We start from the raw sequence: 143,138 nt of genomic DNA, 5'->3' as shown, positions 1-143,138 counted from the left end.
GACGTGCTGCAAATGTCTTTGCACTAGTGTGACTAGACAAAAGTCCAATAGCCACGTTTAGGATGCCACTAGCTACACTGAGTGTTTGCTAGTATAATGGCTTAGTTATAATGAGTTGGAGTGTGCAATGTAGACAGACGTGCTGCAAATGTCTTTGCACTAGTGTGACTAAACAAAAGTCCAAAAGCCACGTTTAGGATGCCACTAGGTACACTGAGTGTTTGCTAGTATAATGGCTTAGTTATAATGAGTTGGAGTGTGCAATGCAGGCAAACGTGCTGCAAATGTCTTTGCACTAGTGTGACTAGACAAAAGTCCAATAGCCACGTTTAGGATGCCACTAGGTACACTGAGTGTTTGCTAGTATAATGGCTTAGTTATAATGAGTTGGAGTGTGCAATGTAGACAGACGTGCTGCAAATGTCTTTGCACTAGTGTGACTAGACAAAAGTCCAATAGCCACGTTTAGGATGCCACTAGGTACACTGAGTGTTTGCTAGTATAATGGCTTAGTTATGAGTTGGAGTGTGCAATGCAGGCAGACGTGCTGCAAATATCTTTTCACTAGTGGGACTAGACAAAAGTCCAATAGCCACGTTTAGGATGCCACTAGGTACACTGAGTGTTTGCTAGTATAATGGCTTAGTTATAATGAGTTGGAGTGTGCAATGCAGGCAGACGTGCTGCAAATGTCTTTGCACTAGTATGACTAGACAAAAGTCCAATAGCCACGTTTAGGATGCCACATGGTACACTGAGTGTTTGCTAGTATAATGGCTTAGTTATAATGAGTTGGAGTGTGCAATGCAGGCAGACGTGCTGCAAATATCTTTGCACTAGTGGGACTAGACAAAAGTCCAATAGCCACGTTTAGGATGCCACTAGGTACACTGAGTGTTTGCTAGTATAATGGCTTAGTTATAATGAGTTGGAGTGTGCAATGCAGACAGACCTGCTGCAAATGTCTTTGCACTAGTGTGACTAGACAAACGTCCAATAGCCACGTTTAGGATGCCACTAGGTACACTGAGTGTTTGCTATTATAACGGCTTAGTTATAATGAGTTGAAGTGTGCAATGCTGACAGACGTGCTGCAAATGTCTTTGCACTAGTGTGACTAGACAAAAGTCCAATAGCCACGTTTAGGATGCCACTAGGTACACTGAGTGTTTGCTAGTATAATGGCTTAGTTATAATGAGTTGGAGTGTGCAATGCAGGCAGACGTGCTGCAAATATCTTTGCACTAGTGGGACTAGACAAAAGTCCAATAGCCACGTTTAGGATGCCTTTAGGTACACTGAGTGTTTGCTAGTATAATGGCTTAGTTATAATGAGTTGGAGTGTGCAATGCAGACAGACGTGCTGCAAATGTCTTTGCACTAGTGTGACTAGACAAAAGTCCAAAAGCCACGTTTAGGATGCCACTAGGTACACTGAGTGTTTGCTAGTATAATGGCTTAGTTATAATGAGTTGGAGTGTGCAATGCAGGCAGACGTGCTGCAAATGTCTTTGCACTAGTGTGACTAGACAAAAGTCCAATAGCCACGTTTAGGATGCCACTAGCTACACTGAGTGTTTGCTAGTATAATGGCTTAGTTATAATGAGTTGGAGTGTGCAATGTAGACAGACGTGCTGCAAATGTCTTTGCACTAGTGTGACTAAACAAAAGTCCAAAAGCCACGTTTAGGATGCCACTAGGTACACTGAGTGTTTGCTAGTATAATGGCTTAGTTATAATGAGTTGGAGTGTGCAATGCAGGCAAACGTGCTGCAAATGTCTTTGCACTAGTGTGACTAGACAAAAGTCCAATAGCCACGTTTAGGATGCCACTAGGTACACTGAGTGTTTGCTAGTATAATGGCTTAGTTATAATGAGTTGGAGTGTGCAATGTAGACAGACGTGCTGCAAATGTCTTTGCACTAGTGTGACTAGACAAAAGTCCAATAGCCACGTTTAGGATGCCACTAGGTACACTGAGTGTTTGCTAGTATAACGGCTTAGTTATGAGTTGGAGTGTGCAATGCAGGCAGACGTGCTGCAAATATCTTTTCACTAGTGGGACTAGACAAAAGTCCAATAGCCACGTTTAGGATGCCACTAGGTACACTGAGTGTTTGCTAGTATAATGGCTTAGTTATAATGAGTTGGAGTGTGCAATGCAGGCAGACGTGCTGCAAATGTCTTTGCACTAGTATGACTAGACAAAAGTCCAATAGCCACGTTTAGGATGCCACATGGTACACTGAGTGTTTGCTAGTATAATGGCTTAGTTATAATGAGTTGGAGTGTGCAATGCAGGCAGACGTGCTGCAAATATCTTTGCACTAGTGGGACTAGACAAAAGTCCAATAGCCACGTTTAGGATGCCACTAGGTACACTGAGTGTTTGCTAGTATAATGGCTTAGTTATAATGAGTTGGAGTGTGCAATGCAGACAGACCTGCTGCAAATGTCTTTGCACTAGTGTGACTAGACAAACGTCCAATAGCCACGTTTAGGATGCCACTAGGTACACTGAGTGTTTGCTATTATAACGGCTTAGTTATAATGAGTTGAAGTGTGCAATGCTGACAGACGTGCTGCAAATGTCTTTGCACTAGTGTGACTAGACAAAAGTCCAATAGCCACGTTTAGGATGCCACTAGGTACACTGAGTGTTTGCTAGTATAATGGCTTAGTTATAATGAGTTGGAGTGTGCAATGCAGGCAGACGTGCTGCAAATATCTTTGCACTAGTGGGACTAGACAAAAGTCCAATAGCCACGTTTAGGATGCCTTTAGGTACACTGAGTGTTTGCTAGTATAATGGCTTAGTTATAATGAGTTGGAGTGTGCAATGCAGACAGACGTGCTGCAAATGTCTTTGCACTAGTGTGACTAGACAAAAGTCCAAAAGCCACGTTTAGGATGCCACTAGGTACACTGAGTGTTTGCTAGTATAATGGCTTAGTTATAATGAGTTGGAGTGTGCAATGCAGGCAGACGTGCTGCAAATGTCTTTGCACTAGTGTGACTAGACAAAAGTCCAATAGCCACGTTTAGGATGCCACTAGATACACTGAGTGTTTGCTAGTATAATGGCTTAGTTATGAGTTGGAGTGTGCAACGCAGGCAGACGTGCTGCAAATATCTTTGCACTAGTGGCACTAGACAAAAGTCCAATAGCCACGTTTAGGATGCCACTAGGTACACTGAGTGTTTGCTAGTATAATGGCTTAGTTATAATGAGTTGGAGTGTGCAATGCAGACAGACGTGCTGCAAATGTCTTTGCACTAGTGTGACTAGACAAAAGTCCAATAGCCATGTTTAGGATGCCACTAGGTACACTGAGTGTTTGCTAGTATAATGGCTTAGTTATGAGTTGGAGTGTGCAATGCAGGCAGACGTGCTGCAAATATCTTTGCACTAGTGGGAATAGACAAAAGTCCAATAGCCACGTTTAGGATGCCACTAGGTACACTGAGTGTTTGCTAGTATAATGGCTTAGTTATAATGAGTTGGAGTGTGCAATGCAGGCAGACGTGCTGCAAATGTCTTTGCACTAGTGTGACTAGACAAAAGTCCAATAGCCACGTTTAGGATGCCACTAGGTACACTGAGTGTTTGCTAGTATAATGGCTTAGTTGTGAGTTGGAGTGTGCAATGCAGGCAGACGTGCTGCAAATATCTTTGCACTAGTGGGACTAGACAAAAGTCCAATAGCCACGTTTAGGATGCCACTAGGTACACTGAGTGTTTGCTAGTATAATGGCTTAGTTATAATGAGTTGGAGTGTGCAATGCAGGGAGACGTGCTGCAAATGTCTTTGCACTAGTGTGACTAGATAAAAGTCCAATAGCCACGTTTAGGATGCCATTTGGTACACTGAGTGTTTGCTAGTATAATGGCTTATTTATAATGAGTTGGAGTGTGCAATGCAGGCAGACGTGCTGCAAATATCTTTGCACTAGTGGGACTAGACAAAAGTCCAATAGCCACGTTTAGGATGCCACTAGGTACACTGAGTGTTTGCTAGTATAATGGCTTAGTTATAATGAGTTGGAGTGTGCAATGCAGACAGACCTGCTGCAAATGTCTTTGCACTAGTGTGACTAGACAAAAGTCCAATAGCCACGTTTAGGATGCCACTAGGTACACTGAGTGTTTGCTAGTATAATGGCTTAGTTATAATGAGTTGAAGTGTGCAATGCTGACAGACGTGCTGCAAATGTCTTTGCACTAGTGTGACTAGACAAAAGTCCAATAGCCACGTTTAGGATGCCACTAGGTACACTGAGTGTTTGCTAGTATAATGGCTTAGTTATAATGAGTTGGAGTGTGCAATGCAGGCAGACGTGCTGCAAATATCTTTGCACTAGTGGGACTAGACAAAAGTCCAATAGCCACGTTTAGGATGCCACTAGGTACACTGAGTGTTTGCTAGTATAATGGCTTAGTTATAATGAGTTGGAGTGTGCAATGCAGACAGACGTGCTGCAATTGTCTTTCAACTAGTGTGACTAGACAAAAGTCCAAAAGCCACGTTTAGGATGCCACTAGGTACACTGAGTGTTTGCTAGTATAATGGCTTAGTTATAATGAGTTGGAGTGTGCAATGCAGACAGACGTGCTGCAAATGTCTTTGCACTAGTGTGACTAGACAAAAGTCCAATAGCCACGTTTAGGATGCCACTAGGTACACTGAGTGTTTGCTAGTATAATGGCTTAGTTATGAGTTGGAGTGTGCAATGCAGGCAGACGTGCTGCAAATATCTTTGCACTAGTGGGACTAGACAAAAGTCCAATAGCCACGTTTAGGATGCCACTAGGTACACTGAGTGATTGCTAGTATAATGGCTTAGTTATAATGAGTTGGAGTGTGCAATGCAGGCAGACGTGCTGCAAATATCTTTGCACTAGTGGGACTAGACAAAAGTCCAATAGCCACGTTTAGGATGCCACTAGGTACACTGAGTGTTTGCTAGTATAATGGCTTAGTTATAATGAGTTGGAGTGTGCAATGCAGACAGACCTGCTGCAAATGTCTTTGCACTAGTGTGACTAGACAAAAGTCCAATAGCCACGTTTAGGATGCCACTAGGTACACTGAGTGTTTGCTAGTATAATGGCTTAGTTATAATGAGTTGAAGTGTGCAATGCTGACAGACGTGCTGCAAATGTCTTTGCACTAGTGTGACTAGACAAAAGTCCAATAGCCACGTTTAGGATGCCACTAGGTACACTGAGTGTTTGCTAGTATAATGGCTTAGTTATAATGAGTTGGAGTGTGCAATGCAGGCAGACGTGCTGCAAATATCTTTGCACTAGTGGGACTAGACAAAAGTCCAATAGCCACGTTTAGGATGCCACTAGGTACACTGAGTGTTTGCTAGTATAATGGCTTAGTTATAATGAGTTGGAGTGTGCAATGCAGACAGACGTGCTGCAATTGTCTTTCAACTAGTGTGACTAGACAAAAGTCCAAAAGCCACGTTTAGGATGCCACTAGGTACACTGAGTGTTTGCTAGTATAATGGCTTAGTTATAATGAGTTGGAGTGTGCAATGCAGACAGACGTGCTGCAAATGTCTTTGCACTAGTGTGACTAGACAAAAGTCCAATAGCCACGTTTAGGATGCCACTAGGTACACTGAGTGTTTGCTAGTATAATGGCTTAGTTATGAGTTGGAGTGTGCAACGCAGGCAGACGTGCTGCAAATATCTTTGCACTAGTGGGACTAGACAAAAGTCCAATAGCCACGTTTAGGATGCCACTAGGTACACTGAGTGATTGCTAGTATAATGGCTTAGTTATAATGAGTTGGAGTGTGCAATTCAGACAGACGTGCTGCAAATGTCTTTGCACTAGTGTGACTAGACAAAAGTCCAATAGCCACGTTTAGGATGCCACTAGGTACACTGAGTGTTTGCTAGTATAATGGCTTAGTTATGAGTTGGAGTGTACAATGCAGGCAGACGTGCTGCAAATATCTTTGCACTAGTGGGAATGGACAAAAGTCCAATAGCCACGTTTAGGATGCCACTAGGTACACTGAGTGTTTGCTAGTATAATGGCTTAGTTATAATGAGTTGGAGTGTGCAATGCAGACAGACGTGCTGCAAATGTCTTTGCACTAGTGTGACTAGACAAAAGTCCAATAGCCACGTTTAGGATGCCACTAGGTACACTGAGTGTTTGCTAGTATAATGGCTTAGTTATAATGAGTTGGAGTGTGCAATGCTGACAGACGTGCTGCAAATGTCTTTGCACTAGTGTGACTAGACAAAAGTCCAATAGCCACGTTTAGGATGCCACTAGGTACACTGAGTGTTTGCTAGTATAATGGCTTATTTATAATGAGTTGGAGTGTGCAATGCAGACAGACGTGCTGCAAATGTCTTTGCACTAGTGTGACTAGACAAAAGTCCAATAGCCACGTTTAGGATGCCACTAGGTACACTGAGTGTTTGCTAGTATAATGGCTTAGTTATGAGTTGGAGTGTGCAATGCAGGCAGACGTGCTGCAAATATCTTTTCACTAGTGGGACTAGACAAAAGTCCAATAGCCACGTTTAGGATGCCACTAGGTACACTGAGTGTTTGCTAGTATAATGGCTTAGTTATAATGAGTTGGAGTGTGCAATGCAGGCAGACGTGCTGCAAATGTCTTTGCACTAGTGTGACTAGACAAAAGTCCAATAGCCACGTTTAGGATGCCACTTGGTACACTGAGTGTTTGCTAGTATAATGGCTTAGTTATAATGAGTTGGAGTGTGCAATGCAGGCAGACGTGCTGCAAATATCTTTGCACTAGTGGGACTAGACAAAAGTCCAATAGCCACGTTTAGGATGCCACTAGGTACACTGAGTGTTTGCTAGTATAATGGCTTAGTTATAATGAGTTGGAGTGTGCAATGCAGACAGACCTGCTGCAAATATCTTTGCACTAGTGTGACTAGACAAAAGTCCAATAGCCACGTTTAGGATGCCACTAGGTACACTGAGTGTTTGCTAGTATAATGGCTTAGTTACAATGAGTTGAAGTGTGCAATGCTGACAGACGTGCTGCAAATGTCTTTGAACTAGTGTGACTAGACAAAAGTCCAATAGCCACGTTTAGGATGCCACTAGGTACACTGAGTGTTTGCTAGTATAATGGCTTAGTTATAATGAGTTGGAGTGTGCAATGCAGGCAGACGTGCTGCAAATATCGTTGCACTAGTCGGACTAGACAAAAGTCCAATAGCCACGTTTAGGATGCCACTAGGTACACTGAGTGTTTGCTAGTATAATGGCTTAGTTATAATGAGTTGGAGTGTGCAATGCATACAGACGTGCTGCAAATGTCTTTGCACTAGTGTGACTAGACAAAAGTCCAAAAGCCACGTTTAGGATGCCACTAGGTACACTGAGTGTTTGCTAGTATAATGGCTTAGTTATAATGAGTTGGAGTGTGCAATGCAGGCAGACGTGCTGCAAATGTCTTTGCACTAGTGTGACTAGACAAAAGTCCAATAGCCACGTTTAGGATGCCACTAGCTACACTGAGTGTTTGCTAGTATAATGGCTTAGTTATAATGAGTTGGAGTGTGCAATGTAGACAGACGTGCTGCAAATGTCTTTGCACTAGTGTGACTAGACAAAAGTCCAAAAGCCACGTTTAGGATGCCACTAGGTACACTGAGTGTTTGCTAGTATAATGGCTTAGTTATAATGAGTTGGAGTGTGCAATGCAGGCAGACGTGCTGCAAATGTCTTTGCACTAGTGTGACTAGACAATAGTCCAATAGCCACGTTTAGGATGCCACTAGGTACACTGAGTGTTTGCTAGTATAATGGCTTAGTTATAATGAGTTGGAGTGTGCAATGTAGACAGACGTGCTGCAAATGTCTTTGCACTAGTGTGACTAGACAAAAGTCCAATAGCCACGTTTAGGATGCCACTAGGTACACTGAGTGTTTGCTAGTATAATGGCTTAGTTATGAGTTGGAGTGTGCAATGCAGGCAGACGTGCTGCAAATATCTTTTCACTAGTGGGACTAGACAAAAGTCCAATAGCCAGGTTTAGGATGCCACTAGGTACACTGAGTGTTTGCTAGTATAATGGCTTAGTTATAATGAGTTGGAGTGTGCAATGCAGGCAGACGTGCTGCAAATGTCTTTGCACTAGTATGACTAGACAAAAGTCCAATAGCCACGTTTCGGATGCCACATGGTACACTGAGTGTTTGCTAGTATAATGGCTTAGTTATAATGAGTTGGAGTGTGCAATGCAGGCAGACGTGCTGCAAATATCTTTGCACTAGTGGGACTAGACAAAAGTCCAATAGCCACGTTTAGGATGCCACTAGGTACACTGAGTGTTTGCTAGTATAATGGCTTAGTTATAATGAGTTGGAGTGTGCAATGCAGACAGACCTGCTGCAAATGTCTTTGCACTAGTGTGACTAGACAAAAGTCCAATAGCCACGTTTAGGATGCCACTAGGTACACTGAGTGTTTGCTAGTATAATGGCTTAGTTATAATGAGTTGGAGTGTGCAATGCAGGCAGACATGCTGCAAATATCTTTGCACTAGTGGGACTAGACAAAAGTCCAATAGCCACGTTTAGGATGCCTTTAGGTACACTGAGTGTTTGCTAGTATAATGGCTTAGTTATAATGAGTTGGAGTGTGCAATGCAGACAGACGTGCTGCAAATGTCTTTGCACTAGTGTGACTAGACAAAAGTCCAAAAGCCACGTTTAGGATGCCACTAGGTACACTGAGTGTTTGCTAGTATAATGGCTTAGTTATAATGAGTTGGAGTGTGCAATGCAGGCAGACGTGCTGCAAATGTCTTTGCACTAGTGTGACTAGACAAAAGTCCAATAGCCACGTTTAGGATGCCACTAGATACACTGAGTGTTTGCTAGTATAATGGCTTAGTTATGAGTTGGAGTGTGCAACGCAGGCAGACGTGCTGCAAATATCTTTGCACTAGTGGGACTAGACAAAAGTCCAATAGCCACGTTTAGGATGCCACTAGGTACACTGAGTGTTTGCTAGTATAATGGCTTAGTTATAATGAGTTGGAGTGTGCAATGCAGACAGACGTGCTGCAAATGTCTTTGCACTAGTGTGACTAGACAAAAGTCCAATAGCCATGTTTAGGATGCCACTAGGTACACTGAGTGTTTGCTAGTATAATAGCTTAGTTATGAGTTGGAGTGTGCAATGCAGGCAGACGTGCTGCAAATATCTTTGCACTAGTGGGAATAGACAAAAGTCCAATAGCCACGTTTAGGATGCCACTAGGTACACTGAGTGTTTGCTAGTATAATGGCTTAGTTATAATGAGTTGGAGTGTGCAATGCAGGCAGACGTGCTGCAAATGTCTTTGCACTAGTGTGACTAGACAAAAGTCCAATAGCCACGTTTAGGATGCCACTAGGTACACTGAGTGTTTGCTAGTATAATGGCTTAGTTGTGAGTTGGAGTGTGCAATGCATGCAGACGTGCTGCAAATATCTTTTCACTAGTGGGACTAGACAAAAGTCCAATAGCCACGTTTAGGATGCCACTAGGTACACTGAGTGTTTGCTAGTATAATGGCTTAGTTATAATGAGTTGGAGTGTGCAATGCAGGCAGACGTGCTGCAAATGTCTTTGCACTAGTGTGACTAGATAAAAGTCCAATAGCCACGTTTAGGATGCCATTTGGTACACTGAGTGTTTGCTAGTATAATGGCTTATTTATAATGAGTTGGAGTGTGCAATGCAGGCAGACGTGCTGCAAATATCTTTGCACTAGTGGGACTAGACAAAAGTCCAATAGCCACGTTTAGGATGCCACTAGGTACACTGAGTGTTTGCTAGTATAATGGCTTAGTTATAATGAGTTGGAGTGTGCAATGCAGACAGACCTGCTGCAAATGTCTTTGCACTAGTGTGACTAGACAAAAGTCCAATAGCCACGTTTAGGATGCCACTAGGTACACTGAGTGTTTGCTAGTATAATGGCTTAGTTATAATGAGTTGAAGTGTGCAATGCTGACAGACGTGCTGCAAATGTCTTTGCACTAGTGTGACTAGACAAAAGTCCAATAGCCACGTTTAGGATGCCACTAGGTACACTGAGTGTTTGCTAGTATAATGGCTTAGTTATAATGAGTTGGAGTGTGCAATGCAGGCAGACGTGCTGCAAATATCTTTGCACTAGTGGGACTAGACAAAAGTCCAATAGCCACGTTTAGGATGCCACTAGGTACACTGAGTGTTTGCTAGTATAATGGCTTAGTTATAATGAGTTGGAGTGTGCAATGCAGACAGACGTGCTGCAAATGTCTTTGCACTAGTGTGACTAGACAAAAGTCCAATAGCCACGTTTAGGATGCCACTAGGTACACTGAGTGTTTGCTAGTATAATGGCTTAGTTATAATGAGTTGGAGTGTGCAATGCTGACAGACGTGCTGCAAATGTCTTTGCACTAGTGTGACTAGACAAAAGTCCAATAGCCACGTTTAGGATGCCACTAGGTACACTGAGTGTTTGCTAGTATAATGGCTTAGTTATAATGAGTTGGAGTGTGCAATGCAGGCAGACGTGCTGCAAATATCTTTGCACTAGTGGGACTAGACAAAAGTCCAATAGCCACGTTTAGGATGCCACTAGGTACACTGAGTGTTTGCTAGTATAATGGCTTAGTTATAATGAGTTGGAGTGTGCAATGCAGACAGACGTGCTGCAAATGTCTTTTCACTAGTGTGACTAGACAAAAGTCCAATAGCCACGTTTAGGATGCCACTAGGTACACTGAGTGTTTGCTAGTATAATTGCTTAGTTATAAAGAGTTGGAGTGTGCAATGCAGCCAGACGTGCTGCAAATGTCTTTGCACTAGTGTGACTAGACAAAAGTCCAATAGCCACGTTTAGGATGCCACTAGGTACACTGAGTGTTTGCTAGTATAATGGCTTAGTTATGAGTTGGAGTGTGCAACGTAGGCAGACGTGCTGCAAATATCTTTGCACTAGTGGGACTAGACAAAAGTCCAATAGCCACGTTTAGGATGCCACTAGGTACACTGAGTGTTTGCTAGTATAATGGCTTAGTTATAATGAGTTGGAGTGTGCAATGCAGGCAGACGTGCTGCAAATGTCTTTGCACTAGTGTGACTAGACAAAAGTCCAATTGCCACGTTTAGGATGCCACTAGGTACACTGAGTGTTTGCTAGTATAATGGCTTAGTTATAATGAGTTGGAGTGTGCAATGCAGGCAGACGTGCTACAAATGTCTTTGCACTAGTGTGACTAGACAAAAGTCCAATAGCCACGTTTAGGATGCCACTAGGTACACTGAGTGTTTGCTAGTATAATGGCTTAGTTATGAGTTGGAGTGTGCAATGCAGTCAGACGTGCTGCATATATCTTTGCACTAGTGGGACTAGACAAAAGTCCAATAGCCACGTTTAGAATGCCACTAGGTACACTGAGTGTTTGCTAGTATAATGGTTTAGTTATAATGAGTTGGAGTGTGCAATGCAGACAGACGTGCTGCAAATGTCTTTGCAATAGTGTGACTAGACAAAAGTCCAATAGCCTTGTTTAGGATGCCACTAGGTACACTGAGTGTTTGCTAGTATAATGGCTTATTTATAATGAGTTGGAGTGTGCAATGCAGACAGACGTGCTGCAAATGTCTTTGCACTAGTGTGACTAGACAAAAGTCCAATAGCCACGTTTAGGATGCCACTAGGTACACTGAGTGTTTGCTAGTATAATGGCTTAGTTATGAGTTGGAGTGTGCAATGCAGGCAGACGTGCTGCAAATATCTTTTCACTAGTGGGACTAGACAAAAGTCCAATAGCCACGTTTAGGATGCCACTAGGTACACTGAGTGTTTGCTAGTATAATGGCTTAGTTATAATGAGTTGGAGTGTGCAATGCAGGCAGATGTGCTGCAAATGTCTTTGCACTAGTGTGACTAGACAAAAGTCCAATAGCCATGTTTAGGATGCCACTTGGTACACTGAGTGTTTGCTAGTATAATGGCTTAGTTATAATGAGTTGGAGTGTGCAATGCAGGCAGACGTGCTGCAAATATCTTTGCACTAGTGGGATTAGACAAAAGTCCAATAGCCACGTTTAGGATGCCACTAGGTACACTGAGTGTTTGCTAGTATAATGGCTTAGGTATAATGAGTTGGAGTGTGCAATGCAGACAGACCTGCTGCAAATGTCTTTGCACTAGTGTGACTAGACAAAAGTCCAATATCCACGTTTAGGATGCCACTAGGTACACTGAGTGTTTGCTAGTATAATGGCTTAGTTATAATGAGTTGGAGTGTGCAATGCAGGCAGACGTGCTGCAAATGTATTTGCACTAGTGTGACTAGACAAAAGTCCAATAGCCACGTTTAGGATGCCACTAGGTACACTGAGTGTTTGCTAGTATAATGGCTTAGTTATAATGAGTTGGAGTGTGCAATGCAGGCAGACGTGCTACAAATGTCTTTGCACTAGTGTGACTAGACAAAAGTCCAATAGCCACGTTTAGGATGCCACTAGGTACACTGAGTGTTTGCTAGTATAATGGCTTAGTTATGAGTTGGAGTGTGCAATGCAGGCAGACGTGCTGCATATATCTTTGCACTAGTGGGACTAGACAAAAGTCCAATAGCCACGTTTAGAATGCCACTAGGTACACTGAGTGTTTGCTAGTATAATGGTTTAGTTATAATGAGTTGGAGTGTGCAATGCAGACAGACGTGCTGCAAATGTCTTTGCACTAGTGTGACTAGACAAAAGTCCAATAGCCACGTTTAGGATGCCACTAGGTACACTGAGTGTTTGCTAGTATAATGGCTTATTTATAATGAGTTGGAGTGTGCAATGCAGACAGACGTGCTGCAAATGTCTTTGCACTAGTGTGACTAGACAAAAGTCCAATAGCCACGTTTAGGATGCCACTAGGTACACTGAGTGTTTGCTAGTATAATGGCTTAGTTATGAGTTGGAGTGTGCAATGCAGGCAGACGTGCTGCAAATATCTTTTCACTAGTGGGACTAGACAAAAGTCCAATAGCCACGTTTAGGATGCCACTAGGTACACTGAGTGTTTGCTAGTATAATGGCTTAGTTATAATGAGTTGGAGTGTGCAATGCAGGCAGATGTGCTGCAAATGTCTTTGCACTAGTGTGACTAGACAAAAGTCCAATAGCCATGTTTAGGATGCCACTTGGTACACTGAGTGTTTGCTAGTATAATGGCTTAGTTATAATGAGTTGGAGTGTGCAATGCAGGCAGACGTGCTGCAAATATCTTTGCACTAGTGGGATTAGACAAAAGTCCAATAGCCACGTTTAGGATGCCACTAGGTACACTGAGTGTTTGCTAGTATAATGGCTTAGTTATAATGAGTTGGAGTGTGCAATGCAGACAGACCTGCTGCAAATGTCTTTGCACTAGTGTGACTAGACAAAAGTCCAATATCCACGTTTAGGATGCCACTAGGTACACTGAGTGTTTGCTAGTATAATGGCTTAGTTACAATGAGTTGAAGTGTGCAATGCTGACAGACGTGCTGCAAATGTCTTTGCACTAGTGTGACTAGACAAAAGTCCAATAGCCACGTTTAGGATGCCACTGGGTACACTGAGTGTTTGCTAGTATAATGGCTTAGTTATAATGAGTTGGAGTGTGCAATGCAGGCAGACGTGCTGCAAATATCTTTGCACTAGTGGGACTAGACAAAAGTCCAATAGCCACGTTTAGGATGCCACTAGGTACACTGAGTGTTTGCTAGTATAATGGCTTAGTTATAATGAGTTGGAGTGTGCAATACATACAGACGTGCTGCAAATGTCTTTGCACTAGTGTGACTAGACAAAAGTCCAAAAGCCACGTTTAGGATGCCACTAGGTACACTGAGTGTTTGCTAGTATAATGGCTTAGTTATAATGAGTTGGAGTGTGCAATGCAGGCAGACGTGCTGCAAATGTCTTTGCACTAGTGTGACTAGACAAAAGTCCAATAGCCACGTTTAGGATGCCACTAGGTACACTGAGTGTTTGCTAGTATAATGGCTTAGTTATAATGAGTTGGAGTGTGCAATGTAGACAGACGTGCTGCAAATGTCTTTGCACTAGTGTGACTAGACAAAAGTCCAATAGCCACGTTTAGGATGCCACTAGGTACACTGAGTGTTTGCTAGTATAATGGCTTAGTTATGAGTTGGAGTGTGCAATGCAGGCAGGCGTGCTGCAAATATCTTTTCACTAGTGGGACTAGACAAAATTCCAATAGCCACGTTTAGGATGCCACTAGGTACACTGAGTGTTTGCTAGTATAATGGCTTAGTTATAATGAGTTGGAGTGTGCAATGCAGGCAGACGTGCTGCAAATGTCTTTGCACTAGTATGACTAGACAAAAGTCCAATAGCCACGTTTAGGATGCCACTTGGTACACTGAGTGTTTGCTAGTATAATGGCTTAGTTATAATGAGTTGGAGTGTGCAATGCAGGCAGACGTGCTGCAAATATCTTTGCACTAGTGGGACTAGACAAAAGTCCAATAGCCACGTTTAGGATGCCACTAGGTACACTGAGTGTTTGCTAGTATAATGGCTTAGTTATAATGAGTTGGAGTGTGCAATGCAGACAGACCTGCTGCAAATGTCTTTGCACTTGTGTGACTAGACAAAAGTCCAATAGCCACGTTTAGGATGCCACTAGGTACACTGAGTGTTTGCTAGTATAACGGCTTAGTTATAATGAGTTGAAGTGTGCAATGCTGACAGACGTGCTGCAAATGTCTTTGCACTAGTGTGACTAGACAAAAGTCCAATAGCCACGTTTAGAATGCCACTAGGTACACTGAGTGTTTGCTAGTATAATGGCTTAGTTATAATGAGTTGGAGTGTGCAATGCAGGCAGACGTGCTGCAAATATCTTTGCACTAGTGGGACTAGACAAAAGTCCAATAGCCACGTTTAGGATGCCTTTAGGTACACTGAGTGTTTGCTAGTATAATGGCTTAGTTTGAATGAGTTGGAGTGTGCAATGCAGACAGACGTGCTGCAAATGTCTTTGCACTAGTGTGACTAGACAAAAGTCCAAAAGCCACGTTTAGGATGCCACTAGGTACACTGAGTGTTTGCTAGTATAATGGCTTAGTTATAATGAGTTGGAGTGTGCAATGCAGGCAGACGTGCTGCAAATGTCTTTGCACTAGTGTGACTAGACAAAAGTCCAATAGCCACGTTTAGGATGCCACTAGATACACTGAGGGTTTGCTAGTATAATGGCTTAGTTATGAGTTGGAGTGTGCAACGCAGGCAGACGTGCTGCAAATATCTTTGCACTAGTGGGACTAGACAAAAGTCCAATAGCCACGTTTAGGATGCCACTAGGTACACTGAGTGTTTGCTAGTATAATGGCTTAGTTATAATGAGTTGGAGTATGCAATGCAGACAGACGTGCTGCAAATGTCTTTGCACTAGTGTGACTAGACAAAAGTCCAATAGCCATGTTTAGGATGCCACTAGGTACACTGAGTGTTTGCTAGTATAATGGCTTAGTTATGAGTTGGAGTGTGCAATGCAGGCAGACGTGCTGCAAATATCTTTGCACTAGTGGGAATAGACAAAAGTCCAATAGCCACGTTTAGGATGCCACTAGGTACACTGAGTGTTTGCTAGTATAATGGCTTAGTTATAATGAGTTGGAGTGTGCAATGCAGGCAGACGTGCTGCAAATGTCTTTGCACTAGTGTGACTAGACAAAAGTCCAATAGCCACGTTTAGGATGCCACTAGGTACACTGAGTGTTTGCTAGTATAATGGCTTAGTTGTGAGTTGGAGTGTGCAATGCAGGCAGACGTGCTGCAAATATCTTTTCACTAGTGGGACTAGACAAAAGTCCAATAGCCACGTTTAGGATGCCACTAGGTACACTGAGTGTTTGCTAGTATAATGGCTTAGTTATAATGAGTTGGAGTGTGCAATGCAGGCAGACGTGCTGCAAATGTCTTTGCACTAGTGTGACTAGACAAAAGTCCAATAGCCACGTTTAGGATGCCATTTGGTACACTGAGTGTTTGCTAGTATAATGGCTTATTTATAATGAGTTGGAGTTTTCAATGCAGGCAGACGTGCTGCAAATATCTTTGCACTAGTGGGACTAGACAAAAGTCCAATAGCCACGTTTAGGATGCCACTAGGTACACTGAGTGTTTGCTAGTATAATGGCTTAGTTATAATGAGTTGGAGTGTGCAATGCAGACAGACCTGCTGCAAATGTCTTTGCACTAGTGTGACTAGACAAAAGTCCAATAGCCACGTTTAGGATGCCACTAGGTACACTGAGTGTTTGCTAGTATAATGGCTTAGTTATAATGAGTTGAAGTGTGCAATGCTGACAGACGTGCTGCAAATGTCTTTGCACTAGTGTGACTAGACAAAAGTCCAATAGCCACGTTTAGGATGCCACTAGGTACACTGAGTGTTTGCTAGTATAATGGCTTAGTTATAATGAGTTGGAGTGTGCAATGCAGGCAGACGTGCTGCAAATATCTTTGCACTAGTGGGACTAGACAAAAGTCCAATAGCCACGTTTAGGATGCCACTAGGTACACTGAGTGTTTGCTAGTATAATGGCTTAGTTATAATGAGTTGGAGTGTGCAATGCAGACAGACGTGCTGCAATTGTCTTTCAACTAGTGTGACTAGACAAAAGTCCAAAAGCCACGTTTAGGATGCCACTAGGTACACTGAGTGTTTGCTAGTATAATGGCTTAGTTATAATGAGTTGGAGTGTGCAATGCAGACAGACGTGCTGCAAATGTCTTTGCACTAGTGTGACTAGACAAAAGTCCAATAGCCACGTTTAGGATGCCACTAGGTACACTGAGTGTTTGCTAGTATAATGGCTTAGTTATGAGTTGGAGTGTGCAACGCAGGCAGACGTGCTGCAAATATCTTTGCACTAGTGGGACTAGACAAAAGTCCAATAGCCACGTTTAGGATGCCACTAGGTACACTGAGTGATTGCTAGTATAATGGCTTAGTTATAATGAGTTGGAGTGTGCAATTCAGACAGACGTGCTGCAAATGTCTTTGCACTAGTGTGACTAGACAAAAGTCCAATAGCCACGTTTAGGATGCCACTAGGTACACTGAGTGTTTGCTAGTATAATGGCTTAGTTATGAGTTGGAGTGTACAATGCAGGCAGACGTGCTGCAAATATCTTTGCACTAGTGGGAATGGACAAAAGTCCAATAGCCACGTTTAGGATGCCACTAGGTACACTGAGTGTTTGCTAGTATAATGGCTTAGTTATAATGAGTTGGAGTGTGCAATGCAGGCAGACGTGCTGCAAATGTCTTTGCACTAGTGTGACTAGACAAAAGTCCAATAGCCACGTTTAGGATGCCACTAGATACACTGAGGGTTTGCTAGTATAATGGCTTAGTTATGAGTTGGAGTGTGCAACGCAGGCAGACGTGCTGCAAATATCTTTGCACTAGTGGGACTAGACAAAAGTCCAATAGCCACGTTTAGGATGCCACTAGGTACACTGAGTGTTTGCTAGTATAATGGCTTAGTTATAATGAGTTGGAGTATGCAATGCAGACAGACGTGCTGCAAATGTCTTTGCACTAGTGTGACTAGACAAAAGTCCAATAGCCATGTTTAGGATGCCACTAGGTACACTGAGTGTTTGCTAGTATAATGGCTTAGTTATGAGTTGGAGTGTGCAATGCAGGCAGACGTGCTGCAAATATCTTTGCACTAGTGGGAATAGACAAAAGTCCAATAGCCACGTTTAGGATGCCACTAGGTACACTGAGTGTTTGCTAGTATAATGGCTTAGTTATAATGAGTTGGAGTGTGCAATGCAGGCAGACGTGCTGCAAATGTCTTTGCACTAGTGTGACTAGACAAAAGTCCAATAGCCACGTTTAGGATGCCATTTGGTACACTGAGTGTTTGCTAGTATAATGGCTTATTTATAATGAGTTGGAGTTTTCAATGCAGGCAGACGTGCTGCAAATATCTTTGCACTAGTGGGACTAGACAAAAGTCCAATAGCCACGTTTAGGATGCCACTAGGTACACTGAGTGTTTGCTAGTATAATGGCTTAGTTATAATGAGTTGGAGTGTGCAATGCAGACAGACCTGCTGCAAATGTCTTTGCACTAGTGTGACTAGACAAAAGTCCAATAGCCACGTTTAGGATGCCACTAGGTACACTGAGTGTTTGCTAGTATAATGGCTTAGTTATAATGAGTTGAAGTGTGCAATGCTGACAGACGTGCTGCAAATGTCTTTGCACTAGTGTGACTAGACAAAAGTCCAATAGCCACGTTTAGGATGCCACTAGGTACACTGAGTGTTTGCTAGTATAATGGCTTAGTTATAATGAGTTGGAGTGTGCAATGCAGGCAGACGTGCTGCAAATATCTTTGCACTAGTGGGACTAGACAAAAGTCCAATAGCCACGTTTAGGATGCCACTAGGTACACTGAGTGTTTGCTAGTATAATGGCTTAGTTATAATGAGTTGGAGTGTGCAATGCAGACAGACGTGCTGCAATTGTCTTTCAACTAGTGTGACTAGACAAAAGTCCAAAAGCCACGTTTAGGATGCCACTAGGTACACTGAGTGTTTGCTAGTATAATGGCTTAGTTATAATGAGTTGGAGTGTGCAATGCAGACAGACGTGCTGCAAATGTCTTTGCACTAGTGTGACTAGACAAAAGTCCAATAGCCACGTTTAGGATGCCACTAGGTACACTGAGTGTTTGCTAGTATAATGGCTTAGTTATGAGTTGGAGTGTGCAACGCAGGCAGACGTGCTGCAAATATCTTTGCACTAGTGGGACTAGACAAAAGTCCAATAGCCACGTTTAGGATGCCACTAGGTACACTGAGTGATTGCTAGTATAATGGCTTAGTTATAATGAGTTGGAGTGTGCAATTCAGACAGACGTGCTGCAAATGTCTTTGCACTAGTGTGACTAGACAAAAGTCCAATAGCCACGTTTAGGATGCCACTAGGTACACTGAGTGTTTGCTAGTATAATGGCTTAGTTATGAGTTGGAGTGTACAATGCAGGCAGACGTGCTGCAAATATCTTTGCACTAGTGGGAATGGACAAAAGTCCAATAGCCACGTTTAGGATGCCACTAGGTACACTGAGTGTTTGCTAGTATAATGGCTTAGTTATAATGAGTTGGAGTGTGCAATGCAGGCAGACGTGCTGCAAATGTCTTTGCACTAGTGTGACTAGACAAAAGTCCAATAGCCACGTTTAGGATGCCACTAGATACACTGAGGGTTTGCTAGTATAATGGCTTAGTTATGAGTTGGAGTGTGCAACGCAGGCAGACGTGCTGCAAATATCTTTGCACTAGTGGGACTAGACAAAAGTCCAATAGCCACGTTTAGGATGCCACTAGGTACACTGAGTGTTTGCTAGTATAATGGCTTAGTTATAATGAGTTGGAGTATGCAATGCAGACAGACGTGCTGCAAATGTCTTTGCACTAGTGTGACTAGACAAAAGTCCAATAGCCATGTTTAGGATGCCACTAGGTACACTGAGTGTTTGCTAGTATAATGGCTTAGTTATGAGTTGGAGTGTGCAATGCAGGCAGACGTGCTGCAAATATCTTTGCACTAGTGGGAATAGACAAAAGTCCAATAGCCACGTTTAGGATGCCACTAGGTACACTGAGTGTTTGCTAGTATAATGGCTTAGTTATAATGAGTTGGAGTGTGCAATGCAGGCAGACGTGCTGCAAATGTCTTTGCACTAGTGTGACTAGACAAAAGTCCAATAGCCACGTTTAGGATGCCACTAGGTACACTGAGTGTTTGCTAGTATAATGGCTTAGTTGTGAGTTGGAGTGTGCAATGCAGGCAGACGTGCTGCAAATATCTTTTCACTAGTGGGACTAGACAAAAGTCCAATAGCCACGTTTAGGATGCCACTAGGTACACTGAGTGTTTGCTAGTATAATGGCTTAGTTATAATGAGTTGGAGTGTGCAATGCAGGCAGACGTGCTGCAAATGTCTTTGCACTAGTGTGACTAGACAAAAGTCCAATAGCCACGTTTAGGATGCCATTTGGTACACTGAGTGTTTGCTAGTATAATGGCTTATTTATAATGAGTTGGAGTTTTCAATGCAGGCAGACGTGCTGCAAATATCTTTGCACTAGTGGGACTAGACAAAAGTCCAATAGCCACGTTTAGGATGCCACTATGTACACTGAGTGTTTGCTAGTATAATGGCTTAGTTATAATGAGTTGGAGTGTGCAATGCAGACAGACCTGCTGCAAATGTCTTTGCACTAGTGTGACTAGACAAAAGTCCAATAGCCACGTTTAGGATGCCACTAGGTACACTGAGTGTTTGCTAGTATAATGGCTTAGTTATAATGAGTTGAAGTGTGCAATGCTGACAGACGTGCTGCAAATGTCTTTGCACTAGTGTGACTAGACAAAAGTCCAATAGCCACGTTTAGGATGCCACTAGGTACACTGAGTGTTTGCTAGTATAATGGCTTAGTTATAATGAGTTGGAGTGTGCAATGCAGGCAGACGTGCTGCAAATATCTTTGCACTAGTGGGACTAGACAAAAGTCCAATAGCCACGTTTAGGATGCCACTAGGTACACTGAGTGTTTGCTAGTATAATGGCTTAGTTATAATGAGTTGGAGTGTGCAATGCAGACAGACGTGCTGCAATTGTCTTTCAACTAGTGTGACTAGACAAAAGTCCAAAAGCCACGTTTAGGATGCCACTAGGTACACTGAGTGTTTGCTAGTATAATGGCTTAGTTATAATGAGTTGGAGTGTGCAATGCAGACAGACGTGCTGCAAATGTCTTTGCACTAGTGTGACTAGACAAAAGTCCAATAGCCACGTTTAGGATGCCACTAGGTACACTGAGTGTTTGCTAGTATAATGGCTTAGTTATGAGTTGGAGTGTGCAACGCAGGCAGACGTGCTGCAAATATCTTTGCACTAGTGGGACTAGACAAAAGTCCAATAGCCACGTTTAGGATGCCACTAGGTACACTGAGTGATTGCTAGTATAATGGCTTAGTTATAATGAGTTGGAGTGTGCAATTCAGACAGACGTGCTGCAAATGTCTTTGCACTAGTGTGACTAGACAAAAGTCCAATAGCCACGTTTAGGATGCCACTAGGTACACTGAGTGTTTGCTAGTATAATGGCTTAGTTATGAGTTGGAGTGTACAATGCAGGCAGACGTGCTGCAAATATCTTTGCACTAGTGGGAATGGACAAAAGTCCAATAGCCACGTTTAGGATGCCACTAGGTACACTGAGTGTTTGCTAGTATAATGGCTTAGTTATAATGAGTTGGAGTGTGCAATGCAGACAGACGTGCTGCAAATGTCTTTGCACTAGTGTGACTAGACAAAAGTCCAAAAGCCACGTTTAGGATGCCACTAGGTACACTGAGTGTTTGGTAGTAAAATGGCTTAGTTATGAGTTGGAGTGTGCAACGCAAGCAGACGTGCTGCAAATATCTTTGCACTAGTGGGACTATACAAAAGTCCAATAGCCACGTTTAGGATGCCACTAGGTACACTGAGTGTTTGCTAGTATAATGGCTTAGTTATAATGAGTTGGAGTGTGCAATGCAGACAGACGTGCTGCAAATGTCTTTGCACTAGTGTGACTAGACAAAAGTCCAATAGCCACGTTTAGGATGCCACTAGGTACACTGAGTGTTTGCTAGTATAATGGCTTAGTTATGAGTTGGAGTGTGCAATGCAGGCAGACGTGCTGCAAATATCTTTGCACTAGTGGGAATAGACAAAAGTCCAATAGCCACGTTTAGGATGCCACTAGGTACACTGAGTGTTTGCTAGTATAATGGCTTATTTATAATGAGTTGGAGTGTGCAATGCAGGCAGACGTGCTGCAAATGTCTTTGCACTAGTGTGACTAGACAAAAGTCCAATAGCCACGTTTAGGATGCCACTAGGTACACTGAGTGTTTGCTAGTATAATGGCTTAGTTATAATGAGTTGGAGTGTGCAATGCAGACAGACGTGCTGCAAATGTCTTTGCACTAGTGTGACTAGACAAAAGTCCAAAAGCCACGTTTAGGATGCCACTAGGTACACTGAGTGTTTGCTAGTATAATGGCTTAGTTATAATGAGTTGGAGTGTGCAATGCAGGCAGACGTGCTGCAAATGTCTTTGCACTAGTGTGACTAGACAAAAGTCCAATAGCCACGTTTAGGATGCCACTAGGTACACTGAGTGTTTGCTAGTATAATGGCTTAGTTATGAGTTGGAGTGTGCAACGCAGGCAGACGTGCTGCAAATATCTTTGCACTAGTGGGACTAGACAAAAGTCCAATAGCCACGTTTAGGATGCCACTAGGTACACTGAGTGTTTGCTAGTATAATGGCTTAGTTATAATGAGTTGGAGTGTGCAATGCAGACAGACGTGCTGCAAATGTCTTTGCACTAGTGTGACTAGACAAAAGTCCAATAGCCATGTTTAGGATGCCACTAGGTACACTGAGTGTTTGCTAGTATAATGGCTTAATTATGAGTTGGAGTGTGCAATGCAGGCAGACGTGCTGCAAATATCTTTGCACTAGTGGGAATAGACAAAAGTCCAATAGCCACGTTTAGGATGCCACTAGGTACACTGAGTGTTTGCTAGTATAATGGCTTAGTTATAATGAGTTGGAGTGTGCAATGCAGGCAGACGTGCTGCAAATGTCTTTGCACTAGTGTGACTAGACAAAAGTCCAAAAGCCACGTTTAGGATGACACTAGGTACACTGAGTGTTTGCTAGTATAATGGCTTAGTTATAATGAGTTGGAGTGTGCAATGCAGGCAGACGTGCTGCAAATGTCTTTGCCCTAGTGTGACTAGACAAAAGTCCAATAGCCACGTTTAGGATGCCACTAGGTACACTGAGTGTTTGGTAGTAAAATGGCTTAGTTATGAGTTGGAGTGTGCAACGCAGGCAGACGTGCTGCAAATATCTTTGCACTAGTGGGACTAGACAAAAGTCCAATAGCCACATTTAGGATGCCACTAGGTACACTGAGTGTTTGCTAGTATAATGGCTTAGTTATAATGAGTTGGAGTGTGCAATGCAGACAGACGTGCTGCAAATGTCTTTGCACTAGTGTGACTAGACAAAAGTCCACTAGCCACGTTTAGGATGCCACTAGGTACACTGAGTGTTTGCTAGTATAATGGCTTAGTTATGAGTTGGAGTGTGCAATGCAGGCAGACGTGCTGCAAATATCTTTGCACTAGTGGGAATAGACAAAAGTCCAATAGCCACGTTTAGGATGCCACTAGGTACACTGAGTGTTTGCTAGTATAATGGCTTAGTTATAATGAGTTGGAGTGTGCAATGCAGGCAGACGTGCTGCAAATGTCTTTGCACTAGTGTGACTAGACAAAAGTCCAATAGCCACGTTTAGGATGCCACTAGGTACACTGAGTGTTTGCTAGTATAATGGCTTAGTTATAATGAGTTGGAGTGTGCAATGCAGACAGACGTGCTGCAAATGTCTTTGCACTAGTGTGACTAGACAAAAGTCCAAAAGCCACGTTTAGGATGCCACTAGGTACACTGAGTGTTTGCTAGTATAATGGCTTAGTTATAATGAGTTGGAGTGTGCACCGCAGGCAGACGTGCTGCAAATGTCTTTGCACTAGTGTGACTAGACAAAAGTCCAATAGCCACGTTTAGGATGCCACTAGGTACACTGAGTGTTTGCTAGTATAATGGCTTAGTTATGAGTTGGAGTGTGCAACGCAGGCAGACGTGCTGCAAATATCTTTGCACTAGTGGGACTAGACAAAAGTCCAATAGCCACGTTTAGGATGCCACTAGGTACACTGAGTGTTTGCTAGTATAATGGCTTAGTTTTAATGAGTTGGAGTGTGCAATGCAGACAGACGTGCTGCAAATGTCTTTGCACTAGTGTGACTAGACAAAAGTCCAATAGCCATGTTTAGGATGCCACTAGGTACACTGAGTGTTTGCTTGTATAATGGCTTAGTTATGAGTTGGAGTGTGCAATGCAGGCAGACGTGCTGCAAATATCTTTGCACTAGTGGGAATAGACAAAAGTCCAATAGCCACGTTTAGGATGCCACTAGGTACACTGAGTGTTTGCTAGTATAATGGCTTAGTTATAATGAGTTGGAGTGTGCAATGCAGGCAGACGTGCTGCAAATGTCTTTGCACTAGTGTGACTAGACAAAAGTCCAATAGCCACGTTTAGGATGCCACTAGGTACACTGAGTGTTTGCTAGTATAATGGCTTAGTTATGAGTTGGAGTGTGCAATGCAGGCAGACGTGCTGCAAATATCTTTGCACTAGTGGGAATAGACAAAAGTCCAATAGCCACGTTTAGGATGCCACTAGGTACACTGAGTGTTTGCTAGTATAATGGCTTAGTTATAATGAGTTGGAGTGTGCAATGCAGGCAGACGTGCTGCAAATGTCTTTGCACTAGTGTGACTAGACAAAAGTCCAATAGCCACGTTTAGGATGCCACTAGGTACACTGAGTGTTTGGTAGTAAAATGGCTTAGTTATGAGTTGGAGTGTGCAACGCAGGCAGACGTGCTGCAAATATCTTTGCACTAGTGGGACTAGACAAAAGTCCAATAGCCACGTTTAGGATGCCACTAGGTACACTGAGTGTTTGCTAGTATAATGGCTTAGTTATAATGAGTTGGAGTGTGCAATGCAGGCAGATGTGCTGCAAATGTCTTTGCACTAGTGTGACTAGACAAAAGTCCAATAGCCATGTTTAGGATGCCACTTGGTACACTGAGTGTTTGCTAGTATAATGGCTTAGTTATAATGAGTTGGAGTGTGCAATGCAGGCAGACGTGCTGCAAATATCTTTGCACTAGTGGGATTAGACAAAAGTCCAATAGCCACGTTTAGGATGCCACTAGGTACACTGAGTGTTTGCTAGTATAATGGCTTAGTTATAATGAGTTGGAGTGTGCAATGCAGACAGACCTGCTGCAAATGTCTTTGCACTAGTGTGACTAGACAAAAGTCCAATATCCACGTTTAGGATGCCACTAGGTACACTGAGTGTTTGCTAGTATAATGGCTTAGTTACAATGAGTTGAAGTGTGCAATGCTGACAGACGTGCTGCAAATGTCTTTGCACTAGTGTGACTAGACAAAAGTCCAATAGCCACGTTTAGGATGCCACTAGGTACACTGAGTGTTTGCTAGTATAATGGCTTAGTTATAATGAATTGGAGTGTGCAATGCAGGCAGACGTGCTGCAAATATCTTTGCACTAGTGGGACTAGACAAATGTCCAATAGCCACGTTTAGGATGCCACTAGGTACACTGAGTGTTTGCTAGTATAATGGCTTAGTTATAATGAGTTGGAGTGTGCAATGCATACAGACGTGCTGCAAATGTCTTTGCACTAGTGTGACTAGACAAAAGTCCAAAAGCCACGTTTAGGATGCCACTAGGTACACTGAGTGTTTGCTAGTATAATGGCTTAGTTATAATGAGTTGGAGTGTGCAATGCAGGCAGACGTGCTGCAAATGTCTTTGCACTAGTGTGACTAGACAAAAGTCCAATAGCCACGTTTAGGATGCCACTAGGTACACTGAGTGTTTGCTAGTATAATGGCTTAGTTATAATGAGTTGGAGTGTGCAATGTAGACAGACGTGCTGCAAATGTCTTTGCACTAGTGTGACTAGACAAAAGTCCAATAGCCACGTTTAGGATGCCACTAGGTACACTGAGTGTTTGCTAGTATAATGGCTTAGTTATGAGTTGGAGTGTGCAATGCAGGCAGACGTGCTGCAAATATCTTTTCACTAGTGGGACTAGACAAAATTCCAATAGCCACGTTTAGGATGCCACTAGGTACACTGAGTGTTTGCTAGTATAATGGCTTAGTTATAATGAGTTGGAGTGTGCAATGCAGGCAGACGTGCTGCAAATGTCTTTGCACTAGTATGACTAGACAAAAGTCCAATAGCCACGTTTAGGATGCCACTTGGTACACTGAGTGTTTGCTAGTATAATGGCTTAGTTATAATGAGTTGGAGTGTGCAATGCAGGCAGACGTGCTGCAAATATCTTTGCACTAGTGGGACTAGACAAAAGTCCAATAGCCACGTTTAGGATGCCACTAGGTACACTGAGTGTTTGCTAGTATAATGGCTTAGTTATAATGAGTTGGAGTGTGCAATGCAGACAGACCTGCTGCAAATGTCTTTGCACTAGTGTGACTAGACAAAAGTCCAATAGCCACGTTTAGGATGCCACTAGGTACACTGAGTGTTTGCTAGTATAACGGCTTAGTTATAATGAGTTGAAGTGTGCAATGCTGACAGACGTGCTGCAAATGTCTTTGCACTAGTGTGACTAGACAAAAGTCCAATAGCCACGTTTAGGATGCCACTAGGTACACTGAGTGTTTGCTAGTATAATGGCTTAGTTATAATGAGTTGGAGTGTGCAATGCAGGCAGACGTGCTGCAAATATCTTTGCACTAGTGGGACTAGACAAAAGTCCAATAGCCACGTTTAGGATGCCTTTAGGTACACTGAGTGTTTGCTAGTATAATGGCTTAGTTATAATGAGTTGGAGTGTGCAATGCAGACAGACGTGCTGCAAATGTCTTTGCACTAGTGTGACTAGACAAAAGTCCAATAGCCACGTTTAGGATGCCACTAGATACACTGAGGGTTTGCTAGTATAATGGCTTAGTTATGAGTTGGAGTGTGCAACGCAGGCAGACGTGCTGCAAATATCTTTGCACTAGTGGGACTAGACAAAAGTCCAATAGCCACGTTTAGGATGCCACTAGGTACACTGAGTGTTTGCTAGTATAATGGCTTAGTTATAATGAGTTGGAGTGTGCAATGCAGACAGACGTGCTGCAAATGTCTTTGCACTAGTGTGACTAGACAAAAGTCCAATAGCCATGTTTAGGATGCCACTAGGTACACTGAGTGTTTGCTAGTATAATGGCTTAGTTATGAGTTGGAGTGTGCAATGCAGGCAGACGTGCTGCAAATATCTTTGCACTAGTGGGAATAGACAAAAGTCCAATAGCCACGTTTAGGATGCCACTAGGTACACTGAGTGTTTGCTAGTATAATGGCTTAGTTATAATGAGTTGGAGTGTGCAATGCAGGCAGACGTGCTGCAAATGTCTTTGCACTAGTGTGACTAGACAAAAGTCCAATAGCCACGTTTAGGATGCCACTAGGTACACTGAGTGTTTGCTAGTATAATGGCTTAGTTGTGAGTTGGAGTGTGCAATGCAGGCAGACGTGCTGCAAATATCTTTTCACTAGTGGGACTAGACAAAAGTCCAATAGCCACGTTTAGGATGCCACTAGGTACACTGAGTGTTTGCTAGTATAATGGCTTAGTTATAATGAGTTGGAGTGTGCAATGCAGGCAGACGTGCTGCAAATGTCTTTGCACTAGTGTGACTAGACAAAAGTCCAATAGCTACGTTTAGGATGCCATTTGGTACACTGAGTGTTTGCTAGTATAATGGCTTATTTATAATGAGTTGGAGTTTTCAATGCAGGCAGACGTGCTGCAAATATCTTTACACTAGTGGGACTAGACAAAAGTCCAATAGCCACGTTTAGGATGCCACTAGGTACACTGAGTGTTTGCTAGTATAATGGCTTAGTTATAATGAGTTGGAGTGTGCAATGCAGACAGACCTGCTGCAAATGTCTTTGCACTAGTGTGACTAGACAAAAGTCCAATAGCCACGTTTAGGATGCCACTAGGTACACTGAGTGTTTGCTAGTATAATGGCTTAGTTATAATGAGTTGAAGTGTGCAATGCTGACAGACGTGCTGCAAATGTCTTTGCACTAGTGTGACTAGACAAAAGTCCAATAGCCACGTTTAGGATGCCACTAGGTACACTGAGTGTTTGCTAGTATAATGGCTTAGTTATAATGAGTTGGAGTGTGCAATGCAGGCAGACGTGCTGCAAATATCTTTGCACTAGTGGGACTAGACAAAAGTCCAATAGCCACGTTTAGGATGCCACTAGGTACACTGAGTGTTTGCTAGTATAATGGCTTAGTTATAATGAGTTGGAGTGTGCAATGCAGACAGACGTGCTGCAATTGTCTTTAAACTAGTGTGACTAGACAAAAGTCCAAAAGCCACGTTTAGGATGCCACTAGGTACACTGAGTGTTTGCTAGTATAATGGCTTAGTTATAATGAGTTGGAGTGTGCAATGCAGACAGACGTGCTGCAAATGTCTTTGCACTAGTGTGACTAGACAAAAGTCCAATAGCCACGTTTAGGATGCCACTAGGTACACTGAGTGTTTGCTAGTATAATGGCTTAGTTATGAGTTGGAGTGTGCAACGCAGGCAGACGTGCTGCAAATATCTTTGCACTAGTGGGACTAGACAAAAGTCCAATAGCCACGTTTAGGATGCCACTAGGTACACTGAGTGATTGCTAGTATAATGGCTTAGTTATAATGAGTTGGAGTGTGCAATTCAGACAGACGTGCTGCAAATGTCTTTGCACTAGTGTGACTAGACAAAAGTCCAATAGCCACGTTTAGGATGCCACTAGGTACACTGAGTGTTTGCTAGTATAATGGCTTAGTTATGAGTTGGAGTGTACAATGCAGGCAGACGTGCTGCAAATATCTTTGCACTAGTGGGAATGGACAAAAGTCCAATAGCCACGTTTAGGATGCCACTAGGTACACTGAGTGTTTGCTAGTATAATGGCTTAGTTATAATGAGTTGGAGTGTGCAATGCAGACAGACGTGCTGCAAATGTCTTTGCACTAGTGTGACTAGACAAAAGTCCAAAATCCACGTTTAGGATGCCACTAGGTACACTGAGTGTTTGCTAGTATAATGGCTTAGTTATAATGAGTTGGAGTGTGCAATGCAGGCAGACGTGCTGCAAATGTCTTTGCCCTAGTGTGACTAGACAAAAGTCCAATAGCCACGTTTAGGATGCCACTAGGTACACTGAGTGTTTGGTAGTAAAATGGCTTAGTTATGAGTTGGAGTGTGCAACGCAAGCAGACGTGCTGCAAATATCTTTGCACAAGTGGGACTATACAAAAGTCCAATAGCCACGTTTAGGATGCCACTAGGTACACTGAGTGTTTGCTAGTATAATGGCTTAGTTATAATGAGTTGGAGTGTGCAATGCAGACAGACGTGCTGCAAATGTCTTTGCACTAGTGTGACTAGACAAAAGTCCAATAGCCACGTTTAGGATGCCACTAGGTACACTGAGTGTTTGCTAGTATAATGGCTTAGTTATGAGTTGGAGTGTGCAATGCAGGCAGACGTGCTGCAAATATCTTTGCACTAGTGGGAATAGACAAAAGTCCAATAGCCACGTTTAGGATGCCACTAGGTACACTGAGTGTTTGCTAGTATAATGGCTTAGTTATAATGAGTTGGAGTGTGCAATGCAGGCAGACGTGCTGCAAATGTCTTTGCACTAGTGTGACTAGACAAAAGTCCAATAGCCACGTTTAGGATGCCACTAGGTACACTGAGTGTTTGCTAGTATAATGGCTTAGTTATAATGAGTTGGAGTGTGCAATGCAGACAGACGTGCTGCAAATGTCTTTGCACTAGTGTGACTAGACAAAAGTCCAAAAGCCACGTTTAGGATGCCACTAGGTACACTGAGTGTTTGCTAGTATAATGGCTTAGTTATAATGAGTTGGAGTGTGCAATGCAGGCAGACGTGCTGCAAATGTCTTTGCACTAGTGTGACTAGACAAAAGTCCAATAGCCACGTTTAGGATGCCACTAGGTACACTGAGTGTTTGCTAGTATAATGGCTTAGTTATGAGTTGGAGTGTGCAACGCAGGCAGACGTGCTGCAAATATCTTTGCACTAGTGGGACTAGACAAAAGTCCAATAGCCACGTTTAGGATGCCACTAGGTACACTGAGTGTTTGCTAGTATAATGGCTTAGTTATTATGAGTTGGAGTGTGCAATGCAGACAGACGTGCTGCAAATGTCTTTGCACTAGTGTGACTAGACAAAAGTCCAATAGCCATGTTTAGGATGCCACTAGGTACACTGAGTGTTTGCTAGTATAATGGCTTAGTTATGAGTTGGAGTGTGCAATGCAGGCAGACGTGCTGCAAATATCTTTGCACTAGTGTGACTAGACAAAAGTCCAATAGCCACGTTTAGGATGCCACTAGGTACACTGAGTGTTTGCTAGTATAATGGCTTAGTTATGAGTTGGAGTGTGCAATGCAGGCAGACGTGCTGCAAATATCTTTGCACTAGTGGGAATAGACAAAAGTCCAATAGCCACGTTTAGGATGCCACTAGGTACACTGAGTGTTTGCTAGTATAATGGCTTAGTTATAATGAGTTGGAGTGTGCAATGCAGGCAGACGTGCTGCAAATGTCTTTGCACTAGTGTGACTAGACAAAAGTCCAATAGCCACGTTTAGGATGCCACTAGGTACACTGAGTGTTTGGTAGTAAAATGGCTTAGTTATGAGTTGGAGTGTGCAACGCAGGCAGACGTGCTGCAAATATCTTTGCACTAGTGGGACTAGACAAAAGTCCAATAGCCACGTTTAGGATGCCACTAGGTACACTGAGTGTTTGCTAGTATAATGGCTTAGTTATAATGAGTTGGAGTGTGCAATGCAGACAGACGTGCTGCAAATGTCTTTGCACTACTGTGACTAGACAAAAGTCCAATAGCCACGTTTAGGATGCCACTAGGTACACTGAGTGTTTGCTAGTATAATGGCTTAGTTATGAGTTGGAGTGTGCAATGCAGGCAGACGTGCTGCAAATATCTTTGCACTAGTGGGAATAGACAAAAGTCCAATAGCCACGTTTAGGATGCCACTAGGTACACTGAGTGTTTGCTAGTATAATGGCTTAGTTATAATGAGTTGGAGTGTGCAATGCAGGCAGACGTGCTGCAAATGTCTTTGCACTAGTGTGACTAGACAAAAGTCCAATAGCCACGTTTAGGATGCCACTAGGTACACTGAGTGTTTGCTAGTATAATGGCTTAGTTATAATGAGTTGGAGTGTGCAATGCAGACAGACGTGCTGCAAATGTCTTTGCACTAGTGTGACTAGACAAAAGTCCAAAAGCCACGTTTAGGATGCCACTAGGTACACTGAGTGTTTGCTAGTATAATGGCTTATTTATAATGAGTTGGAGTGTGCAATGCAGGCAGACGTGCTGCAAATATCTTTGCACTAGTGGGACTAGACAAAAGTCCAATAGCCACGTTTAGGATGCCACTAGGTACACTGAGTGTTTGCTAGTATAATGGCTTAGTTATAATGAGTTGGAGTGTGCAATGCAGACAGACCTGCTGCAAATGTCTTTGCACTAGTGTGACTAGACAAAAGTCCAATAGCCACGTTTAGGATGCCACTAGGTACACTGAGTGTTTGCTAGTATAATGGCTTAGTTATAATGAGTTGGAGTGTGCAATGCAGACAGACGTGCTGCAAATGTCTTTGCACTAGTGTGACTAGACAAAAGTCCAATAGCCACGTTTAGGATGCCACTAGGTACACTGAGTGTTTGCTAGTATAATGGCTTAGTTATAATGAGTTGGAGTGTGCAATGCAGGCAGACGTGCTGCAAATATCTTTGCACTAGTGGGACTAGACAAAAGTCCAATAGCCACGTTTAGGATGCCACTAGGTACACTGAGTGTTTGCTAGTATAATGGCTTAGTTATAATGAGTTGGAGTGTGCAATGCAGACAGACGTGCTGCAATTGTCTTTGCACTAGTGTGACTAGACAAAAGTCCAAAAGCCACGATTAGGATGCCACTAGGTACACTGAGTGTTTGCTAGTATAATGGCTTAGTTATAATGAGTTGGAGTGTGCAATGCAGACAGACGTGCTGCAAATGTCTTTGCACTAGTGTGACTAGACAAAAGTCCAATAGCCACGTTTAGGATGCCACTAGGTACACTGAGTGTTTGCTAGTATAATGGCTTAGTTATGAGTTGGAGTGTGCAACGCAGGCAGACGTGCTGCAAATATCTTTGCACTAGTGGGACTAGACAAAAGTCCAATAGCCACGTTTAGGATGCCACTAGGTACACTGAGTGTTTGCTAGTATAATGGCTTAGTTATGAGTTGGAGTGTACAATGCAGGCAGACGTGCTGCAAATATCTTTGCACTAGTGGGAATGGACAAAAGTCCAATAGCCACGTTTAGGATGCCACTAGGTACACTGAGTGTTTGCTAGTATAATGGCTTAGTTATAATGAGTTGGAGTGTGCAATGCAGACAGACGTGCTGCAAATGTCTTTGCACTAGTGTGACTAGACAAAAGTCCAAAAGCCACGTTTAGGATGCCACTAGGTACACTGAGTGTTTGCTAGTACAATGGCTTAGTTATAATGAGTTGGAGTGTGCAATGCAGGCAGACGTGCTGCAAATGTCTTTGCCCTAGTGTGACTAGACAAAAGTCCAATAGCCACGTTTAGGATGCCACTAGGTACACTGAGTGTTTGCTAGTATAATGGCTTAGTTATGAATTGGAGTGTGCAATGCAGGCAGACGTGCTGCAAATATCTTTGCACTAGTGGGAATAGACAAAAGTCCAATAGCCACGTTTAGGATGCCACTAGGTACACTGAGTGTTTGCTAGTATAATGGCTTAGTTATAATGAGTTGGAGTGTGCAATGCAGGCAGACATGCTGCAAATGTCTTTGCACTAGTGTGACTAGACAAAAGTCCAATAGCCACGTTTAGGATGCCACTAGGTACACTGAGTGTTTGCTAGTATAATGGCTTAGTTATAATGAGTTGGATTGTGCAATGCAGGCAGACGTGCTGCAAATGTCTTTGCACTAGTGGGACTAGACAAAAGTCCAATAGCCACGTTTAGGATGCCACTAGGTACACTGAGTGTTTGCTAGTATAATGGCTTAGTTATAATGAGTTGGAGTGTGCAATGCAGGCAGACGTGCTGCAAATATCTTTTCACTAGTGGGACTAGACAAAAGTCCAATAGCCACGTTTAGGATGCCACTAGGTACACTGAGTGTTTGCTAGTATAATGGCTTAGTTATAATGAGTTGGAGTGTGCAATGCAGGCAGACGTGCTGCAAATGTCTTTGCACTAGTGTGACTAGACAAAAGTCCAATAGCCACGTTTAGGATGCCACTTGGTACACTGAGTGTTTGCTAGTATAATGGCTTAGTTATAATGAGTTGGAGTGTGCAATGCAGGCAGACGTGCTGCAAATATCTTTGCACTAGTGGGACTAGACAAAAGTCCAATAGCCACGTTTAGGATGCCACTAGGTACACTGAGTGTTTGCTAGTATAATGGCTTAGTTATAATGAGTTGGAGTGTGCAATGCAGACAGACCTACTGCAAATGTCTTTGCACTAGTGTGACTAGACAAAAGTCCAATAGCCACGTTTAGGATGCCACTAGGTACACTGAGTGTTTGCTAGTATAATGGCTTAGTTATAATGAGTTGAAGTGTGCAATGCTGACAGACGTGCTGCAAATGTCTTTGCACTAGTGTGACTAGACAAAAGTCCAATAGCCACGTTTAGGATGCCACTAGGTACACTGAGTGTTTGCTAGTATAATGGCTTAGTTATAATGAGTTGGAGTGTGCAATGCAGGCAGACGTGCTGCAAATATCTTTGCACTAGTGGGACTAGACAAAAGTCCAATAGCCACGTTTAGGATGCCACTAGGTGCACTGAGTGTTTGCTAGTATAATGGCTTAGTTATAATGAGTTGGAGTGTGCAATGCAGACAGACGTGCTGCAAATGTCTTTGCACTAGTGTGACTAGACAAAAGTCCAAAAGCCACGTTTAGGATGCCACTAGGTACACTGAGTGTTTGCTAGTATAATGGTTTAGTTATAATGAGTTGGAGTGTGCAATGCAGGCAAACGTGCTGCAAATGTCTTTGCACTAGTGTGACTAGACAAAAGTCCAATAGCCACGTTTAGGATGCCACTAGGTACACTGAGTGTTTGCTAGTATAATGGCTTAGTTATGAGTTGGAGTGTGCAACGCAGGCAGACGTGCTGCAAATATCTTTGCACTAGTGGGACTAGACAAAAGTCCAATAGCCACGTTTAGGATGCCACTAGGTACACTGAGTGTTTGCTAGTATAATGGCTTAGTTATAATGAGTTGGAGTGTGCAATGCAGACAGACGTGCTGCAAATGTCTTTGCACTAGTGTGACTAGACAAAAGTCCAATAGCCACGTTTAGGATGCCACTAGGTACACTGAGTGTTTGCTAGTATAATGGCTTAGTTATGAGTTGGAGTGTGCAATGCAGGCAGACGTGCTGCAAATATCTTTGCACTAGTGGGAATAGACAAAAGTCCAATAGCCACGTTTAGGATGCCACTAGGTACACTGAGTGTTTGCTAGTATAATGGCTTAGTTATAATGAGTTGGAGTGTGCAATGCAGACAGACGTGCTGCAAATGTCTTTGCACTAGTGTGACTAGACAAAAGTCCAATAGCCACGTTTAGGATGCCACTAGGTACACTGAGTGTTTGCTAGTATAATGGCTTAGTTATGAGTTGGAGTGTGCAACGCAGGCAGACGTGCTGCAAATATCTTTGCACTAGTGGGACTAGACAAAAGTCCAATAGCCACGTTTAGGATACCACTAGGTACACTGAGTGTTTGCTAGTATAATGGCTTAGTTATAATGAGTTGGAGTGTGCAATGCAGACAGACGTGCTGCAAATGTCTTTGCACTAGTGTGACTAGACAAAAGTCCAATAGCCACGTTTAGGATGCCACTATGTACACTGAGTGTTTGCTAGTATAATGGCTTAGTTATGAGTTGGAGTGTGCAATGCAGGCAGACGTGCTGCAAATATCTTTGCACTAGTGGGAATAGACAAAAGTCCAATAGCCACGTTTAGGATGCCACTAGGTACACTGAGTGTTTGCTAGTATAATGGCTTAGTTATAATGAGTTGGAGTGTGCAATGCAGGCAGACGTGCTGCAAATGTCTTTGCCCTAGTGTGACTAGACAAAAGTCCAATAGCCACGTTTAGGATGCCACTAGGTACACTGAGTGTTTGCTAGTATAATGGCTTAGTTATGAGTTGGAGTGTGCAATGCAGGCAGACGTGCTGCAAATATCTTTGCACTAGTGGGAATAGACAAAAGTCCAATAGCCACGTTTAGGATGCCACTAGGTACACTGAGTGTTTGCTAGTATAATGGCTTAGTTATAATGAGTTGGAGTGTGCAATGCAGGCAGACATGCTGCAAATGTCTTTGCACTAGTGTGACTAGACAAAAGTCCAAAAGCCACGTTTAGGATGCCACTAGGTACACTGAGTGTTTGCTAGTATAATGGCTTAGTTATAATGAGTTGGAGTGTGCAATGCAGGCAGACGTGCTGCAAATGTCTTTGCCCTAGTGTGACTAGACAAAAGTCCAATAGCCACGTTTAGGATGCCACTAGGTACACTGAGTGTTTGCTAGTATAATGGCTTAGTTATGAGTTGGAGTGTGCAATGCAGGCAGACGTGCTGCAAATATCTTTGCACTAGTGGGAATAGACAAAAGTCCAATAGCCACGTTTAGGATGCCACTAGGTACACTGAGTGTTTGCTAGTATAATGGCTTAGTTATAATGAGTTGGAGTGTGCAATGCAGGCAGACATGCTGCAAATGTCTTTGCACTAGTGTGACTAGACAAAAGTCCAATAGCCACGTTTAGGATGCCACTAGGTACACTGAGTGTTTGCTAGTATAATGGCTTAGTTATAATGAGTTGGATTGTGCAATGCAGGCAGACGTGCTGCAAATGTCTTTGCACTAGTGGGACTAGACAAAAGTCCAATAGCCACGTTTAGGATGCCACTAGGTACACTGAGTGTTTGCTAGTATAATGGCTTAGTTATAATGAGTTGGAGTGTGCAATGCAGGCAGACGTGCTGCAAATATCTTTTCACTAGTGGGACTAGACAAAAGTCCAATAGCCACGTTTAGGATGCCACTAGGTACACTGAGTGTTTGCTAGTATAATGGCTTAGTTATAATGAGTTGGAGTGTGCAATGCAGGCAGACGTGCTGCAAATGTCTTTGCACTAGTGTGACTAGACAAAAGTCCAATAGCCACGTTTAGGATGCCACTTGGTACACTGAGTGTTTGCTAGTATAATGGCTTAGTTATAATGAGTTGGAGTGTGCAATGCAGGCAGACGTGCTGCAAATATCTTTGCACTAGTGGGACTAGACAAAAGTCCAATAGCCACGTTTAGGATGCCACTAGGTACACTGAGTGTTTGCTAGTATAATGGCTTAGTTATAATGAGTTGGAGTGTGCAATGCAGACAGACCTACTGCAAATGTCTTTGCACTAGTGTGACTAGACAAAAGTCCAATAGCCACGTTTAGGATGCCACTAGGTACACTGAGTGTTTGCTAGTATAATGGCTTAGTTATAATGAGTTGAAGTGTGCAATGCTGACAGACGTGCTGCAAATGTCTTTGCACTAGTGTGACTAGACAAAAGTCCAATAGCCACGTTTAGGATGCCACTAGGTACACTGAGTGTTTGCTAGTATAATGGCTTAGTTATAATGAGTTGGAGTGTGCAATGCAGGCAGACGTGCTGCAAATATCTTTGCACTAGTGGGACTAGACAAAAGTCCAATAGCCACGTTTAGGATGCCACTAGGTGCACTGAGTGTTTGCTAGTATAATGGCTTAGTTATAATGAGTTGGAGTGTGCAATGCAGACAGACGTGCTGCAAATGTCTTTGCACTAGTGTGACTAGACAAAAGTCCAAAAGCCACGTTTAGGATGCCACTAGGTACACTGAGTGTTTGCTAGTATAATGGTTTAGTTATAATGAGTTGGAGTGTGCAATGCAGGCAAACGTGCTGCAAATGTCTTTGCACTAGTGTGACTAGACAAAAGTCCAATAGCCACGTTTAGGATGCCACTAGGTACACTGAGTGTTTGCTAGTATAATGGCTTAGTTATGAGTTGGAGTGTGCAACGCAGGCAGACGTGCTGCAAATATCTTTGCACTAGTGGGACTAGACAAAAGTCCAATAGCCACGTTTAGGATGCCACTAGGTACACTGAGTGTTTGCTAGTATAATGGCTTAGTTATAATGAGTTGGAGTGTGCAATGCAGACAGACGTGCTGCAAATGTCTTTGCACTAGTGTGACTAGACAAAAGTCCAATAGCCACGTTTAGGATGCCACTAGGTACACTGAGTGTTTGCTAGTATAATGGCTTAGTTATGAGTTGGAGTGTGCAATGCAGGCAGACGTGCTGCAAATATCTTTGCACTAGTGGGAATAGACAAAAGTCCAATAGCCACGTTTAGGATGCCACTAGGTACACTGAGTGTTTGCTAGTATAATGGCTTAGTTATAATGAGTTGGAGTGTGCAATGCAGACAGACGTGCTGCAAATGTCTTTGCACTAGTGTGACTAGACAAAAGTCCAATAGCCACGTTTAGGATGCCACTAGGTACACTGAGTGTTTGCTAGTATAATGGCTTAGTTATGAGTTGGAGTGTGCAACGCAGGCAGACGTGCTGCAAATATCTTTGCACTAGTGGGACTAGACAAAAGTCCAATAGCCACGTTTAGGATACCACTAGGTACACTGAGTGTTTGCTAGTATAATGGCTTAGTTATAATGAGTTGGAGTGTGCAATGCAGACAGACGTGCTGCAAATGTCTTTGCACTAGTGTGACTAGACAAAAGTCCAATAGCCACGTTTAGGATGCCACTATGTACACTGAGTGTTTGCTAGTATAATGGCTTAGTTATGAGTTGGAGTGTGCAATGCAGGCAGACGTGCTGCAAATATCTTTGCACTAGTGGGAATAGACAAAAGTCCAATAGCCACGTTTAGGATGCCACTAGGTACACTGAGTGTTTGCTAGTATAATGGCTTAGTTATAATGAGTTGGAGTGTGCAATGCAGACAGACGTGCTGCAAATGTCTTTGCACTAGTGTGACTAGACAAAAGTCCAAAAGCCACGTTTAGGATGCCACTAGGTACACTGAGTGTTTGCTAGTATAATGGCTTAGTTATAATGAGTTGGAGTGTGCAATGCAGGCAGACGTGCTGCAAATGTCTTTGCCCTAGTGTGACTAGACAAAAGTCCAATAGCCACGTTTAGGATGCCACTAGGTACACTGAGTGTTTGGTAGTATAATGGCTTAGTTATGAGTTGGAGTGTGCAACGCAGGCAGACGTGCTGCAAATATCTTTGCACTAGTGGGACTAGACAAAAGTCCAATAGCCACGTTTAGGATGCCACTAGGTACACTGAGTGTTTGCTAGTATAATGGCTTAGTTATAATGAGTTGGAGTGTGCAATGCAGACAGACGTGCTGCAAATGTCTTTGCACTAATGTGACTAGACAAAAGTCCAATAGCCACGTTTAGGATGCAACTTGGTACACTGAGTGTTTGCTAGTATAATGGCTTAGTTATAATGAGTTGGAGTGTGCAATGCAGGCAGACGTGCTGCAAATATCTTTGCACTAGTGGGACTAGACAAAAGTCCAATAGCCACGTTTAGGATGCCACTAGGTACACTGAGTGTTTGCTAGTATAATGGCTTAGTTATAATGAGTTGGAGTGTGCAATGCAGACAGACCTGCTGCAAATGTCTTTGCACTAGTGTGACTAGACAAAAGTCCAATAGCCACGTTTAGGATGCCACTAGGTACACTGAGTGTTTGCTAGTATAATGGCTTAGTTATAATGAGTTGAAGTGTGCAATGCTGACAGACGTGCTGCAAATGTCTTTGCACTAGTGTGACTAGACAAAAGTCCAAAAGCCACGTTTAGGATGCCACTAGGTACACTGAGTGTTTGCTAGTATAATGGCTTAGTTATAATGAGTTGGAGTGTGCAATGCAGGCAGACGTGTTGCAAATGTCTTTGCACTAGTGTGACTAGACAAAAGTCCAATAGCCACGTTTAGGATGCCACTAGGTACACTGAGTGTTTGCTAGTATAATGGCTTAGTTATGAGTTGGAGTGTGCAACGCAGGCAGACGTGCTGCAAATATCTTTGCACTAGTGGGACTAGACAAAAGTCCAATAGCCACGTTTAGGATGCCACTAGGTACACTGAGTGTTTGCTAGTATAATGGCTTAGTTATAATGAGTTGGAGTGTGCAATGCAGACAGACGTGCTGCAAATGTCTTTGCACTAGTGTGACTAGACAAAAGTCCAATAGCCACGTTTAGGATGCCACTAGGTACACTGAGTGTTTGGTAGTATAATGGCTTAGTTATGAGTTGGAGTGTGCAACGCAGGCAGACGTGCTGCAAATATCTTTGCACTAGTGGGACTAGACAAATGTCCAATAGCCACGTTTAGGATGCCACTAGGTACACTGAGTGTTTGCTAGTATAATGGCTTAGTTATAATGAGTTGGAGTGTGCAATGCAGGCAGACGTGCTGCAAATGTCTTTGCACTAATGTGACTAGACAAAAGTCCAATAGCCACGTTTAGGATGCAACTTGGTACACTGAGTGTTTGCTAGTATAATGGCTTAGTTATAATGAGTTGGAGTGTGCAATGCAGGCAGACGTGCTGCAAATATCTTTGCACTAGTGGGACTAGACAAAAGTCCAATAGCCACGTTTAGGATGCCACTAGGTACACTGAGTGTTTGCTAGTATAATGGCTTAGTTATAATGAGTTGGAGTGTGCAATGCAGACAGACGTGCTGCAAATGTCTTTGCACTAGTGTGACTAGACAAAAGTCCAATAGCCACGTTTAGGATGCCACTAGGTACACTGAGTGTTTGCTAGTATAATGGCTTAGTTATGAGTTGGAGTGTGCAATGCAGGCAGACGTGCTGCAAATATCTTTGCACTAGTGGGAATAGACAAAAGTCCAATAGCCACGTTTAGGATGCCACTAGGTACACTGAGTGTTTGCTAGTATAATGGCTTAGTTATAATGAGTTGGAGTGTGCAATGCAGACAGACGTGCTGCAAATGTCTTTGCACTAGTTTGACTAGACAAAAGTCCAATAGCCACGTTTAGGATGCCACTAGGTACACTGAGTGTTTGCTAGTATAATGGCTTAGTTATGAGTTGGAGTGTGCAACGCAGGCAGACGTGCTGCAAATATCTTTGCACTAGTGGGACTAGACAAAAGTCCAATAGCCACGTTTAGGATGCCACTAGGTACACTGAGTGTTTGCTAGTATAATGGCTTAGTTATAATGAGTTGGAGTGTGCAATGCAGACAGACGTGCTGCAAATGTCTTTGCACTAGTGTGACTAGACAAAAGTCCAATAGCCACGTTTAGGATGCCACTAGGTACACTGAGTGTTTGCTAGTATAATGGCTTAGTTATGAGTTGGAGTGTGCAATGCAGGCAGACGTGCTGCAAATATCTTTGCACTAGTGGGAATAAACAAAAGTCCAATAGCCACGTTTAGGATGCCACTAGGTACACTGAAAAGTTTGCTAGTATAATGGCTTAGTTATAATGAGTTGGAGTGTGCAATGCAGACAGACGTGCTGCAAATGTCTTTGCACTAGTGTGACTAGACAAAAATCCAAAAGCCACGTTTAGGATGCCACTAGGTACACTGAGTGTTTGCTAGTATAATGGCTTAGTTATAATGAGTTGGAGTGTGCAATGCAGGCAGACGTGCTGCAAATGTCTTTGCCCTAGTGTGACTAGACAAAAGTCCAATAGCCACGTTTAGGATGCCACTAGGTACACTGAGTGTTTGGTAGTATAATGGCTTAGTTATGAGTTGGAGTGTGCAACGCAGGCAGACGTGCTGCAAATATCTTTGCACTAGTGGGACTAGACAAAAGTCCAATAGCCACGTTTAGGATGCCACTAGGTACACTGAGTGTTTGCTAGTATAATGGCTTAGTTATAATGAGTTGGAGTGTGCAATGCAGACAGACGTGCTGCAAATGTCTTTGCACTAATGTGACTAGACAAAAGTCCAATAGCCACGTTTAGGATGCCACTTGGTACACTGAGTGTTTGCTAGTATAATGGCTTAGTTATAATGAGTTGGAGTGTGCAATGCAGGCAGACGTGCTGCAAATATCTTTGCACTAGTGGGACTAGACAAAAGTCCAATAGCCACGTTTAGGATGCCACTAGGTACACTGAGTGTTTGCTAGTATAATGGCTTAGTTATAATGAGTTGGAGTGTGCAATGCAGACAGACCTGCTGCAAATGTCTTTGCACTAGTGTGACTAGACAAAAGTCCAATAGCCACGTTTAGGATGCCACTAGGTACACTGAGTGTTTGCTAGTATAATGGCTTAGTTATAATGAGTTGAAGTGTGCAATGCTGACAGACGTGCTGCAAATGTCTTTGCACTAGTGTGACTAGACAAAAGTCCAATAGCCACGTTTAGGATACCACTAGGTACACTGAGTTTTTGCTAGTATAATGACTTAGTTATAATGAGTTGGAGTGTGCAATGCAGGCAGACGTGCTGCAAATATCTTTGCACTAGTGGGACTAGACAAAAGTCCAATAGCCACGTTTAGGATGCCACTAGGTACACTGAGTGTTTGCTAGTATAATGGCTTAGTTATAATGAGTTGGAGTGTGCAATGCAGACAGACGTGCTGCAAATGTCTTTGCACTAGTGTGACTAGACAAAAGTCCAAAAGCCACGTTTAGGATGCCACTAGGTACACTGAGTGTTTGCTAGTATAATGGCTTAGTTATAATGAGTTGGAGTGTGCAATGCAGACAGACGTGCTGCAAATGTCTTTGCACTAGTGTGACTAGACAAAAGTCCAATAGCCACGTTTAGGATGCCACTAGGTACACTGAGTGTTTGCTAGTATAATGGCTTAGTTATAATGAGTTGGAGTGTGCAATGCAGACAGACGTGCTGCAAATGTCTTTGCACTAGTGTGACTAGACAAAAGTCCAATAGCCACGTTTAGGATGCCACTAGGTACACTGAGTGTTTGCTAGTATAATGGCTTAGTTATAATGAGTTGGAGTGTGCAATGCAGACAGACGTGCTGCAAATGTCTTTGCACTAGTGTGACTAGACAAAAGTCCAATAGCCACGTTTAGGATGCCACTAGGTACACTGAGTGTTTGCTAGTATAATGGCTTAGTTATGAGTTGGAGTGTGCAACGCAGGCAGACGTGCTGCAAATATCTTTGCACTAGTGGGACTAGACAAAAGTCCAATAGCCACGTTTAGGATGCCACTAGGTACACTGAGTGTTTGCTAGTATAATGGCTTAGTTATAATGAGTTGGAGTGTGCAATGCAGACAGACGTGCTGCAAATGTCTTTGCACTAGTGTGACTAGACAAAAGTCCAATAGCCACGTTTAGGATGCCACTAGGTACACTGAGTGTTTGGTAGTATAATGGCTTAGTTATGAGTTGGAGTGTGCAACGCAGGCAGACGTGCTGCAAATATCTTTGCACTAGTGGGACTAGACAAAAGTCCAATAGCCACGTTTAGGATGCCACTAGGTACACTGAGTGTTTGCTAGTATAATGGCTTAGTTATAATGAGTTGGAGTGTGCAATGCAGACAGACGTGCTGCAAATGTCTTTGCACTAATGTGACTAGACAAAAGTCCAATAGCCACGTTTAGGATGCAACTTGGTACACTGAGTGTTTGCTAGTATAATGGCTTAGTTATAATGAGTTGGAGTGTGCAATGCAGGCAGACGTGCTGCAAATATCTTTGCACTAGTGGGACTAGACAAAAGTCCAATAGCCACATTTAGGATGCCACTAGGTACACTGAGTGTTTGCTAGTATAATGGCTTAGTTATAATGAGTTGGAGTGTGCAATGCAGACAGACCTGCTGCAAATGTCTTTGCACTAGTGTGACTAGACAAAAGTCCAATAGCCACGTTTAGGATGCCACTAGGTACACTGAGTGTTTGCTAGTATAATGGCTTAGTTATAATGAGTTGAAGTGTGCAATGCTGACAGACGTGCTGCAAATGTCTTTGCACTAGTGTGACTAGACAAAAGTCCAAAAGCCACGTTTAGGATGCCACTAGGTACACTGAGTGTTTGCTAGTATAATGGCTTAGTTATAATGAGTTGGAGTGTGCAATGCAGGCAGACGTGCTGCAAATGTCTTTGCACTAGTGTGACTAGACAAAAGTCCAATAGCCACGTTTAGGATGCCACTAGGTACACTGAGTGTTTGCTAGTATAATGGCTTAGTTATGAGTTGGAGTGTGCAACGCAGGCAGACGTGCTGCAAATATCTTTGCACTAGTGGGACTAGACAAACGTCCAATAGCCACGTTTAGGATGCCACTAGGTACACTGAGTGTTTGCTAGTATAATGGCTTAGTTATAATGAGTTGGAGTGTGCAATGCAGACAGACGTGCTGCAAATGTCTTTGCACTAGTGTGACTAGACAAAAGTCCAATAGCCACGTTTAGGATGCCACTAGGTACACTGAGTGTTTGCTAGTATAATGGCTTAGTTATGAGTTGGAGTGTGCAATGCAGGCAGACGTGCTGCAAATATCTTTGCACTAGTGGGAATAGACAAAAGTCCAATAGCCACGTTTAGGATGCCACTAGGTACACTGAGTGTTTGCTAGTATAATGGCTTAGTTATAATGAGTTGGAGTGTGCAATGCAGACAGACGTGCTGCAAATGTCTTTGCACTAGTGTGACTAGACAAAAGTCCAATAGCCACGTTTAGGATGCCACTAGGTACACTGAGTGTTTGCTAGTATAATGGCTTAGTTATGAGTTGGAGTGTGCAACGCAGGCAGACGTGCTGCAAATATCTTTGCACTAGTGGGACTAGACAAAAGTCCAATAGCCACGTTTAGGATGCCACTAGGTACACTGAGTGTTTGCTAGTATAATGGCTTAGTTATAATGAGTTGGAGTGTGCAATGCAGACAGACGTGCTGCAAATGTCTTTGCACTAGTGTGACTAGACAAAAGTCCAATAGCCACGTTTAGGATGCCACTAGGTACACTGAGTGTTTGCTAGTATAATGGCTTAGTTATGAGTTGGAGTGTGCAATGCAGGCAGACGTGCTGCAAATATCTTTGCACTAGTGGGAATAGACAAAAGTCCAATAGCCACGTTTAGGATGCCACTAGGTACACTGAGTGTTTGCTAGTATAATGGCTTAGTTATAATGAGTTGGAGTGTGCAATGCAGACAGACGTGCTGCAAATGTCTTTGCACTAGTGTGACTAGACAAAAGTCCAATAGCCACGTTTAGGATGCCACTAGGTACACTGAGTGTTTGCTAGTATAATGGCTTAGTTATAATGAGTTGGAGTGTGCAATGCAGACAGACGTGCTGCAAATGTCTTTGCACTAGTGTGACTAGACAAAAGTCCAATAGCCACGTTTAGGATGCCACTAGGTACACTGAGTGTTTGCTAGTATAATGGCTTAGTTATGAGTTGGAGTGTGCAATGCAGGCAGACGTGCTGCAAATATCTTTGCACTAGTGGGACTAGACAAAAGTCCAATAGCCACGTTTAGGATGCCACTAGGTACACTGAGTGTTTGCTAGTATGATGGCTTAGTTATAATGAGTTGGAGTGTGCAATGCAGACAGACGTGCTGCAAATGTCTTTGCACTAGTGTGACTAGACAAAAGTACAAAAGCCACGTTTAGGATGCCACTAGGTACACTGAGTGTTTGCTAGTATTATGGCTTAGTTATAATGAGTTGGAGTGTGCAATGCAGGCAGACGTGCTGCAAATGTCTTTGCCCTAGTGTGACTAGACAAAAGTCCAATAGCCACGTTTAGGATGCCACTAGGTACACTGAGTGTTTGGTAGTATAATGGCTTAGTTATGAGTTGGAGTGTGCAACGCAGGCAGACGTGCTGCAAATATCTTTGCACTAGTGGGACTAGACAAAAGTCCAATAGCCACGTTTAGGATGCCACTAGGTACACTGAGTGTTTGCTAGTATAATGGCTTAGTTATAATGAGTTGGAGTGTGCAATGCAGACAGACGTGCTGCAAATGTCTTTGCACTAGTGTGACTAGACAAAAGTCCAATAGCCACGTTTAGGATGCCACTAGGTACACTGAGTGTTTGCTAGTATAATGGCTTAGTTATGAGTTGAAGTGTGCAATGCAGGCAGACGTGCTGCAAATATCTTTGCACTAGTGGGACTAGACAAAAGTCCAATAGCCACGTTTAGGATGCCACTAGGTACACTGAGTGTTTGCTAGTATAATGGCTTAGTTATAATGAGTTGGAGTGTGCAATGCAGACAGACGTGCTGCAAATGTCTTTGCACTAGTGTGACTAGACAAAAGTCCAATAGCCACGTTTAGGATGCCACTAGGTACACTGAGTGTTTGCTAGTATAATGGCTTAGTTATAATGAGTTGGAGTGTGCAATGCAGACAGACGTGCTGCAAATGTCTTTGCACTAGTGTGACTAGACAAAAGTCCAATAGCCACGTTTAGGATGCCACTAGGTACACTGAGTGTTTGCTAGTATAATGGCTTAGTTATAATGAGTTGGAGTGTGCAATGCAGACAGACGTGCTGCAAATGTCTTTGCACTAGTGTGACTAGACAAAAGTCCAATAGCCACGTTTAGGATGCCACTAGGTACACTGAGTGTTTGCTAGTATAATGGCTTAGTTATGAGTTGGAGTGTGCAACGCAGGCAGACGTGCTGCAAATATCTTTGCACTAGTGGGACTAGACAAAAGTCCAATAGCCACGTTTAGGATGCCACTAGGTACACTGAGTGTTTGCTAGTATAATGGCTTAGTTATAATGAGTTGGAGTGTGCAATGCAGACAGACGTGCTGCAAATCAAATGTCTTTGCACTAGTGTGACTAGACAAAAGTCCAATAGCCACGTTTAGGATGCCACTAGGTACACTGAGTGTTTGGTAGTATAATGGCTTAGTTATGAGTTGGAGTGTGCAACGCAGGCAGACGTGCTGCAAATATCTTTGCACTAGTGGGACTAGACAAAAGTCCAATAGCCACGTTTAGGATGCCACTAGGTACACTGAGTGTTTGCTAGTATAATGGCTTAGTTATAATGAGTTGGAGTGTGCAATGCAGACAGACGTGCTGCAAATGTCTTTGCACTAATGTGACTAGACAAAAGTCCAATAGCCACGTTTAGGATGCAACTTGGTACACTGAGTGTTTGCTAGTATAATGGCTTAGTTATAATGAGTTGGAGTGTGCAATGCAGGCAGACGTGCTGCAAATATCTTTGCACTAGTGGGACTAGACAAAAGTCCAATAGCCACGTTTAGGATGCCACTAGGTACACTGAGTGTTTGCTAGTATAATGGCTTAGTTATAATGAGTTGGAGTGTGCAATGCAGACAGACCTGCTGCAAATGTCTTTGCACTAGTGTGACTAGACAAAAGTCCAATAGCCACGTTTAGGATGCCACTAGGTACACTGAGTGTTTGCTAGTATAATGGCTTAGTTATAATGAGTTGAAGTGTGCAATGCTGACAGACGTGCTGCAAATGTCTTTGCACTAGTGTGACTAGACAAAAGTCCAAAAGCCATGTTTAGGATGCCACTAGGTACACTGAGTGTTTGCTAGTATAATGGCTTAGTTATAATGAGTTGGAGTGTGCAATGCAGGCAGACGTGCTGCAAATGTCTTTGCACTAGTGTGACTACACAAAAGTCCAATAGCCACGTTTAGGATGCCACTAGGTACACTGAGTGTTTGCTAGTATAATGGCTTAGTTATGAGTTGGAGTGTGCAACGCAGGCAGACGTGCTGCAAATATCTTTGCACTAGTGGGACTAGACAAAAGTCCAATAGCCACGTTTAGGATGCCACTAGGTACACTGAGTGTTTGCTAGTATAATGGCTTAGTTATAATGAGTTGGAGTGTGCAATGCAGACAGACGTGCTGCAAATGTCTTTGCACTAGTGTGACTAGACAAAAGTCCAATAGCCACGTTTAGGATGCCACTAGGTACACTGAGTGTTTGCTAGTATAATGGCTTAGTTATGAGTTGGAGTGTGCAATGCAGGCAGACGTGCTGCAAATATCTTTGCACTAGTGGGAATAGACAAAAGTCCAATAGCCACGTTTAGGATGCCACTAGGTACACTGAGTGTTTGCTAGTATAATGGCTTAGTTATAATGAGTTGGAGTGTGCAATGCAGACAGACGTGCTGCAAATGTCTTTGCACTAGTGTGACTAGACAAAAGTCCAATAGCCACGTTTAGGATGCCACTAGGTACACTGAGTGTTTGCTAGTATAATGGCTTAGTTATGAGTTGGAGTGTGCAACGCAGGCAGACGTGCTGCAAATATCTTTGCACTAGTGGGACTAGACAAAAGTCCAATAGCCACGTTTAGGATGCCACTAGGTACACTGAGTGTTTGCTAGTATAATGGCTTAGTTATAATGAGTTGGAGTGTGCAATGCAGACAGACGTGCTGCAAATGTCTTTGCACTAGTGTGACTAGACAAAAGTCCAATAGCCACGTTTAGGATGCCACTAGGTACACTGAGTGTTTGCTAGTATAATGGCTTAGTTATGAGTTGGAGTGTGCAATGCAGGCAGACGTGCTGCAAATATCTTTGCACTAGTGGGAATAGACAAAAGTCCAATAGCCACGTTTAGGATGCCACTAGGTACACTGAGTGTTTGCTAGTATAATGGCTTAGTTATAATGAGTTGGAGTGTGCAATGCAGACAGACGTGCTGCAAATGTCTTTGCACTAGTGTGACTAGACAAAAGTCCAATAGCCACGTTTAGGATGCCACTAGGTACACTGAGTGTTTGCTAGTATAATGGCTTAGTTATAATGAGTTGGAGTGTGCAATGCAGACAGACGTGCTGCAAATGTCTTTGCACTAGTGTGACTAGACAAAAGTCCAATAGCCACGTTTAGGATGCCACTAGGTACACTGAGTGTTTGCTAGTATAATGGCTTAGTTATGAGTTGGAGTGTGCAATGCAGGCAGACGTGCTGCAAATATCTTTGCACTAGTGGGACTAGACAAAAGTCCAATAGCCACGTTTAGGATGCCACTAGGTACACTGAGTGTTTGCTAGTATGATGGCTTAGTTATAATGAGTTGGAGTGTGCAATGCAGACAGACGTGCTGCAAATGTCTTTGCACTAGTGTGACTAGACAAAAGTACAAAAGCCACGTTTAGGATGCCACTAGGTACACTGAGTGTTTGCTAGTATTATGGCTTAGTTATAATGAGTTGGAGTGTGCAATGCAGGCAGACGTGCTGCAAATGTCTTTGCCCTAGTGTGACTAGACAAAAGTCCAATAGCCACGTTTAGGATGCCACTAGGTACACTGAGTGTTTGGTAGTATAATGGCTTAGTTATGAGTTGGAGTGTGCAACGCAGGCAGACGTGCTGCAAATATCTTTGCACTAGTGGGACTAGACAAAAGTCCAATAGCCACGTTTAGGATGCCACTAGGTACACTGAGTGTTTGCTAGTATAATGGCTTAGTTATAATGAGTTGGAGTGTGCAATGCAGACAGACGTGCTGCAAATGTCTTTGCACTAGTGTGACTAGACAAAAGTCCAATAGCCACGTTTAGGATGCCACTAGGTACACTGAGTGTTTGCTAGTATAATGGCTTAGTTATGAGTTGAAGTGTGCAATGCAGGCAGACGTGCTGCAAATATCTTTGCACTAGTGGGACTAGACAAAAGTCCAATAGCCACGTTTAGGATGCCACTAGGTACACTGAGTGTTTGCTAGTATAATGGCTTAGTTATAATGAGTTGGAGTGTGCAATGCAGACAGACGTGCTGCAAATGTCTTTGCACTAGTGTGACTAGACAAAAGTCCAATAGCCACGTTTAGGATGCCACTAGGTACACTGAGTGTTTGCTAGTATAATGGCTTAGTTATAATGAGTTGGAGTGTGCAATGCAGACAGACGTGCTGCAAATATCTTTGCACTAGTGTGACTAGACAAAAGTCCAATAGCCACGTTTAGGATGCCACTAGGTACACTGAGTGTTTGCTAGTATAATGGCTTAGTTATGAGTTGGAGTGTGCAATGCAGGCAGACGTGTTGCAAATATCTTTGCACTAGTGGTACTAGACAAAAGTCCAATAGCCACGTTTAGGATGCCACTAGGTACACTGAGTGTTTGCTAGTATTATGGCTTAGTTATAATGAGTTGGAATGTGCATTGCAGGCAGACGTGCTGCAAATGTCTTTGCACTAGTGTGACTAGACAAAAGTCCAATAGCCATGTTTAGGATGCCACTTGGTACACTGAGTGTTTGCTAGTATAATGGCTTAGTTATAATGAGTTGGAGTGTGCAATGCAGGCAGACGTGCTGCAAATATCTTTGCACTAGTGGGACTAGACAAAAGTCCAAAAGCCACGTTTAGGATGCCACTAGGTACACTGAGTGTTTGCTAGTATAATGGCTTAGTTATAATGAGTTGGAGTGTGCAATGCAGGCAGACGTGCTGCAAATGTCTTTGCACTAGTGGGACTAGACAAAAGTCCAATAGCCATGTTTAGGATGCCACTAGGTACACTGAGTGTTTGCTAGTATAATGGCTTAGTTATAATGAGTTGGAGTGTGCAATGCAGGCAGACGTGCTGCAAATATCTTTGCACTAGTGGGACTAGACAAAAGTCCAATAGCCACGTTTAGGATGCCACTAGGTACACTGAGTGTTTGCTAGTATAATGGCTTAGTTATAATGAGTTGGAGTGTGCAGAGGACAGGAGGGTACAGTGGCAGGTTTGTGGGGCTCTGGGTAGAGGAAAGGAAGCCTGCCTTTCTATTCCTTCCTAATGGGGAAATGCAGCGACGAAATCCCTGACCTTAGCTACACAGACGCTGTCTCTGTTTTCAGGACCTGTCACCTATGGCTCTGACCCTGCCGGTACGAGCCCTTAAAAGGACTTATAGAAAGTGCTATCCCTAAGCTGTCTAGCGCTGTGTATGAAGCGCATACAGCAGTATCAGCGATAGGACAAAGGACGGAGCTGCGCCAGTGATGTCTGACACCTAGGACGCAGAAGGCAGATAATGGCGTGCTGGAGGAAAATGTCTGGTTTTATAATGCAGGGACATGTGACATGGACATCCTATCACACATGCCGTTGCTTCTCTGGCTAAAAGTCCACTTAGCTGTGTGTGTGTCTGGGATTGGCTGACATGCTGGCCCGCCCCACAAGACGCGCGCGCTTAGGGAAGGAAGACAAGGAAAAAAAAAAAAATGGCGATCGCCATTATACAAACAGCAGTGATCTGAAGGCGCTGTTCACGCACACTATACACTGAAATGTCATAATAGTGTGAGTCACAGAGTGACTTACACTATTACAGCGGAAAGCCAGCTAGGAATTAGCTGTTTTTTTGCTGCTAGAACCATTATCGAACGTTTCTAGAACTATCAAGCTTTTGCAAAAAGCTCGAGTTCTAGTTCGATCTAGAACAGGCCCCAAAATCACTCGAGCCTAGAACTGGAGATCCCCGAACCTAGAACCGCAATCAACTCTAGTTTTAAGGAATTCTGTAGAGTTAGTGACTTGTGCCAGTATGCTATTACTGGTTGTGTCATCATAGGCAAAGGTATCAAATGACATGAGTGGGCTGGTGCAATCACCAAGACAGATATATCAGTTTATAGTATATGGTGTGCACTCTGCCCGAATAGGGAGGAGAGATTGTGGTGCCAGTGAGGGGACCGAGGTCCAGACTATAGTATATATAAGACACTGTACTCTCATAGAAATGAAAAAATATCAACAAATTCGTTTTTGTGCCAAAAAATTATTTATATTTTATTATTAGTAGACAGACTGAGTGAAAGGGGGACATTTCGGCCCATACATAGGCCTTCTTCACGCCAATTTACACTAGAGAGAGGTGAAAATAAACAAAAATCAATATTTTACATTATGATACAATATCAACATATATACAGGAAACATATATATAAATATAAAACACTTGTTTTTTTTAGATGTCTTTTCTTTGGTTGAAACTTGAAACTTCCTCTAGTGATCATCATACGTCGTACTAGAGCTTCAGTTTATTATAAAACCTCCACTCAATTAATTGCAATATTCATGGTTATTACAGGTATACAACTGTGCTACCGAGCAACAATATCTTTCCTGCTCTTCAGACCTATGTAGATTTTGAGAGGTATTGAAGATTTTCAAGAGTAAAACTCATTCCAGGAGTGGGGTTCGAACCCACACAGATACATATTCATTGGATCTTAAGTCCAACGCCTTAACCACTCGGCTATCCTGGTGGTTGTGTGTCAGCCTTTAGATTGTAACTGGAGCTGATGATTGATAAAAATAGTGCAATCATTAAATTTGCACTAACAGATCGCTTTATTTTATAAGGTGACTTATCAAGACCTGTACACCCGCCACCAATGTAGACCATACTCTTCACTTGAAATTTCATACTCCAACTTTAACTTTCTTCTGTATATTGGCTTTCATTTTTGCTCTATGTTTAGAAAGATGACCAAAACTGATCATTGGAATAAAATGTTACCTGGATTTATGAACAACGCTAAGTTAATGTCAATGACAAGTTCGTCACTTCACTATACCCCATGATTTCCTAAGCAGATTTAACATTTCATCACTACCCATGCACCCTGTCCTTTTCCTTTTTTGATCTATCCTTTCTAGAAGACCATATTTTATACAAATTTCTTTTATCATACTTCTGATATATTTGCACTATCAGATAGCTTTATATTATAAGGTGACTTATCAAGAGCTATAGACCGGCCACCAATGTAGACCATACTCTTCACTGGAAATTTCATACTCCAACTTTATCTTTTCCTTGTTTATTGGCTTTCATTTTTGCTCTATGTTTAGAAAGATGACCAAAACTAATCATTGGAATAAAATGTTACCTGGATTTAACAACAACGCTAAGTTAAAAAAAATCGAGTTTCTTAATACAAATTAATCTTTCCACATAATGTCAATGACAAGTTCGTCACTTCACTATACCCCATGATTTCCTAAGCAGATTTAACATTTCATCACTACCCATGCACCCTGTCATTTTCCTTTTTTGATCTAACCTTTCTAGAAGACCATATTTTATACAAAGTTCTTTTATCATACTTCTGATTCGCTCATATCATTTTGACATTATGTGCTTTAAAACTTCTTTTGGAGCTGCAGTATGATTGTTTACCTCAATAAATGAACTACATCTTTTTCCCAAAACATTTCACATTTGTGTTTTTTTAGATGTTTTTTCTTTGGTTGAAATTTGCTCTAGTGATCATCCTACGTCGTACTAGAACTTCAGTTTATTATAAAACGTCCACTCAATTAATTATAATATTCATGGTTATTACAGGTATACAACTGTGCTACTGAGCAACAATATCTTTCTTGCTGTTCAGACCTATGTAGATTTTGAAATGCCTTGAAGATTTTCAAGAGTAAAATTCATACAAGGAGTGGGGTTCGAACCCACGCGGATACATATCCATTGGATCTTAAGTCTAACGCCTTAACCACTCGGACATCCTGGTGGTTGTGTGCCAGCCTTTAGATTGTAACTGGAGCTGATTATTGATAAAAATAGTGCAATCATTAAATTTGCACTAACAGATAGCTTTATTTTATAAGGCAACTTATCAAGAGCTGAAGACCAGCCACCAATGTAGACCATACTCTTCACTGGAAATTTCATACTCCATCTTTAACTTTCCTCTGTATATTGGCTTTCATTTTTGCTCTATGTTTAGAAAGATGACCAAAACTGATCATTGGAATAAAATGTTACCTGGATTTATCAACAACGCTAAGTTAAAAAAATCGAGTTTCTTAATACAAAATAATCTTTCCACATAATGTCAATGACAAGTTCGTCACTTCACTATACCCCATGATTTCCTAAGCAGATTTAACATTTCATCACTTCCTATGCACCCTGTCCTTTTCCTTTTTTGATCTAACCTTCCTAAAAGACCATATTTTATACAAATTTCTTTTATCATACTTCTGATAAATTTGCACTATCAGATAGCTTTACATTATAAGGTGACTTATCAAGAGCTGTAGACCGGCCACCAATGTAGACCATACTCTTCACTGGAAATTTCATACTCCAACTTTAACTTTCCTCTGTATATTGGCTTTCATTTTTCCTCTATGTTTAGAAAGATGACCAAAACTGATCATTGGAATAAAATGTTACCTGGATTTATCAACAACGCTAAGTTAAAAAAATCGAGTTTCTTAATACAAATTAATCTTTCCACATAATGTCAATGACATTTTTTGATCTAACCTTTCTGGAAGACAATATTTTATACAAATTTCTTTTATCATACTTCTGATACGCTCTTATTATTTTGACATCTTGTGCTTTAAAACTTCTTTTGAAGCTACAGTATGATTGTTTACCTCAATAAATCAACTACATCTTTTTCCCAAAACATTCCACATTTGTTTTTTTTAGATGTCTTTTCTTTGGTTGAAACTTGAAACTTCCTCAAGTGATCATCATACGTTGTACTAGAGCTTCAGTTTATTATAAAACCTCCACTCAATTAATTGCAATATTCATGGTTATTACAGGTATACAACTGTGCTACCGAGCAACAATAGCTTTCCTGCTGTTCAGACCTATGTAGATTTTGAGATGCCTTGAAGATTTTTAAGAATAAAACTCATACCAGGAGTGGGGTTCGAACCCACGTGGATACATATCCATTGGATCTTAAGTCCAACGCCTTAACCACTCGGCCATCCTGGTGGTTGTCTGTCAGCCTTTAGATTGTAACTGGAGCTGATGATTGATAAAAATAGTGCAGTCATTAAATTTGCACAAACAGATAGCTTTATTTTATAAGGTGACTTATCAAGAGCTGTAGACCGGCCACCAATGTAGACCATACTCTTCACTGGAAATTTCATACTCCAACTTTAACTTTCCTCTGTATAAAGGCTTTCATTTTTGCTCTATGTTTAGAAAGATGACCAAAACTGAACATTGGAATAAAATGTTACCTGGATTTATCAACAACGCTAAGTTAAAAAAATCAAGTTTCCTAATACAAATTAATCTTTCCACATAATGTCAATGACAAGTTCGTCACTTCACTATACCCCATGTTTTCCTAAGCAGATTTAACATTTCATCACTACCTATGCACCCTGTCCTTTTCCTTTTTTGATCTAACCTTTCTAGAAGACCATATTTTATACAAATTTCTTTTATCATACTTCTGATTCGCTCATATTATTTTGACATCATGTGCTTTAAAACTTCTTTTGGAGCTTCAGTACGATTGTTTACCTTAATAAATCAACTACATCTTTTTCCCAAAACATTCCACATTTGTTTTTTTAGATGTCTTTTCTTTGGGTGAAACTTGAAACTTCCTCTAGTGATCATCATATGTCGTACTAGAGCTTCAGTTTATTATAAAACCTCCACTCAATTAATTGCAATATTCATGGTTATTAAAGGTATACAACTGTGCTACCGAGCAACAATATCTTTCCTGCTGTTCAGACCTATGTAGATTTTGAGATGCCTTGAAGATTTTCAAGAGAAAAACTCATACCAGGAGTTGGTTTCGAACCCACACGGTTACATATCCATTGGATCTTAAGTCCAACGCCTTAACCACTCGGCCATCCTGGTGGTTGTGTGTCAGCCTTTAGATTGTAACTGGAGCTGATAAATGATAAAAATAGTGCAATCATTTAATTTGCACTAACAGATAGCTTTATTTTATAAGGTGACTTATCAAGAGCTGTAGACCGGCCACCAATGTAGACCATACTCTTCACTGGAAATTTCATACTCCAACTTTAACTTTCCTCTGTATATTGGCTTTCATTTTTCCTCTATGTTTAGAAAGATGACCAAAACTGATCATTGGAATAAAATGTTACCTGGATTTATCAACAACGCTAAGTTAAAAAAATCGAGTTTCTTAATACAAATTTATCTTTCCACATAATGTCAATGACAAGTTCGTCACTTCACTATACCCCATGTTTTCCTAAGCAGATTTAACATTTCATCACTACCTATGCACCCTGTCTTTTTCCTTTTTTGATCTAACCTTTCTAGAAGACCATATTTTATACAAATTTCTTTTATCATAGTTCTGATAAATTTGCACTATCAGATAGCTTTACATTATAAGGTGACTTATCAAGAGCTGTAGACTGGCCACCAATGTAGACCATACTCTTCACTGGAAATTTCATACTCCAACTTTAACTTTCCTCTGTATAAAGGCTTTCATTTTTGCTCTATGTTTAGAAAGATGACCAAAACTGAACATTGGAATAAAATGTTACCTGGATTTATCAACAACGCTAAGTTAAAAAAATCAAGTTTCCTAATACAAATTAATCTTTCCACATAATGTCAATGACAAGTTCGTCACTTCACTATACCCCATGTTTTCCTAAGCAGATTTAACATTTCATCACTACCTATGCACCCTGTCCTTTTCCTTTTTTGATCTAACCTTTCTAGAAGACCATATTTTATACAAATTTCTTTTATCATACTTCTGATTCGCTCATATTATTTTGACATCATGTGCTTTAAAACTTCTTTTGGAGGTTCAGTATGATTGTTTACCTTAATAAATCAACTACATCTTTTTCCCAAAACATTCCACATTTGTTTTTTTAGATGTCTTTTCTTTGGTTGAAACTTGAAACTTCCTCTAGTGATCATCATATGTCGTATTAGAGCTTCAGTTTATTATAAAACCTCCACTCAATTAATTGCAATATTCATGGTTATTACAGGTATACAACTGTGCTACCGAGCAACAATATCTTTCCTGCTGTTCAGACCTATGTAGATTTTGAGATGCATTAAAGATTTTCAAGAGAAAAACTCATACCAGGAGTGGGTTTCGAACCCACACGGATACATATCCATTGGATCTTAAGTCCAACGCCTTAACCACTCGGACATCCTGGTGGTTGTGTGCCAGCCTTTAGATTGTAACTGGAGCTGATTATTGATAAAAATAGTGCAATCATTAAATTTGCACTAACAGATAGCTTTATTTTATAAGGCAACTTATCAAGAGCTGAAGACCGGCCACCAATGTAGACCATACTCTTCACTGGAAATTTCATACTCCAACTTTATCTTTTCCTTGTATATTGGCTTTCATTTTTGCTCTATGTTTAGAAAGATGACCAAAACTGATCATTGGAATAAAATGTTACCTGGATTTATCAACAACGCTAAGTTAAAAAAATCGAGTTTCTTAATACAAAATAATCTTTCCACATAATGTCAATGACAAGTTCGTCACTTCACTATACCCCATGATTTCCTAAGCAGATTTAACATTTCATCACTTCCTATGCACCCTGTCCTTTTCCTTTTTTGATCTAACCTTCCTAAAAGACCATATTTTATACAAATTTCTTTTATCATACTTCTGATAAATTTGCACTATCAGATAGCTTTACATTATAAGGTGACTTATCAAGAGCTGTAGACCGGCCACCAATGTAGACCATACTCTTCACTGGAAATTTCATACTCCAACTTTAACTTTCCTCTGTATATTGGCTTTCATTTTTCCTCTATGTTTAGAAAGATGACCAAAACTGATCATTGGAATAAAATGTTACCTGGATTTATCAACAACGCTAAGTTAAAAAAATCGAGTTTCTTAATACAAATTAATCTTTCCACATAATGTCAATGACATTTTTTGATCTAACCTTTCTGGAAGACAATATTTTATACAAATTTCTTTTATCATACTTCTGATACGCTCTTATTATTTTGACATCTTGTGCTTTAAAACTTCTTTTGAAGCTACAGTATGATTGTTTACCTCAATAAATCAACTACATCTTTTTCCCAAAACATTCCACATTTGTTTTTTTTAGATGTCTTTTCTTTGGTTGAAACTTGAAACTTCCTCAAGTGATCATCATACGTTGTACTAGAGCTTCAGTTTATTATAAAACCTCCACTCAATTAATTGCAATATTCATGGTTATTACAGGTATACAACTGTGCTACCGAGCAACAATATCTTTCCTGCTGTTCAGACCTATGTAGATTTTGAGATGCCTTGAAGATTTTTAAGAATAAAACTCATACCAGGAGTGGGGTTCGAACCCACGTGGATACATATCCATTGGATCTTAAGTCCAACGCCTTAACCACTCGGCCATCCTGGTGGTTGTCTGTCAGCCTTTAGATTGTAACTGGAGCTGATGATTGATAAAAATAGTGCAGTCATTAAATTTGCACAAACAGATAGCTTTATTTTATAAGGTGACTTATCAAGAGCTGTAGACCGGCCACCAATGTAGACCATACTCTTCACTGGAAATTTCATACTCCAACTTTAACTTTCCTCTGTATAAAGGCTTTCATTTTTGCTCTATGTTTAGAAAGATGACCAAAACTGAACATTGGAATAAAATGTTACCTGGATTTATCAACAACGCTAAGTTAAAAAAATCAAGTTTCCTAATACAAATTAATCTTTCCACATAATGTCAATGACAAGTTCGTCACTTCACTATACCCCATGTTTTCCTAAGCAGATTTAACATTTCATCACTACCTATGCACCCTGTCCTTTTCCTTTTTTGATCTAACCTTTCTAGAAGACCATATTTTATACAAATTTCTTTTATCATACTTCTGATTCGCTCATATTATTTTGACATCATGTGCTTTAAAACTTCTTTTGGAGCTTCAGTACGATTGTTTACCTTAATAAATCAACTACATCTTTTTCCCAAAACATTCCACATTTGTTTTTTTAGATGTCTTTTCTTTGGTTGAAACTTGAAACTTCCTCTAGTGATCATCATATGTCGTACTAGAGCTTCAGTTTATTATAAAACCTCCACTCAATTAATTGCAATATTCATGGTTATTACAGGTATACAACTGTGCTACCGAGCAACAATATCTTTCCTGCTGTTCAGACCTATGTAGATTTTGAGATGACTTGAAGATTTTCAAGAGTAAAACTCATACCAGGAGTGGGGTTCGAACCCACGCAGATGAATATCCATTGGATCTTAAGTCCAACGCCTTAACGACTCGGCCATCCTGGTGGTTGTGTGTCAGCCTTTAGATTGTAACTGGAGCTGATAAATGATAAAAATAGTGCAATCATTAAATTTGCACTAACAGATAGCTTTATTTTATAAGGTGACTTATCAAGAGCTGTAGACCGGCCACCAATGTAGACCATACTCTTCACTGGAAATTTCATACTCCAACTTTAACTTTCCTCTGTATATTGGCTTTCATTTTTCCTCTATGTTTAGAAAGATGACCAAAACTGATCATTGGAATAAAATGTTACCTGGATTTATCAACAACGCTAAGTTAAAAAAATCGAGTTTCGTAATACAAATTTATCTTTCCACATAATATCAATGACAAGTTCGTCACTTCACTATACCGCATGTTTTCCTAAGCAGATTTAACATTTCATCACTACCTATGCACCCTGTCCTTTTCCTTTTTTGATCTAACCTTTCTAGAAGACCATATTTTATACAAATTTCTTTTATCATACTTCTGATAAATTTGCACTATCAGATAGCTTTACATTATAAGGTGACTTATCAAGAGCTGTAGACCGGCCACCAATGTAGACCATACTCTTGACTGGAAATTTCATACTCCAACTTTAACTTTCCTCTGTATATTGGCTTTCATTTTTGCTCTATGTTTAGAAAGATGACCAAAACTGATCATTGGAATAAAATGTTACCTGGATTTATCAACAACGCTAAGTTAAAAAAATCGAGTTTCTTAATACAAATTAATCTTTCCACATAATGTCAATGACATTTTTTGATCTAACCTTTCTGGAAGACCATATTTTATACAAATTTCTTTTATCATACTTCTGATTCGCTTTTATTATTTTGACATCTTGTGCTTTAAAACTTCTTTTGAAGCTACAGTATGATTGTTTACCTCAATAAATCAACTACATCTTTTTCCCAAAACATTCCACATTTGTTTTTTTTAGATGTCTTTTCTTTGGTTGAAACTTGAAACTTCCTCTAGTGATCATCATACGTTGTACTAGAGCTTCAGTTTATTATAAAACCTCCACTCAATTAATTGCAATATTCATGGTTATTACAGGTATACAACTGTGCTACCGAGCAACAATATTTTTCCTGATGTTCATACCTATGTAGATTTTGAGATGACTTGAAGATTTTCAAGAGTAAAACTCATACCAGGAGTGGGGTTCGAACCCACGCAGATGAATATCCATTGGATCTTAAGTCCAACGCCTTAACGACTCGGCCATCCTGGTGGTTGTGTGTCAGCCTTTAGATTGTAACTGGAGGTGATAAATGATAAAAATAGTGCAATCATTAAATTTGCACTAACAGATAGCTTTATTTTATAAGGTGACTTATCAAGAGCTGTAGACCGGCCACCAATGTAGACCATACTCTTCACTGGAAATTTCATACTCCAACGTTAACTTTCCTCTGTATAATGGCTTTCATTTTTTCTCTATGTTTAGAAAGATGACCAAAACTGATCATTGGAATAAAATGTTACCTGGATTTATCAACAACGCTAAGTTAAAAAAATCGAGTTTCTTAATACAAATTTATCTTTCCACATAATATCAATGACAAGTTCGTCACTTCACTATACCGCATGTTTTCCTAAGCAGATTTAACATTTCATCACTACCTATGCACCCTGTCCTTTTCCTTTTTTGATCTAACCTTTCTAAAAGACCATATTTTATACAAATTTCTTTTATCATACTTCTGATAAATTTGCACTAACAGATAGCTTTATTTTATAAGGTGACTTATCAAGAGCTGTAGACCGGCCACCAATGTAGACCATACTCTTCACTGGAAATTTCATACTCCAACTTTAACTTTCCTCTGTATAAAGGCTTTCATTTTTGCTCTATGTTTAGAAAGATGACCAAAACTGAACATTGGAATAAAATGTTACCTGGATTTATCAACAACGCTAAGTTAAAAAAATCAAGTTTCCTAATACAAATTAATCTTTCCACATAATGTCAATGACAAGTTCGTCACTTCACTATACCCCATGTTTTCCTAAGCAGATTTAACATTTCATCACTACCTATGCACCCTGTCCTTTTCCTTTTTTGATCTAACCTTTCTAGAAGACCATATTTTATACAAATTTCTTTTATCATACTTCTGATTCGCTCATATTATTTTGACATCATGTGCTTTAAAACTTCTTTTGGAGCTTCAGTACGATTGTTTACATTAATAAATCAACTACATCTTTTTCCCAAAACATTCCACATTTGTTTTTTTAGATGTCTTTTCTTTGGTTGAAACTTGAAACTTCCTCTAGTGATCATCATATGTCGTACTAGAGCTTCAGTTTATTATAAAACCTCCACTCAATTAATTGCAATATTCATGGTTATTACAGGTATACAACTGTGCTACCTAGCAACAATATCTTTCCTGCTGTTCAGACCAATGTAGATTTTGAGATGCCTTGAAGATTTTCAAGAGAAAAACTCATACCAGGAGTTGGTTTCGAACCCACACAGTTACATATCCATTGGATCTTAAGTCCAACACCTTAACCACTCGGCCATCCTGGTGGTTGTGTGTCAGCCTTTAGATTGTAACTGGAGCTGATAAATGATAAATATAGTGCAATCATTAAATTTGCACTAACAGATAGCTTTATTTTATAAGGTGACTTATCAAGAGCTGTAGACCGGCCACCAATGTAGACCATACTCTTCACTGGAAATTTCATACTCCAACTTTAACTTTCCTCTGTATATTGGCTTTCATTTTTCCTCTATGTTTAGAAAGATGACCAAAACTGATCATTGGAATAAAATGTTACCTGGATTTATCAACAACGCTAAGTTAAAAAAATCGAGTTTCTTAATACAAATTTATCTTTCCACATAATGTCAATGACAAGTTCATCACTTCACTATACCCCATGTTTTCCTAAGCAGATTTAACATTTCATCACTACCTATGCACTCTGTCTTTTTCCTTTTTTGATCTAACCTTTCTAGAAGACCATATTTTATACAAATTTCTTTTATCATACTTCTGATAAATTTGCACTATCAGATAGCTTTATATTATAAGGTGACTTATCAAGAGCTGTAGACCGGCCACCAATGTAGACCATACTCTTCACTGGAAATTTCATACTCCAACTTTATCTTTTCCTTGTATATTGGCTTTCATTTTTGCTCTATGTTTAGAAAGATGACCAAAACTGATCATTGGAATAAAATGTTACCTGGATTTAACAACAACGCTAAGTTAAAAAAATCGAGTTTCTTAATACAAATTAATCTTTCCACATAATGTCAATGACAAGTTCGTCACTTCACTATACCCCATGATTTCCTAAGCAGATTTAACATTTCATCACTTCCTATGCACCCTGTCCTTTTCCTTTTTTGATCTAACCTTCCTAAAAGACCATATTTTATACAAATTTCTTTTATCATACTTCTGATAAATTTGCACTATCAGATAGCTTTATATTATAAGGTGACTTATCAAGAGCTGTAGACCGGCCACCAATGTAGACCATACTCTTCACTGGAAATTTCATACTCCAACTTTATCTTTTCCTTGTATATTGGCTTTCATTTTTCCTCTATGTTTAGAAAGATGACCAAAACTGATCATTGGAATAAAATGTTACCTGGATTTAACAACAACGCTAAGTTAAAAAAATCGAGTTTCTTAATACAAATTAATCTTTCCACATAATGTCAATGACAAGTTCGTCACTTCACTATACCCCATGATTTCCTAAGCAGATTTAACATTTCATCACTTCCTATGCACCCTGTCCTTTTCCTTTTTTGATCTAACCTTCCTTAAAGACCATATTTTATACAAATTTCTTTTATCATACTTCTGATAAATTTGCACTATCAGATAGCTTTATATTATAAGGTGACTTATCAAGAGCTGTAGACCGGCCACCAATGTAGACCATACTCTTCATTGGAAATTTCATACTCCAACTTTAACTTTCCTCTGTATATTGGCTTTCATTTTTGCTCTATGTTTAGAAAGATGACCAAAACTGATCATTGGAATAAAATGTTACCTGGATTTATCAACAACGCTAAGTTAAAAAAATCGAGTTTCTTAATACAAATTAATCTTTCCACATAATGTCAATGACATTTTTTGATCTAACCTTTCTGGAAGACCATATTTTATACAAATTTCTTTTATCATACTTCTGATTCGCTCTTATTATTTTGACATCTTGTGCTTTAAAACTTCTTTTGAAGCTACAGTATGATTGTTTACCTCAATAAATCAACTACATCTTTTTCCCAAAACATTCCACATTTGTTTTTTTCAGATGTCTTTTCTTTGGTTGAAACTTGAAACTTCCTCTAGTGATCATCATACGTCGTACTAGAGCTTCAGTTTATTATAAAACCTCCACTCAATTAATTGCAATATTCATGGTTATTACAGGTATACAACTGTGCTACCGAGCAACAATATCTTTCCTGATGTTCATACCTATGTAGATTTTGAGATGACTTGAAGATTTTCAAGAGTAAAACTCATACCAGGAGTGGGGTTCGAACCCACGCAGATGAATATCCATTGGATCTTAAGTCCAACGCCTTAACGACTCAGCCATCCTGGTGGTTGTGTGTGAGCCTTTAGATTGTAACTGGAGCTGATAAATGATAAAAATAGTGCAATCATTAAATTTGCACTAACAGATAGCTTTATTTTATAAGGTGACTTATCAAGAGCTGTAGACCGGCCACCAATGTAGACCATACTCTTCACTGGAAATTTCATACTCCAACGTTAACTTTCCTCTGTATATTGGCTTTCATTTTTTCTCTATGTTTAGAAAGATGACCAAAACTGATCATTGGAATAAAATGTTACCTGGATTTATCAACAACGCTAAGTTAAAAAAATCGAGTTTCTTAATACAAATTTATCTTTCCACATAATGTCAATGACAAGTTCGTCACTTCACTATACCGCATGTTTTCCTAAGCAAATTTAACATTTCATCACTACCTATGCACCCTGTCCTTTTCCTTTTTTGATCTAACCTTTCTAGAAGACCATATTTTATACAAATTTCTTTTATCATACTTCTGATAAATTTGCACTATCAGATAGCTTTATATTATAACGTGACTTATCAAGAGCTGTAGACCGGCCACCAATGTAGACCATACTCTTCACTGGAAATTTCATACTCCAACTTTAACTTTCCTCTGTATATTGGCTTTCATTTTTGCTCTATGTTTAGAAAGATGACCAAAACTGATCATTGGAATAAAATGTTACCTGGATTTATCAACAACGCTAAGTTAAAAAAATCGAGTTTCTTAATACAAATTAATCTTTCCACATAATGCCAATGACATTTTTTGATCTAACCTTTCTGGAAGACCATATTTTATACAAATTTCTTTTATCATACTTCTGATTCGCTCTTATTATTTTGACATCTTGTGCTTTAAAACTTCTTTTGAAGCTACAGTATGATTGTTTACCTCAATAAATCAACTACATCTTTTTCCCAAAACATTCCACATTTGTTTTTTTCAGATGTCTTTTCTTTGGTTGAAACTTGAAACTTCCTCTAGTGATCATCATACGTCGTACTAGAGCTTCAGTTTATTATAAAACCTCCACTCAATTAATTGCAATATTCATGGTCATTACAGGTATACAACTGTGCTACCGAGCAACAATATCTTTCCTGATGTTCATACCTATGTAGATTTTGAGATGACTTGAAGATTTTCAAGAGTAAAACTCATACCAGGAGAGGGGTTTGAACCCACGCAGATGAATATCCATTGGATCTTAAGTCCAACGCCTTAACCACTCGGCCATCCTGGTGGTTGTGTGTCAGCCTTTAGATTGTAACTGGAGCTGATGATTGAAAAAAATAGTGCAATCATTAAATTTGCACTAACAGATAGCTTTATTTTATAAGGTGACTTATCAAGAGCTGTAGACCGGCCACCAATGTAGACCATACTCTTCACTGGAAATTTCATACTCCAACGTTAACTTTCCTCTGTATATTGGCTTTCATTTTTTCTCTATGTTTAGAAAAATGACCAAAACTGATCATTGGAATAAAATGTTACCTGGATTTATCAACAACGCTAAGTTAAAAAAATCGAGTTTCTTAATACAAATTTATCTTTCCACATAATATCAATGACAAGTTCGTCACTTCACTATACCGCATGTTTTCCTAAGCAGATTTAACATTTCATCACTACCTATGCACCCTGTCCTTTTCCTTTTTTGATCTAACCTTTCTAGAAGACCATATTTTATACAAATTTCTTTTATCATACTTCTGATAAATTTGCACTATCAGATAGCTTTACATTATAAGGTGACTTATCAAGAGCTGTAGACCGGCCACCAATGTAGACCATACTCTTCACTGGAAATTTCATACTCCAACTTTAACTTTCCTCTGTATATTGGCTTTCATTTTTGCTCTATGTTTAGAAAGATGACCAAAACTGATCATTGGAATAAAATGTTACCTGGATTTATCAACAACGCTAAGTTAAAAAAATCGAGTTTCTTAATACAAATTAATCTTTCCACATAATGTCAATGACATTTTTTGATCTAACCTTTCTGGAAGACCATATTTTATACAAATTTCTTTTATCATACTTCTGATTCGCTTTTATTATTTTGACATCTTGTGCTTTAAAACTTCTTTTGAAGCTACAGTATGATTGTTTACCTCAATAAATCAACTACATCTTTTTCCCAAAACATTCCACATTTGTTTTTTTTAGATGTCTTTTCTTTGGTTGAAACTTGAAACTTCCTCTAGTGATCATCATACGTTGTACTAGAGCTTCAGTTTATTATAAAACCTCCACTCAATTAATTGCAATATTCATGGTTATTACAGGTATACAACTGTGCTACCGAGCAACAATATCTTTCCGGCTGTTCAGACCTATGTAGATTTTGAGATGCCTTGAAGATTTTTAAGAGTAAAACTCATACCAGGAGTGGGGTTCGAACCCACGTGGATACATATCCATTGGATCTTAAGTCCAACGCCTTAACCACTCGGCCATCCTGGTGGTTGTGTATCAGCCTTTAGATTGTAACTGGAGCTGATGATTGATAAAAATAGTGCAATCATTAAATTTGCACTAACAGATAGCTTTATTTTATAAGGTGACTTATCAAGAGCTGTAGACCGGCCACCAATGTAGACCATACTCTTCACTGGAAATTTCATACTCCAACTTTAACTTTCCTCTGTATATTGGCTTTCATTTTTGCTCTATGTTTAGAAAGATGACCAAAATTGATCATTGGAATAAAATGTTACCTGGATTTATCAACAACGCTAAGTTAAAAAAATCGAGTTTCTTAATACAAATTAATCTTTCCACTTAATGTCAATGACAAGTTCGTCACTTCACTATACCCCATGATTTCCTAAGCAGATTTAACATTTCATCACTACCCATGCACCCTGTCCTTTTCCTTTTTTGATCTAACCTTTCTAAAAGACCATATTTTATACAAATTTCTTTTATCATACTTCTGATAAATTTGCACTAACAGATAGCTTTATTTTATAAGGTGACTTATCAAGAGCTGTAGACCGGCCACCAATGTAGACCATACTCTTCACTGGAAATTTCATACTCCAACTTTAACTTTCCTCTGTATAAAGGCTTTCATTTTTGCTCTATGTTTAGAAAGATGACCAAAACTGAACATTGGAATAAAATGTTACCTGGATTTATCAACAACGCTAAGTTAAAAAAATCAAGTTTCCTAATACAAATTAATCTTTCCACATAATGTCAATGACAAGTTCGTCACTTCACTTTACCCCATGTTTTCCTAAGCAGATTTAACATTTCATCACTACCTATGCACCCTGTCCTTTTCCTTTTTTGATCTAACCTTTCTAGAAGACCATATTTTATACAAATTTCTTTTATCATACTTCTGATTCGCTCATATTATTTTGACATCATGTGCTTTAAAACTTCTTTTGGAGCTTCAGTACGATTGTTTACATTAATAAATCAACTACATCTTTTTCCCAAAACATTCCACATTTGTTTTTTTAGATGTCTTTTCTTTGGTTGAAACTTGAAACTTCCTCTAGTGATCATCATATGTCGTACTAGAGCTTCAGTTTATTATAAAACCTCCACTCAATTAATTGCAATATTCATGGTTATTACAGGTATACAACTGTGCTACCGAGCAACAATATCTTTCCTGCTGTTCAGACCTATGTAGATTTTGAGATGCCTTGAAGATTTTCAAGAGAAAAACTCATACCAGGAGTTGGTTTCGAACCCACACAGTTACATATCCATTGGATCTTAAGTCCAACACCTTAACCACTCGGCCATCCTGGTGGTTGTGTGTCATTCTTTAGATTGTAACTGGAGCTGATGATTGATAAAAATAGTGCAATCATTAAATTTGCACTAACAGATAGCTTTATTTTTTAAGGTGACTTATCAAGAGCTGTAGACCGGCCACCAATGTAGACCATACTCTTCACTGGAAATTTCATACTCCAACTTTAACTTTCCTCTGTATATTGGCTTTCATTTTTCCTCTATGTTTAGAAAGATGACCAAAACTGATCATTGGAATAAAATGTTACCTGGATTTATCAACAACGCTAAGTTAAAAAAATTGAGTTTCTTAATACAAATTTATCTTTCCACATAATGTCAATGACAAGTTCGTCACTTCACTATACCCCATGTTTTCCTAAGCAGATTTAACATTTCATCACTACCTATGCACTCTGTCTTTTTCCTTTTTTGATCTAACCTTTCTAGAAGACCATATTTTATACAAATTTCTTTTATCATACTGATAAATTTGCACTATCAGATAGCTTTATATTATAAGGTGACTTATCAAGAGCTGTAGACCGGCCACCAATGTAGACCATACTCTTCACTGGAAATTTCATACTCCAACTTTATCTTTTCCTTGTATATTGGCTTTCATTTTTGCTCTATGTTTAGAAAGATGACCAAAACTGATCATTGGAATAAAATGTTACCTGGATTTAACAACAACGCTAAGTTAAAAAAATCGAGTTTCTTAATACAAATTAATCTTTCCACATAATGTCAATGACAAGTTCGTCACTTCACTATACCCCATGATTTCCTAAGCAGATTTAACATTTCATCACTTCCTATGCACCCTGTCCTTTTCCTTTTTTGATCTAACCTTCCTAAAAGACCATATTTTATACAAATTTCTTTTATCATACTTCTGATAAATTTGCACTATCAGATAGCTTTATATTATAAGGTGACTTATCAAGAGCTGTAGACCGGCCACCAATGTAGACCATACTCTTCATTGGAAATTTCATACTCCAACTTTAACTTTCCTCTGTATATTGGCTTTCATTTTTGCTCTATGTTTAGAAAGATGACCAAAACTGATCATTGGAATAAAATGTTACCTGGATTTATCAACAACGCTAAGTTAAAAAAATCGAGTTTCTTAATACAAATTAATCTTTCCACATAATGTCAATGACATTTTTTAAACTAACCTTTCTGGAAGACCATATTTTATACAAATTTCTTTTATCATACTTCTGATTCGCTCTTATTATTTTGACATCTTGTGCTTTAAAACTTCTTTTGAAGCTACAGTATGATTGTTTACCTCAATAAATCAACTACATCTTTTTCCCAAAACATTCCACATTTGTTTTTTTCAGATGTCTTTTCTTTGGTTGAAACTTGAAACTTCCTCTAGTGATCATCATACGTCGTACTAGAGCTTCAGTTTATTATAAAACCTCCACTCAATTAATTGCAATATTCATGGTTATTACAGGTATACAACTGTGCTACCGAGCAACAATATCTTTCCTGATGTTCATACCTATGTAGATTTTGAGATGACTTGAAGATTTTCAAGAGTAAAACTCATACCAGGAGTGGGGTTCGAACCCACGCAGATGAATATCCATTGGATCTTAAGTCCAACACCTTAACGACTCGGCCATCCTGGTGGTTGTGTGTCAGCCTTTAGATTGTAACTGGAGCTGATAAATGATAAAAATAGTGCAATCATTAAATTTGCACTAACAGATAGCTTTATTTTATAAGGTGACTTATCAAGAGCTGTAGACCGGCCACCAATGTAGACCATACTCTTCACTGGAAATTTCATACTCCAACGTTAACTTTCCTCTGTATATTGGCTTTCATTTTTTCTCTATGTTTAGAAAGATGACCAAAACTGATCATTGGAATAAAATGTTACCTGGATTTATCAACAACGCTAAGTTAAAAAAATCGAGTTTCTTAATACAAATTTATCTTTCCACATAATGTCAATGACAAGTTCGTCACTTCACTATACCGCATGTTTTCCTAAGCAGATTTAACATTTCATCACTACCTATGCACCCTGTCCTTTTCCTTTTTTGATCTAACCTTTCTAGAAGACCATATTTTATACAAATTTCTTTTATCATACTTCTGATAAATTTGCACTATCAGATAGCTTTATATTATAACGTGACTTATCAAGAGCTGTAGACCGGCCACCAATGTAGACCATACTCTTCACTGGAAATTTCATACTCCAACTTTAACTTTCCTCTGTATATTGGCTTTCATTTTTGCTCTATGTTTAGAAAGATGACCAAAACTGATCATTGGAATAAAATGTTACCTGGATTTATCAACAACGCTAAGTTAAAAAAATTGAGTTTCTTAATACAAATTAATCTTTCCACATAATGCCAATGACATTTTTTGATCTAACCTTTCTGGAAGACCATATTTTATACAAATTTCTTTTATCATACTTCTGATTCGCTCTTATTATTTTGACATCTTGTGCTTTAAAACATCTTTTGAAGCTACAGTATGATTGTTTACCTCAATAAATCAACTACATCTTTTTCCCAAAACATTCCACATTTGTTTTTTTCAGATGTCTTTTCTTTGGTTGAAACTTGAAACTTCCTCTAGTGATCATCATACGTCGTACTAGAGCTTCAGTTTATTATAAAACCTCCACACAATTAATTGCAATATTCATGGTCATTACAGGTATACAACTGTGCTACCGAGCAACAATATCTTTCCTGATGTTCATACCTATGTAGATTTTGAGATGACTTGAAGATTTTCAAGAGTAAAACTCATACCAGGAGAGGGGTTCGAACCCACGCGGATGAATATCCATTGGATCTTAAGTCCAACGCCTTAACCACTCGGCCATCCTGGTGGTTGTGTGTCAGCCTTTAGATTGTAACTGGAGCTGATGATTGAAAAAAATAGTGCAATCATTAAATTTGCACTAACAGGTAGCTTTATTTTATAAGGTGACTTATCAAGAGCTGTAGACCGGCCACCAATGTAGACCATACTCTTCACTGGAAATTTCATACTCCAACTTTAACTTTCCTCTGTATATTGGCTTTCATTTTTGCTCTATGTTTAGAAAGATGACCAAAACTGATCATTGGAATAAAATGTTACCTGGATTTATCAACAACGCTAAGTTAAAAAAATCGAGTTTCTTAATACAAATTAATCTTTCCACATAATGTCAATGACAAGTTCGTCACTTCACTATACCCCATGTTTTCCTAAGCAGATTTAACATTTCATCACTACCTATGCATCCTGTCCTTTTTCTTTTTTGATCTAACCTTTCTAGAAGACCCTATTTTATACAAATTTCTTTTATCATACTTCTGATTCGCTCATATTATTTTGAAATCATGTGCTTTAAAACTTCTTTTGGAGCTACAGTATGATTGTGTACCTCAATAAATCAACTACATCTTTTTCCCAAAACATTCCACATTTGTTTTTTTCAGATGTCTTTTCTTTGGTTGAAACTTGAAACTTCCTCTAGTGATCATCATACGTCGTACTAGAGCTTCAGTTTATTACAAAACCTCCACTCAATTAATTGCAATATTCATGGTTATTACAGGTATACAACTGTGCTACCGAGCAACAATATCTTTCCTGATGTTCATACCTATGTAGATTTTGAGATGACTTGAAGATTTTCAAGAGTAAAACTCATACCAGGAGTGGGGTTCGAACCCACGCAGATGAATATCCACTGGATCTTAAGTCCAACGCCTTAACGACTCGGCCATCCTGGTGGTTGTGTGTCAACCTTTAGATTGTAACTGGAGCTGATAAATGATAAAAATAGTGCAATCATTAAATTTGCACTAACAGATAGCTTTATTTTATAAGGTGACTTATCAAGAGCTGTAGACCGGCCACCAATGTAGACCATACTCTTCACTGGAAATTTCATACTCCAACGTTAACTTTCCTCTGTATATTGGCTTTCATTTTTTCTCTATGTTTAGAAAGATGACCAAAACTGATCATTGGAATAAAATGTTACCTGGATTTATCAACAACGCTAAGTTAAAAAAATCGAGTTTCTTAATACAAATTTATCTTTCCACATAATGTCAATGACAAGTTTGTCACTTCACTATACCGCATGTTTTCCTAAGCAGATTTAACATTTCATCACTACCTATGCACCCTGTCCTTTTCCTTTTTTGATCTAACCTTTCTAGAAGACCATATTTTATACAAATTTCTTTTATCATACTTTTGATTCGCTCATATTATTTTGACATCATGTGCTTTAAAACTTCTTTTGGAGCTTCAGTACGATTGTTTACATTAATAAATCAACTACATCTTTTTCCCAAAACATTCCACATTTGTTTTTTTAGATGTCTTTTCTTTGGTTGAAACTTGAAACTTCCTCTAGTGATCATCATATGTCGTACTAGAGCTTCAGTTTATTATAAAACCTCCACTCAATTAATTGCAACATTCATAGTTATTACAGGTATACATCTGTGCTACCGAGCAACAATATCTTTCCTGCTGTTCAGACCTATGTAGATTTTGAGATGCCTTGAAGATTTTCAAGAGAAAAACTCATACCAGGAGTTGGTTTCGAACCCACACAGTTACATATCCATTGGATCTTAAGTCCAACACCTTAACCACTCGGCCATCCTGGTGGATGTGTGTCAGCCTTTAGATTGTAACTGGAGCTGATAAATGATAAAAATAGTGCAATCATTAAATTTGCACTAACAGATAGCTTTATTTTATAAGGTGACTTATCAAGAGCTGTAGACCGGCCACCAATGTAGACCATACTCTTCACTGGAAATTTCATACTCCAACTTTAACTTTCCTCTGTATATTGGCTTTCATTTTTCCTCTATGTTTAGAAAGATGACCAAAACTGATCATTGGAATAAAATGTTACCTGGATTTATCAACAACGCTAAGTTAAAAAAATCGAGTTTCTTAATACAAATTTATCTTTCCACATAATGTCAATGACAAGTTTGTCACTTCACTATACCCCATGTTTTCCTAAGCAGATTTAACATTTCATCACTACCTATGCACTCTGTCTTTTTCCTTTTTTGATCTAACCTTTCTAGAAGACCATATTTTATACAAATTTCTTTTATCATACTTCTGATAAATTTGCACTATCAGATAGCTTTATATTATAAGGTGACTTATCAAGAGCTGTAGACCGGCCACCAATGTAGACCATACTCTTCACTGGAAATTTCATACTCCAACTTTATCTTTTCCTTGTATATTGGCTTTCATTTTTGCTCTATGTTTAGAAAGATGACCAAAACTGATCATTGGAATAAAATGTTACCTGGATTTAACAACAACGCTAAGTTAAAAAAATCGAGTTTCTTAATACAAATTAATCTTTCCACATAATGTCAATGACAAGTTCGTCACTTCACTATACCCCATGATTTCCTAAGCAGATTTAACATTTCATCACTTCCTATGCACCCTGTCCTTTTCCTTTTTTGATCTAACCTTCCTAAAAGACCATATTTTATACAAATTTCTTTTATCATACTTCTGATAAATTTGCACTATCAGATAGCTTTATATTATAAGGTGACTTATCAAGAGCTGTAGACCGGCCACCAATGTAGACCATACTCTTCACTGGAAATTTCATACTCCAACTTTATCTTTTCCTTGTATATTGGCTTTCATTTTTGCTCTATGTTTAGAAAGATGACCAAAACTGATCATTGGAATAAAATGTTACCTGGATTTAACAACAACGCTAAGTTAAAAAAATCGAGTTTCTTAATACAAATTAATCTTTCCACATAATGTCAATGACAAGTTCGTCACTTCCCTATACCCCATGATTTCCTAAGCAGATTTAACATTTCATCACTTCCTATGCACCCTGTCCTTTTCCTTTTTTGATCTAACCTTCCTAAAAGACCATATTTTATACAAATTTCTTTTATCATACTTCTGATAAATTTGCACTATCAGATAGCTTTATATTATAAGGTGACTTATCAAGAGCTGTAGACCGGCCACCAATGTAGACCATACTCTTCATTGGAAATTTCATACTCCAACTTTAACTTTCCTCTGTATATTGGCTTTCATTTTTGCTCTATGTTTAGAAAGATGACCAAAACTGATCATTGGAATAAAATGTTACCTGGATTTATCAACAACGCTAAGTTAAAAAAATCGAGTTTCTTAATACAAATTAATCTTTCCACATAATGTCAATGACATTTTTTGATCTAACCTTTCTGGAAGACCATATTTTATACAAATTTCTTTTATCATACTTCTGATTCGCTCTTATTATTTTGACATCTTGTGCTTTAAAACTTCTTTTGAAGCTACAGTATGATTGTTTACCTCAATAAATCAACTACATCTTTTTCCCAAAACATTCCACATTTGTTTTTTTCAGATGTCTTTTCTTTGGTTGAAACTTGAAACTTCCTCTAGTGATCATCATACGTCGTACTAGAGCTTCAGTTTATTATAAAACCTCCACTCAATTAATTGCAATATTCATGGTTATTACAGGTATACAACTGTGCTACCGAGCAACAATATCTTTCCAGATGTTCATACCTATGTAGATTTTGAGATGACTTGAAGATTTTCAAGAGTAAAACTCATACCAGGAGTGGGGTTCGAACCCACGCAGATGAATATCCATTGGATCTTAAGTCCAACGCCTTAACGACTCGGCCATCCTGGTGGTTGTGTGTCAGCCTTTAGATTGTAACTGGAGCTGATAAATGATAAAAATAGTGCAATCATTAAATTTGCACTAACAGATAGCTTTATTTTATAAGGTGACTTATCAAGAGCTGTAGACCGGCCACCAATGTAGACCATACTCTTCACTGGAAATTTCATACTCCAACGTTAACTTTCCTCTGTATATTGGCTTTCATTTTTTCTCTATGTTTAGAAAGATGACCAAAACTGATCATTGGAATAAAATGTTACCTGGATTTATCAACAACGCTAAGTTAAAAAAATCGAGTTTCTTAATACAAATTTATCTTTCCACATAATGTCAATGACAAGTTCGTCACTTCACTATACCGCATGTTTTCCTAAGCAGATTTAACATTTCATCACTACCTATGCACCCTGTCCTTTTCCTTTTTTGATCTAACCTTTCTAGAAGACCATATTTTATACAAATTTCTTTTATCATACTTCTGATAAATTTGCACTATCAGATAGCTTTATATTATAACGTGACTTATCAAGAGCTGTAGACCGGCCACCAATGTAGACCATACTCTTCACTGGAAATTTCATACTCCAACTTTAACTTTCCTCTGTATATTGGCTTTCATTTTTGCTCTATGTTTAGAAAGATGACCAAAACTGATCATTGGAATAAAATGTTACCTGGATTTATCAACAACGCTAAGTTAAAAAAATCGAGTTTCTTAATACAAATTAATCTTTCCACATAATGCCAATGACATTTTTTGATCTAACCTTTCTGGAAGACCATATTTTATACAAATTTCTTTTATCATACTTCTGATTTGCTCTTATTATTTTGACATCTTGTGCTTTAAAACATCTTTTGAAGCTACAGTATGATTGTTTACCTCAATAAATCAACTACATCTTTTTCCCAAAACATTCCACATTTGTTTTTTTCAGATGTCTTTTCTTTGGTTGAAACTTGAAACTTCCTCTAGTGATCATCATACGTCGTACTAGAGCTTCAGTTTATTATAAAACCTCCACTCAATTAATTGCAATATTCATGGTCATTACAGGTATACAACTGTGCTACCGAGCAACAATATCTTTCCTGATGTTCATACCTATGTAGATTTTGAGATGACTTGAAGATTTTCAAGAGTAAAACTCATACCAGGAGAGGGGTTCGAACCCACGCGGATGAATATCCATTGGATCTTAAGTCCAACGCCTTAACCACTCGGCCATCCTGGTGGTTGTGTGTCAGCCTTTAGATTGTAACTGGAGCTGATGATTGAAAAAAATAGTGCAATCATTAAATTTGCACTAACAGATAGCTTTATTTTATAAGGTGACTTATCAAGAGCTGTAGACCGGCCACCAATGTAGACCATACTCTTCACTGGAAATTTCAAACTCCAACTTTAACTTTCCTCTGTATATTGGCTTTCATTTTTGCTCTATGTTTAGAAAGATGACCAAAACTGATCATTGGAATAAAATGTTACCTGGATTTATCAACAACGCTAAGTTAAAAAAATCGAGTTTCTTAATACAAATTAATCTTTCCACATAATGTCAATGACAAGTTCGTCACTTCACTATACCCCATGTTTTCCTAAGCAGATTTAACATTTCATCACTACATATGCATCCTGTCCTTTTTCTTTTTTGATCTAACCTTTCTAGAAGACCCTATTTTATACAAATTTCTTTTATCATACTTCTGATTCGCTCATATTATTTTGAAATCATGTGCTTTAAAACTTCTTTTGGAGCTACAGTATGATTGTTTACCTCAATAAATCAACTACATCTTTTTCCCAAAACATTCCACATTTGTTTTTTTCAGATGTCTTTTCTTTGGTTGAAACTTGAAACTTCCTCTAGTGATCATCATACGTCGTACTAGAGCTTCAGTTTATTATAAAACCTCCACTCAATTAATTGCAATATTCATGGTTATTACAGGTATACAACTGTGCTACCGAGCAACAATATCTTTCCTGATGTTCATACCTATGTAGATTTTGAGATGACTTGAAGATTTTCAAGAGTAAAACTCATACCAGGAGTGGGGTTCGAACCCACGCAGATGAATATCCATTGGATCTTAAGTCCAACGCCTTAACGACTCGGCCATCCTGGTGGTTGTGTGTCAGCCTTTAGATTGTAACTGGAGCTGATAAATGATAAAAATAGTGCAATCATTAAATTTGCACTAACAGATAGCTTTATTTTATAAGGTGACTTATCAAGAGCTGTAGACCGGCCACCAATGTAGACCATACTCTTCACTGGAAATTTCATACTCCAACGTTAACTTTCCTCTGTATATTGGCTTTCATTTTTTCTCTATGTTTAGAAAGATGACCAAAACTGATCATTGGAATAAAATGTTACCTGGATTTATCAACAACGCTAAATTAAAAAAATCGAGTTTCTTAATACAAATTTATCTTTCCACATAATATCAATGACAAGTTCGTCACTTCACTATACCGCATGTTTTCCTAAGCAGATTTAACATTTCATCACTACCTATGCACCCTGTCCTTTTCCTTTTTTGATCTAACCTTTCTAGAAGACCATATTTTATACAAATTTCTTTTATCATACTTCTGATAAATTTGCACTATCAGATAGCTTTACATTATAAGTTGACTTATCAAGAGCTGTAGACCGGCCACCAATGTAGACCATACTCTTCACTGGAAATTTCATACTCCAACTTTAACTTTCCTCTGTATATTGGCTTTCATTTTTGCTCTATGTTTAGAAAGATGACCAAAACTGATCATTGGAATAAAATGTTACCTGGATTTATCAACAACGCTAAGTTAAAAAAATCGAGTTTCTTAATACAAATTAATCTTTCCACATAATGTCAATGACATTTTTTGATCTAACCTTTCTGGAAGACCATATTTTATACAAATTTCTTTTATCATACTTCTGATTCGCTTTTATTATTTTGACATCTTGTGCTTTAAAACTTCTTTTGAAGCTACAGTATGATTGTTTACCTAAATAAATCAACTACATCTTTTTCCCAAAACATTCCACATTTGTTTTTTTTAGATGTCTTTTCTTTGGTTGAAACTTGAAACTTCCTCTAGTGATCATCATACGTTGTACTAGAGATTCAGTTTATTATAAAACCTCCACTCAATTAATTGCAATATTCATGGTTATTACAATATCTTTCCTGCTGTTCAGACCTATGTAGATTTTGAGATGCCTTGAAGATTTTTAAGAGTAAAACTCATACCAGGAGTGGGGTTCGATCCCACATGGATACATATCCATTGGATCTTAAGTCCAACGCCTTAACCACTCGGCCATCCTGGTGGTTGTGTGTCAGCCTTTTGATTGTAACTGGAGCTGATGATTGATAAAAATAGTGCAATCATTAAATTTGCACTAACAGATAGCTTTATTTTATAAGGTGACTTATCAAGAGCTGTAGACCGGCCACCAATGTAGACCATACTCTTCACTGGAAATTTCATACTCCAACTTTAACTTTCCTCTGTATAAAGGCTTTCATTTTTGCTCTATGTTTAGAAAGATGACCAAAACTGAACATTGGAATAAAATGTTACCTGGATTTATCAACAACGCTAAGTTAAAAAAATCAAGTTTCCTAATACAAATTAATCTTTCCACATAATGTCAATGACAAGTTCGTCACTTCACTATACCCCATGTTTTCCTAAGCAGATTTAACATTTCATCACTACCTATGCACCCTGTCCTTTTCCTTTTTTGATCTAACCTTTCTAGAAGACCATATTTTATACAAATTTCTTTTATCATACTTCTGATAAATTTGCACTAACAGATAGCTTTATTTTATAAGGTGACTTATCAAGAGCTGTAGACCGGCCACCAATGTAGACCATACTCTTCACTGGAAATTTCATACTCCAACTTTAACTTTCCTCTGTATAAAGGCTTTCATTTTTGCTCTATGTTTAGAAAGATGACCAAAACTGAACATTGGAATAAAATGTTACCTGGATTTATCAACAACGCTAAGTTAAAAAAATCAAGTTTCCTAATACAAATTAATCTTTCCACATAATGTCAATGACAAGTTCGTCACTTCACTATACCCCATGTTTTCCTAAGCAGATTTAACATTTCATCACTACCTATGCACCCTGTCCTTTTCCTTTTTTGATCTAACCTTTCTAGAAGACCATATTTTATACAAATTTCTTTTATCATACTTCTGATTCGCTCATATTATTTTGACATCATGTGCTTTAAAACTTCTTTTGGAGCTTCAGTACGATTGTTTACCTTAATAAATCAACTACATCTTTTTCCCAAAACATTCCACATTTGTTTTTTTAGATGTCTTTTCTTTGGTTGAAACTTGAAACTTCCTCTAGTGATCATCATATGTCGTACTAGAGCTTTAGTTTATTATAAAACCTCCACTCAATTAATTGCAATATTCATGGTTATTACAGGTATACAACTGTGCTACCGAGCAACAATATCTTTCCTGCTGTTCAGACCTATGTAGATTTTGAGATGCCTTGAAGATTTTCAAGAGAAAAACTCATACCAGGAGTTGGTTTCGAACCCACACAGTTACATATCCATTGGATCTTAAGTCCAACGACGTAACCACTCGGCCATCCTGGTGGTTGTGTGTCATCCTTTAGATTGTAACTGGAGCTGATAAGATAAATGATAAAAATAGTGCAATCATTAAATTTGCACTAACAGATAGCTTTATTTTATAAGGTGACTTATCAAGAGCTGTAGACCGGCCACCAATGTAGACCATACTCTTCACTGGAAATTTCATACTCCAACTTTAACTTTCCTCTGTATATTGGCTTTCATTTTTCCTCTATGTTTAGAAAGATGACCAAAACTGATCATTGGAATAAAATGTTACCTGGATTTATCAACAACGCTAAGTTAAAAAAATCGAGTTTCTTAATACAAATTTATCTTTCCACATAATGTCAATGACAAGTTCGTCACTTCACTATACCCCATGTTTTCCTAAGCAGATTTAACATTTCATCACTACCTATGCACTCTGTCTTTTTCCTTTTTTGATCTAACCTTTCTGGAAGACCATATTTTATACAAATTTCTTTTATCATACTTCTGATTTGCTCTTATTATTTTGACATCTTGTGCTTTAAAACATCTTTTGAAGCTACAGTATGATTGTTTACCTCAATAAATCAACTACATCTTTTTCCCAAAACATTCCACATTTGTTTTTTTCAGATGTCTTTTCTTTGGTTGAAACTTGAAACTTCCTCTAGTGATCATCATACGTCGTACTAGAGCTTCAGTTTATTATAAAACCTCCACTCAATTAATTGCAATATTCATGGTCATTACAGGTATACAACTGTGCTACCGAGCAACAATATCTTTCCTGATGTTCATACCTATGTAGATTTTGAGATGACTTGAAGATTTTCAAGAGTAAAACTCATACCAGGAGAGGGGTTCGAACCCACGCGGATGAATATCCATTGGATCTTAAGTCCAACGCCTTAACCACTCGGCCATCCTGGTGGTTGTGTGTCAGCCTTTAGATTGTAACTGGAGCTGATGATTGAAAAAAATAGTGCAATCATTAAATTTGCACTAACAGATAGCTTTATTTTATAAGGTGACTTATCAAGAGCTGTAGACCGGCCACCAATGTAGACCATACTCTTCACTGGAAATTTCAAACTCCAACTTTAACTTTCCTCTGTATATTGGCTTTCATTTTTGCTCTATGTTTAGAAAGATGACCAAAACTGATCATTGGAATAAAATGTTACCTGGATTTATCAACAACGCTAAGTTAAAAAAATCGAGTTTCTTAATACAAATTAATCTTTCCACATAATGTCAATGACAAGTTCGTCACTTCACTATACCCCATGTTTTCCTAAGCAGATTTAACATTTCATCACTACATATGCATCCTGTCCTTTTTCTTTTTTGATCTAACCTTTCTAGAAGACCCTATTTTATACAAATTTCTTTTATCATACTTCTGATTCGCTCATATTATTTTGAAATCATGTGCTTTAAAACTTCTTTTGGAGCTACAGTATGATTGTTTACCTCAATAAATCAACTACATCTTTTTCCCAAAACATTCCACATTTGTTTTTTTCAGATGTCTTTTCTTTGGTTGAAACTTGAAACTTCCTCTAGTGATCATCATACGTCGTACTAGAGCTTCAGTTTATTATAAAACCTCCACTCAATTAATTGCAATATTCATGGTTATTACAGGTATACAACTGTGCTACCGAGCAACAATATCTTTCCTGATGTTCATACCTATGTAGATTTTGAGATGACTTGAAGATTTTCAAGAGTAAAACTCATACCAGGAGTGGGGTTCGAACCCACGCAGATGAATATCCATTGGATCTTAAGTCCAACGCCTTAACGACTCGGCCATCCTGGTGGTTGTGTGTCAGCCTTTAGATTGTAACTGGAGCTGATAAATGATAAAAATAGTGCAATCATTAAATTTGCACTAACAGATAGCTTTATTTTATAAGGTGACTTATCAAGAGCTGTAGACCGGCCACCAATGTAGACCATACTCTTCACTGGAAATTTCATACTCCAACGTTAACTTTCCTCTGTATATTGGCTTTCATTTTTTCTCTATGTTTAGAAAGATGACCAAAACTGATCATTGGAATAAAATGTTACCTGGATTTATCAACAACGCTAAATTAAAAAAATCGAGTTTCTTAATACAAATTTATCTTTCCACATAATATCAATGACAAGTTCGTCACTTCACTATACCGCATGTTTTCCTAAGCAGATTTAACATTTCATCACTACCTATGCACCCTGTCCTTTTCCTTTTTTGATCTAACCTTTCTAGAAGACCATATTTTATACAAATTTCTTTTATCATACTTCTGATAAATTTGCACTATCAGATAGCTTTACATTATAAGTTGACTTATCAAGAGCTGTAGACCGGCCACCAATGTAGACCATACTCTTCACTGGAAATTTCATACTCCAACTTTAACTTTCCTCTGTATATTGGCTTTCATTTTTGCTCTATGTTTAGAAAGATGACCAAAACTGATCATTGGAATAAAATGTTACCTGGATTTATCAACAACGCTAAGTTAAAAAAATCGAGTTTCTTAATACAAATTAATCTTTCCACATAATGTCAATGACATTTTTTGATCTAACCTTTCTGGAAGACCATATTTTATACAAATTTCTTTTATCATACTTCTGATTCGCTTTTATTATTTTGACATCTTGTGCTTTAAAACTTCTTTTGAAGCTACAGTATGATTGTTTACCTAAATAAATCAACTACATCTTTTTCCCAAAACATTCCACATTTGTTTTTTTTAGATGTCTTTTCTTTGGTTGAAACTTGAAACTTCCTCTAGTGATCATCATACGTTGTACTAGAGATTCAGTTTATTATAAAACCTCCACTCAATTAATTGCAATATTCATGGTTATTACAATATCTTTCCTGCTGTTCAGACCTATGTAGATTTTGAGATGCCTTGAAGATTTTTAAGAGTAAAACTCATACCAGGAGTGGGGTTCGATCCCACATGGATACATATCCATTGGATCTTAAGTCCAACGCCTTAACCACTCGGCCATCCTGGTGGTTGTGTGTCAGCCTTTTGATTGTAACTGGAGCTGATGATTGATAAAAATAGTGCAATCATTAAATTTGCACTAACAGATAGCTTTATTTTATAAGGTGACTTATCAAGAGCTGTAGACCGGCCACCAATGTAGACCATACTCTTCACTGGAAATTTCATACTCCAACTTTAACTTTCCTCTGTATAAAGGCTTTCATTTTTGCTCTATGTTTAGAAAGATGACCAAAACTGAACATTGGAATAAAATGTTACCTGGATTTATCAACAACGCTAAGTTAAAAAAATCAAGTTTCCTAATACAAATTAATCTTTCCACATAATGTCAATGACAAGTTCGTCACTTCACTATACCCCATGTTTTCCTAGGCAGATTTAACATTTCATCACTACCTATGCACCCTGTCCTTTTCCTTTTTTGATCTAACCTTTCTAGAAGACCATATTTTATACAAATTTCTTTTATCATACTTCTGATAAATTTGCACTAACAGATAGCTTTATTTTATAAGGTGACTTATCAAGAGCTGTAGACCGGCCACCAATGTAGACCATACTCTTCACTGGAAATTTCATACTCCAACTTTAACTTTCCTCTGTATAAAGGCTTTCATTTTTGCTCTATGTTTAGAAAGATGACCAAAACTGAACATTGGAATAAAATGTTACCTGGATTTATCAACAACGCTAAGTTAAAAAAATCAAGTTTCCTAATACAAATTAATCTTTCCACATAATGTCAATGACAAGTTCGTCACTTCACTATACCCCATGTTTTCCTAAGCAGATTTAACATTTCATCACTACCTATGCACCCTGTCCTTTTCCTTTTTTGATCTAACCTTTCTAGAAGACCATATTTTATACAAATTTCTTTTATCATACTTCTGATTCGCTCATATTATTTTGACATCATGTGCTTTAAAACTTCTTTTGGAGCTTCAGTACGATTGTTTACCTTAATAAATCAACTACATCTTTTTCCCAAAACATTCCACATTTGTTTTTTTAGATGTCTTTTCTTTGGTTGAAACTTGAAACTTCCTCTAGTGATCATCATATGTCGTACTAGAGCTTTAGTTTATTATAAAACCTCCACTCAATTAATTGCAATATTCATGGTTATTACAGGTATACAACTGTGCTACCGAGCAACAATATCTTTCCTGCTGTTCAGACCTATGTAGATTTTGAGATGCCTTGAAGATTTTCAAGAGAAAAACTCATACCAGGAGTTGGTTTCGAACCCACACAGTTACATATCCATTGGATCTTAAGTCCAACGACTTAACCACTCGGCCATCCTGGTGGTTGTGTGTCATCCTTTAGATTGTAACTGGAGCTGATAAATGATAAAAATTGTGCAATCATTAAATTTGCACTAACAGATAGCTTTATTTTATAAGGTGACTTATCAAGAGCTGTAGACCGGCCACCAATGTAGACCATACTCTTCACTGGAAATTTCATACTCCAACTTTAACTTTCCTCTGTATATTGGCTTTCATTTTTCCTCTATGTTTAGAAAGATGACCAAAACTGATCATTGGAATAAAATGTTACCTGGATTTATCAACAACGCTAAGTTAAAAAAATCGAGTTTCTTAATACAAATTTATCTTTCCACATAATGTCAATGACAAGTTCGTCACTTCACTATACCCCATGTTTTCCTAAGCAGATTTAACATTTCATCACTACCTATGCACTCTGTCTTTTTCCTTTTTTGATCTAACCTTTCTAGAAGACCATATTTTATACAAATTTCTTTTATCATACTTCTGATAAATTTGCACTATCAGATAGCTTTATATTATAAGGTGACTTATCAAGAGCTGTAGACCGGCCACCAATGTAGACCATACTCTTCACTGGAAATTTCATACTCCAACTTTATCTTTTCCTTGTATATTGGCTTTCATTTTTGCTCTATGTTTAGAAAGATGACCAAAACTGATCATTGGAATAAAATGTTACCTGGATTTAACAACAACGCTAAGTTAAAAAAATCGAGTTTCTTAATACAAATTAATCTTTCCACATAATGTCAATGACAAGTTCGTCACTTCACTATACCCCATGATTTCCTAAGCAGATTTAACATTTCATCACTTCCTATGCACCCTGTCCTTTTCCTTTTTTGATCTAACCTTTCTAGAAGACCATATTTTATACAAATTTCTTTTATCATACTTCTGATAAATTTGCACTAACAGATAGCTTTATTTTATAAGGTGACTTATCAAGAGCTGTAGACCGGCCACCAATGTAGACCATACTCTTCACTGGAAATTTCATACTCCAACTTTAACTTTCCTCTGTATAAAGGCTTTCATTTTTGCTCTATGTTTAGAAAGATGACCAAAACTGAACATTGGAATAAAATGTTACCTGGATTTATCAACAACGCTAAGTTAAAAAAATCAAGTTTCCTAATACAAATTAATCTTTCCACATAATGTCAATGACAAGTTCGTCACTTCACTATACCCCATGTTTTCCTAAGCAGATTTAACATTTCATCACTACCTATGCACCCTGTCCTTTTCCTTTTTTGATCTAACCTTTCTAGAAGACCATATTTTATACAAATTTCTTTTATCATACTTCTGATTCGCTCATATTATTTTGACATCATGTGCTTTAAAACTTCTTTTGGAGCTTCAGTACGATTGTTTACCTTAATAAATCAACTACATCTTTTTCCCAAAACATTCCACATTTGTTTTTTTAGATGTCTTTTCTTTGGTTGAAACTTGAAACTTCCTCTAGTGATCATCATATGTCGTACTGGAGCTTTAGTTTATTATAAAACCTCCACTCAATTAATTGCAATATTCATGGTTATTACAGGTATACAACTGTGCTACCGAGCAACAATATCTTTCCTGCTGTTCAGACCTATGTAGATTTTGAGATGCCTTGAAGATTTTCAAGAGAAAAACTCATACCAGGAGTTGGTTTCGAACCCACACAGTTACATATCCATTGGATCTTAAGTCCAACGACTTAACCACTCGGCCATCCTGGTGGTTGTGTGTCATCCTTTAGATTGTAACTGGAGCTGATAAATGATAAAAATAGTGCAATCATTAAATTTGCACTAACAGATAGCTTTATTTTATAAGGTGACTTATCAAGAGCTGTAGACCGGCCACCAATGTAGACCATACTCTTCACTGGAAATTTCATACTCCAACTTTAACTTTCCTCTGTATATTGGCTTTCATTTTTCCTCTATGTTTAGAAAGATGACCAAAACTGATCATTGGAATAAAATGTTACCTGGATTTATCAACAACGCTAAGTTAAAAAAATCGAGTTTCTTAATACAAATTTATCTTTCCACATAATGTCAATGACAAGTTCGTCACTTCACTATACCCCATGTTTTCCTAAGCAGATTTAACATTTCATCACTACCTATGCACTCTGTCTTTTTCCTTTTTTGATCTAACCTTTCTAGAAGACCATATTTTATACAAATTTCTTTTATCATACTTCTGATAAATTTGCACTATCAGATAGCTTTATATTATAAGGTGACTTATCAAGAGCTGTAGACCGGCCACCAATGTAGACCATACTCTTCACTGGAAATTTCATACTCCAACTTTATCTTTTCCTTGTATATTGGCTTTCATTTTTGCTCTATGTTTAGAAAGATGACCAAAACTGATCATTGGAATAAAATGTTACCTGGATTTAACAACAACGCTAAGTTAAAAAAATCGAGTTTCTTAATACAAATTAATCTTTCCACATAATGTCAATGACAAGTTCGTCACTTCACTATACCCCATGATTTCCTAAGCAGATTTAACATTTCATCACTTCCTATGCACCCTGTCCTTTTCCTTTTTTGATCTAACCTTCCTAAAAGACCATATTTTATACAAATTTCTTTTATCATACTTCTGATAAATTTGCACTATCAGATAGCTTTATATTATAAGGTGACTTATCAAGAGCTGTAGACCGGCCACCAATGTAGACCATACTCTTCATTGGAAATTTCATACTCCAACTTTAACTTTCCTCTGTATATTGGCTTTCATTTTTGCTCTATGTTTAGAAAGATGACCAAAACTGATCATTGGAATAAAATGTTACCTGGATTTATCAACAACGCTAAGTTAAAAAAATCGAGTTTCTTAATACAAATTAATCTTTCCACATAATGTCAATGACATTTTTTGATCTAACCTTTTTGGAAGACCATATTTTATACAAATTTCTTTTATCATACTTCTGATTCGCTCTTATTATTTTGACATCTTGTGCTTTAAAACTTCTTTTGAAGCTACAGTATGATTGTTTACCTCAATAAATCAACTACATCTTTTTCCCAAAACATTCCACATTTGTTTTTTTCAGATGTCTTTTCTTTGGTTGAAACTTGAAACTTCCTCTAGTGATCATCATACGTCGTACTAGAGCTTCAGTTTATTATAAAACCTCCACTCAATTAATTGCAATATTCATGGTTATTACAGGTATACAACTGTACTACCGAGCAACAATATCTTTCCTGATGTTCATACCTATGTAGATTTTGAGATGACTTGAAGATTTTCAAGAGTAAAACTCATACCAGGAGTGGGGTTCGAACCCACGCAGATGAATATCCATTGGATCTTAAGTCCAACGCCTTAACGACTCGGCCATCCTGGTGGTTGTGTGTCAGCCTTTAGATTGTAACTGGAGCTGATAAATGATAAAAATAGTGCAATCATTAAATTTGCACTAACAGATAGCTTTATTTTATAAGGTGACTTATCAAGAGCTGCAGACCGGCCACCAATGTAGACCATACTCTTCACTGGAAATTTCATACTCCAACGTTAACTTTCCTCTGTATATTGGCTTTCATTTTTTCTCTATGTTTAGAAAGATAACCAAAACTGATCATTGGAATAAAATGTTACCTGGATTTATCAACAACGCTAAGTTAAAAAAATCGAGTTTCTTAATACAAATTAATCTTTCCACTTAATGTCAATGACAAGTTCGTCACTTCACTATACCCCATGATTTCCTAAGCAGATTTAACATTTCATCACTTCCTATGCACCCTGTCCTTTTCCTTTTTTGATCTTACCTTCCTAAAAGACCATATTTTATACAAATTTCTTTTATCATACTTCTGATTCGCTCTTATTATTTTGACATCTTGTGCTTTAAAACTTCTTTTGAAGCTACAGTATGATTGTTTACCTCAATAAATCAACTACATCTTTTTCCCAAAACATTCCACATTTGTTTTTTTTAAGATGTCTTTTCTTTGGTTGAAACTTGAAACTTCCTCTAGTGATCATCATACGTTGTACTAGAGCTTCAGTTTATTATAAAACCTCCACTCAATTAATTGCAATATTCATGGTTATTACAGGTATACAACTGTGCTACCGAGCAACAATATCTTTCCTGCTGTTCAGACCTATGTAGATTTTGAGATGCCTTGAAGATTTTTAAGAGTAAAACTCATACCAGGAGTGGGGTTCGAACCCACGTGGATACATATCCATTAGATCTTAAGTCCAACGCCTTTTTCTTTGGTTGAAACTTGAAACTTCCTCTAGTGATCCTCATACGTTGTACTAGAGCTTCAGTTTATTATAAAACCTCCACTCAATTAATTGCAATATTCATGGTTATTACAGGTATATTACTGTGCTACCGTGCAACAATATCTTTCCTGCTGTTCAGACCTATGTAGATTTTGAGATGCCTTGAAGATTTTTAAGAGTAAAACTCATACCAGGAGTGGGGTTCGAACCCACGTGGATACATATCCATTAGATCTTAAGTCCAACGCCTTAACCACTCGGCCATCCTGGTGGTTGTGTGTCAGCCTTAAGATTGTAACTGGAGCTGATGATTGATAAAAATAGTGCAGTCATTAAATTTGCACAAACAGATACCTTTATTTTATAAGGTGACTTATCAAGAGCTGTAGACCGGCCACCAATGTAGACCATACTCTTCACTGGAAATTTCATACTCCAACTTTAACTTTCCTCTGTATATTGGCTTTCATTTTTGCTCTATGTTTAGAAAGATGACCAAAACTGATCATTGGAATAAAATGTTACCTGGATTTATCAACAACGCTAAGTTTAAAAAATCGAGTTTCTTAATACAAATTAATCTTTCCACATAATGTCAATGACAAGTTCGTCACTTCACTATACCCCATGTTTTCCTAAGCAGATTTAACATTTCATCACTACCTATGCATCCTGTCCTTTTTCTTTTTTGATCTAACCTTTCTAGAAGACCCTATTTTATACAAATTTCTTTTATCATACTTCTGATTCGCTCATATTATTTTGAAATCATGTGCTTTAAAACTTCTTTTGGAGCTACAGTATGATTGTTTACCTCAATAAATCAACTACATCTTTTTCCCAAAACATTCCACATTTGTTTTTTTCAGATGTCTTTTCTTTGGTTGAAACTTGAAACTTCCTCTAGTGATCATCATACGTCGTACTAGAGCTTCAGTTTATTATAAAACCTCCACTCAATTAATTGCAATATTCATGGTTATTACAGGTATACAACTGTGCTACCGAGCAACAATATCTTTCCTGATCTTCATACCTATGTAGATTTTGAGATGCCTTGAAGATTTTTAAGAGTAAAACTCATACCAGCAGTGGGGTTCGAACCCACGTGGATACATATCCATTGGATCTTAAGTCCAACGCCTTAACCACTCGGCCATCCTGGTGGTTGTGTGTCAGCCTTTAGATTGTAACTGGAGCTGATAAATGATAAAAATAGTGCAATCATTAAATTTGCACTAACAGATAGCTTTATTTTATAAGGTGACTTATCAAGAGCTGTAGACCGGCCACCAATGTAGACCATACTCTTCACTGGAATTTTCATACTCCAACTTTAACTTTCCTCTGTATATTGGCTTTCATTTTTCCTCTATGTTTAGAAAGATGACCAAAACTGATCATTGGAATAAAATGTTACCTGGATTTATCAACAACGCTAAGTTAAAAAAATCGAGTTTCTTAATACAAATTTATCTTTCCACATAATGTCAATGACAAGTTCGTCACTTCACTATACCCCATGTTTTCCTAAGCAGATTTAACATTTCATCACTACCTATGCACCCTGTCCTTTTCCTTTTTTGATCTAACCTTTCTAGAAGACCATATTTTATACACATTTCTTTTATCATACTTCTGATAAATTTACACTATCAGATAGCTTTACATTATAAGGTGACTTATCAAGAACTGTAGACCGGCCACCAATGTAGACCATACTCTTCACTGGAAATTTCATACTCCAACTTTAACTTTCCTCTGTATATTGGCTTTCATTTTTGCTTTATGTTTAGAAAGATGACCAAAACTGATCATTGGAATAAAATGTTACCTGGATTTATCAACAACGCTAAGTTAAAAAAATCGAGTTTCTTAATACAAATTAATCTTTCCACATAATGTCAATGACATTTTTTGATCTAACCTTTCTGGAAGACCATATTTTATACAAATTTCATTTATCATACTTCTGATTCGCTCATATTATTTTGAAATCATGTGCTTTAAAACTTCTTTTGGAGCTACAGTATGATTGTTTACCTCAATAAATCAACTACATCTTTTTCCCAAAACATTCCACATTTGTTTTTTTTTAGATGTCTTTTCTTTGGTTGAAACTTGAAACTTCCTCTAGTGATCATCATACGTTGTACTAGAGCTTCAGTTTATTATAAAACCTCCACTCAATTAATTGCAATATTCATGGTTATTACAGGTATCCAACTGTGCTACCGAGCAACAATATCTTTCCTGCTGTTCAGACCTATGTAGATTTTGAGATGCCTTGAAGATTTTTAAGAGTAAAACTCATACCAGGAGTGGGGTTCGAACCCACGTGGATACATATCCATTAGATCTTAAGTCCAACGCCTTAACCACTCGGCCATCCTGGTGGTTGTGTGTCAGCCTTAAGATTGTAACTGGAGCTGATGATTGATAAAAATAGTGCAGTCATTAAATTTGCACAAACAGATACCTTTATTTTATAAGGTGACTTATCAAGAGCTGTAGACCGGCCAACAATGTAGACCATACTCTTCACTGGAAATTTCATACTCCAACTTTAACTTTCCTCTGTATATTGGCTTTCATTTTTGCTCTATGTTTAGAAAGATGACCAAAACTGATCATTGGAATAAAATGTTACCTGGATTTATCAACAACGCTAAGTTAAAAAAATCGAGTTTCCTAATACAAATTAATCTTTCCACATAATGTCAATGACAAGTTCGTCACTTCACTATACCCCATGATTTCCTTAGCAGATTTAACATTTCATCACTTCCTATGCACCCTGTCCTTTTCCTTTTTTGTTCTAACCTTTCTAAAAGACCATATTTTATAAAAATTTCTTTTATCATACTTCTGATAAATTTGCACTATCAGATAGCTTTATATTATAAGGTGACTTATCAAGAGCTGTAGACCGGCCACCAATGTAGACCATACTCTTCACTGGAAATTTCATACTCCAACTTTAACTTTCCTCTGTATATTGGCTTTCATTTTTGCTCTATGTTTAGAAAGATGACCAAAACTGATCATTGGAATAAAATGTTACCTGGATTTATCAACAACGCTAAGTTAAAAAAAATCGAATTTCTTAAGACAAATTAATCTTTCCACATAATGTCAATGACAAGTTCGTCACTTCACTATACCCCATGTTTTCCTAAGCAGATTTAACATTTCATCACTACCTATGCATCCTGTCCTTTTTCTTTTTTGATCTAACCTTTCTAGAAGACCCTATTTTATACAAATTTCATTGATCATACTTCTGATTCGCTCATATTATTTTGAAATCATGTGCTTTAAAACTTCTTTTGGAGCTACAGTATGATTGTTTACCTCAATAAATCAACTACATCTTTTTCCCAAAACATTCCACATTTTTTTTTTTCAGATGTCTTTTCTTTGGTTGAAACTTGAAACTTCCTCTAGTGATCATCATACGTCGTACTAGAGCTTCAGTTTATTATAAAACCTCCACTCAATTAATTGCAATATTCATGGTTATTACAGGTATACAACTGTGCTACCGAGCAACAATATCTTTCCTGATGTTCATACCTATGTAGATTTTGAGATGACTTGAAGATTTTCAAGAGTAAAACTCATACCAGGAGTGGGGTTCGAACCCACGCTGATGAATATCCATTGGATCTTAAGTCCAACACCTTAACCACTCGGCCATCCTGGTGGTTGTGTGTCAGCCTTTAGATTGTAACTATAGCTGATAAATGATAAAAATAGTGCAATCATTAAATTTGCACTAACAGATAGCTTTATTTTATAAGGTGACTTATCAAGAGCTGTAGACCGGCCACCAATGTAGACCATACTCTTCACTGGAAATTTCATACTCCAACTTTAACTTTCCTCTGTATATTGGCTTTCATTTTTCCTCTATGTTTAGAAAGATGACCAAAACTGATCATTGGAATAAAATGTTACCTGGATTTATCAACAACGCTAAGTTAAAAAAATCGAGTTTCTTAATACAAATTTATCTTTCCACATAATGTCAATGACAAGTTCGTCACTTCACTATACCCCATGTTTTCCTAAGCAGATTTAACATTTCATCACTACCTATGCACTCTGTCCTTTTCCTTTTTTGATCTAACCTTTCTAGAAGACCATATTTTATACAAATTTCTTTTATCATACTTCTGATAAATTTGCACTATCAGATAGCTTTACATTATAAGGTGACTTATCAAGAGCTGTAGACCGGCCACCAATGTAGACCATACTCTTCACTGGAAATTTCATACTCCAACTTTAACTTTCCTCTGTATATTGGCTTTCATTTTTGCTCTATGTTTAGAAAGATGACCAAAACTGATCATTGGAATAAAATGTTACCTGGATTTATCAACAACGCTAAGTTAAAAAAATCGAGTTTCTTAATACAAATTAATCTTTCCACATAATGTCAATGACATTTTTTGATCTAACCTTTCTGGAAGACCATATTTTATACAAATTTCTTTTATCATACTTCTGATTCGCTCTTATTATTTTGACATCTTGTGCTTTAAAACTTCTTTTGAAGCTACAGTATGATTGTTTACCTCAATAAATCAACTACATCTTTTTCCCAAAACATTCTACATTTGTTTTTTTTAAATGTCTTTTCTTTGGTTTAAACTTGAAACTTCCTCTAGTGATCATCATACGTCGTACTAGAGTTTCAGTTTATTATAAAACCTCCACTCAATTAATTGCAATATTTATGGTTATTACAGGTATACAACTAAGCTACCGAGCAACAATATTTTTCCTGCTGTTCATACCAATGTAGATTTTGAGATGCCTTGAAGATTTTCAAGAGTAAAACTCATAACACGAGTGGGGTTCAAACCCACGCGGATATATATCCATTGGATCTTAAGTCCAACGCTTTAACCACTCGGCCATCCTGGTGATTGTGTGTCAGCCTTTAGATTGTAACTGGAGCTGATAATTGATAAAAATAGTGCAATCATTAAATTTGCACTAACAGATAGCTTTGTTTTATAAGGCGACTTATCAAGAGCTTTAGACTGGCCACCAATGTAGACCATACTCTTCACTGGAAATTTCATACTCCAACTTCAACTTTCCTCTGTATATTGGCTTTCATTTTTGCTCTATGTTTAGAAAGATGACCAAAACTGATCATTGGAATAAAATGTTACCTGGATTTATCAACAACGCTAAGTTAAAAAAATCGAGTTTCTTAATACAAATTTAGCTTTCCACATAATGTCAAAGACAAGTTCGTCGCTTTACTATACCCCATGCTTTCCTAAGCAGATTTAACATTTCATCACTAACTATGCACCCTGTCCTTTTCCTTTTTTGATCTAACCTTTCTAGAAGACCATATTTTATACAAATTTCTTTTATCATACTTCTAATAAATTTGCACTAACAGATAGCTTTTTTTTATAAGGTGACTTATCAAGAGATGTAGACCATACTATTCACTGGAAATTTCATACTCCAACTTTAACTTTCCTCTGTATACTGGTTTTCATTTTTGCTCTATGTTTAGAAAGATGACCAAAACTGATCATTGGAATAAAATGTTACCTGGATTTATCAACAACGCTAAGTTAAAAAAATCGACTTTCCTAATACAAATTATTCTTTCCACATAATGTCAATGACAACTTCGTCAATTTACTATACCCCATGTTTTCCTAAGCAGATTTAACATTTCATCACTATCTATGCACCCTGTCCTTTTCCTTTTTTGATTTAACCTTTCTAGAAGACCATATTTTATACATATTTTTTTTATCATACTTCTGATTCGCTCATATTATTTTGACATTATGTGCTTTAAAACTTCTTTTGGAGCTAAAGTATGATTCTTTACCTCAATAAATCAACTACATCTTTTTCCCAAAACATTCCACATTTGTTTTTTTTAGATGTCTTTTCTTAGGTTGAAACTTGAAACTTCCTCTACTGATCATCCTATGTTGTACTAGAACTTCAGTTTATTATAAAACCTCCACTCAATTAATTGCAATATTCATGGTTATTACAGGTATACAACTGTGCTACCGAGCAACAATATCTTTCCTGCTGTTCAGACCTATGTAGATTTTGAGATGCCTTGAAGATTTTCAAGAGTAAAACTCATACCAGAAGTGGGGTTCAAACCCACGCAGATACATATCCATTGGATCTTAAGTCCAACGCCTTAACCACTCGGACATCTTGGTGGTTGTGTGTCAGCTTTTAGTTTGTAACTGGAACTGATTATTGATAAAAATAGTGTAATCATTAAATTTGCACTAACAGATAGCTTTATTTTATAAGGCGACTTATCAAGAGCTGTAGACCGGCCACCAATGTAGACCATACTCTTCACTGGAAATTTCATACTCCAACTTAAACTTTCCTCTGCATATTGGCTTTCATTTTTGCTCTATGTTTAGAAAGATGACCAAAACTGATCATTGGAATAAAATGTTACCTGGATTTATCAACAACGCTAAGTTAAAAAAATCGAGTTTCCTAATACAAATTAATCTTTCCACATAATGTCAATGACAAGTTCGTCACTTCACTATACCCCATGTTTTCCTAAGCAGATTTAACATTTCATCACTACCTATGCACCCTGTCCTTTTCCTTTTTTTGATCTAACCTTTCTAGAAGACCATATTTTATACAAATTTCTTTTATCATACTTCTGATAAATTTGCACTAACAGATAGCTTTATTTTATAAGGTGACTTATCAAGAGCTGTAGACCGGCCACCAATGTAGACCATACTCTTCACTGGAAATTTCATACTCCAACTTAAACTTTCCTCTGCATATTTGCTTTCATTTTTGCTCTATGTTTAGAAAGATGACCAAAACTGATCATTGGAATAAAATGTTACCTGGATTTATCAACAACGCTAAGTTAAAAAAATCGAGTTTCCTAATACAAATTAATCTTTCCACATAATGTCAATGACAAGTTCGTCACTTCACTATACCCCATGTTTTCCTAAGCAGATTTAACATTTCATCACTACCTATGCACCCTGTCCTTTTCCTTTTTTTGATCTAACCTTTCTAGAAGACCATATTTTATACAAATTTCTTTTATCATACTTCTGATTCGCTCATATTATTTTGACATCATGTGCTTTAAAACTTCTTTTGGAGCTACAGTATGATTGTTTACCTCAATAAATCAACTACATCTTTTTCACAAAACATTCCACATTTGTTTTTTTTAGATGTCTTATCTTTGGTTGAAACTTGAAACTTCCTCTAGTGATCATCATACATCGTACAAGAGGTTCAGTTTATTATAAAACCTCCACTCAATTAATTGCAATATTCATGGTTATTACAGGTATACAACTGTGCTACCGAGCAACAATATAATTCCTGCTGTTCAGACCTAGGTTGATTTTGAGATGCCTTGAAGATTTTCAAGAGTAAAACTCATACCAGGAGTGGGGTTCGAACCCACGCAGATACATATCTATTGGATCTTAAGTCCAACGCCTTAACCACTCGGCCATCCTGGTGGTTGTATGTCAGCCTCCAGATTGTAACTGGAGATGATGATTGATAAAAATAGTGCAATCATTCAATTTGCAAGAACAGATAGCTTTATTTTATAAGGCGACTTATCAAGAGCTGTAGACCGGCCACCAATGTAGACCATACTCTTCACTGGAAAATTCATACTCCAACTTTAACTTTCCTCTATATATTGGCTTTCATTTTGGCTCTATGTTTAGAAAGATGACCAAAACTGATCATTGGAATAAAATGTTACCTGGATTTATCAACAACGCTAAGTTAAAAAAATCGAGTTTCCTAATACAAATTAATCTTTCCACATAATGTCAATGACAAGTTCGTCACTTCACTATACCCCATGTTTTCCTAAGCAGATTTAACATTTCATCACTACCTATGCACCCTGTCCTTTTCCTTTTTTTGATCTAACCTTTCTAGAAGACCATATTATATACAAATTTCTTTTATCATACTTCTGATAAATTTGCACTAACAGATAGCTTTATTTTATAAGGTGACTTATCAAGAGCTGTAGACCGGCCACCAATGTAGACCATACTCTTCACTGGAAATTTCATACTCCAACTTAAACTTTCCTCTGCATATTGGCTTTCATTTTTGCTCTATGTTTAGAAAGATGACCAAAACTGATCATTGGAATAAAATGTTACCTGGATTTATCAACAACGCTAAGTTAAAAAAATCAAGTTTCCTAATACAAATTAATCTTTCCACATAATGTCAATGACAAGTTCGTCACTTCACTATACCCCATGTTTTCCTAAGCAGATTTAACATTTCATCACTACCTATGCACCCTGTCCTTTTCCTTTTTTTGATCTAACCTTTCTAGAAGACCATATTTTATACAAATTTCTTTTATCATACTTCTGATAAATTTGCACTAACAGATAGCTTTATTTTATAAGGTGACTTATCAAGAGCTGTAGACCGGCCACCAATGTAGACCATACTCTTCACTGGAAATTTCATACTCCAACTTTAACTTTCCTCTGTATAAAGGCTTTCATTTTTGCTCTATGTTTAGAAAGATGACCAAAACTGAACATTGGAATAAAATGTTACCTGGATTTATCAACAACGCTAAGTTAAAAAAATCGAGTTTCCTAATACAAATTAATCTTTCCACATAATGTCAATGACAAGTTCGTCACTTCACTATACCCCATGTTTTCCTAAGCAGATTTAACATTTCATCACTACCTATGCACCCTGTCCTTTTCCTTTTTTTGATCTAACCTTTCTAGAAGACCATATTTTATACAAATTTCTTTTATCATACTTCTGATTCGCTCATATTATTTTGACATCATGTGCTTTAAAACTTCTTTTGGAGCTACAGTATGATTGTTTACCTCAATAAATCAACTACATCTTTTTCACAAAACATTCCACATTTGGTTTTTTTAGATGTCTTATCTTTGGTTGAAACTTGAAACTTCCTCTAGTGATCATCATACATCGTACTAGAGGTTCAGTTTATTATAAAACCTCCACTCAATTAATTGCAATATTCATGGTTATTACAGGTATACAACTGTGCTACCGAGCAACAATATAATTCCTGCTGTTCAGACCTAGGTTGATTTTGAGATGCCTTGAAGATTTTCAAGAGTAAAATTCATACCAGGAGTGGAGTTCGAACCCACGCAGATACATATCTATTGGATCTTAAGTCCAATGCCTTAACCACTCGGCCATCCTGGTGGTTGTATGTCAGCCTCCAGATTGTAACTGGAGATGATGATTGATAAAAATAGTGCAATCATTAAATTTGCAAGAACAGATAGCTTTATTTTATAAGGCGACTTATCAAGAGCTGTAGACCGGCCACCAATGTAGACCATACTCTTCACTGGAAAATTCATACTCCAACTTTAACTTTCCTCTGTATATTGGCTTTCATTTTGGCTCTATGTTTAGAAAGATGACCAAAACTGATCATTGGAATAAAATGTTACCTGGATTTATCAACAACGCTAAGTTAAAAAAATCGAGATTCTTAATACAAATTAATCTTTCCACATAATGTCAATGACAAGTTTGTCACTTCACTATACCCCATTTTTTCCTAAGCATATTTAACATTTCATCACTACCTATGCACCCTGTCCTTTTCCTTTTTTGATCTAACCTTTCTAGAAGACCATATTTTATACAAATTTCTTTTATCATACTTCTGATAAATTTGCACTATCAGATAGCTTTATATTATAAGGTGACTTATCAAGAGCTGTAGACCGGCCACCAATGTAGACCATACTCTTCACTGGAAATTTCATACTCCAACTTTATCTTTTCCTTGTATATTGGCTTTCATTTTTGCTCTATGTTTAGAAAGATGACCAAAACTGATCATTGGAATAAAATGTTACCTGGATTTAACAACAACGCTAAGTTAAAAAAATCGAGTTTCTTAATACAAATTAATCTTTCCACATAATGTCAATGACAAGTTCGTCACTTCACTATACCCCATGATTTCCTAAGCAGATTTAACATTTCATCACTTCCTATGCACCCTGTCCTTTTCCTTTTTTGATCTAACCTTCCTAAAAGACCATATTTTATACAAATTTCTTTTATCATACTTCTGATAAATTTGCACTATCAGATAGCTTTATATTATAAGGTGACTTATCAAGAGCTGTAGACCGGCCACCAATGTAGACCATACTCTTCATTGGAAATTTCATACTCCAACTTTAACTTTCCTCTGTATATTGGCTTTCATTTTTGCTCTATGTTTAGAAAGATGACCAAAACTGATCATTGGAATAAAATGTTACCTGGATTTATCAACAACGCTAAGTTAAAAAAATCGAGTTTCTTAATACAAATTAATCTTTCCACATAATGTCAATGACATTTTTTGATCTAACCTTTTTGGAAGACCATATTTTATACAAATTTCTTTTATCATACTTCTGATTCGCTCTTATTATTTTGACATCTTGTGCTTTAAAACTTCTTTTGAAGCTACAGTATGATTGTTTACCTCAATAAATCAACTACATCTTTTTCCCAAAACATTCCACATTTGTTTTTTTCAGATGTCTTTTCTTTGGTTGAAACTTGAAACTTCCTCTAGTGATCATCATACGTCGTACTAGAGCTTCAGTTTATTATAAAACCTCCACTCAATTAATTGCAATATTCATGGTTATTACAGGTATACAACTGTGCTACCGAGCAACAATATCTTTCCTGATGTTCATACCTATGTAGATTTTGAGATGACTTGAAGATTTTCAAGAGTAAAACTCATACCAGGAGTGGGGTTCGAACCCACGCAGATGAATATCCATTGGATCTTAAGTCCAACGCCTTAACGACTCGGCCATCCTGGTGGTTGTGTGTCAGCCTTTAGATTGTAACTGGAGCTGATAAATGATAAAAATAGTGCAATCATTAAATTTGCACTAACAGATAGCTTTATTTTATAAGGTGACTTATCAAGAGCTGTAGACCGGCCACCAATGTAGACCATACTCTTCACTGGAAATTTCATACTCCAACTTTAACTTTCCTCTGTATATTGGCTTTCATTTTTGCTCTATGTTTAGAAAGATGACCAAAACTGATCATTGGAATAAAATGTTACCTGGATTTATCAACAACGCTAAGTTAAAAAAATCGAGTTTCTTAATACAAATTAATCTTTCCACATAATGTCAATGACAAGTTCGTCACTTCACTATACCCCATGTTTTCCTAAGCAGATTTAACATTTCATCACTACCTATGCATCCTGTCCTTTTTCTTTTTTGATCTAACCTTTCTAGAAGACCCTATTTTATACAAATTTCTTTTATCATACTTCTGATTCGCTCATATTATTTTGAAATCATGTGCTTTAAAACTTCTTTTGGAGCTACAGTATGATTGTTTACCTCAATAAATCAACTACATCTTTTTCCCAAAACATTCCACATTTGTTTTTTTCAGATGTCTTTTCTTTGGTTGAAACTTGAAACTTCCTCTAGTGATCATCATACGTCGTACTAGAGCTTCAGTTTATTATAAAACCTCCACTCAATTAATTGCAATATTCATGGTTATTACAGGTATACAACTGTGCTACCGAGCAACAATATCTTTCCTGATCTTCATACCTATGTAGATTTTGAGATGCCTTGAAGATTTTTAAGAGTAAAACTCATACCAGCAGTGGGGTTCGAACCCACGTGGATACATATCCATTGGATCTTAAGTCCAACGCCTTAACCACTCGGCCATCCTGGTGGTTGTGTGTCAGCCTTTAGATTGTAACTGGAGCTGATAAATGATAAAAATAGTGCAATCATTAAATTTGCACTAACAGATAGCTTTATTTTATAAGGTGACTTATCAAGAGCTGTAGACCGGCCACCAATGTAGACCATACTCTTCACTGGAATTTTCATACTCCAACTTTAACTTTCCTCTGTATATTGGCTTTCATTTTTCAACTATGTTTAGAAAGATGACCAAAACTGATCATTGGAATAAAATGTTACCTGGATTTATCAACAACGCTAAGTTAAAAAAATCGAGTTTCTTAATACAAATTTATCTTTCCACATAATGTCAATGACAAGTTCGTCACTTCACTATACCCCATGTTTTCCTAAGCAGATTTAACATTTCATCACTACCTATGCACCCTGTCCTTTTCCTTTTTTGATCTAACCTTTCTAGAAGACCATATTTTATACACATTTCTTTTATCATACTTCTGATAAATTTACACTATCAGATAGCTTTACATTATAAGGTGACTTATCAAGAACTGTAGACCGGCCACCAATGTAGACCATACTCTTCACTGGAAATTTCATACTCCAACTTTAACTTTCCTCTGTATATTGGCTTTCATTTTTGCTTTATGTTTAGAAAGATGACCAAAACTGATCATTGGAATAAAATGTTACCTGGATTTATCAACAACGCTAAGTTAAAAAAATCGAGTTTCTTAATACAAATTAATCTTTCCACATAATGTCAATGACATTTTTTGATCTAACCTTTCTGGAAGACCATATTTTATACAAATTTCATTTATCATACTTCTGATTCGCTCATATTATTTTGAAATCATGTGCTTTAAAACTTCTTTTGGAGCTACAGTATGATTGTTTACCTCAATAAATCAACTACATCTTTTTCCCAAAACATTCCACATTTGTTTTTTTTAGATGTCTTTTCTTTGGTTGAAACTTGAAACTTCCTCTAGTGATCATCATACGTTGTACTAGAGCTTCAGTTTATTATAAAACCTCCACTCAATTAATTGCAATATTCATGGTTATTACAGGTATACAACTGTGCTACCGAGCAACAATATCTTTCCTGCTGTTCAGACCTATGTAGATTTTGAGATGCCTTGAAGATTTTTAAGAGTAAAACTCATACCAGGAGTGGGGTTCGAACCCACGTGGATACATATCCATTAGATCTTAAGTCCAACGCCTTAACCACTCGGCCATCCTGGTGGTTGTGTGTCAGCCTTAAGATTGTAACTGGAGCTGATGATTGATAAAAATAGTGCAGTCATTAAATTTGCACAAACAGATAGCTTTATTTTATAAGGTGACTTATCAAGAGCTGTAGACCGGCCAACAATGTAGACCATACTCTTCACTGGAAATTTCATACTCCAACTTTAACTTTCCTCTGTATATTGGTTTTCATTTTTGCTCTATGTTTAGAAAGATGACCAAAACTGATCATTGGAATAAAATGTTACCTGGATTTATCAACAACGCTAAGTTAAAAAAATCGAGTTTCTTAATACAAATTAATCTTTCCACATAATGTCAATGACAAGTTCGTCACTTCACTATACCCCATGATTTCTAAAGCAGATTTAACATTTCATCACTTCCTATGCACCCTGTCCTTTTCCTTTTTTGATCTAACCTTTCTAAAAGACCATATTTTATACAAATTTCTTTTATCATACTTCTGATAAATTTGCACTATCAGATAGCTTTATATTATAAGGTGACTTATCAAGAGCTGTAGACCGGCCACCAATGTAGACCATACTCTTCACTGGAAATTTCATACTCCAACTTTAACTTTCCTCCGTATATTGGCTTTCATTTTTGCTCTATGTTTAGAAAGATGACCAAAACTGATCATTGGAATAAAATGTTACCTGGATTTATCAACAACGCTAAGTTAAAAAAATCGAGTTTCTTAATACAAATTAATCTTTCCACATAATTGTCAATGACAAGTTTGTCACTTCACTATACCCCATGTTTTCCTATGCATATTTAACATTTCATCGCTACCTATGCACCCTGTCCTTTTCCTTTTTTGATCTAACCTTTCTAGAAGACCATATTTTATACAAATTTCTTTTATCATACTTCTGATTCGCTCATATTATTTTGACATCATGTGCTTTAAAACTTCTTTTGGAGCTACAGTATGATTGTTTACCTCAATAAATCAACTACATCTTTTTCCCAAAACATTCTACATTTGTTTTTTTTAAATGTCTTTTCTTTGGTTTAAACTTGAAACTTCCTCTAGTGATCATCATACGTCGTACTAGAGTTTCAGTTTATTATAAAACCTCCACTCAATTAATTGCAATATTTATGGTTATTACAGGTATACAACTAAGCTACCGAGCAACAATATTTTTCCTGCTGTTCATACCAATGTAGATTTTGAGATGCCTTGAAGATTTTCAAGAGTAAAACTCATAACACGAGTGGGGTTCAAACCCACGCGGATATATATCCATTGGATCTTAAGTCCAACGCTTTAACCACTCGGCCATCCTGGTGATTGTGTGTCAGCCTTTAGATTGTAACTGGAGCTGATAATTGATAAAAATAGTGCAATCATTAAATTTGCACTAACAGATAGCTTTGTTTTATAAGGCGACTTATCAAGAGCTTTAGACTGGCCACCAATGTAGACCATACTCTTCACTGGAAATTTCATACTCCAACTTCAACTTTCCTCTGTATATTGGCTTTCATTTTTGCTCTATGTTTAGAAAGATGACCAAAACTGATCATTGGAATAAAATGTTACCTGGATTTATCAACAACGCTAAGTTAAAAAAATCGAGTTTCTTAATACAAATTTAGCTTTCCACATAATGTCAAAGACAAGTTCGTCGCTTTACTATACCCCATGCTTTCCTAAGCAGATTTAACATTTCATCACTAACTATGCACCCTGTCCTTTTCCTTTTTTGATCTAACCTTTCTAGAAGACCATATTTTATACAAATTTCTTTTATCATACTTCTAATAAATTTGCACTAACAGATAGCTTTTTTTTATAAGGTGACTTATCAAGAGATGTAGACCATACTATTCACTGGAAATTTCATACTCCAACTTTAACTTTCCTCTGTATACTGGTTTTCATTTTTGCTCTATGTTTAGAAAGATGACCAAAACTGATCATTGGAATAAAATGTTACCTGGATTTATCAACAACGCTAAGTTAAAAAAATCGACTTTCCTAATACAAATTATTCTTTCCACATAATGTCAATGACAACTTCGTCAATTTACTATACCCCATGTTTTCCTAAGCAGATTTAACATTTCATCACTATCTATGCACCCTGTCCTTTTCCTTTTTTGATTTAACCTTTCTAGAAGACCATATTTTATACATATTTTTTTTATCATACTTCTGATTCGCTCATATTATTTTGACATTATGTGCTTTAAAACTTCTTTTGGAGCTAAAGTATGATTCTTTACCTCAATAAATCAACTACATCTTTTTCCCAAAACATTCCACATTTGTTTTTTTTAGATGTCTTTTCTTAGGTTGAAACTTGAAACTTCCTCTACTGATCATCCTATGTTGTACTAGAACTTCAGTTTATTATAAAACCTCCACTCAATTAATTGCAATATTCATGGTTATTACAGGTATACAACTGTGCTACCGAGCAACAATATCTTTCCTGCTGTTCAGACCTATGTAGATTTTGAGATGCCTTGAAGATTTTCAAGAGTAAAACTCATACCAGAAGTGGGGTTCAAACCCACGCAGATACATATCCATTGGATCTTAAGTCCAACGCCTTAACCACTCGGACATCTTGGTGGTTGTGTGTCAGCTTTTAGTTTGTAACTGGAACTGATTATTGATAAAAATAGTGTAATCATTAAATTTGCACTAACAGATAGCTTTATTTTATAAGGCGACTTATCAAGAGCTGTAGACCGGCCACCAATGTAGACCATACTCTTCACTGGAAATTTCATACTCCAACTTAAACTTTCCTCTGCATATTGGCTTTCATTTTTGCTCTATGTTTAGAAAGATGACCAAAACTGATCATTGGAATAAAATGTTACCTGGATTTATCAACAACGCTAAGTTAAAAAAATCGAGTTTCCTAATACAAATTAATCTTTCCACATAATGTCAATGACAAGTTCGTCACTTCACTATACCCCATGTTTTCCTAAGCAGATTTAACATTTCATCACTACCTATGCACCCTGTCCTTTTCCTTTTTTTGATCTAACCTTTCTAGAAGACCATATTTTATACAAATTTCTTTTATCATACTTCTGATAAATTTGCACTAACAGATAGCTTTATTTTATAAGGTGACTTATCAAGAGCTGTAGACCGGCCACCAATGTAGACCATACTCTTCACTGGAAATTTCATACTCCAACTTAAACTTTCCTCTGCATATTTGCTTTCATTTTTGCTCTATGTTTAGAAAGATGACCAAAACTGATCATTGGAATAAAATGTTACCTGGATTTATCAACAACGCTAAGTTAAAAAAATCGAGTTTCCTAATACAAATTAATCTTTCCACATAATGTCAATGACAAGTTCGTCACTTCACTATACCCCATGTTTTCCTAAGCAGATTTAACATTTCATCACTACCTATGCACCCTGTCCTTTTCCTTTTTTTGATCTAACCTTTCTAGAAGACCATATTTTATACAAATTTCTTTTATCATACTTCTGATTCGCTCATATTATTTTGACATCATGTGCTTTAAAACTTCTTTTGGAGCTACAGTATGATTGTTTACCTCAATAAATCAACTACATCTTTTTCACAAAACATTCCACATTTGTTTTTTTTAGATGTCTTATCTTTGGTTGAAACTTGAAACTTCCTCTAGTGATCATCATACATCGTACAAGAGGTTCAGTTTATTATAAAACCTCCACTCAATTAATTGCAATATTCATGGTTATTACAGGTATACAACTGTGCTACCGAGCAACAATATAATTCCTGCTGTTCAGACCTAGGTTGATTTTGAGATGCCTTGAAGATTTTCAAGAGTAAAACTCATACCAGGAGTGGGGTTCGAACCCACGCAGATACATATCTATTGGATCTTAAGTCCAACGCCTTAACCACTCGGCCATCCTGGTGGTTGTATGTCAGCCTCCAGATTGTAACTGGAGATGATGATTGATAAAAATAGTGCAATCATTCAATTTGCAAGAACAGATAGCTTTATTTTATAAGGCGACTTATCAAGAGCTGTAGACCGGCCACCAATGTAGACCATACTCTTCACTGGAAAATTCATACTCCAACTTTAACTTTCCTCTATATATTGGCTTTCATTTTGGCTCTATGTTTAGAAAGATGACCAAAACTGATCATTGGAATAAAATGTTACCTGGATTTATCAACAACGCTAAGTTAAAAAAATCGAGTTTCCTAATACAAATTAATCTTTCCACATAATGTCAATGACAAGTTCGTCACTTCACTATACCCCATGTTTTCCTAAGCAGATTTAACATTTCATCACTACCTATGCACCCTGTCCTTTTCCTTTTTTTGATCTAACCTTTCTAGAAGACCATATTATATACAAATTTCTTTTATCATACTTCTGATAAATTTGCACTAACAGATAGCTTTATTTTATAAGGTGACTTATCAAGAGCTGTAGACCGGCCACCAATGTAGACCATACTCTTCACTGGAAATTTCATACTCCAACTTAAACTTTCCTCTGCATATTGGCTTTCATTTTTGCTCTATGTTTAGAAAGATGACCAAAACTGATCATTGGAATAAAATGTTACCTGGATTTATCAACAACGCTAAGTTAAAAAAATCAAGTTTCCTAATACAAATTAATCTTTCCACATAATGTCAATGACAAGTTCGTCACTTCACTATACCCCATGTTTTCCTAAGCAGATTTAACATTTCATCACTACCTATGCACCCTGTCCTTTTCCTTTTTTTGATCTAACCTTTCTAGAAGACCATATTTTATACAAATTTCTTTTATCATACTTCTGATAAATTTGCACTAACAGATAGCTTTATTTTATAAGGTGACTTATCAAGAGCTGTAGACCGGCCACCAATGTAGACCATACTCTTCACTGGAAATTTCATACTCCAACTTTAACTTTCCTCTGTATAAAGGCTTTCATTTTTGCTCTATGTTTAGAAAGATGACCAAAACTGAACATTGGAATAAAATGTTACCTGGATTTATCAACAACGCTAAGTTAAAAAAATCGAGTTTCCTAATACAAATTAATCTTTCCACATAATGTCAATGACAAGTTCGTCACTTCACTATACCCCATGTTTTCCTAAGCAGATTTAACATTTCATCACTACCTATGCACCCTGTCCTTTTCCTTTTTTTGATCTAACCTTTCTAGAAGACCATATTTTATACAAATTTCTTTTATCATACTTCTGATTCGCTCATATTATTTTGACATCATGTGCTTTAAAACTTCTTTTGGAGCTACAGTATGATTGTTTACCTCAATAAATCAACTACATCTTTTTCACAAAACATTCCACATTTGGTTTTTTTAGATGTCTTATCTTTGGTTGAAACTTGAAACTTCCTCTAGTGATCATCATACATCGTACTAGAGGTTCAGTTTATTATAAAACCTCCACTCAATTAATTGCAATATTCATGGTTATTACAGGTATACAACTGTGCTACCGAGCAACAATATAATTCCTGCTGTTCAGACCTAGGTTGATTTTGAGATGCCTTGAAGATTTTCAAGAGTAAAATTCATACCAGGAGTGGAGTTCGAACCCACGCAGATACATATCTATTGGATCTTAAGTCCAATGCCTTAACCACTCGGCCATCCTGGTGGTTGTATGTCAGCCTCCAGATTGTAACTGGAGATGATGATTGATAAAAATAGTGCAATCATTAAATTTGCAAGAACAGATAGCTTTATTTTATAAGGCGACTTATCAAGAGCTGTAGACCGGCCACCAATGTAGACCATACTCTTCACTGGAAAATTCATACTCCAACTTTAACTTTCCTCTGTATATTGGCTTTCATTTTGGCTCTATGTTTAGAAAGATGACCAAAACTGATCATTGGAATAAAATGTTACCTGGATTTATCAACAACGCTAAGTTAAAAAAATCGAGATTCTTAATACAAATTAATCTTTCCACATAATGTCAATGACAAGTTTGTCACTTCACTATACCCCATTTTTTCCTAAGCATATTTAACATTTCATCACTACCTATGCACCCTGTCCTTTTCCTTTTTTGATCTAACCTTTCTAGAAGACCATATTTTATACAAATTTCTTTTATCATACTTCTGATAAATTTGCACTATCAGATAGCTTTATATTATAAGGTGACTTATCAAGAGCTGTAGACCGGCCACCAATGTAGACCATACTCTTCACTGGAAATTTCATACTCCAACTTTATCTTTTCCTTGTATATTGGCTTTCATTTTTGCTCTATGTTTAGAAAGATGACCAAAACTGATCATTGGAATAAAATGTTACCTGGATTTAACAACAACGCTAAGTTAAAAAAATCGAGTTTCTTAATACAAATTAATCTTTCCACATAATGTCAATGACAAGTTCGTCACTTCACTATACCCCATGATTTCCTAAGCAGATTTAACATTTCATCACTTCCTATGCACCCTGTCCTTTTCCTTTTTTGATCTAACCTTCCTAAAAGACCATATTTTATACAAATTTCTTTTATCATACTTCTGATAAATTTGCACTATCAGATAGCTTTATATTATAAGGTGACTTATCAAGAGCTGTAGACCGGCCACCAATGTAGACCATACTCTTCATTGGAAATTTCATACTCCAACTTTAACTTTCCTCTGTATATTGGCTTTCATTTTTGCTCTATGTTTAGAAAGATGACCAAAACTGATCATTGGAATAAAATGTTACCTGGATTTATCAACAACGCTAAGTTAAAAAAATCGAGTTTCTTAATACAAATTAATCTTTCCACATAATGTCAATGACATTTTTTGATCTAACCTTTTTGGAAGACCATATTTTATACAAATTTCTTTTATCAGACTTCTGATTCGCTCTTATTATTTTGACATCTTGTGCTTTAAAACTTCTTTTGAAGCTACAGTATGATTGTTTACCTCAATAAATCAACTACATCTTTTTCCCAAAACATTCCACATTTGTTTTTTTCAGATGTCTTTTCTTTGGTTGAAACTTGAAACTTCCTCTAGTGATCATCATACGTCGTACTAGAGCTTCAGTTTATTATAAAACCTCCACTCAATTAATTGCAATATTCATGGTTATTACAGGTATACAACTGTGCTACCGAGCAACAATATCTTTCCTGATGTTCATACCTATGTAGATTTTGAGATGACTTGAAGATTTTCAAGAGTAAAACTCATACCAGGAGTGGGGTTCGAACCCACGCAGATGAATATCCATTGGATCTTAAGTCCAACGCCTTAACGACTCGGCCATCCTGGTGGTTGTGTGTCAGCCTTTAGATTGTAACTGGAGCTGATAAATGATAAAAATAGTGCAATCATTAAATTTGCACTAACAGATAGCTTTATTTTATAAGGTGACTTATCAAGAGCTGTAGACCGGCCACCAATGTAGACCATACTCTTCACTGGAAATTTCATACTCCAACTTTAACTTTCCTCTGTATATTGGCTTTCATTTTTGCTCTATGTTTAGAAAGATGACCAAAACTGATCATTGGAATAAAATGTTACCTGGATTTATCAACAACGCTAAGTTAAAAAAATCGAGTTTCTTAATACAAATTAATCTTTCCACATAATGTCAATGACAAGTTCGTCACTTCACTATACCCCATGTTTTCCTAAGCAGATTTAACATTTCATCACTACCTATGCATCCTGTCCTTTTTCTTTTTTGATCTAACCTTTCTAGAAGACCCTATTTTATACAAATTTCTTTTATCATACTTCTGATTCGCTCATATTATTTTGAAATCATGTGCTTTAAAACTTCTTTTGGAGCTACAGTATGATTGTTTACCTCAATAAATCAACTACATCTTTTTCCCAAAACATTCCACATTTGTTTTTTTCAGATGTCTTTTCTTTGGTTGAAACTTGAAACTTCCTCTAGTGATCATCATACGTCGTACTAGAGCTTCAGTTTATTATAAAACCTCCACTCAATTAATTGCAATATTCATGGTTATTACAGGTATACAACTGTGCTACCGAGCAACAATATCTTTCCTGATCTTCATACCTATGTAGATTTTGAGATGCCTTGAAGATTTTTAAGAGTAAAACTCATACCAGCAGTGGGGTTCGAACCCACGTGGATACATATCCATTGGATCTTAAGTCCAACGCCTTAACCACTCGGCCATCCTGGTGGTTGTGTGTCAGCCTTTAGATTGTAACTGGAGCTGATAAATGATAAAAATAGTGCAATCATTAAATTTGCACTAACAGATAGCTTTATTTTATAAGGTGACTTATCAAGAGCTGTAGACCGGCCACCAATGTAGACCATACTCTTCACTGGAATTTTCATACTCCAACTTTAACTTTCCTCTGTATATTGGCTTTCATTTTTCAACTATGTTTAGAAAGATGACCAAAACTGATCATTGGAATAAAATGTTACCTGGATTTATCAACAACGCTAAGTTAAAAAAATCGAGTTTCTTAATACAAATTTATCTTTCCACATAATGTCAATGACAAGTTCGTCACTTCACTATACCCCATGTTTTCCTAAGCAGATTTAACATTTCATCACTACCTATGCACCCTGTCCTTTTCCTTTTTTGATCTAACCTTTCTAGAAGACCATATTTTATACACATTTCTTTTATCATACTTCTGATAAATTTACACTATCAGATAGCTTTACATTATAAGGTGACTTATCAAGAACTGTAGACCGGCCACCAATGTAGACCATACTCTTCACTGGAAATTTCATACTCCAACTTTAACTTTCCTCTGTATATTGGCTTTCATTTTTGCTTTATGTTTAGAAAGATGACCAAAACTGATCATTGGAATAAAATGTTACCTGGATTTATCAACAACGCTAAGTTAAAAAAATCGAGTTTCTTAATACAAATTAATCTTTCCACATAATGTCAATGACATTTTTTGATCTAACCTTTCTGGAAGACCATATTTTATACAAATTTCATTTATCATACTTCTGATTCGCTCATATTATTTTGAAATCATGTGCTTTAAAACTTCTTTTGGAGCTACAGTATGATTGTTTACCTCAATAAATCAACTACATCTTTTTCCCAAAACATTCCACATTTGTTTTTTTTTAGATGTCTTTTCTTTGGTTGAAACTTGAAACTTCCTCTAGTGATCATCATACGTTGTACTAGAGCTTCAGTTTATTATAAAACCTCCACTCAATTAATTGCAATATTCATGGTTATTACAGGTATACAACTGTGCTACCGAGCAACAATATCTTTCCTGCTGTTCAGACCTATGTAGATTTTGAGATGCCTTGAAGATTTTTAAGAGTAAAACTCATACCAGGAGTGGGGTTCGAACCCACGTGGATACATATCCATTAGATCTTAAGTCCAACGCCTTAACCACTCGGCCATCCTGGTGGTTGTGTGTCAGCCTTAAGATTGTAACTGGAGCTGATGATTGATAAAAATAGTGCAGTCATTAAATTTGCACAAACAGATACCTTTATTTTATAAGGTGACTTATCAAGAGCTGTAGACCGGCCAACAATGTAGACCATACTCTTCACTGGAAATTTCATACTCCAACTTTAACTTTCCTCTGTATATTGGCTTTCATTTTTGCTCTATGTTTAGAAAGATGACCAAAACTGATCATTGGAATAAAATGTTACCTGGATTTATCAACAACGCTAAGTTAAAAAAATCGAGTTTCCTAATACAAATTAATCTTTCCACATAATGTCAATGACAAGTTCGTCACTTCACTATACCCCATGATTTCCTAAGCAGATTTAACATTTCATCACTTCCTATGCACCCTGTCCTTTTCCTTTTTTGTTCTAACCTTTCTAAAAGACCATATTTTATAAAAATTTCTTTTATCATACTTCTGATAAATTTGCACTATCAGATAGCTTTATATTATAAGGTGACTTATCAAGAGCTGTAGACCGGCCACCAATGTAGACCATACTCTTCACTGGAAATTTCATACTCCAACTTTAACTTTCCTCTGTATATTGGCTTTCATTTTTGCTCTATGTTTAGAAAGATGACCAAAACTGATCATTGGAATAAAATGTTACCTGGATTTATCAACAACGCTAAGTTAAAAAAAATCGAGTTTCTTAAGACAAATTAATCTTTCCACATAATGTCAATGACAAGTTCGTCACTTCACTATACCCCATGTTTTCCTAAGCAGATTTAACATTTCATCACTACCTATGCATCCTGTCCTTTTTCTTTTTTGATCTAACCTTTCTAGAAGACCCTATTTTATACAAATTTCATTTATCATACTTCTGATTCGCTCATATTATTTTGAAATCATGTGCTTTAAAACTTCTTTTGGAGCTACAGTATGATTGTTTACCTCAATAAATCAACTACATCTTTTTCCCAAAACATTCCACATTTTTTTTTTTCAGATGTCTTTTCTTTGGTTGAAACTTGAAACTTCCTCTAGTGATCATCATACGTCGTACTAGAGCTTCAGTTTATTATAAAACCTCCACTTAATTAATTGCAATATTCATGGTTATTACAGGTATACAACTGTGCTACCGAGCAACAATATCTTTCCTGATGTTCATACCTATGTAGATTTTGAGATGACTTGAAGATTTTCAAGAGTAAAACTCATACCAGGAGTGGGGTTCGAACCCACGCAGATGAATATCCATTGGATCTTAAGTCCAACACCTTAACCACTCGGCCATCCTGGTGGTTGTGTGTCAGCCTTTAGATTGTAACTATAGCTGATAAATGATAAAAATAGTGCAATCATTAAATTTGCACTAACAGATAGCTTTATTTTATAAGGTGACTTATCAAGAGCTGTAGACCGGCCACCAATGTAGACCATACTCTTCACTGGAAATTTCATACTCCAACTTTAACTTTCCTCTGTATATTGGCTTTCATTTTTCCTCTATGTTTAGAAAGATGACCAAAACTGATCATTGGAATAAAATGTTACCTGGATTTATCAACAACGCTAAGTTAAAAAAATCGAGTTTCTTAATACAAATTAATCTTTCCACATAATGTCAATGACATTTTTTGATCTAACCTTTCTGGAAGACCATATTTTATACAAATTTCTTTTATCATACTTCTGATTCGCTCTTATTATTTTGACATCTTGTGCTTTAAAACTTCTTTTGAAGCTACAGTATGATTGTTTACCTCAATAAATCAACTACATCTTTTTCCCAAAACATTCCACATTTGTTTTTTTTAGATGTCTTTTCTTTGGTTGAAACTTGAAACTTCCTCTAGTGATCATCATACGTTGTACTAGAGCTTCAGTTTATTATAAAACCTCCACTCAATTAATTGCAATATTCATGGTTATTACAGGTATACAACTGTGCTACCGAGCAACAATATCTTTCCTGCTGTTCAGACCTATGTAGATTTTGAGATGCCTTGAAGATTTTTAAGAGTAAAACTCATACCAGGAGTGGGGTTCGAACCCACGTGGATACATATCCATTAGATCTTAAGTCCAACGCCTTAACCACTCGGCCATCCTGGTGGTTGTGTGTCAGCCTTAAGATTGTAACTGGAGCTGATGATTGATAAAAATAGTGCAGTCATTAAATTTGCACAAACAGATAGCTTTAGTTTATAAGGTGACTTATCAAGAGCTGTAGACCGGCCAACAATGTAGACCATACTCTTCACTGGAAATTTCATACTCCAACTTTAACTTTCCTCTGTATATTGGCTTTCATTTTTGCTCTATGTTTAGAAAGATGACCAAAACTGATCATTGGAATAAAATGTTACCTGGATTTATCAACAACGCTAAGTTAAAAAAATCGAGTTTCTTAATACAAATTAATCTTTCCACATAATGTCAATGACAAGTTCGTCACTTCACTATACCCCATGATTTCTAAAGCAGATTTAACATTTCATCACTTCCTATGCACCCTGTCCTTTTCCTTTTTTGATCTAACCTTTCTAAAAGACCATATTTTATACAAATTTCTTTTATCATACTTCTGATAAATTTGCACTATCAGATAGCTTTGTTTTATAAGGCGACTTATCAAGAGCTTTAGACTGGCCACCAATGTAGACCATACTCTTCACTGGAAATTTCATACTCCAACTTCAACTTTCCTCTGTATATTGGCTTTCATTTTTGCTCTATGTTTAGAAAGATGACCAAAACTGATCATTGGAATAAAATGTTACCTGGATTTATCAACAACGCTAGGTTAAAAAAATCGAGTTTCTTAATACAAATTTAGCTTTCCACATAATGTCAAAGACAAGTTCGTCGCTTTACTATACCCCATGCTTTCCTAAGCAGATTTAACATTTCATCACTAACTATGCACCCTGTCCTTTTCCTTTTTTGATCGAACCTTTCTAGAAGACCATATTTTATACAAATTTCTTTTATCATACTTCTAATAAATTTGCACTAACAGATAGCTTTTTTTTATAAGGTGACTTATCAAGAGATGTAGACCATACTCTTCACTGGAAATTTCATACTCCAACTTTAACTTTCCTCTGTATACTGGTTTTCATTTTTGCTCTATGTTTAGAAAGATGACCAAAACTGATCATTGGAATAAAATGTTACCTGGATTTATCAACAACGCTAAGTTAAAAAAATCGACTTTCCTAATACAAATTATTCTTTCCACATAATGTCAATGACAACTTCGTCAATTTACTATACCCCATGTTTTCCTAAGCAGATTTAACATTTCATCACTATCTATGCACCCTGTCCTTTTCCTTTTTTGATTTAACCTTTCTAGAAGACCATATTTTATACATATTTTTTTTATCATACTTCTGATTCGCTCATATTATTTTGACATTATGTGCTGTAAAACGTCTTTTGGAGCTAAAGTATGATTCTTTACCTCAATAAATCAACTACATCTTTTTCCCAAAACATTCCACATTTGTTTTTTTTAGATGTCTTTTCTTAGGTTGAAACTTGAAACTTCCTCTACTGATCATCCTATGTTGTACTAGAACTTCAGTTTATTATAAAACCTCCACTCAATTAATTGCAATATTCATGGTTATTACAGGTATACAACTGTGCTACCGAGCAACAATATCTTTCCTGCTGTTCAGACCTATGTAGATTTTGAGATGCCTTGAAGATTTTCAAGAGTAAAACTCATACCAGAAATGGGGTTCAAACCCACGCAGATACATATCCATTGAATCTTAAGTCCAACGCCTTAACCACTCGGACATCTTGGTGGTTGTGTGTCAGCTTTTAGTTTGTAACTGGAACTGATTATTGATAAAAATAGTGTAATCATTAAATTTGCACTAACAGATAGCTTTATTTTATAAGGCGACTTATCAAGAGCTGTAGACCGGCCACCAATGTAGACCATACTCTTCACTGGAAATTTCATACTCCAACTTAAACTTTCCTCTGCATATTGGCTTTCATTTTTGCTCTATGTTTAGAAAGATGACCAAAACTGATCATTGGAATAAAATGTTACCTGGATTTATCAACAACGCTAAGTTAAAAAAATCGAGTTTCCTAATACAAATTAATCTTTCCACATAATGTCAATGACAAGTTCGTCACTTCACTATACCCCATGTTTTCCTAAGCAGATTTAACATTTCATCACTACCTATGCACCCTGTCCTTTTCCTTTTTTTGATCTAACCTTTCTAGAAGACCATATTTTATACAAATTTCTTTTATCATACTTCTGATAAATTTGCACTAACAGATAGCTTTATTTTATAAGGTGACTTATCAAGAGCTGTAGACCGGCCACCAATGTAGACCATACTCTTCACTGGAAATTTCATACTCCAACTTAAACTTTCCTCTGCATATTTGCTTTCATTTTTGCTCTATGTTTAGAAAGATGACCAAAACTGATCATTGGAATAAAATGTTACCTGGATTTATCAACAACGCTAAGTTAAAAAAATCGAGTTTCCTAATACAAATTAATCTTTCCACATAATGTCAATGACAAGTTCGTCACTTCACTATACCCCATGTTTTCCTAAGCAGATTTAACATTTCATCACTACCTATGCATCCTGTCCTTTTTCTTTTTTGATCTAACCTTTCTAGAAGACCCTATTTTATACAAATTTCTTTTATCATACTTCTGATTCGCTCATATTATTTTGACATCATGTGCTTTAAAACTTCTTTTGGAGCTACAGTATGATTGTTTACCGTAATAAATCAACTACATCTTTTTCACAAAACATTCCACATTTGTTTTTTTTAGATGTCTTATCTTTGGTTGAAACTTGAAACTTCCTCTAGTGATCATCATACATCGTACTAGAGGTTCAGTTTATTATAAAACCTCCACTCAATTAATTGCAATATTCATGGTTATTACAGGTATACAACTGTGCTACCGAGCAACAATATAATTCCTGCTGTTCAGACCTAGGTTGATTTTGAGATGCCTTGAAGATTTTCAAGAGTAAAACTCATACCAGGAGTGGGGTTCGAACCCACGCAGATACATATCTATTGGATCTTAAGTCCAACGCCTTAACCACTCGGCCATCCTGGTGGTTGTATGTCAGCCTCCAGATTGTAACTGGAGATGATGATTGATAAAAATAGTGCAATCATTCAATTTGCAAGAACAGATAGCTTTATTTTATAAGGCGACTTATCAAGAGCTGTAGACCGGCCACCAATGTAGACCATACTCTTCACTGGAAAATTCATACTCCAACTTTAACTTTCCTCTGTATATTGGCTTTCATTTTGGCTCTATGTTTAGAAAGATGACCAAAACTGATCATTGGAATAAAATGTTACCTGGATTTATCAACAACGCTAAGTTAAAAAAATCGAGTTTCCTAATACAAATTAATCTTTCCACATAATGTCAATGACAAGTTCGTCACTTCACTATACCCCATGTTTTCCTAAGCAGATTTAACATTTCATCACTACCTATGCACCCTGTCCTTTTCCTTTTTTTGATCTAACCTTTCTAGAAGACCATATTATATACAAATTTCTTTTATCATACTTCTGATAAATTTGCACTAACAGATAGCTTTATTTTATAAGGTGACTTATCAAGAGCTGTAGACCGGCCACCAATGTAGACCATACTCTTCACTGGAAATTTCATACTCCAACTTAAACTTTCCTCTGCATATTGGCTTTCATTTTTGCTCTATGTTTAGAAAGATGACCAAAACTGATCATTGGAATAAAATGTTACCTGGATTTATCAACAACGCTAAATTAAAAAAATCAAGTTTCCTAATACAAATTAATCTTTCCACATAATGTCAATGACAAGTTCGTCACTTCACTATACCCCATGTTTTCCTAAGCAGATTTAACATTTCATCACTACCTATGCACCCTGTCCTTTTCCTTTTTTTGATCTAACCTTTCTAGAAGACCATATTTTATACAAATTTCTTTTATCATACTTCTGATAAATTTGCACTAACAGATAGCTTTTTTTTATAAGGTGACTTATCAAGAGATGTAGACCATACTCTTCACTGGAAATTTCATACTCCAACTTTAACTTTCCTCTGTATACTGGTTTTCATTTTTGCTCTATGTTTAGAAAGATGACCAAAACTGATCATTGGAATAAAATGTTACCTGGATTTATCAACAACGCTAAGTTAAAAAAATCGACTTTCCTAATACAAATTATTCTTTCCACATAATGTCAATGACAACTTCGTCAATTTACTATACCCCATGTTTTCCTAAGCAGATTTAACATTTCATCACTATCTATGCACCCTGTCCTTTTCCTTTTTTGATTTAACCTTTCTAGAAGACCATATTTTATACAAATTTCTTTTATCATACTTCTGATAAATTTGCACTAACAGATAGCTTTATTTTATAAGGTGACTTATCAAGAGCTGTAGACCGGCCACCAATGTAGACCATACTCTTCACTGGAAATTTCATACTCCAACTTAAACTTTCCTCTGCATATTTGCTTTCATTTTTGCTCTATGTTTAGAAAGATGACCAAAACTGATCATTGGAATAAAATGTTACCTGGATTTATCAACAACGCTAAGTTAAAAAAATCGAGTTTCCTAATACAAATTAATCTTTCCACATAATGTCAATGACAAGTTCGTCACTTCACTATACCCCATGTTTTCCTAAGCAGATTTAACATTTCATCACTACCTATGCATCCTGTCCTTTTTCTTTTTTGATCTAACCTTTCTAGAAGACCCTATTTTATACAAATTTCTTTTATCATACTTCTGATTCGCTCATATTATTTTGACATCATGTGCTTTAAAACTTCTTTTGGAGCTACAGTATGATTGTTTACCGTAATAAATCAACTACATCTTTTTCACAAAACATTCCACATTTGTTTTTTTTAGATGTCTTATCTTTGGTTGAAACTTGAAACTTCCTCTAGTGATCATCATACATCGTACTAGAGGTTCAGTTTATTATAAAACCTCCACTCAATTAATTGCAATATTCATGGTTATTACAGGTATACAACTGTGCTACCGAGCAACAATATAATTCCTGCTGTTCAGACCTAGGTTGATTTTGAGATGCCTTGAAGATTTTCAAGAGTAAAACTCATACCAGGAGTGGGGTTCAAACCCACGCAGATACATATCTATTGGATCTTAAGTCCAACGCCTTAACCACTCGGCCATCCTGGTGGTTGTATGTCAGCCTCCAGATTGTAACTGGAGATGATGATTGATAAAAATAGTGCAATCATTCAATTTGCAAGAACAGATAGCTTTATTTTATAAGGCGACTTATCAAGAGCTGTAGACCGGCCACCAATGTAGACCATACTCTTCACTGGAAAATTCATACTCCAACTTTAACTTTCCTCTGTATATTGGCTTTCATTTTGGCTCTATGTTTAGAAAGATGACCAAAACTGATCATTGGAATAAAATGTTACCTGGATTTATCAACAACGCTAAGTTAAAAAAATCGAGTTTCCTAATACAAATTAATCTTTCCACATAATGTCAATGACAAGTTCGTCACTTCACTATACCCCATGTTTTCCTAAGCAGATTTAACATTTCATCACTACCTATGCACCCTGTCCTTTTCCTTTTTTTGATCTAACCTTTCTAGAAGACCATATTATATACAAATTTCTTTTATCATACTTCTGATAAATTTGCACTAACAGATAGCTTTATTTTATAAGGTGACTTATCAAGAGCTGTAGACCGGCCACCAATGTAGACCATACTCTTCACTGGAAATTTCATACTCCAACTTAAACTTTCCTCTGCATATTGGCTTTCATTTTTGCTCTATGTTTAGAAAGATGACCAAAACTGATCATTGGAATAAAATGTTACCTGGATTTATCAACAACGCTAAATTAAAAAAATCAAGTTTCCTAATACAAATTAATCTTTCCACATAATGTCAATGACAAGTTCGTCACTTCACTATACCCCATGTTTTCCTAAGCAGATTTAACATTTCATCACTACCTATGCACCCTGTCCTTTTCCTTTTTTTGATCTAACCTTTCTAGAAGACCATATTTTATACAAATTTCTTTTATCATACTTCTGATTCGCTCATATTATTTTGACATCATGTGCTTTAAAACTTCTTTTGGAGCTTCAGTATGGTTGTTTACCTCAAAAAATCAACTACATCTTTTTCCCAAAACATTCCACATTTGTTTTTTTTAGATGTCTTTTCTTTGGTTGAAACTTGAAACTTCCTCTATTGATCATCATACGTCGTACTAGAGTTTCAGTTTATTATTAAACCTCCACTCAATTAATTGCAATGTTCATGGTTATTACTAGAGATGAGCGAACCCGTCCCGGTTCGGCTCGAGGTTGGTTCGCCGAACGGAGCTCCCGTTCGAGTTCGGTTCGTCGAACCGAACTCGAACTGCATAGGAAACAATGGCAGGCAATCACAAACACATAAAAACACCTAGAAAACACCCTCAAAGGTGTCCAAAAGGTGATAAACAACTCACAACACAACACAAACACATGGGAAAGTGACAAGGACATATACGCATGCGAAAACAAAAGAGCTGGACAAGGAAAAAGAGGAGGGGACACATATATGAGTATATGCAAGGAAACATCGATGCCATTACTGTGCAAATTGAGCCCTGCTCATTTTAGGCTTCCAATCTGGATAAATTGCCTGAGCTCGACACGTACGCCTTGGGGATCTTGTCGTGTCCTGCAGCCAGCGTTCTCTCGGAACCTGTCTTCAGTGCTGCTGGGGGTCTGCTGGCAGATAAGCACACGTGTCTGTCCACTGACAATGTGGACATGGCTCTCAGAGGACTTTTCTTCCCCTGGGTCAGCCAGGGGACGGGAAAGGCACACGTATTTTTGAGAGTGCTTCATGCAAAGCATCTTTTTCATCTTGAAAATTGGGTCAACTGATGCCAGTCAAGTGGGGTGTGTGTGGCCCAGTTAGTGGAAACGAGGGAGACTGTGGTTGGAGTCCCCTCGCTGTGTTTCTAAAAGAACCAAGATGAACAAGTCATGGCTCTCAGAGGACTTTTCTTCCCCTGGGTCAGCCAGGGGACGGGAAAGGCACGCGTATTTTTGAGAGTGCTTCATGCAAAGCATCTGTTTCATTTTGAAAAGGGAGATCAAGTGATGCCAGTCAAGTGGGGTGTGTATGGCCCAATTAGTGGAAACAAGGGAGACTGTGGTTGGAGTCCCCTAGCTTTTGAAAAAAGAACCAAGATGAACAAGTCATGGCTCTCAGAGGACTTTTCTTCCCCTGGGTCAGCCAGGGGACGGGAAAGGCACGCGTATTTTTGAGAGTGCTTCATGCAAAGCATCTTTTTCATCTTGAAAATTGGGTCAACTGATGCCAGTCAAGTGGGGTGTGTGTGGCCCAGTTAGTGGAAACGAGGGAGACTGTGGTTGGAGTCCCCTCGCTGTGTTTCTAAAAGAACCAAGATGAACAAGTCATGGCTCTCAGAGGACTTTTCTTCCCCTGGGTCAGCCAGGGGACGGGAAAGGCACGCGTATTTTTGAGAGTGCTTCATGCAAAGCATCTTTTTCATCTTGAAAATTGGGTCAACTGATGCCAGTCAAGTGGGGTGTGTGTGACCCAGTTAGTGGAAACGAGGGAGACTGTGGTTGGAGTCCCCTCGCTGTGTTTCTAAAAGAACCAAGATGAACAAGTCATGGCTCTCAGAGGACTTTTCTTCCCCTGGGTCAGCCAGGGGACGGGAAAGGCACGCGTATTTTTGAGAGTGCTTCATGCAAAGCATCTGTTTCATTTTGAAAAGGGAGATCAAGTGATGCCAGTCAAGTGGGGTGTGTATGGCCCAATTAGTGGAAACAAGGGAGACTGTGTTTGGAGTCCCCTCGCTGTGTTTCTTAAAGAACCAAGATGAACAAGTCATGGCTCTCAGAGGACTTTTCCTCCCCTGGGTCAGCCAGGGGACGGGAAAGGCACGCGTATTTTTGAGAGTGCTTCATGCAAAGCATCTTTTTCATCTTGAAAATTGGGTCAACTGATGCCAGTCAAGTGGGGTGTGTGGCCCAGTTAGTGGAAATGAGGGAGACTGTGGTTGGAGTCCCCTCGCTGTGTTTCTAAAAGAACCAAAATGAACAAGTCATGGCTCTCAGAGGACTTTTCTTCCCCTGGGTCAGCCAGGGGACGGGAAAGGCACGCGTATTTTTGAGAGTGCTTCATGCAAAGCATCTTTTTCATCTTAAAAATTTGGTCAACTGATGCCAGTCAAGTGGGGTGTGTATGGCCCAATTAGTGGAAACAAGGGAGACTGTGTTTGGAGTCCCCTCGCTGTGTTTCTTAAAGAACCAAGATGAACAAGTCATGGCTCTCAGAGGACTTTTCCTCCCCTGGGTCAGCCAGGGGACGGGAAAGGCACGCGTATTTTTGAGAGTGCTTCATGCAAAGCATCTGTTTCATTTTGAAAAGGGAGATCAAGTGATGCCAGTCAAGTGGGGTGTGTATGGCCCAATTAGTGGAAACAAGGGAGACTGTGGTTGGAGTCCCCTAGCTTTTGAAAAAAGAACCAAGATGAACAAGTCATGGCTCTCAGAGGACTTTTCTTCCCCTGGGTCAGCCAGGGGACGGGAAAGGCACGCGTATTTTTGAGAGTGCTTCATGCAAAGCATCTGTTTCATTTTGAAAAGGGAGATCAAGTGATGCCAGTCAAGTGGGGTGTGTATGGCCCAATTAGTGGAAACAAGGGAGACTGTGGTTGGAGTCCCCTAGCTTTTGAAAAAAGAACCAAGATGAACAAGTCATGGCTCTCAGAGGACTTTTCTTCCCCTGGGTCAGCCAGGGGACGGGAAAGGCACGCGTATTTTTGAGAGTGCTTCATGCAAAGCATCTGTTTCATTTTGAAAAGGGAGATCATGTGATGCCAGTCAAGTGGGGTGTGTATGGCCCAATTAGTGGAAACAAGGGAGACTGTGTTTGGAGTCCCCTCGCTGTGTTTCTAAAAGAACCAAGATGAACAAGTCATGGCTCTCAGAGGACTTTTCTTCCCCTGGGTCAGCCAGGGGACGGAAAAGGCACGCGTATTTTTGAGAGTGCTTCATGCAAAGCATCTTTTTCATCTTGAAAATTGGGTCAACTGATGCCAGTCAAGTGGGGTGTGTGGCCCAGTTAGTGGAAATGAGGGAGACTGTGGTTGGAGTTCCCTCGCTGTGTTTCTAAAAGAACCAAGATGAACAAGTCATGGCTCTCAGAGGACTTTTCTTCCCCTGGGTCAGCCAGGGGACGGGAAAGGCACGCGTATTTTTGAGAGTGCTTCATGCAAAGCATCTTCTTCATCTTGAAAATTGGGTCAACTGATGCCAGTCAAGTGGGGTGTGTGTGGCCCAGTTAGTGGAAACGAGGGAGACTGTGGTTGGAGTCCCCTCGCTGTGTTTCTAAAAGAACCAAGATAAACAAGTCATGGCTCTCAGAGGACGTTTCTTCGCCTGGGTCAGTCAGGGGACGGGAAAGGCACGCGTATTTTTGAGAGTGCTTCATGCAAAGCATCTGTTTCATTTTGAAAAGGGAGATCAAGTGATGCCAGTCAAGTGGGGTGTGTATGGCCCAATTAGTGGAAACAAGGGAGACTGTGGTTGGAGTCCCCTAGCTTTTGAAAAAAGAACCAAGATGAACAAGTCATGGCTCTCAGAGGACTTTTCTTCCCCTGGGTCAGCCAGGGGACGGGAAAGGCACGCGTATTTTTGAGAGTGCTTCATGCAAAGCATCTTTTTCTTTTTCAAAAGGGGGTCAACTGATGCCAGTCAAGTGGGGTGTGCGTGGCCCAATTAGAGGCAACGAGGGAGACTGTGTTTGGAGTCCCCTCGCTGTGTTTCTAAAAGAACCAAGATGAACAAGTCATGGCTCTCAGAGGACTTTTCTTCCCCTGGGTCAGCCAGGGGACGGGAAAGGCACGCGTATTTTTGAGAGTGCTTTATGCAAAGCATCTTTTTCATCTTGAAAATTGGGTCAACTGATGCCAGTCAAGTGGGGTGTGTGTGGCCCAGTTAGTGGAAACGAGGGAGACTGTGGTTGGAGTCCCCTCGCTGTGTTTCTAAAAGAACCAAGATGAACAAGTCATGGCTCTCAGAGGACTTTTCTTCCCCTGGCTCAGCCAGGGGAGGCGAAAGGCACGCGTATTTTTGATAGTGCTTCATGCAAAGCATCTTTGTAAGCTTGAAAATGGGGGTCAACTGATGCCAGTCACGTGGGGTGTGTGTGGCCCAATTTTTGGAAACAAGGGAGACTGTGGTTGGAGTCCCCTTACTGTGTTTTACATGCTTTTAGAAGGGCATGACATGGCTTAGAGGTTGACTTTCAGCATCTGGAAACTGTTGGCTACCAAAATGCTGCCTTTCCAACCTTTTTAACCGAGGATTTTCGAGACCTTATGCCCATCGCAGTGCCCCAAGAGCCGATGCCCAGGCCCCACTCTTTCTCCAACAAAGGCGTGCACGCGCTACACCAGCATGTCGCACTAAACATCACTGATTCCTTGAGAAACTCTGTGTGACAGGGTGTATTTAACCACAGATAATTGGCCCAGTAAGCATGGACAGGGGCGTTACATGTCGCTGACTGGGCAATGGGTTACTGTGGGGAGAGATGGAGAAGGGTCTGCTGTACAAGTCTTGCCGTTCCCACGAGATGTGTCAATCCTTCTTCTGTATGTAGAAGTTAATACACTGCTTCTGCCTCTTCAACCTCGTGTGGGTCCTCCACCTTGGCGCAAACCCTGTGTGGTCAGGCCACCCTTCCTTGTAACTGCGCACAAGGAATACCACACACCTCCTTACTATGCTGGCAGCAGAGCTCAATGCCATCAGGCGGTCAATGGTTTACTTTGAAATGTATGGGAAATGTGAGTCACACCGCTGAGAAGTTGTGGACGGTTAGCTCTGGAGACCGAGTTTCATCAATGGTTGTCTCCACTCAACCAGCAGCCAGGGAAGGCCGGGTGCGACAATGATGCAAACATGGGTGCGGCCCTTCTCTGTGACAATGTGACACACGTGCCTTGTGTGGTTCACGTGTTGAACCTGGTTGTCCAGCAATTTTTAAAGCACTATCCTGGCCCACATGGCCTTCTGCAGAGAGCACGGTGTAACGCCTTCCTTGATCCACACACTCAGATGGGCTGTAAATGATAGGCTAGAGGGAAGCCACTCACCAAGCAGGACCCCTAGAACCCTGAAACCCTTTAACCCCTATACAGGGATTAGGAATTACACAGGGTCCAAGGTGATCAATACCTGTGGAAGGCTGCAGTTCCAGAGAATAGTAGTCAGGCAGGGTCAAAACATTAATTGAGGAACAGGAACAGAATGGGACGGCCAGGACTTAATCAGAAAACAAGCAGAGGTGAAATGCGAATCGGCCAACAAGGTACATAAACAGCAAGCAGGAAAAGTAGTCAGGTAACAAGCACACAAAATCATAAAACTGAACTGGGGGTAAAATTAACCAGAGGTTCATAGCTATGTCTGGCAGTGGTCTGCAGACAGGATGGGCATAAAAAAGGGTGTGGTGTCTTTCCATTGGTTGTAGCTAAATGATGGTATTTCATCTGTGAGATACCCACCAGCTACATTCAGCCAGAGATTCTGCATCTGTCAAGGTAATGCAGCCCAGTGGGTGAGCATAACCTGCGTCCACCTGCGCCACTGGCATCGACTCCTCTCCCATCATCAGCACTATGCATGAAAGGAACACGTTGTCACCTGGCGACTGGAGTACAAATTGACGGAGCGGACTCCGTTGGTGACTTAACAGCCGTGTGCGGCAATGATGCAAACCTGGCTGCGGGCCATCATCAGGGCAATGTGACACACGTGCCTTGTATGGCTCACGTGTTGAACCTAATTCTCCAGCAATTTTTAAAACACCATCCCGGCCTACATGGCCTTGTGCAGCGGGCACGCTCGCTATGTGCTCACTTCCATCGTGCGCACACAGCAGCTCAACAACTTTCGTCGCTACAGAAGTCTTTAGGTCTGGTGGTTAAACGCCTGAAATGCGATGTGCCGACACGCAGGAATTTGAATCTGCACATGTTGCAGCGTTTGTGGCAGCACCGCCGAACCCTGCTGCAATACGTTATGACATATAGCCTGGGATAACTTGATCCAGAGGTGGTGCAGATCACGCTGCTGGAGTGGTGTCAGATCAAGGACCTATGCACCCTGCTACACAGTTTACAAATGTCGACGAAGATGTTTAGCACTGGCAATGTCATTCTCAGCGTGACAATTCTGGTCATCTACATGATGGAGCACACTGTAATTATTATTCGGAGTCAGGTGTTGGGACAAGAGGAAGGGGAGGAAGTACAGGAGGAGTCATATGCGGAAGGGATAACAAGATCTACGAGGTCCAGATGGTCAGCGGCACCTAGGCGGCAGTCATGGTGAGGGAGAGGGATTAACAAGGGCGCATAGTATCAGCAAAAAGTGTTGAGGAAGGTGCAGGAGCCCATGAAGAAATGGAGGACGAACTGGCGATGGGCATGGAAGACTCAGCAGATGAGTGAGAGCTTGCTCACATTTCGGTTGTGCGAGGTTGTGGGGAGAGGGCAGAGGAAGGAGGCACGATTCTCACCTCTCTGCCACCAACACACCAAGGACTTGGTCCTCCTGGATGCACAAGACACATGAGCGCCTTCTTGCTGCACTACCTACAACATGACCCTCGGATTGTACGAATTCAAAGTAATCCTGACTACTGGGTTGCCACACTGTTAGATCCCCGGTACAAGACAAAATTTGGCGAAATAATTCCTGCCATAGAAATGGACGCACGTATACAGGAGTATCTGCAGAATGTGGTACGCAATCTTAGATCTGCTTTTCCACTAAACACCAGTGCTGCACAGAGTGAATCTCAACGCTTTGTCATGGATAGGAGGAAATGGTCTTTTACTTGTCCACATCTGAGGGACCGAGGGCTGGCTGCTGTGCTGAGATGGCGTTGAGTACGGTGTCCCTGCAGAGTTGCACTTTTGGTCATATACCAAAATGAGTTGAAAAAGGACAGATGCTGGTGGAAAGGGGAACAGGTGTGTTGGAAAGGGGAAAAACGTTTTGGTCCGTGGATTTGGTGGTTAAGCAACAGTAACATTTGCTGAAGAAACACCATCTGTTACAGTGGGACTGGCAGATTTGGATAAGGTGGTATATACTATGTTACCGCTATATAAGGAAAATTAATAAGAAAAGAAAGAGAAAGGTATATATCCCCATCAGCAGTCAGTGTCCACCGTGCTCCCAGTTGGAAAAGGAGAGGTTGGCAACTGTAAGGTTTGGTGGAGGATACAGAGCTGTGTGGCTATGAAACTAATAGTAGCCTGAACCGAGTTAGACGCCATTCGGATCTGGAGACTGGGAGCCCTGTTAGCGTCACAGGGTCCACATGCCCACCCAGCCCAGGAACTCCCTGTTAACAACACAGGGGCCATTGAATACGCTGACCGTGTGCGTAGGGGCCACACCTGTGGACAGCAGGCGCATCAGCAGCAGCAGGCCTGTTAATGCCACTGGGCTGCACAAGCAGGACTTGTAGGACAGGAGCTGGTCTTAACCGTTCTGCGTTACCAACTGTGGTGGTGGCCTGCATCGACACCCTATCCCTGCCTACCTCTGGCCTAAAGCCGCAATGGGTTCAACACATGGAGGTGTGCTCTTTTGGAGCATAATAGAAGACTGCGCACCTCCTTGTTGGCTCCAGCCCCTTTTATAACCTGGGTCCGCCCCAAACCAGGGTGAACCACAATGCACCTCCTGGAGACAAAAGCAGAGTGACACGTCATGAGTGGCATAACTAGCGTCCTATTTGGAACCGCAACTTCAATGATGACCTCATGGCTGCCATGACCCAAACACCTCACCAGTCATCATCTGACCATCAATAATGCGGTGACAAGTCATAGGGGTGGGCCTCTGCAAGCCATTTGGGAGTGGCCACATCGTCAGGACACCTGATGCCCTGTGGTCTATATGGGACCCCCACATCAGGGGCAGGGCCAAAGAGTTCATTACCGGACCTAGTCTCTGATGCAGTAAGTGCCTGAGCATGCTCAGTAGCATGAAATACAGTCTCTGAAAAAAGACTATCAGCTTTAGCATGGTGTCTAGGCACAAAACAGGACTTAGACCCGGCACGGAATGCAAGTACCTGTGCAAAGAGGCTTTTCGCACTAAGTGTGGGAGCATGCGCTGTATCCCGAAATGAAGACTTAGCCTTAGCAATGGCACAGTCAGGCAGAGCATACTCACTAGGCGAAACACTGTAGTTAGGCTGCGGCTGGGGTAAATCGGCACACGCATGCGCACTAGCTGCCTCTCCACACTTAGACGTGGAGGAGAAAGTAGCCAGCTGGACAACCCAAGGCACAGCCCTAAATGGCAGCTGACGCCTGGGTGCAAATGAAACCGCAGCAGGCTTCAGGTACAGGTTTTGTAACAACAAATACCATCCAAAAGAACAGGTGTACTTCTTCCCATGGATTATCTGATATGATCCTTTTTTTCACTGACACAACCATCGCTAACAAATGTAGATGAGGCCAAAACAGCAGCTGCTTCAATGGATCTCAAGTGTTCCATAAAGTGGCCTCTCCTCCACCCCAATTTCAAGATCCCAAATACTCCATTCCTCTGTGGTGTCAATCCAATCGCACTTGCTTCCTAACAGCTCTCAAGTTTCCACCAGCCCTGCTGAGTATGGGGTAACAGAGATGGTTGAGTTTGCATAGCTGTTCAGTCGCACTATAGCCTGGGAATCAGAGGTCTGCTCCAAAGCTGCAATGAGTACAGACAAGGAAGTTATTATTATTTTTATTATTATTGATTTATAGAGCACCATTGATTCCATGGTGCTGTACATGAGAAGGGGGTTACATACAGAATACATATACAAGTAACTATAGACAGACTGGTACAGAGGGAAGAGGGCCCTGCCCTTGCGGGATTACATTCTAAAGGATTTTTGGGAGGAGACAGTAGGAGTGGTTTAGGTTGAGCGTCAAGTACGTATGGTGGTGGTGTCATTGAAGGTTATAGTCATTTCTGAACAGATGAGTTTTCAGATTCAGTTTGAAGCTTGCGGGTGTAGCAGATAATCTGACGTGTTGAGGTAGCGAGTTACATGAGACAGGGGAAATAATCTGCGCAGATGGCCAGAAGCTTTGTGAGTGGGATCCAGGCCCCGATGAAGAAGGTGCTGAGCCTAATCTACACCCTCATTTCCAAAAAGTAAATCCTCCTGGTGGAGACAATGGGGAACATGATGAGGAGCACAGATACCTGATTGGAATGACAACTTTACTATTCGGTCAGGGCAGGAAGAGGTTGTCTCGGAGGACTCAGGACGAGGGGAATGAAAACACACAGGGTTATCGATGAGGTTGGAGACCACACTTACTGTCAAACCAAAGTCAGCCAGTCGATGAGGTCAGCAGAGGAGGTGGAGGAGGATGCTACTGACGACGAGGTTACGTTGCGTCTTCCTGGCCAGAGACAAAGTACTGGAAGCACGTCAACAACTGAATCCTGGACCACAACTTTGACTCTGAGCAGAAGTCGTGTTGGCTATGCAGGTCGCATGGGCTGTAAGCCTTGCCTAGCCTGTGAATTTTTGGACATCGCAAAGGATAAACCAAGTCATGGAATCTGTAAGATTTGTCAACAATCTGTAAGTAGAAGGCAAAAACTCACACCTTTGAGTAGTTCCTCCATGAAGTGTCACATGGATATGAATTGATAGCGTGAAGGTGTATTGCTCAGCTTTAGCCACTGTCAATGCAACATGCTAATTTGCCATTGCATGCATTGTTGCAGACTACACACAAGGGGCTGCTGTTATTTTGGATCTGCCTTTGTTTGGTCACTATAGCAATATCAAATTGCTCTTCGGGTCTGGACTTGGAGATGCTGTCTATGAACAGAAGGAAAAGCTAAAGGTGTGTGTTACAGCAAGGAGCCACCGCGGAAACACTTCGTTCAATTGTGAGGGGAGTCATGTTGTACTTTGATGATGAGCCCCGTAATGCCAGTGAGCAGCATCCTGTGCCACAGACCAACATTCTTACAGTGCTGTCTATACTGTTTACCGTGAGAGGAGCGTAAAGTCTGTATTTCTGGCAACTGGACATCAGAGTACCCGGGTACGGTAGGCTGTGCCCAGACAATAATGCGGGCACGCAACACTTTGTTTTATTAGCAAAACAGATATCTGTTCTGGGTGGGCCGACTATTTATAGACAATAAGATTTGTTGCCTCTGCACTGTCAAATTGGCACATACAGTTTAAATCATAGAGGGACAGCAACACATGTTTGCATTGACTGTTGCTTTTCAAGATTTCCATGACTGTGTTGCAGAGCTGTGTGGTTTGCATTCACACTGTTATCATCTGCATTATCTGTGAGACTTCAGCTAACAACGGTATTCAGGGGGGGTAATGTGTTTTGTCTATGTTTAGGTAGGTAACTTGGAAGCTCTTGTGATGCGCCACTGGTAAGTTGTGTTCGCACACACACACACACACAAACACACGCACAAACACACAATTACTGCTACACAGAGGGATTAGCAGGTAGTAGGCAACAGAATAGATTGTTCAATTATTTAAATTGTATGCATGGTTCTTATTGTTTGTTTTGGTAAAGTCAAACAATCATTTATCAACCCAATTGCTTGGCACAAGTGGCACAATAAAGGAGTCCAACAGCCAGTTCTATGATGCCACTAAATGGCAGTATTTTTTGCTATCATTATAGCTTATTAAAAACAGAGCAGGAGCGTGTCCTGCACAGGTGCTAGAAATAGCTTGGCACCAGTGGGGCACTAATGGAATACAACAGCCAGTTCTATGATGCCACTAAATGGCAGTATTTTTTGCTATCATTATAGCTTATTAAAAACAGAGCAGGAGGGTGTCCTGCACAGGTGCTAGAAATAGCTTGGCACCAGTGGGGCACTAATAGAATACAACAGCCAGTTCTATGATGCCACTAAATGGCAGTATTTTTTGCTATCATTATAGCTTATTAAAAACAGAGCAGGAGGGTGTCCTGCACAGGTGCTAGAAATAGCTTTCTCACCAGTGGGGCACTAATGGAATACAACAGCCAGTTCTATGATGCCACTAAATGGCAGTATATTTTGCTATCATTATAGCTAGTGATGAGCGAGTACTAAAAAGCTCGGGTGCTCGAGGCTCGGGCCGAGCATCCCAAGATACTCGTGTACTCGGCCCGAGCACCGAGCCCAATGTTATCCTATGGGAGACCCGAGTATTTTTGTGAAATCACCCCCGGCAGCATGTAGAAACCCTAAAAATGTCACAAAAGTCTCAGAAGAGTGCTCAAATGACATGGCAACAGCATGGGGAAGACCCCTTGAAGCATTTATCACTCAAAAGTCACAGCTGTGAACAATTTTGTCCGCGTTTTACACCATTTTTACGGACTCACCAGAAAACCTTCCAAAATGACACCAAAATGAATTTTCATGGCGGAAATGTTAAGGGCACATACCCAATAGTGAGATAGAGCTAATGTATGTTACTTTTTGAGATTAATACATGAAAGATTTTACGTAAAACATTGTGTGGCACTCCGATGTCCCTGAGAAGAGACGTACATAAAGGCCTCTGAGTCTAATGTGCCCATTTTGAGGAAGTGAGTCTTTGTAGTATTTTCCTTTGCCAGGGCAGTCCAAAATTGTGAGGTTCACCAATGCCCCTGCATACAGACGTGCATGAGGGCCTGTAAACCTGAAGTGCCCATTGTAAGGAAGTGGGTCTATTGTAGTATAGCCCTTAGGCAGGGCAGCCAAAAATTGGGAGGCTCCACGTTGTCCCTGGATAGAGACGTGCATGATGGCCTGTAAACCTGAAGTGCCCATTGTAAGGAAGTGGGTCTATTGTAGTATAGCCCTTTGGCAGGGCAGCCAAAAATTGGGAGGCTCCACATTGTCCCTGGATAGAGATGTGCATGAGGGCCTGTAAACCTGAAGTGCCCATTGTAAGGAAGTGGGTCTATTGTAGTATAGCCCTTAGGCAGGGCAGCCAAAAATTGGAAGGCTCCACGTTGTCCCTGGATAGAGACGTGCATGAGGGCCTCAAAACATTAAGTGTCCATTGTCAGTAAGTGGGTGTATTATAGTATAGCCCTTTGGCAGGGCAGCCAAAAATTGGGAGGCTCCACGTTGTCCCTGGATAGAGACGTGCATGAGGGCCTCAAAACATTAAGTGTCCATTGTCAGGAAGTGGGTGTATTATAGTATAGCCCTTTGGCAGGGCAGCCAAAAATTGGGAGGCTCCACGTTGTCCCTGGATAGAGACGTGCATGAGGGCCTCAAAACATTGTTCCCATTGCAAAGGAGCGGGTCTCCTGTCGTTGTAATGTCCATTCTGCAAAGAATGGGCGAAAAAATTTACCACTGGGGGTATACCTGAAACAAAGGCCTAACTATTGTAACGGTCATCATGGTGGCGCATGAGGAGAAGGAGGAGCAGTCCAGCGATTATCCAAAGTCCAGAAGTGTGTACCCATGGGTGAGTGGAGGTACATGGCAAATTCCCGTTACAAACTTTAAATTCCGCTCTCATTTGCTGGTGGTGTGGTGAAGTCTGGCCCAATCCAACCCTTGTTCATCTTGATAAGAGTCAGCCTGTCAGCATTTTCAGTTGACAGGCGGGTGCGTTTATCTGTAATGATTCCACCTGCGGCACTAAAAACACGCTCTGACAAAACGCTAGCGGCAGGGCAGGCCAGGACTTCCAAGGCGTAGAGAGCCAATTCATGCCACGTGTCCACCTTGGATACCCAATAATTGTAAGGCACAGAGGAATGTCGGAGTACAGTTGTTCGATCTGCAAGGTACTCCTTGAGCATCTGGGCAAACTTAGGATTTCTTGTGGCACTACCCCGCACCTCAGGGGCTGTGGTACGTGAGGGGCTGAGAAAACTGTCCCACATCTTAAAGACTGTTCCCCTACCTCTGGCAGATTGGACTTGTGCCTCTCTCGGCTGTACGCATTGGTTGTCCACTGATTCCTGACCTATGCCGCTAGCGTTTTGTGAGGGGAATGCTTTGCCTACTTCCGTGACTATGGCCTTCTGGAACTGCTGCATTTTGGTTGACCTCTCCGCCTCGGGAATAAGAGACATAAAGTTCTCCTTGTAGCGTGGGTCTAACAGTGTTACCAACCAGTAATGATTGTCGGCCAAGATGTTCTTAACGCGAGGGTCACGAGACAGGCAGCTTACCATAAAGTCAGCCATGTGCGCCAGACTCTCAACAGCCAGGACTTCAGTAGCCTGACCAACACGATGACTGAACATGCTGTCCTCCTCCTCCTCCTCCTCCTCATCTACCCTGTCCTCTGGCCAGCCACGCTGAACCGAGGATATGACTGGTGTGCATGTCATATCCTCAATTTGGCCGGAGATTTGCTCCATGTCTTCATCCTCCTCCTCGTCATAGTCCTCCACTGCACGTTGTGATGAGACGAGGCTGGGCTGTGTGTTATCACCCACACCCACTACTGTTTCTTGCTGCAACTCATCGCACTCCGCCTGCAATGCATCATGTTTGGTTTTGAGCAGAGACCGTTTTAGAAGGCAGAGTAGCGGTATGGTGACGCTAATAATGGCGTCATCACCACTCACCATCTTGGTGGAGTCATCAAAGTTTTGGAGGATGGTACATAAGTCGGACATCCATCTCCACTCCTCAGGTGTTATGTGTGGAGTTTGACCCATTTCCCGACGGCTTAGGTGATGCAGGTACTCAACAACTGCCCTCTTCTGCTCACATATCCTGACCAACATGTGCAGAGATGAATTCCAACGCGTGGGGACATCACACACCAGTCTGTGAGCCGGAAGATGCAAACGGCGCTGAAAGCCGGCAAGGCCGGCTGAAGCAGTAGGTGACTTTCAAAAATATGCAGACAGGCGGCGAACTTTTACCAGCAGATCAGACAGCTCTGGGTATGACTTTAGAAACCGCTGAACCACAAGGTTGAGCACATGGGCCACGCATGGAACATGTGTCAGCTGGCCTCGCCTCAAAGCCGCCACCAGGTTCCGGCCATTGTCACACACGACCTTTCCTGGCTTTAGGTTCAGAGGTGTGAGCCAGTGATCTGCCTGCTGTTTCAGAGCTGTCCACACCTCTTCTGCATTGTGGGGTTTGTCACCTATGCAGACTAGCTTCAGCACAGCCTGTTGCCGCTTCGCCGAGGCAGTGCTGCAGTGCTTCCAGCTTGGGACTGGTGTGGAGGGTACAGTGGATGAGGATGCGCAGGAGGAGGAGGAGGCTGAAGAGCATGACATTCCGGAGCTGTAGAGTGTGGGTGAAACACTGACTGAGGTAGGGCCTGCAAACCTTGGTGTGGGAAGGACGTGTTCCGTCCCTCGCTCAGACTGGGTCCCAGCTTCCACAATATTAACCCAGTGTGCCGTCAACGAGATGTAGCGGCCTTGCCCACAAGCACTTGTCCACGTGTCTGTGGTTAGGTGGACTTTGGGTGAAACAGCGTTGTTCAGGGCACGTGTGATGTTTTGTGACACGTGGTTATGCAACGCGGGGACGGCACACCGGGAGAAATAGTGGCGGCTGGGGACCGAGTAACGTGGGATAGCTGCCACCATCAGGTCGCGGAATGCTTCTGTCTCCACCAGCCTAAAAGGCAACATTTCCAGCGCAAGCAGTCGCGAAATGTTAGCATTTAGAACTGTGGCATGTGGGGTGTTGGCAGTGTATTTGCGCCTGCGTTCAAAGGTTTGCTGAATGGATAACTGAACGCTGCACTGGGACAAGGACGTGCTTGATGATGGTGTTATTTCTGCGTAGGCAACTGCAGGTGCAGGACTGGAGGAGGCTTGTTCGCAGGCAGCATGGACAGGGGATTGGCTCGCATGCACAACCAGCGAAGACGTAGCAGTGACATCAGCAAGCACTGCTCCTCGACTCTGTTGTACTTCCCACAAAGTCGGGTGCTTGGCTGACATGTGCCTGATCATGCTGGTGGTGGTCAGGCTGCTAGTTTTGGTACCCCTGCTGATGCTGGCACGGCAGGTGTTGCAAATGGCCTTTTTAGAATCATCTGGAGCCAACTTAAAAAACTGCCAGACTCGGGAAGACCTAACATTTGTACAGGCACCTTGTGTCGTGTTGTTGTTCCGGGGAACGGTTGCCTGACTTCTGCCTGGAGCCACCACCCTGCTTCTTACTGCCTGTTGGGATGCTACGCCTCCCTCCCCCTGTGCACTGCTGTCCTCGCTCTGCATATCCTCCTGCCAGGTTGGGTCAGTTACTGGATCATCCACCACGTCGTCTTCCTCTTCCGCACCCTGCTCCTCCTCCTGACTTCCTGACAATTGTGTCTCATCATCGTCCACCCCTTGTTGAGACACGTTGCCAACTTCGTGAGAACGTGGCTGCTCAAATATTTGGCCATCTGTACATACGATCTCCTCATGACCCACTTCAACATGAGCTGGCGAGAGGCCAGAATGTGCGAATGGAAACGTGAACAGCTTTTCCGAGTGTCCAAGTGTGGGATCATTAATGTCCGAGGACGTGTACTCAGCCTTGTGGTAGGAAGGAGGATCAGGTTCTGAAATGTGCGGTGCAGTATCACGGCTACTGACACTTGACCGTGTGGAAGACATAGTGTTTGTGGTGGTGCCAATCTGACTGGAAGCATTATCCGCTATCCAACTAACAACCTGTTGACACTGGTCTTGGTTCAATAGCGGTGTACTGCTGCGGTCCCCAAGAATTTGGGACAGGACGTGCGAGCGACTAGATGTGGCCCTTTGTTGTGGCGAAATTAGAGCTTGCCCACGACCTCGGCCTCTGCCTGCACCACCATCACGTCCACTTCCTTGTTCCTTGCCAACGCCCTTGCGCATTTTGCAATGCTGTGCTGACGTGTATTCACTAGACTTGTGCATTATATCCAAGTTTGTGCAAATCGTGCACCTGTACGCTGCCACAGACAGGCACACACGTGCGGTTTTTAAATGCAAGCACGGACGCACTAAGAACCTAACAGGTTTTAGGAGCAAAAATTAATGAGAACTCTGACACTATCAGCCACTGCTGACTGACGTGTATTATACACACTACACTTGTGCGTTATATAATAGTTTGGTAAAGACGCACACAAGTGCACCTGTACGCTGCCACCGACAGGCACACACGTGCGGTTTTTAAATGCAAGCACGGACGCACTAAGAACCTAACAGGTTTTAGGAGCAAAAATTAATGAGAACTCTGACACTATCAGCCACTGCTGACTGACGTGTATTATACACACTACACTTGTGCGTTATATAATAGTTTTGTAAAAACGCACACAAGTGCACCTGTACGCTGCCACCGACAGGCACACAAGTGCGGTTTTTAAATGCAAGCACGGACGCACTAAGAACCTAACAGGTTTTCGGAGCAAAAATTAATGAGAACTCTGACACTATCAGCCACTGCTGACTGACATGTATTATACACACTACACTTGTGCGTTATATAATAGTTTGGTAAAAACGCACACAAGTGCACCTGTACGCTGCCACCGACAGGCACACACGTGCGGTTTTTAAATGCAAGCACGGACGCACTAAGAACCTAACAGGTTTTAGGAGCAAAAATTAATGAGAACTCTGACACTATCTGGACTGTTTTAGACTGTGTACACCAGCCCCACATATGATGAAGGCTGGTATACGGTCACCACTAGGAATGGCTATATACCCTGCCTGCCTGCCTGCCTGTATACTGCTACAATAGTCCTGACAAGGACTCTTCTGGTCACTAGCCTGTATTCCGACCTGGCTATACCCTGCCTGTATACAGCAACAATAGTCCTGAGAAGGACTCTGCTACTGTACTCCGACCTGGCTATACCCTGCCTGCCTGTATACAACTAGACTAGTCCTGAGAAGGACTTTTAGTCACTCTGTTTGCAGCCCTGCTACGGAAATAGCTATAAAGGGCCGCAAACCTTTCCCTGAAGCAGCGACACTCTCCCTGCACTGACTGTCTGGATGGCTGTAAGCAGAGCACAGCGCGAGCGCCGGTATAAAGGCTCGGTCACGCTGTGCGGGCCGGCCAATCACTGCAATTCCACAACTAACAGGGCTGTGGCATAGCAGTGGTCTGCCAGCCAATCCCTGCATGAGGGCTGGCTCTCAAAAGAGCGCCAACATGCAGGGATGAAGACCACGAGTACAGCATGAGTATCGCGAGATTACTCGGTCCCCGCCGAGTAGCCCGAGTACAGTGATACTCGTGCGAGTACCGAGTAGTAACAAGCATGCTCGCTCATCACTAATTATAGCTTATTAAAAACAGAGCAGGAGGGTGTCCTGCACAGGTGCTAGAAATAGCTTGGCACAAGTGGGGCACTAATGGAATACAACAGCCAGTTCTATGATGCCACTAAATGGCAGTATTTTTTGCTATCATTATAGCTTATTAAAAACAGAGCAGGAGGGTGTCCTGCACAGGTGCTAGAAATAGCTTGGCACCAGTGGGGCACTAATGGAATACAACAGCCAGTTCTATGATGCCACTAAATGGCAGTATTTTTTGCTATCATTATAGCTTATTAAAAACAGAGCAGGAGGGTGTCCTGCACAGGTGCTAGAAATAGCTCGGCACCAGTGGGGCACTAATGGAATACAACAGCCAGTTCTATGATGCCACTAAATGGCAGTATTTTTTGCTATCATTATAGCTTATTAAAAACAGAGCAGGAGGGTGTCCTGCACAGGTGCTAGAAATAGCTTGGCACCAGTGGGGCACTAATGGAATACAACAGCCAGTTCTATGATGCCCCTAAATGGCAGTATTTTTTGCTATCATTATAGCTTATTAAAAACAGAGCAGGAGGGTGTCCTGCACAGGTGCTAGAAATAGCTTGGCACCAGTGGAGCACTAATGGAATATAACAGCCAGTTCTATGATGCCACTATATGGCAGTATTTTTTGCTATCATTATAGCTTATTAAAAACAGAGCAGGAGGGTGTCCTGCACAGGTGCTAGAAATAGCTTGGCACCAGTGGGGCACTAATGGAATACAACAGCCAGTTCTATGATGCCACTAAATGGCAGTATTTTTTGCTATCATTATAGCTTATTAAAAACAGAGCAGGAGGGTGTCCTGCACAGGTGCTAGAAATAGCTTGGCACCAGTGGGGCACTAATGGAATACAACAGCCAGTTCTATGATGCCACTAAATGGCAGTATTTTTTGCTATCATTATAGCTTATTAAAAACAGAGCAGGAGGGTGTCCTGCACAGGTGCTAGAAATAGCTTGGCACCAGTGGGGCACTAATGGAATACAACAGCCAGTTCTATGATGCCCCTAAATGGCAGTATTTTTTGCTATCATTATAGCTTATTAAAAACAGAGCAGGAGGGTGTCCTGCACAGGTGCTAGAAATAGCTTGGCACCAGTGGAGCACTAATGGAATATAACAGCCAGTTCTATGATGCCACTATATGGCAGTATTTTTTGCTATCATTATAGCTTATTAAAAACAGAGCAGGAGGGTGTCCTGCACAGGTGCTAGAAATAGCTTGGCACCAGTGGGGCACTAATGGAATACAACAGCCAGTTCTATGATGCCACTAAATGGCAGTATTTTTTGCTATCATTATAGCTTATTAAAAACAGAGCAGGAGGGTGTCCTGCACAGGTGCTGCACATAGATTTGCACCAGTGGGGTACTAATGGAGTACAACAGCCACTTCTTGTATGCCACTAAGTTTACTCAATTTTTGGTATTATAATGTCTTAGTAAGTAACAATGAGTTGGAGTGTGCAATGCAGGCAGACGTGCTGCAAATGTCTTTGCACTAGTGTGACTAGACAAAAGTCCAATAGCCACGTTTAGGATGCCACTAGGTACACTGAGTGTTTGCTAGTATAATCGCTTAGTTATAATGAGTTGGAGTGTGCAATGCAGGCAGACGTGCTGCAAATGTCTTTGCACTAGTGGGACTAGACAAAAGTCCAATAGCCACGTTTAGGATGCCACTAGGTACACTGAGTGTTTGCTAGTATAATGGCTTAGTTATAATGAGTTGGAGTGTGCAATGCAGGCAGACGTGCTGCAAATGTCTTTGCACTAGTGGGACTAGACAAAAGTCCAATAGCCACGTTTAGGATGCCACTAGGTACACTGAGTGTTTGCTAGTATAATGGCTTAGTTATAATGAGTTGGAGTGTGCAATGCAGGCAGACTTGCTGCAAATATCTTTGCACTAGTGGGACTAGACAAAAGTCCAATAGCCACGTTTAGGATGCCACTAGGTACACTGAGTGTTTGCTAGTATAATGGCTTAGTTATAATGAGTTGGAGTGTGCAATGCAGGCAGACGTGCTGCAAATGTCTTTGCACTAGTGGGACTAGACAAAAGTCCAATAGCCACGTTTAGGATGCCACTAGGTACACTGAGTGTTTGCTAGTAAAATGGCTTAGTTATAATGAGTTGGAGTGTGCAATGCAGGCAGACGTGCTGCAAATGTCTTTGCACTAGTGGGACTAGACAAAAGTCCAATAGCCACGTTTAGGATGCCACTAGGTACACTGAGTGTTTGCTAGTAAAATGGCTTAGTTATGAGTTGGAGTGTGCAATGCAGGCAGATGTGCTGCAAATATCTTTGCACTAGTGGGACTAGACAAAGGTCCAATAGCCACGTTCAGGATGCCACTAGGTACACTGAGTGTTTGCTAGTATAATGGCTTAGTTATAATGAGTTGGAGTGTGCAATGCAGGCAGACGTGCTGCAAATGTCTTTGCACTAGTGGGACTAGACAAAAGTCCAATAGCCACGTTTAGGATGCCACTAGGTACACTGAGTGTTTGCTAGTATAATGGCTTAGTTATAATGAGTTGGAGTGTGCAATGCAGGCAGACGTGCTGCAAATGTCTTTGCACTAGTGGGACTAGACAAAAGTCCAATAGCCACGTTTAGGATGCCACTAAGTTCACTCAGTGTTTGCTAGTATAATGGCTTAGTAACACTGAGTTTGACTGTGCAATGCAGGCAGACGTGCTGCAAACATCTTTGCACTAGTGGGACAATACAGAAGTCCAACAGACACTTTTAGGATGCCACTAAGTTTCCTCAGTGTTTGCTAGTATAATGGCTTAGTAACAATGAGTTTGAGTGTGCAATGCAGGCAGACGTGCTGCAAATATCATTGCACTAGTGGGACTAGACAAAAGTCCAATAGCCACGTTTAGGATGCCACTAGGTACACTGAGTGTTTGCTAGTATAATGGCTTAGTTATAATGAGTTGGAGTGTGCAATGCAGGCATACGTGCTGCAAATGTCTTTGCACTAGTGGGACTAGACAAAAGTCCAATAGCCACGTTTAGGATGCCACTAGGTACACTGAGTGTTTGCTAGTATAATGGCTTAGTTATAATGAGTTGGAGTGTGCAATGCAGGCAGACGTGCTGCAAATGTCTTTGCACTAGTGGGACTAGACAAAAGTCCATTAGCCACGTTTAGGATGCCACTAGGTACACTGAGTGTTTGCTAGTATAATGGCTTAGTTATAATGAGTTGGAGTGTGCAATGCAGGCAGACTTGCTGCAAATATCTTTGCACTAGTGGGACTAGACAAAAGTCCAATAGCCACGTTTAGGATGCCACTAGGTACACTGAGTGTTTGCTAGTATAATGGCTTAGTTATAATGAGTTGGAGTGTGCAATGCAGGCAGACGTGCTGCAAATGTCTTTGCACTAGTGGGACTAGACAAAAGTCCAATAGCCACGTTTAGGATGCCACTAGGTACACTGAGTGTTTGCTAGTATAATGGCTTAGTTGTGAGTTGGAGTGTGCAATGCAGGCAGATGTGCTGCAAATATCTTTGCACTAGTGGGACTAGACAAAGGTCCAATAGCCACGTTTAGGATGCCACTAGGTACACTGAGTGTTTGCTAGTATAATGGCTTAGTTATAATGAGTTGGAGTGTGCAATGCAGGCAGACGTGCTACAAATGTCTTTTCACTAGTGGGACTAGACAAAAGTCCAATAGCCACGTTTAGGATGCCACTAGGTACACTGAGTGTTTGCTAGTATAATGGCTTAGTTATAATGAGTTGGAGTGTGCAATGCAGGCAGACGTGCTGCAAATGTCTTTGCACTAGTGGGACTAGACAAAAGTCCATTAGCCACGTTTAGGATGCCACTAGGTACACTGAGTGTTTGCTAGTATAATGGCTTAGTTATAATGAGTTGGAGTGTGCAATGCAGGCAGACTTGCTGCAAATATCTTTGCACTAGTGGGACTAGACAAAAGTCCAATAGCCACGTTTAGGATGCCACTAGGTACACTGAGTGTTTGCTAGTATAATGGCTTAGTTATAATGAGTTGGAGTGTGCAATGCAGGCAGACGTGCTGCAAATGTCTTTGCACTAGTGGGACTAGACAAAAGTCCAATAGCCACGTTTAGGATGCCACTAGGTACACTGAGTGTTTGCTAGTATAATGGCTTAGTTGTGAGTTGGAGTGTGCAATGCAGGCAGATGTGCTGCAAATATCTTTGCACTAGTGGGACTAGACAAAGGTCCAATAGCCACGTTTAGGATGCCACTAGGTACACTGAGTGTTTGCTAGTATAATGGCTTAGTTATAATGAGTTGGAGTGTGCAATGCAGGCAGACGTGCTACAAATGTCTTTGCACTAGTGGGACTAGACAAAAGTCCAATAGCCACGTTTAGGATGCCACTAGGTACACTGAGTGTTTGCTAGTATAATGGCTTAGTTATAATGAGTTGGAGTGTGCAATGCAGGCAGACGTGCTGCAAATGTCTTTGCACTAGTGGGACTAGACAAAAGTCCATTAGCCACGTTTAGGATGCCACTAGGTACACTGAGTGTTTGCTAGTATAATGGCTTAGTTATAATGAGTTGGAGTGTGCAATGCAGGCAGACTTGCTGCAAATATCTTTGCACTAGTGGGACTAGACAAAAGTCCAATAGCCACGTTTAGGATGCCACTAGGTACACTGAGTGTTTGCTAGTATAATGGCTTAGTTATAATGAGTTGGAGTGTGCAATGCAGGCAGACGTGCTACAAATGTCTTTGCACTAGTGGGACTAGACAAAAGTCCAATAGACACGTTTAGGATGCCACTAGGTACACTGAGTGTTTGCTAGTATAATGGCTTAGTTATGAGTTGGAGTGTGCAATGCAGGCAGATGTGCTGCAAATATCTTTGCACTAGTGGGACTAGACAAAGGTCCAATAGCCACGTTTAGGATGCCACTAGGTACACTGAGTGTTTGCTAGTATAATGGCTTAGTTATAATGAGTTGGAGTGTGCAATGCAGGCAGACGTGCTGCAAATATCTTTGCACTAGTGGGACTAGACAAAAGTCCAATAGCCACGTTTAGGATGCCACTAAGTTCACTCAGTGTTTGCTAGTATAATGGCTTAGTAACACTGAGTTTGAGTGTGCAATGCAGGCAGACGTGCTGCAAACATCTTTGCACTAGTGGGACAATACAGAAGTCCAACAGCCACTTTTAGGATGCCACTAAGTTTCCTCAGTGTTTGCTAGTATAATGGCTTAGTAACAATGAGTTTGAGTGTGCAATGCAGGCAGACGTGCTGCAAATATCTTTGCACTAGTGGGACTAGACAAAAGTCCAATAGCCACGTTTAGGATGCCACTAGGTACACTGAGTGTTTGCTAGTATAATGGCTTAGTTATAATGAGTTGGAGTGTGCAATGCAGGCAGACGTGCTGCAAATGTCTTTGCACTAGTGGGACTAGACAAAAGTCCAATAGCCACGTTTAGGATGCCACTAGGTACACTGAGTGTTTGCTAGTATAATGGCTTAGTTATAATGAGTTTGAGTGTGCAATGCAGGCAGACGTGCTGCAAATGTATTTGCACTAGTGGGACTAGACAAAAGTCCAATAGCCACGTTTAGGATGCCACTAGGTACACTGAGTGTTTGCTAGTATAATGGCTTAGTTATAATGAGTTGGAGTGTGCAATGCAGGCAGACGTGCTGCAAATGTCTTTGCACTAGTGGGACTAGACAAAAGTCCATTAGCCACGTTTAGGATGCCACTAGGTACACTGAGTGTTTGCTAGTATAATGGCTTAGTTATAATGAGTTTGAGTGTGCAATGCAGGCAGACGTGCTGCAAATGTCTTTGCACTAGTGGGACTAGACAAAAGTCCAATAGCCACGTTTAGGATGCCACTAGGTACACTGAGTGTTTGCTAGTATAATGGCTTAGTTATAATGAGTTGGAGTGTGCAATGCAGGCAGACGTGCTGCAAATGTCTTTGCACTAGTGGGACTAGACAAAAGTCCATTAGCCACGTTTAGGATGCCACTAGGTACACTGAGTGTTTGCTAGTATAATGGCTTAGTAACTATCAGTTTGAGTGTGCAATGCAGGCAGACGTGCTGCAAAAATCTTTGCACTAGTGTGACTAGACAAAAGTCCAATAGCCACGTTTAGGATGCCAATAGGTACTCTGAGTTTTTGCTAGTATAATGGCTTAGTTATGAGTTGGAGTGTGCAATGCAGGCAGACGTGCTGCAAATATCTTTGCACTAGTGGGACTAGACAAAAGTCCAATAGCCACGTTTAGGATGCCACTAGGTACACTGAGTGTTTGCTAGTATAATGGCTTAGTTATAATGAGTTGGAGTATGCAATGCAGGTGTCACGCTCCCCGGGTCCCCTGTCCAGCTCCCCGGCTCCCCTGCCACGCTCCCCGGCTTCCCTGGCGCGCTCCCCGGGTCCCCTGTCCAGCTCCCCGGCTCCCCTGCCACGCTCCCCGGCTTCCCTGGCGCGCTCCCCGGCTCCTCTGTTCGGCGTCCACCGCTCCACAGCCTCCAGGCCTCCTTACCTAGGATCCCCAGGCGTCCCGGTCCCCGCTCCCAGCGTCCGCTGTCAGCTTCGCTCCGGCCCGGCTCCCCGGCCTCCTGTTCGCCGCTCCCTGCCCTGGCTTCTGGCACCCGGGCCTCGCGCATGCGCATTAGGGCGCGCGCGCGGTCATTGACCCTTTCTTAAAGGGCCAGCGTCAACAGACAGGATATTGAACACACAGGTACAGGGTATAAAGGGGTTTAATGTCCAAGTGGGCGGGGCCTGTTCTTCGTGTTTCCTAAGCTAGGAGTCAGGTCTCCTTGTCCCTGTGATATACTCACCTCTCTCTCTTCTAGAGCCGCACCTGCCTCGCCATCCGGTCCTGCCGATTCCCGAACCCCGCACGCTGACTACCTGCCATCCCGTCAGTCCGTACCATCTTTGATTCCTGTGGTGACCCGTCCTCTCGCTCCATCTGTTCCGGACTCTGCCTGACAACATCTTGGCCTCCGAACCTGAGCTCCGTCACCCGGACTACCATCTGTGACTCCGTGGTCCCAGGGACTTCTACATTCTACTATTTTGCACGGACTATCCTGCTACCTGTAGTGCTCCGGCTACCGGACCCCTTGCCTTCAGTGAGGAGTTCGGCCCAGTGGATCCACCTCCTGGGTCTGCCCCCCGTCCACCTGGCCCTAACAGCAGGCAGACGTGCTGCAAATATCTTTGCACTAGTGGGACTAGACAAAAGTCCAATAGCCACGTTTAGGATGCCACTAAGTTCACTCAGTGTTTGCTAGTATAATGGCTTAGTAACACTGAGTTTGAGTGTGCAATGCAGGCAGACGTGCTGCAAATATCTTTGCACTAGTGGGACAATACAGAAATCCAACAGCCACTTTTAGGATGCCACTAAGTTTCCTCAGTGTTTGCTAGTATAATGGCTTAGTAACAATGAGTTTGAGTGTGCAATGCAGGCAGACGTGCTGCAAATATCTTTGCACTAGTGGGACTAGACAAAAGTCCAATAGCCACGTTTAGGATGCCACTAGGTACACTGAGTGTTTGCTAGTATAATGGCTTAGTTATAATGAGTTGGAGTGTGCAATGCAGGCAGACGTGCTGCAAATGTCTTTGCACTAGTGGGACTAGACAAAAGTCCAATAGCCACGTTTAGGATGCCACTAGGTACACTGAGTGTTTGCTAGTATAATGGCTTAGTTATAATGAGTTTGAGTGTGCAATGCAGGCAAACGTGCTGCAAATGTCTTTGCACTAGTGGGACTAGACAAAAGTCCAATAGCCACGTTTAGGATTCCACTAGGTACACTGAGTGTTTGCTAGTATAATGGCTTAGTTATAATGAGTTGGAGTGTGCAATGCAGGCAGACGTACTGCAAATGTCTTTGCACTAGTGGGACTAGACAAAAGTCCAATAGCCACGTTTAGGATGCCACTAGGTACACTGAGTGTTTGCTAGTATAATGGCTTAGTTATGAGTTGGAGTGTGCAATGCAGGCAGACGTGCTGCAAATATCTTTGCACTAGTGGGACTAGACAAAAGTCCAATAGCCACGTTTAGGATGCCACTAGGTACACTGAGAGTTTGCTAGTATAATGGCTTAGTTATAATGAGTTGGAGTGTGCAATGCAGGCAGACGTGCTGCAAATATCTTTGCACTAGTGGGACTAGACAAAAGTCCAATAGCCACGTTTAGGATGCCACTAAGTTCACTCAGTGTTTGCTAGTATAATGACTTAGTAACACTGAGTTTGAGTGTGCAATGCAGGCAGACGTGCTGCAAATATCTTTGCACTAGTGGGACAATACAGAAGTCCAACAGCCACTTTTAGGATGCCACTAAGTTTCCTCATTGTTTGCTAGTATAATGGCTTAGTAACAATGAGTTTGAGTGTGCAATGCAGGCAGACATGCTGCAAATATCTTTGCACTAGTGGGACTAGACAAAAGTCCAATAGCCACGTTTAGGATGCCACTATGTACACTGAGTGATTGGTAGTATAATGGCTTAGTTATAATGAGTTGGAGTGTGCAATGCAGGCAGACGTGCTGCAAATGTCTTTGCACTAGTGTGACTAGACAAAAGTCCAATAGCCACGTTTAGGATGCCACTAGGTACACTGAGTGTTTGCTAGTATAATGGCTTAGTTATAATGAGTTTGAGTGTGCAATGCAGGCAGACGTGCTGCAAATGTCTTTGCACTAGTGGGACTAGACAAAAGTCCAATAGCCACGTTTAGGATGCCACTAGGTACACTGAGAGTTTGCTAGTATAATGGCTTAGTTATAATGAGTTTGAGTGTGCAATG

The 143,138-nt window shown here is 39.5% G+C and overlaps 49 non-coding genes across 49 annotated transcripts; all 49 read right to left on the bottom strand.

Moving 5' to 3' along the window:
* Positions 1 to 51,229: 51,229 nt before the first annotated feature.
* On the bottom strand, positions 51,230 to 51,312 carry TRNAL-UAA (transfer RNA leucine (anticodon UAA)). Its single transcript has one exon. It is a non-coding gene; the product is annotated as a tRNA-Leu (tRNA).
* Positions 51,313 to 52,492: 1,180 nt separating this feature from the next.
* Positions 52,493 to 52,575, bottom strand: TRNAL-UAA (transfer RNA leucine (anticodon UAA)). The gene has a single exon. It is a non-coding gene; the product is annotated as a tRNA-Leu (tRNA).
* A 1,146-nt stretch (positions 52,576 to 53,721) lies between these two features.
* On the bottom strand, positions 53,722 to 53,804 carry TRNAL-UAA (transfer RNA leucine (anticodon UAA)). Its single transcript has one exon. It is a non-coding gene; the product is annotated as a tRNA-Leu (tRNA).
* Positions 53,805 to 54,615: 811 nt separating this feature from the next.
* Positions 54,616 to 54,698, bottom strand: TRNAL-UAA (transfer RNA leucine (anticodon UAA)). Its single transcript has one exon. It is a non-coding gene; the product is annotated as a tRNA-Leu (tRNA).
* A 1,225-nt stretch (positions 54,699 to 55,923) lies between these two features.
* TRNAL-UAA (transfer RNA leucine (anticodon UAA)) lies at positions 55,924 to 56,006 on the bottom strand. Its single transcript has one exon. It is a non-coding gene; the product is annotated as a tRNA-Leu (tRNA).
* Positions 56,007 to 57,152: 1,146 nt separating this feature from the next.
* On the bottom strand, positions 57,153 to 57,235 carry TRNAL-UAA (transfer RNA leucine (anticodon UAA)). Its single transcript has one exon. It is a non-coding gene; the product is annotated as a tRNA-Leu (tRNA).
* Positions 57,236 to 58,046: 811 nt separating this feature from the next.
* Positions 58,047 to 58,129, bottom strand: TRNAL-UAA (transfer RNA leucine (anticodon UAA)). Its single transcript has one exon. It is a non-coding gene; the product is annotated as a tRNA-Leu (tRNA).
* Positions 58,130 to 59,275: 1,146 nt separating this feature from the next.
* Positions 59,276 to 59,358, bottom strand: TRNAL-UAA (transfer RNA leucine (anticodon UAA)). The gene has a single exon. It is a non-coding gene; the product is annotated as a tRNA-Leu (tRNA).
* Positions 59,359 to 60,583: 1,225 nt separating this feature from the next.
* Positions 60,584 to 60,666, bottom strand: TRNAL-UAA (transfer RNA leucine (anticodon UAA)). Its single transcript has one exon. It is a non-coding gene; the product is annotated as a tRNA-Leu (tRNA).
* Positions 60,667 to 62,640: 1,974 nt separating this feature from the next.
* TRNAL-UAA (transfer RNA leucine (anticodon UAA)) lies at positions 62,641 to 62,723 on the bottom strand. Its single transcript has one exon. It is a non-coding gene; the product is annotated as a tRNA-Leu (tRNA).
* Positions 62,724 to 63,869: 1,146 nt separating this feature from the next.
* Positions 63,870 to 63,952, bottom strand: TRNAL-UAA (transfer RNA leucine (anticodon UAA)). Its single transcript has one exon. It is a non-coding gene; the product is annotated as a tRNA-Leu (tRNA).
* A 1,146-nt stretch (positions 63,953 to 65,098) lies between these two features.
* Positions 65,099 to 65,181, bottom strand: TRNAL-UAA (transfer RNA leucine (anticodon UAA)). Its single transcript has one exon. It is a non-coding gene; the product is annotated as a tRNA-Leu (tRNA).
* Positions 65,182 to 66,406: 1,225 nt separating this feature from the next.
* On the bottom strand, positions 66,407 to 66,489 carry TRNAL-UAA (transfer RNA leucine (anticodon UAA)). Its single transcript has one exon. It is a non-coding gene; the product is annotated as a tRNA-Leu (tRNA).
* Positions 66,490 to 68,046: 1,557 nt separating this feature from the next.
* TRNAL-UAA (transfer RNA leucine (anticodon UAA)) lies at positions 68,047 to 68,129 on the bottom strand. Its single transcript has one exon. It is a non-coding gene; the product is annotated as a tRNA-Leu (tRNA).
* Positions 68,130 to 69,275: 1,146 nt separating this feature from the next.
* TRNAL-UAA (transfer RNA leucine (anticodon UAA)) lies at positions 69,276 to 69,358 on the bottom strand. Its single transcript has one exon. It is a non-coding gene; the product is annotated as a tRNA-Leu (tRNA).
* Positions 69,359 to 70,170: 812 nt separating this feature from the next.
* On the bottom strand, positions 70,171 to 70,253 carry TRNAL-UAA (transfer RNA leucine (anticodon UAA)). Its single transcript has one exon. It is a non-coding gene; the product is annotated as a tRNA-Leu (tRNA).
* Positions 70,254 to 71,064: 811 nt separating this feature from the next.
* TRNAL-UAA (transfer RNA leucine (anticodon UAA)) lies at positions 71,065 to 71,147 on the bottom strand. The gene has a single exon. It is a non-coding gene; the product is annotated as a tRNA-Leu (tRNA).
* A 1,974-nt stretch (positions 71,148 to 73,121) lies between these two features.
* Positions 73,122 to 73,204, bottom strand: TRNAL-UAA (transfer RNA leucine (anticodon UAA)). The gene has a single exon. It is a non-coding gene; the product is annotated as a tRNA-Leu (tRNA).
* A 1,146-nt stretch (positions 73,205 to 74,350) lies between these two features.
* Positions 74,351 to 74,433, bottom strand: TRNAL-UAA (transfer RNA leucine (anticodon UAA)). Its single transcript has one exon. It is a non-coding gene; the product is annotated as a tRNA-Leu (tRNA).
* An 812-nt stretch (positions 74,434 to 75,245) lies between these two features.
* Positions 75,246 to 75,328, bottom strand: TRNAL-UAA (transfer RNA leucine (anticodon UAA)). The gene has a single exon. It is a non-coding gene; the product is annotated as a tRNA-Leu (tRNA).
* Positions 75,329 to 76,447: 1,119 nt separating this feature from the next.
* TRNAL-UAA (transfer RNA leucine (anticodon UAA)) lies at positions 76,448 to 76,530 on the bottom strand. Its single transcript has one exon. It is a non-coding gene; the product is annotated as a tRNA-Leu (tRNA).
* Positions 76,531 to 78,655: 2,125 nt separating this feature from the next.
* TRNAL-UAA (transfer RNA leucine (anticodon UAA)) lies at positions 78,656 to 78,738 on the bottom strand. The gene has a single exon. It is a non-coding gene; the product is annotated as a tRNA-Leu (tRNA).
* Positions 78,739 to 79,550: 812 nt separating this feature from the next.
* On the bottom strand, positions 79,551 to 79,633 carry TRNAL-UAA (transfer RNA leucine (anticodon UAA)). Its single transcript has one exon. It is a non-coding gene; the product is annotated as a tRNA-Leu (tRNA).
* A 1,119-nt stretch (positions 79,634 to 80,752) lies between these two features.
* TRNAL-UAA (transfer RNA leucine (anticodon UAA)) lies at positions 80,753 to 80,835 on the bottom strand. The gene has a single exon. It is a non-coding gene; the product is annotated as a tRNA-Leu (tRNA).
* Positions 80,836 to 82,060: 1,225 nt separating this feature from the next.
* Positions 82,061 to 82,143, bottom strand: TRNAL-UAA (transfer RNA leucine (anticodon UAA)). The gene has a single exon. It is a non-coding gene; the product is annotated as a tRNA-Leu (tRNA).
* Positions 82,144 to 83,782: 1,639 nt separating this feature from the next.
* Positions 83,783 to 83,865, bottom strand: TRNAL-UAA (transfer RNA leucine (anticodon UAA)). Its single transcript has one exon. It is a non-coding gene; the product is annotated as a tRNA-Leu (tRNA).
* Positions 83,866 to 85,425: 1,560 nt separating this feature from the next.
* Positions 85,426 to 85,508, bottom strand: TRNAL-UAA (transfer RNA leucine (anticodon UAA)). Its single transcript has one exon. It is a non-coding gene; the product is annotated as a tRNA-Leu (tRNA).
* Positions 85,509 to 86,592: 1,084 nt separating this feature from the next.
* Positions 86,593 to 86,675, bottom strand: TRNAL-UAA (transfer RNA leucine (anticodon UAA)). The gene has a single exon. It is a non-coding gene; the product is annotated as a tRNA-Leu (tRNA).
* Positions 86,676 to 87,487: 812 nt separating this feature from the next.
* On the bottom strand, positions 87,488 to 87,570 carry TRNAL-UAA (transfer RNA leucine (anticodon UAA)). The gene has a single exon. It is a non-coding gene; the product is annotated as a tRNA-Leu (tRNA).
* Positions 87,571 to 88,717: 1,147 nt separating this feature from the next.
* Positions 88,718 to 88,800, bottom strand: TRNAL-UAA (transfer RNA leucine (anticodon UAA)). The gene has a single exon. It is a non-coding gene; the product is annotated as a tRNA-Leu (tRNA).
* Positions 88,801 to 90,027: 1,227 nt separating this feature from the next.
* Positions 90,028 to 90,110, bottom strand: TRNAL-UAA (transfer RNA leucine (anticodon UAA)). The gene has a single exon. It is a non-coding gene; the product is annotated as a tRNA-Leu (tRNA).
* A 1,146-nt stretch (positions 90,111 to 91,256) lies between these two features.
* Positions 91,257 to 91,339, bottom strand: TRNAL-UAA (transfer RNA leucine (anticodon UAA)). Its single transcript has one exon. It is a non-coding gene; the product is annotated as a tRNA-Leu (tRNA).
* Positions 91,340 to 92,548: 1,209 nt separating this feature from the next.
* TRNAL-UAA (transfer RNA leucine (anticodon UAA)) lies at positions 92,549 to 92,631 on the bottom strand. The gene has a single exon. It is a non-coding gene; the product is annotated as a tRNA-Leu (tRNA).
* A 1,228-nt stretch (positions 92,632 to 93,859) lies between these two features.
* On the bottom strand, positions 93,860 to 93,942 carry TRNAL-UAA (transfer RNA leucine (anticodon UAA)). The gene has a single exon. It is a non-coding gene; the product is annotated as a tRNA-Leu (tRNA).
* A 1,643-nt stretch (positions 93,943 to 95,585) lies between these two features.
* TRNAL-UAA (transfer RNA leucine (anticodon UAA)) lies at positions 95,586 to 95,668 on the bottom strand. Its single transcript has one exon. It is a non-coding gene; the product is annotated as a tRNA-Leu (tRNA).
* Positions 95,669 to 97,228: 1,560 nt separating this feature from the next.
* TRNAL-UAA (transfer RNA leucine (anticodon UAA)) lies at positions 97,229 to 97,311 on the bottom strand. Its single transcript has one exon. It is a non-coding gene; the product is annotated as a tRNA-Leu (tRNA).
* Positions 97,312 to 98,123: 812 nt separating this feature from the next.
* TRNAL-UAA (transfer RNA leucine (anticodon UAA)) lies at positions 98,124 to 98,206 on the bottom strand. Its single transcript has one exon. It is a non-coding gene; the product is annotated as a tRNA-Leu (tRNA).
* A 1,146-nt stretch (positions 98,207 to 99,352) lies between these two features.
* TRNAL-UAA (transfer RNA leucine (anticodon UAA)) lies at positions 99,353 to 99,435 on the bottom strand. The gene has a single exon. It is a non-coding gene; the product is annotated as a tRNA-Leu (tRNA).
* A 1,227-nt stretch (positions 99,436 to 100,662) lies between these two features.
* TRNAL-UAA (transfer RNA leucine (anticodon UAA)) lies at positions 100,663 to 100,745 on the bottom strand. The gene has a single exon. It is a non-coding gene; the product is annotated as a tRNA-Leu (tRNA).
* A 1,209-nt stretch (positions 100,746 to 101,954) lies between these two features.
* TRNAL-UAA (transfer RNA leucine (anticodon UAA)) lies at positions 101,955 to 102,037 on the bottom strand. Its single transcript has one exon. It is a non-coding gene; the product is annotated as a tRNA-Leu (tRNA).
* Positions 102,038 to 103,265: 1,228 nt separating this feature from the next.
* TRNAL-UAA (transfer RNA leucine (anticodon UAA)) lies at positions 103,266 to 103,348 on the bottom strand. Its single transcript has one exon. It is a non-coding gene; the product is annotated as a tRNA-Leu (tRNA).
* A 1,643-nt stretch (positions 103,349 to 104,991) lies between these two features.
* Positions 104,992 to 105,074, bottom strand: TRNAL-UAA (transfer RNA leucine (anticodon UAA)). Its single transcript has one exon. It is a non-coding gene; the product is annotated as a tRNA-Leu (tRNA).
* A 1,560-nt stretch (positions 105,075 to 106,634) lies between these two features.
* TRNAL-UAA (transfer RNA leucine (anticodon UAA)) lies at positions 106,635 to 106,717 on the bottom strand. Its single transcript has one exon. It is a non-coding gene; the product is annotated as a tRNA-Leu (tRNA).
* Positions 106,718 to 107,529: 812 nt separating this feature from the next.
* On the bottom strand, positions 107,530 to 107,612 carry TRNAL-UAA (transfer RNA leucine (anticodon UAA)). Its single transcript has one exon. It is a non-coding gene; the product is annotated as a tRNA-Leu (tRNA).
* A 1,147-nt stretch (positions 107,613 to 108,759) lies between these two features.
* Positions 108,760 to 108,842, bottom strand: TRNAL-UAA (transfer RNA leucine (anticodon UAA)). The gene has a single exon. It is a non-coding gene; the product is annotated as a tRNA-Leu (tRNA).
* Positions 108,843 to 110,069: 1,227 nt separating this feature from the next.
* On the bottom strand, positions 110,070 to 110,152 carry TRNAL-UAA (transfer RNA leucine (anticodon UAA)). The gene has a single exon. It is a non-coding gene; the product is annotated as a tRNA-Leu (tRNA).
* A 732-nt stretch (positions 110,153 to 110,884) lies between these two features.
* TRNAL-UAA (transfer RNA leucine (anticodon UAA)) lies at positions 110,885 to 110,967 on the bottom strand. The gene has a single exon. It is a non-coding gene; the product is annotated as a tRNA-Leu (tRNA).
* Positions 110,968 to 113,900: 2,933 nt separating this feature from the next.
* On the bottom strand, positions 113,901 to 113,983 carry TRNAL-UAA (transfer RNA leucine (anticodon UAA)). The gene has a single exon. It is a non-coding gene; the product is annotated as a tRNA-Leu (tRNA).
* Positions 113,984 to 116,022: 2,039 nt separating this feature from the next.
* TRNAL-UAA (transfer RNA leucine (anticodon UAA)) lies at positions 116,023 to 116,105 on the bottom strand. Its single transcript has one exon. It is a non-coding gene; the product is annotated as a tRNA-Leu (tRNA).
* Positions 116,106 to 143,138: the final 27,033 nt, after the last annotated feature.

This window comes from Anomaloglossus baeobatrachus, chromosome 2 (genome assembly GCF_048569485.1).
Source record: "Anomaloglossus baeobatrachus isolate aAnoBae1 chromosome 2, aAnoBae1.hap1, whole genome shotgun sequence".
Taxonomy (NCBI): Eukaryota; Metazoa; Chordata; class Amphibia; order Anura; family Aromobatidae; genus Anomaloglossus; species Anomaloglossus baeobatrachus.
The sequence above is the reverse complement of the archived record's forward strand: the minus strand, read 5'-3'. Positions and strand labels throughout refer to the sequence as shown.